This window comes from Vipera ursinii (genome assembly GCF_947247035.1).
Source record: "Vipera ursinii genome assembly, chromosome: 1".
In the NCBI taxonomy this organism is placed as follows: Eukaryota; Metazoa; Chordata; class Lepidosauria; order Squamata; family Viperidae; genus Vipera; species Vipera ursinii.
Genome location: NC_139512.1, coordinates 275,108,052 through 275,244,706, shown reverse-complemented (window position 1 = coordinate 275,244,706; position 136,655 = coordinate 275,108,052). Strand labels below are relative to the sequence as shown.

Here is a 136,655-nt window from a genome sequence, read left to right as displayed (position 1 = left end):
ATTCGAAACTTTAAACACCCATTCTTCTACAGTGGGCAAACTATCCTTCTTCCAATATTGTCCCACCAGTAATCGTGCTGCCATTATCATGTTCAACATCAAGTTAGTTTCTTTAACATCACAATCTACAACAATACCCAATAAAAACAATTGCGGAGAAAACTTTATCTTTCTCTTAAAAATCTTTTGAATGTTCCACCAAATTTTGATCCAAAAAGCTTTTATATTTCTACAAGTCCACCACATGTGAAAATAGGTAGCTTCTAAACTACCACACCTCCAACATTTAGACTGTAAATTAGGATACATATTGGACAGCTTCTTGGGATCCAGATGCCATCTATAAAACATTTTATAAAAATTTTCTCTTAAATTTTGAGCCTGGGTAAATTTAACATTTCTGACCCAAATTATCTCCCAGGTGTCCAACGAAATTGGTTCCTGAATATTTTGTGCCCACTTTATCATGTAGTCTTTAACCAGTTCCGTTTCCGAATCCAATTCAATTAAAGCATTATATATCCTCTTTATATGTGCACAATTTGAATCTCTAATTTGCTTTACTAAATTTTGATCTGTAGTTGTGATGCCAACCTTTTGATCTGACTTCCATCTATAAACTGTGGGCGGTTTATATTAATTTGGCTCTCTTTAAGGAATTTAAAAAAAACCACCTTGTATATTTTTCAGTGTTTTATCTAACCTTCTTCCTGAAAGTGTAAGCACAGTCTATTCTAGGAATTACTTAAATCAATTATCATCGTGCATCGAATTGTAAAATCAAAACTAGTATATTTTCATTTTATAACATATACGCTCTAGAATATGAATGTTCATTGAAAAATAAACCGGATGTCCAGGAATTGGGAATATGGTTTTAGTCATTTCAGTCCCATTAGCGTAAAGTGGTGTGGATTTCAGCAGGAGATTTAATATTTTGAGTGTAACTGGAGTTTGAGTTAGAACATTTGGAATGATAATTAACGGTACAGTGTGCACATAAAATAATCATATTAGCTGTAATCCTGGAGGAAAACACTGGAATATTTGCCTGGCCAGGTGACAGGCAAGCTAATATTCAGGGAATGAGAAAGAAGAACAGCAGCTGTATCCAGCAGAATACTTAAGAGCTGGTTTAATGCTAAATGGGAATCACAGCGGATGAGAAGACTGAACACAGAAGAGGCTATTTTATTTTATGAGCCAGCAGCATGCTAAACTGCCAAAAAAGCCAACACAGTGCTAGGCTGCATTAACAGAGAGATAGAATCAAGATCACATGAAATGTTAATACCACTTTACGTTGCCTTGGTAAGGCCACACTTGGAATACTGCATCCAGTTTTGGTCACCAAGATGTAAAAAAGATGTTGAGTCTCAGAGAAGAGCAACAGAGATGATTAGGGGACTAGAGACTAAAACATATAAGGAATGGTTGCTGGAATTGGTATGTCTAGTTTAATGAAGAGAAGGATGAGCAGTCTTCCAATATCTCAGGGGCTGCCACAAAGAAGAGGGAGTCAAGCTATTCTCCAAAGTGCCTGAAGGCAGGGCAAGAAGTAACAGATGGAAACTAATCAAGGAGAGAAGCAGCCTAGAACTAAGGAGAAACTTCCTGACAGTTAGAACAATTAACCAGCGGAACAACCTGCCTCCAAAAGCTGTGAATGCTCCAACACTGGAAGTTTTTAAGAAGAGACTGGACAGCCATTTGTCTGAAATGGTATAGGATTTCCTGCCTGAGCAGGGGATTGGACTAGATGACCTCCAAGGTCCCTTCCAACATTATGATGATGATGATGATGATGATGATGATGATGATGATGATGATGATGATGCCAGATTTGTCTCTGTTATAAATGGATCTCAGTTTCAGGTCAGATTAAATACCATTGTTTCTCTTAAACTTCTGCCAGAATTTTCTTTTTCTGAAGATAATGAGAGTTCTCCATTCAAAGTCTCTTCTTAAGGATAGATAATGGCAGTGTGCAAAGGATTCTGGGAACTGGAAATGACCTTTTAATCTAATTCTATGGGCAGATAAATCTTTGGCAGTCCTACCGTTATGGCATTTCTCTGGTCCCTCAAAGGAAGACTGTATATGATCCATGACTGTCTTGCTGACCCCACAACACAGGAAAGAAGAAAAAAACATTCACCATTTCTTTAAAGTTGCTTCAGGTCTGAAATCTAATATTCCCTTGCTTCCTCTCCATGAGGAGAAATAGAAAAAAAATGACAGGTATCTCCCATCCTGGCCTTACTGTATATGGTGCTCATCCATTTGATTGCATTTTTAAAAATCTGAGCAGCTCCTGTTTAGGGGATTTGCAAAACTATCAAGCCCTCTTTCCTCTGGCTGAAATCCCTGAGGCGGGAGGCAAGAGTTTCTGAATGACTAAAGCAGTGTTGTGCCTGTTTGGGGCATGCATGCATGTTTCAATGCAGGTGGAAAAGACATGGGGCTTGCACTGCGATACACCAGTGCTTCTGATTGATCATTCATTCATTCATTCATTCATTCATTCATTTATTTATTTTTATTTCCTACTATTATTTTTACAAATAACTTAAGACAGCAAAGATATCCAACACACCTTCCTCCTCCTATTTTCTCACAACAACCCTGTAAGGTGGTTGCACTGAGAGAGAAACTGGCCCAACATCATCCAGCTGGCTTTCATGGCTAAGGACAGTTTTGAACTCATTGTCTTCCACTTTGTAGCCAAGCGCCTTAACCACTAGATCAGGGGTAGGCAACCTTGGCTCTTTTATGACTTGTGGACTTCAACTCCCAGAATTCCTGAGCCAGCATGGCTCAGGAATTCTGGGAGTTGAAGTCCACGAGTCACAAAAGAGCCAAGGTTGCCTACCTCTGCACTAGACCAAACTGGCCCACTGATGTCAGTCTGAGCCCCGTTGTCCTGTTTCCATAGTCTGTAGTTTCTTCTGAGAATATTTGCTTCCTTTATTTAAATATTAAATTCCAACTGATCAATATGGGCACAACGTTCCTTTTGAACCCTTCAGGTAAGTTTTGGAGAATCAAACAGATAATTTTCTGAAAAGATACACAGCCAACAATGACAAGCCCTCTGTGTTAGCAGCAACAGCTGGTTTGTGAATTATCTCTATTAATGTAATTATTCCCAGCTACACTTTCTGCTATTTTCCCTTATTTGTTGTAATAATGCCATTTTATGACAAGATATTTGCATCTTGAAAAAAAAGACAAACATAATTACTGGTGAATTCACACAATGCATCCCACATATTTCCACTCAGAGTAACCAGATTGTAAAATGTCTTTTAACTGCCACAGTATATATTTGTCTGCATACACACTGACTTATGTTTATATATGCATATTTTCGCAGTTTCTTTTGAAGTTGCAGAGAAAAGAATTGTACCAGGTTTAATGGATTTGGAAGGTATTTCAATTTTGAAAAACTAGAGCTAACTGAAAAACCAGTGAAGCAAGGCATACATATTGGCACGCTCAATCCTGGCAGAAGCTGTCCAAAACCAGCATGTATTTCTAAAATGTTGGCTATTTACCTCATCTGAATTTTCCAGAAACAGACTTTACAAGTTGTTTCTCCCTTGAGTAAGAGAACAAATGTCCTCAACTTGTGATTAATGACTAAAGTTATGATGGACTTAAGAAAAGCCATGATCCATCCTCAAAGTTATGACTGCTGACCCCCCTCCCCACCATGTACTAATGTGATTGTATGTCAGACACTTGGCATCTGGTTTCATATAAATGACTGCAACTTCCTGTGGCCACAATTTGCAACCTTTTTGATGTTGTCCACCGTTGTAAAATTGAATTTGGTCATTGCAGTAATTTATGACCAAAAATGGTGGTTGTAAGTCAAGGAATACTTATTATTGAGCTCAATGGACACAGGCTTTCTAATTAGTTTGAAGCAGTTCTATGTTTTTTCTCTATTTCTGTGGAGTGTCTTTTTGAGAGGAACATTTGGAAGAATGACCTAATAAATTGGGAACAATCATGATGCAGAACATTCTTGAACGTTTCCATTTCTCCTCATACTTTCTGCTGGTAGATAAATGTACCCTTTTTTCTTTCAAAGATGGAAGAAGACAAAGCACTCAGTGTCTATGGAGCTGCTATTCCTACTATTACACTCAAGCAATGGTTCTTTGCTACAGATTATCCATGTCTTACTGCCACTTTCTACCTTTTGCTGACCAAAGTAATTGTCTCTTTCAGCCTAAAAGATTAGGACCAGTCCTGCTGAAACACTACCTCATTTATTCCTGTCCATACACTCATGATAAAAAATGAAGGAAAGAAGATTCATTCATAAGAAGATTCAAATCCAGCCTCTCCATCATGGTTTTTTATATAGCTTTAGGGAGTTTGTACATGGGAAAAATCTAGCTGAATATACAGTACAGTTCATACATACATATATGCATGTATGCATGTATGTATGAACTGTATATATTCACACACACACACACACACACACACACACACGATTCAATTAAAAATGGCTAGAGAGTTAAGCCAAGAAGCCATTTCTGACACCCCTGCCAGCAGAAAGTCCTATAGCCAGGCACATCTGACACAAAAATACTCTATTTCTGTGGAGTGGGATAATTTTTTTTAAAATCCCATTTATATCCCGCCCTTCTCCAAAGACTCAGGGCAGCTTACAATGTAAAGCACAAATCAGTGTGCTTAGCAATAGCCTTCATTCTATGTATATGCCTGCTTCTTAGGGCTTTTGTGCCCCCCCCAAGCGGCATTATTACAAAGCCAGTTTATTGCCCCCAGCAATCTGGGTCCTCATTTACCTACCTCGGAAGGATGGAAGGCTGAGTCAACCTTGAGCCTGGTGGGACTCGAACCTGCACTAATTGCAGGCATCTGGTGTTACTTAAGGAGGCATTAGCCCACTGCTCCACCAAGGCCCCAATTTTAAGGGCTACATAGGTAATCCTTGAGGTAATTGAGTCCATTGTAAGTTGTGATGGTTATAAGTGAGGCACCCATGTGACTGGATCTGATTTTATAACTTTTTTTTGCAGTGGTCATTAAACAAACGTTCTGATCTTAAGTGAATCCATTTATTTCTATGGATGTATTTTGCTAGAAGCCAGAAAAAAAGTGGATCATAGTCTTGTAAACATGGAATGCTGCAGCCAGTTGTAAAGATGAACCAAGTTGCCAAGTGCCTGAAATGACGACATGTTATTGTGCAGCCATTGGAACCTTAGATTCTGTCTAAAGTAGCTTTGTGGGGTAATGGTCCATTGTAACTTTGAACTCTTGCTAAGCAACTGGTCATTAAGCAAGACTCTATGTAATACAGTTTAGTTCCATATCCAGGACCATATAGTAAAATGAGCCTCTTAGGAACAACACCCTCTTTCATAAATATAGAATAGCAAATGCCTAATGGAGTCCTTGACTTACAATCATAACTGAGCTCAAAATTTCTGCTGCTAAGCGAGACAGTTATTAAGTGAATTTTGCCCCATTTTACGACATCTCTTGCTACAGTTGTTAAGTGAATCACTGAAGTTATTAAGTTAGTATCACGATTGTAAAGTGAAGCTGCCTTCCCCATTGTCTTTGGTTTCTGGAAGGTTGCAAAAGGTGATCACATGACCCTGGGCATTGCAACCGTCATAAATATGAATCAGTTGCCAAGTATCCAAATTTTAATCACGTGACCCTGGGGATGCTGCACTTGTCGTAAGTGTGAAAAATGGTCATAAGTCACTTGTAACTTCGAATGGTCACCAAATGAACTGTTGTAAATCGAGGATTACCTGTGTATTATTTTTAGTAGGTTTTTTCCCCTTTCTTTCTTTTTTTAGCATTTATCAATAATAATAATACATTTAGATTTTGGCACTAAACTCCATGATTTATACTCTTATTTCACAAGAAAAAAAATCAATGTACTTTGGTATAGTCAACCTTTGTAACTATTATACTGAACATTGATTGTACAACTTTAGTAACTTTCTTTCTTTATATCAATATGATAATATCTTCTGAAATTAAAGCATAAGAACACATTTGGATATTAATGAAACACGCAAACTAGATATTAGAAAATGTTTCATGAATATTTCATGAGTTTCATTTCAGTATCACTGATTTGAAGTCATAGAGAAATGATTAAATTTGCCGGCCTGATCTGATCTGATTTCCTGGGAATAAACTTCACAAAACTCAGTAATAGGCTGAATAGGCATATTTAGAATTGTGCCTAAATGAGCAACTGAAAGACACACTGACCTGGACACACTGAGGTAACTATGGATTGCTTAATTTGATATATTAAATCATCCGGAACTACCTGGGTTTCTACAACATGCTAAGGCAGGACAACAAACATATCATATGATAGCAGTGTGATTGCTATCCAGATTTTGCAATTGCAATTGCAATTGTGCAATTCAGATCTGGTATCCCAAAGCATTCTCTTGCTTTAGTACAACAATGCCTCTCTGTGGGTCTCTTTAAGTAATCAACATACTTCTTTCTCTTTCTATATCATCCTAACATTTTCAAATGATTCAAAAATCTCAGAACAGCATTTAATTTAAAGTAAAAAACAACAACAAAGTATTACTGCGTAATGGTTCCTACTTACACAGTGGCTAATGTATTTACTTGGCTTCATATTAAGGCTGCAGGCAAGAAGACAATGAAAGAGGAATCCACAATGGAAAACACCACAATTAAATCCCATCTGGCAAAAGTGCCTTTAGCTAAACTGCTAATGATACTCTCATTTGTTTAATGCTTAAACATGTTATCGTGTACACCAAAACTCATCTGGCAGGGAATAAGTCAGGCATGTTTATGATTACTGTTAACACATTTAGGCTGCCAAAATCCAGATGACACTAGAGGGCAGCAAAGAAGTTTTTAAAAAATTCTTAGCTTTTTGTTGCCATCTAGTGATTGGATTTTGGCAGTCCATACATAACGTAGTAGCTGCAGGAAAGTTGTTCTATATTAGGGGCGTTAATTAGCATTCTGCTATGGTTCAATGCCTCAGGCTACTTTTTTTATTAGTTAAGTTAAACATTGTTGCAAAGTATTTAGAATACATTATTGAAAAAAATTACACTAGGCATTAAATGCATGAATACATTTAGCATTTTCTAGCATTTTCAAGAGACACCATAAGATGAATTCAGTCAGAACAAGGAACATCATTCATACTAAAGTTGTCACTGCCACTAAACCCTAACCTGACCTTAATGGCTTTCAGAAGGACTTGAACATTTGGCTTTGCCATCAGGCCTGGGGACCACAGAGATATAGGTCCCATAAAATGTACAATTCATGAATTGTGTTTTTCCAATAAATGTATTGCATGGCTTTGTTTTAAATTGTTAAAATATTTTGTATTTTTTATGATTTATTTTATGTTGCATTTTTGGTAACATTTAAATTATAAGATGCCCAGAATCATGAATGTGAGGCAGGCAGCTATATAAATTGAATGAATAAATACATTTGCAGCAGTAGACATTTATCCACTTCTTTGCTGAGGTTTGCATTAAATTGTTTTTATACCTCAGATTATTAGCTCAAGGAAAAAAAGCTTTCCTAGGTGAGGGACAAGACTGTCAAATCTGGGCTGGCAAAAAAACAGATAGCTATTAGACCACAGTATCTCAGCGTTGGCTGCTTTAAGATGTATTGATTTCAACTCCCAGAATTTCTTAGCTAGCATTCTGGGAATTGAAGTCCACACATCTTAAAGCTGCCAAGGTTGAAAACCACTACACCACATGAATTTTTTTTTCTAGACACTAGAAAAGCACTACCATGTACAATAGCCCTTTCCTGCCATTAGTGACTATCTGGATTTTTCCCAACCAGGGTCTGGTAGCCTTAATCAATCCCATTCTCTTCATCTAGAATGAATACTGAGACTCTTTAATTTTGCCATGATGTCTCCATTAGCTATGTTCTAACATCTGAAGAATGTCACTTTTTGAAAAGAATCAAACATTGTAAAAAGTCAGGTTCCAATGTGATTATTTGACTCCCAACATCAACAAAAATGCATTCTCATAGTTGTTCTTGGCTTTTCCTTTATGAAGCTACAGTATATTTGCAAGCGAGAACAAGGCTTCTGACATCCAATGGTTTTTTGCAAGTTTCCATTTTTTGCCAAGTCTTAGATCATTTAATTATATTGTCAGACTTGAGTTAGTCTTTCTAAAATGAGAAAGGAAATACAATCATTTTCTTATTGAAGAACCAGGAAAATCTGGCTTTGTATGTAGTAGTACTGGAGGGTTTTTTTTTCTTGTTTTTTGTGTAGTTTTTTTTCTGAAAGGAAAAGCAGTCAGATTTCTGCTAAGGAAATTACTATCCTATTAGGGACCACTAAATCTATGTCAGAAATCAGACAGATTTTGAAAAGAGTCACATCAGATAATTTTCCATCTTTAATATGCTTTATCATTCTTTATTTTTTTTTAAAAAAAACGTTCTTTCCATGTCATTAGTTAAATTTAGGCCATTCACTAACAGCCTACATTGCTTTCTACAAAAATCCAGACAGCCACTGAAAGATTGTTGCAGTTGAGAAAACAGAGATTACCCTCTTCCAGATTGGCTGACCTGGTGTTGGATTCAGCAAAAGATGAAAAATGTTAAGAGCCAGGAAAAGGAATAAAAGAGTTAAAGAAATGAAGAAAGAGAGAACAAACATGTGATTAACAAATAATGGACATTCTTTTCATTTACATTTACACCACATATCACATTAGTCGCAATTCATAAACTTGCAAACAAACACAAATACAACTTTTTTTTTTAATGAAAAACACAAATCAATATTTTTGGCGTACCCAACTTTTCAAGTGATGAGGTGATTCAGGACTGCTTGCCAGGTTTCTTGTGACTAAAACAATAGTGAAGACTTGTCGAATTGCTCCATAACACTTTTTATTTTACGAGCCAGAAATGCATAAACAGCACAAAGGGTGCCAATAATTTGCTCCACATTTTTACAGCAACTAACCTTGTTTGCCCTTCCTAGGTTAATATATAGAAGGAACAGAGCAGATCACTGTGTTTTGCATTTGCCCATATGTTGTGATGCAGTTTGTAGTTCAGAAATGATATACAAAAAGCACATATTAAAGAGAGGGCACATCTATACTAGAAAGTTTGTTTTAGACAGTTGCCTAACAATGCAAATGGTTTTTTTAAAAGACTACCAAGGCGTTTTACAGAATTACTGTAACTGTAATATAGTTGAACTACACAAGAAATTTCAATCCTAAAGAAAATCAACCCTGACTGTTCTTTGGAAGGACAGATACTGAAGCTGAAGCTCAAATAGTTTGGCTGCCAAATAAGGACAGAGCGCTCATTGGAAAAGGCCCTGGTGCTGGGAAAGACTGAAGGCGAAAGCAGAAGCGGACACCATAGGACCATGGTGGTGAACCTATGGCACGCATGCCACAGGTGGCACGCAGAGCCCTCTCTGTGGGCACGCGTGCCGTCACCCCAGTCCTAGGCCTTCAGCTGGGTTTTATAAAACCTTTTTGCTTTAGGCCTCCACCACCGTGTGCAAAAAAAAAAAGGTTCAATCAATCAATCAATTTCAACTTCTCGCGGGGAAAAAAAAGATCTCGCAAAGTTGGAATTGATCAATTGAAATTTTTAGTTCCACCCAGTCTGTTATTAACACGGCAGCCACGCCCACCCAATGGTCCATGCCCACCCGGCACCCGACGATATGTAAGTGGGTTTTGGGTTGCCGTTTGGGCACTGGGTCACTAAAAGGTTCGTCATCACTGCCATAGGATGAGACGGTTAGATAGGGTCATCAAGACAGTAGGCATGAGTTTGGGCAGACTTGGGGAGACAGTGGAGGATAGGGAGGAACATGGGGTTGCAAAGTCTCAGACACGACTTAGAGACTGAACAATAACACCACATGAATTTTTTTTAATCCCATTTATATCCCGCCCTTCTCCGAAGACTCAGGGTGGCTTACAATTTAAAGCACAAACCAATCTGCTTAGCAATAGCCTTCATTCTATGTATATGCCTGCTTATTGTTAGGGCTTTGCCCCCCCAAGCGGCATTATTACAAAGTCAGCTTATTGACCCCAACAAACTGGGTCCTCATTTTACCTGCCTAGGAAGGATGGAAGGTGGAGTCAACCTTGAGCCTGGTGGGATGCGAACCTGCACTAATTGCAGGCAGCTGGTGTTACTTAAGGAGGCATTAGCCCACTGCTCCACCAAGGCTCTGGCAGACCACTTACAAACTAACCCAGGCACCATACAGCACTAACTTATTGCTATGGAGTCAGTTTGGTGTGGTGGTTTTTTAAAGCACCAAGCCAGAAACTGCGAGTTTCTTTCCTAAGATTACAAAGCTAGCTAGGTGACCTTGGGCCGGCTACTTTTTCTCAACCTTAGGAAAGAGGCAAGGAGAAACCACTTCCAAAAAATCTTGCCTAGAAAACTGCAGGGACTGGTCCAAGCAGTTGCCAGGAATCAAGACTGGGTTGAAGGTGGTACCCATCACCACCACCACTACAAAAAGGAGAAGGACTGAGAGCCTCCCACTCTGAATAAGTATAGTGAATTATGATCCCTAAGGGCCCCAGATTGTAAAAATCACTCCTTCCATCTGGTTTCAGCTTCTTGATCCTATCTGGAAATGAGGATAAGTTGCTTTCTTCCCATTGCTCTCCACACATTTGTATCAAGACAGATATGAAATCTTCTTAGTTTACTGTGGTGATCTGAGCTTGACTGCACCTGGTTCCAATCCGGTAGCCTGTGAATTGTGAGAAATTGCTAGTCACATTGGTATGCACACTGAATCAGATCTTTAATTTGGCATGTTCAGGCAGCCTAAGCAAAACAAATCCAACTATTTTGACATCTCTTAACTTCCTCTGGCTTTCACCTGGGATGCACCACCTACAGCCCTTGCCTCCCCTCAACAGAAGACTTGGGTATGGCTCTCAAGAGCCCCCACACCGTGCCACTGATGCATGGGGCGGTAAAGAGAAATTATTTAATGCAGAGAGTGTGGTCCTATTAATTCTCGATAAAATTATTACATTAATGAATACTGTTATGTATTGGGCTCAGGTGTAACACCACGTGGTTAGCTGGAGCAGCTAACGGCTCTCCAGCAACCCAGACTCCAGGTCTCCAGTGCTGCTATTGGCTGCCCCTAGGCGGCAGTAGGTTACTTTAAATCTATTGGCTGTCACCTAGGGGCCAGGCTATAAATTGCTGCAAGCTGCAGCCCAATTCTCAGTTCAGATCCTGCAAGCAATAAACCATGAGCTTTGTTAAACTCACTCGCCTCGTCTTCTTTCCTGCGCGAAGAACTCACTACACAACAAATACAATACTGTAAAATAATTGAAAACAATACAATCAGGTTTCTATTTTGGTCCCATCCCTCCTTTTTTTCCCTACACAAATCCAACTTTGTGTACCCCCCACCCCGCCCCCATGAATGAATTATGCAGCACTGGTTTACCTAGACATCTAAGTCTAAGGCTGTTATAATGCCTCAAGAGAATTCAAGGTTCAGCCCTAAATTGGCATCAGTGCAGAGATCAGAGTCTTGATCCATTTAGATACATTTTGAATCTGGGAAACCTATATGAAACTTTGACTTTTCTGCCCTGGTAGAGATCCTTCTACAGCCTGTGTATTCTTGGCATTAAATAATGGAGCACTGAGTTTTTGAAGGTGAAAGGAAAGTGCTCCATGAGTTGTCCAGTTTCTATAGATGGCCAGACCTCTTATGAAATAGTTCAGTACAGTTTGTAGTTTGGATTCAGGCCCAAGATTTTCTGTACTCCTGATGCGAGTTCCCTCCAACATGTGATGCAAAAATAACTGGGAACTTATTCCCTTCATTTCCTTCTGAAAGAGTTCAAATTCCCATTCCCTTGTACCCCAGGCACTACCATGGCGCTATCCTTTATTCCTCTCTTCCTTTTTTTATTTTCTACTTTTATTTTCTGCAGGCTGAACATTCACGTAGTCATTCATTTAGTCACTTATTCATTCTATGTTCATACTCCAAATCAGTAAAGTGGGATTCATCAGCCATCCCACAACTGTAGTCTTGGAGAACTTAGAGAATAATTTCAGATAGCTTTTTCCAACTGGGCAGATGTTGCGTATGATGCAGCTCCAGCACTCCCACAATGAAAAACTCTCACAATGGGGAAGATGCCCCATGATGTTAAATCTAGCTTTGCTTCTAACGCAATGAGTCAGTTCATCTTCTGTCACACCCCTACTCCTCTAGCACTGACTGGCCCAGGGAAGCTATGAATGAATTAAGATGATGCCACAATGGGGACCTTTTATTTCCTGAATAGGTTGAACTCACTGACTTCATTCTATATAATAGAGTGGGAAAGGCAATATAACTTGTTTCCACAAAGACCATATTATTCCAGGTTGAATCCAAAGGATCTCCTTTGCAAATCTGGTTTATAATTCAGAAAGTAAGGAGAAAGAGGGAATAATTAATTATTGTGGTTCTCCAGAAACTTTAGCAATTATACCCCAAACAGTTGATTGTTCCCTGCCTTTCTCAGACCGAATTTCGGGTCTATTCTGAATGCTGTGTTAAGTATCTAAGCTATCAAAATATATCAAAGATCCAAATAAATAACAGCCATGTGCTGGAAATAAACTTCATGGAGGAACAAAGCAAGATGGAGATGCATATGTTAAACTGGTAAAGATTTTTATTTGTTTCTGCAGAATAGAAAATTTGTTTCCTGAAAGAAGTGAAAAATAAATGTAACAAGTCCCGAGCTGAGGTTTACTATACATTTTGCATTAATCACTTTTTATAAGAGCTAGGTTTTCCAAGTTCTGTAGAGTGAATCACACCTGCCTTGTGGGAAACAGAGATAAACCGCTTTGGGTTTGCATCAGTGGTGGGATTCAGCCAGTTCGCACCACTTCAGCAGAACCGGTAGCTAATTTTTTGTTGCCCAGGCCCAGAATGGACTTCCGGAAGCGGCATCCACACAGAGAACCCAGTTGTTCATGTATTTGAATCCCACCACTGGTTTGCATAGAAAAGGTTCTAAGTTCATCCTGGCATTTATAAGCAGATTCCAGGAAACATGATTATTTGGAAATCTGGAGAGCAAGTCCCAGCACTCAGTATAGATCAGGGATGAAGAATTTGTGGTCTTTCAAAGTTGAGGAACTACATCATCTGACTATTGGCCTTCCAGCCTGGAACTAAGGGGAGCTGTGGTTCAATAACCACTAAATATAGTTTAAGGAATTTTCAACTAAGTGGAAATAATGTTCCATGTAATTCAGGATTGGCCGATGTCCTACAGAGGCATTTGCAGGATCTGATGCTTTTGTCAAAGTGCAAAAATAATTTCATGCCGTCAGCTCTATCTTTTTCATACATACAAAAGGAGCAGAGTTTGCATTGTGATCGCATGATCCTGTTTTCATCAGTTGTTTCCTCTGAGCTCCCCATGGATGCATCTGCTCCTCTCCACATTCTAAAGTATTTAATTTGTGTGGAAAAATTAGAACGGTCCTGCTTTGTAACTAAACTAACCCTTGCACATACTTACAGAGGGATAGTCATTCTTGCCACTATGATTATAAGGTTAGACTTGGACTGGGTTTCTTGGGCTGTGAACAGGCCAGATCACTTCTAAAGCAGTAAATGATGAAAGTTGAGGGCCAGACTGGCTTCTATAGTGCTCTTAATCTCTCTTTGGTTTACTCTAAGCAAATGCAAGTTCTGATGCAAGCTTCCTTCCACTTGGCAGGTTACAATGTTCTTCCTTCGGTTGGTTGTCCTTAGTGGTGAACCAATGAGGGAGGTTCCTCTTTAAAAGCCTCCATGTCTCTGTAGGTTGGGCTTTAAAACTATCTTGCTGGCTAGGGATTCTGGGAGTTGAGAACTGAAAAAGACAGCTAGAAGATTTCCCATGGCACAACAGTATCCTCTGGGAAATTCCCAATTCAATCCGAGGATACCTGTAGCCAAATAAATGATGTACTTTTGCATACAAATAAATCCAGGTAGTTCTCGAGTTACAACCATTTGTTTAGTGGGCCTTTGAAGTTACAACTGGAAGGCACTGAAAAAAGTGAATTATGTTTGTTTTTCACACTTCTGACCACTGCAGCTTCCCCATGGTCATGTAATCAAAATCTGGGTGCTTGGCAACTGGCATGTATTTATGACAGTTCCCCTGTCTTGGAGTCATGTGATCATGATTTGTAACCTTCCCAGGCGATTCTGACAAAGTCAGCGGGGGAAGCCAGATTTGCTTAAGGACCACATGATTCACTTAATAACTGCAGCGAATTTGCTTAACAACTGTGGCAAAAAATGTTGTAAAATGAGGCACAAATCACTTACCACCTGCCTTGCTTAGCAACAGAAATGTTGAGCTCAGTTGTAGGTCGTAAACCGAGGACTGTCTGCTGCACACCTTTACCGCTTCTCACACAGCATGGGATCAACAGAGATTTCTCTTGCCTGCCTGTTCTTTGCCATGAGCATCCTCCTTCCAATCTGCTTCAACAGATCAGAGTTCCAGTTTTGCCACATACCAAAGACAGGACTAAGGTGTACACAGAAAATGAGGATCCCTTATTTTCTGCTGCATCAGGAGATTTCTTTTTTTTAAAAAAAAGCTGCAATAATGGCTCACCTTTGCAGGTGTATTGGTACAGCTGTATTTTGCAACAATAGCCTGTCATGATACAAGCCTATACATGTCTGCTGAGAAGTTAGTCCCAGTGAGTTCAATGGAACTTATTTTCAGCTGGTGAGTACAAAACTACAGCCTACCAGGGGTCTTCAAACTCGGCCCTTTTATGACTCATGGACTTCAACTCCCAGAATTCCTCAGCCAGGCATACTGGCTGAGGAATTCTGGGAGTTGAAGTCCATGAGTCATAAAAGGGCCGAGTTTGAAGACCACTGGCCTAAAAATAAGAATAGGACCATTTGCTTTAACACGGCTAGTTTTCCCTTTTACAAGACATACCAGATCACCCAGAATTTGTACAAACCATTGTTCTGCATATATAAGTGTTATTTCTCATGCCCTTACTCCTCAGAACATTTGGGCCCAGTTTATAAAATGTTGCCATTGAAATACAAGCTCCTCCCAACCTCCAAAATGCTTTGAGCTTTAGGCCAGAAAGACATTAATAAACCATTCCTAGTATGTACGTTTGTGCATATGCATGTATGCACAGCAGATGATGGGAGTGGGGAAATGTTTTGCCACGTCTGCCAACACAGTCATGTTAGTAAGTCTACCAGTTGGCAGGAAAATATGTCAACAAAAGTGAGGCCTAAGGTATTTGAAGACGGTGCCAGGTTTCGGTTTTAGATTTGAAGAAAGTACTGATTGACAGACTTTTGTTGATTAAAGCAAGCTTGAGAGGATTTTCTTCTCTCACTGTTTTCAAGTGATGTTAAAAAAACCACCAGAATAAACACATTTTAAAACAAACATGGTGAAATATTTCAGGGGCCATGGAAACTTCATTTATTTCTGAAGTTATAACTTTATTTATACTTAGTACAATGGGGCTTAAATCTTAGTAAACGGATATGAACATCTGCTTTCTGAGAAAAAACTACAACAGTTTATGGTTATGACAATGATGATTATGTGTCATCAAGTCATTGTCAACTTTTAATAATCACAATAGTTTTTTTTCATGATGATCTGTCCCTATTTTGATCTTTCAGTTTTTTCAACAGTGCAGTCATAGTTACTGCTGCTGAGTCCATCCACGTTGCTGTTGGTTGTTCTAATATTCTTTTTTCTTCCACCTTTCCCAGCATCAGAGCCTTCTCCAGAGTGCTAGGTGTTTGCACAATGAGTCCAAAGTAGGATAATTTGAACCTGGTAAATTGCCCTTGAGTGTGAACTCTCATCTGATTTGTTTGACAGTCCATTAGTTTGTTTTCTTGGCTGTCCATGGTGTTCTCAGAAGCCTTCTCCAATACCAAGTTCAAAATATCAATACTCTTCTGTTTTGCTTTTTTAAAGTCCAATTTAGGCTTCCAGAGTGTTACAGGAATTGCACAACGGTGATCTTTTTGGTATAGCCACATCATTGCATTTGAACTGCCATATTTTAGTGGGTATTCTATCAGTTCCTGTAGCCTTCCAAACTGATAATGGCTAAAGTGGTGATCTAATTTTGTCTTCTAGTCCTAGGTTCTTGAAAGTAAGGAATATCTTCTAAGGCAGGGGTGTCAAACTCAATTTCATTGAGGGCCGCATCAGCATTGCGGTTGCCCTCAGGGGGACAGGTGGGTATGGCCAGGGTGGGCGTGGCCTACTGGGTGGGCATGGCTAGAGTACATACGGCCTATTGGGTGGGCGTGGCCAGCTCTACATTGTTCGCATCAAGCATGCCTATGGGGGCCTTGACAGGAGTGGGACAGATCTGAGGGTCTCTGGCAGGAGGAGGGTCTCTGGGCCAGGGCCAAGGCAGTGGGGGCCGTTCCCTCACTGTTTCCAGGATGGCTTCGCGGGCCACATGAAACCACTTCGCGGGCTGGATCCGGCCCCCGGGCCTTGTGTTTGACATGTCTGTTCTAAGGTATCTTGGATGTTTACACCTTTCTTGTACAAAATTTCAATATAGTCCTTTCATATTTGTTTGATCTTCCATCTTTTTGTTTGAGTTACCCTGTGGTAAGATGGATAGCTCTAAATTTTATAAACAAACAAATAAATGAATCTTATTTGAATCAGTTACTATCTGTCCATTGGCATCCTTTAGCACACCAATTCAAGACTGAATTTCAGAGAACTTTTCGAAGACTTTCCTTGTTTTTCCATGTCTATTTCCATTCTCAATGTCTTTACAGACGAAGTTGTAATACTGCTTCTTATCTCTTCTAACAGTTCTCTGTTAGAATTCTTCATTAACAATTCTTTGTTAACTTCTTTCTGGAATTTTGTCTTGGCTTTGGCTTTATTTTCTATCTATGTGATTTTCTTGGTAAAAATATAGAAATGGCTGTATTTGTACAATCACAAGTCAAGTTAAAAACTACAGTAGAATGTCATATGAAAAGGGAACCTAGAATATATAATTAAAGTAGAGCTTTGTTACTTGGTATCCAGGGTCCATAGCTTCAACTGGACTTTGAAGGCTGGTAGAGTTCTGCTAATCATAAATCACTGTTTATAATCTGTTGGGTGTATGTTTATATCCACGTTCATATCAATCTTGGCTCCTGGAAACTACATGTCCATACAGTTTTCTTGGCAACATTTTCGGAAGTGGTTATATTGTGCTAGGCCAAAATTGAATTATATTATTAATGCATAGTGTGATATGCAATGTTACTGCATTCAGCCACTGATAACTTTTTCAGGGTCAATCTATAGTAATGGTTTTCCACTGCTTTCCACACTGCTATTATATTCTGGAACAGCCTTGTTCCAGATTATACTGATTTATTGGAAACACAACTGTACCAGGGATATGCATATTTCCTATTGGTATTACTTGCAACATAAATAATGTCACCATGGAAAATCACAGCATTTTTTTTTAAAAATATGTTTTATTGATTTTTTTAACACAATCACCTTAATATTTGGTAATCAGCATGTGTTGTCTAGGTTTGTATTTAAAAACAATCAATAACAATTAATTTAATTCTATAATCCACATAATGGCTTTGCTTGATTTTTTTCTTCTTCCAATAATATTCTCTTTTGCCAACCTTATATTAATACAATTCTTATTTAGATGAATGACAATTATACATTTTCCTAACGTTTCTGTAAATAATAACCATATCAATATAAAGCTTCTTTTCTAACTGATCGTCTTATCATGTCATAAAAAAAGGTAAATGTTCCCCCGCACATGCGTGCTAGTCGTTTCCGACTCTAGGGCCAGTGCTCATCTCCGTTTCAAAGCCAAAGAGCCAGCGCTTGTCCAAGGACATCTCCGTGTTCATGTGGCCGGCATGACTAGACGCCAAAGGCGCACGGAACGCTGTTACCTTCCCACCGGAGTGGTCCCTATTTTTCTACTTGCATTTTTTACGTGCTTTCGAACTGCTAGGTTGGCAGAAGCTGGGACGAGTAACAGGCGCTCACTCTGTTACACGGCACTCGGGATTCGACCCGCCAAACTGCTGACCTTCTGATTGACAAGCTCAGCGTCCTAACCCACTGAGCCACCGTGTCCCTCCTGACTGCTCTTTAGAAGGCCAGATCCTGAAGCTAAAACTCAAATGCTTTGGCCACCTATTGAGAAGGAAGGACTCACTGGAGAAGAGCCTAATGCTGGGAAAGATTGAGAGCAATAGAAAAAAGGGACGACAGAGAATGAGGTGGCTGGATGGAGTCACTGAAGCAGTAGGCGTGAGCTTAAATGGACTCCAGAAGATGGTACAGGACAGGAAGGCCTGGAGGAATGTTGTCCATAGGGTCACAATGGGTCGGACACGACTTCGCAACTAACAACAACAACAAAACCACTGGGAGTGGTGGGAATCCCGTGGCATATACGTTTAATTAATATTTTATTAATAACAATTATTTTTATTTAATCATCATTTTTACTGCCTGCAGCAAACCAATACTTCATCCAAATGATGACACACCTGTGAGCATCACAACAAAATCCCCATTGCTACCTCCTTGTATTCCAATGTCTGACGCAAATGCCTAAGCAGCAATTTTTGAGGCACATTTCATCCCTTCCCCACCCCTGTCCATGCATATGACACAGAATGTGACCTTTATTACTTGATATGAAAAATATGTGGAAAATTAGATGCTGAGATCTTGCAAAAACCTCACCCAACATTTGTGGATCTATAGCAAAGTAAACCTGTTGATACATAATTAGGTGTCCACTGCAGTTTTTTTTAACTAATCACTTCAAGAGGTAAATAGGTACTAAATAAATGAATAAACAGGTAATAAAAACAGCTTCTAAAAAGATGATAATGCAATGTACAAACCAAGAAATAAAAAAGCAAGCAATCTGCTTGAATTTGAAAGCAGCAAACAGCAGCAATGTTCAGTGAAGTAGTTCCATACAGTATTAACCTTGTGAACTCTAAAACTTCCTCCTTCCATTATGTATTCAAGATGGGCAGTGATTAATATTTATATGTTACTTATATGTAAGGGTGTTAAGTCTATACATATGTTGTATATAGTATGTTTAAATACATATGTGAATACTTTTGAGAGCAAGCAACTAAATTTCATTTTTAATGTGTGCCATTATGCCCACACTAAATAAATGATAATAAAGGTTATCTATCTATCTATCTATCTATCTATCTATCTATCTATCTATCTATCTATCTATCTATCTATCTATCTAGTCTACTGTGAGGGCACAACTGTAGACTCTCCATCTCTGTAGATTCTTAAGAGGCTGGACACCCACTGCTTCATGATGCTTTAATTAGTTTTTCTGAACATGGCATAAGGTTAGACTAGATGATCCTCATCATTCCTTCTAACTCTGATCTACAAATATAAACACAAGAAGTACATTAGCTGGCTTGTTCATCAGATCAGATATCAAAATTGCTAGAAAGTATCCTAGAATTCCTTAAGAAGCCTGACCATTGCTGAAATATTTGACAATGGAGTATACCAGTTCAGGTGCCAAAATAGGCAAAATTGGCTTAGAGTAAATATATCATGCCAGTGTTATCTAGCCAATTCACTAGTATTAAATCCAAGCAAGAAAGCAAATAAAAGGGATCACCAACTTTCCCCAGCTTGGAATGGTGAGAATTATGATCCTCTACAAAACAAGGAGTCCTAGATAAATCCACTGTGAGCATCACAGGTAAATTGCAGCATGCAGGCCTCACTTTTGATATCTTTTGAGTTGCTGCCATGTACTGACCCTTGTACTATAATCTGTTGGCTAAGCAGGCAATTGTTTTTTAACGATGACTAAAAACTACGTCTGGGCAAGATAACCCACCCCAAATCCTAAGTTGGAAAAGTACATCTGGGGACAGGAATTGGACTGTTATTCTCTAAAGTAACCTTGCAAACTCCTGAATGGGAAACGAGGTAAAATACTGTAGGCGCTTCCACCTAAGATTTCCAAACTCTGTCCGAGGAACCAGAAATCCACGCGCGGTTTTTTTTTTTTTGTTTTTTTTTGTTCATGCTGTTTGCTCCAGCCCGCAGATGCGCACGCTTGGCAACCATTCCCAGCAGGCTTCGTTGCAAAACAAAATACACCCGCCGGAAAAAGAGGAGCGAGGAGCCTGCGTGGGCGCCGCCGTGCCGTGCCGTGTTGGGCTTTTTGCCTTTCAGGAGTTTCGCTCCAGCCCCCGCGCAGAGCTCGAGGTTGAAAGAGCTGCGAAAAACGGGCGGGTCCCCCACAACTGCAACCGATTCCACTCCTCCTTCCCCCCCCCACCCCGCTTTTGGTAACTTGAGCCCGAGTCCTTCCGTCCTGCAGGGGGCGCGGGAGAGACGAAGCCCCGGAGCGGCCAAGGGCGAGAGAGAGGCAGCCCCTCCGCGCGGCTCCCCTGGCAAGAGTACCAAGCACGTGGAGGAGGGGCTCGGCGCGCAGGAGAGGCTGGCCTGGGCCCGAAGGGCGGAGCGGAGAGGGCGGGTGGCTCGCGGGCTGCCCGCTCGGATGGGAGCCCGAAAGGGGGAAATCCGTGGTGGGGGACAGAGAGGAAGGAGCTAGTTGGAGCTGCGGCCGGCTGTCCCTTGCTGGAATCCGGATCCGCCGGGTGGTGAGGGAGAGCAACGGCTGGACCGAGAAAGAGGATGGAGCCCGTAACCAAGTGGAATCCTAAGCAAGTTGTGGAGTGGACCAAGGGTAAGAAAATAGGACTCCGGCTGCTTCTCCGCGCTTGGATCTTTCTCCCGCGCAGCTGTTTCCTTAGGACGCGTCCAGCCTTCTTTTGCTTCTCTCCAAACTTTCTCTGCTATAACCTCCCATCTTTTGTTCCTTCTTTTCCCCGGGTCGCCCGATCTCTCCTGCCGCCGCCGATTCCCGGTTCTGCCGAGGACGTGTTCAACTCGTCTGCTCCGGAGGGATCGTGCCTGCCAATTGTTTGCCGCTCTTAAACCTGAAAAGGGGCTTTGCAAAAGCCGACTTCCTTGGCTACCAGCGAAACACACGCGCGCGCGCACGCACACACGTTCGTTTTGCCCTATCTAGTAGACGAGCTCGCCCTCCCGCGCGGGTAAACAAATGAGCCAGCGGGCCCCGAGCAAGCCTTATAAGCAATTTGGGATGGAGCCGACCGCGAGAGTTCACGGCTTCCTAGCTTTTGACGTTCATGCAAAAAGCACACTCCGCCAAGCGTTGGCCAGAGTTAGTGAAGAACGGAGAACGCGTGTCCGTTGCACGTTGGGCGCTCTGGAAGGATAATGGGGCGTAGCGGTTCATTGAAGGCGAAGATCTAAATCAGGGGTCTTCAAACTTGGCCCTTTTATGACTTGTGGACTTCAACTCCCAGAATTCCTCAGCCAGCTGGCTGAGGAATTCTGGGAGTTGAAGTCCACAAGTCATAAAAGGGCCAAGTTTGAAGACCCCTGATTTAAATCTTCAGCGACCCCCTCTTACCCGCCTATAAGCTATCCAAGTTAGTGCTTGAAGTGAAGCAGGCTTAAAAAAACGGCCAGGACCACAGAAGATGTGCGTCACTGGGGGGGGCCTGAGAAATGTGCGAGATTCCAGAGCTTCCCTTTTGAACGGATGTCCTGTTATTAACTGAGTGTGTTGAAAGAAATAAATAAGTTTATCTTGCTTATTAACTGCAAAACGTTGAGATGGTAGGTTTTGCGGCTATCTCCTAGCTAAAATGCCAGTCTGAACGCAGGCCAATGTGCTTCTGCCCAAACATGCAGTGCTCCAGAACATTTTCAACTTTAGGCGCCGCTTGTTTCTAAGAGAAAAGTGAATGCTAAGGGTGCATTAGTTGGTTGGCAGCATTCCCGAACCTTTATAAACACTCATTCCTCCCACCCACCCCCAAATAACGCACCATCTGTCTGTTTAGATCAGGCTGGTGCTATCTAGATGTGCTGAACCACACCATTTTGATAATTTTGAGCCAGCTGTCAAGAGTGGCCCTGCTGGATTGGAGATAATGGGGAATGTATCAGTTTGGGGAAGACTGGCTTAGGCAGCACAGTATAAGTTAAGGAAGAGTGCAATCCTGATATTGCAAAAATGCTTTTTTTAGGACTTCTGCTTTTTTGATAAGTAGTTTTCTTTGATCTGGTTCAGCTCCTTGGATATTTGGTTCAGGATATTTATCAACTATTTGGTATTGTCCAGACCTTCATTGATAATAAACAATCTTGAGTTGTGCTGTAGAGCGTTCCCTCCACTATTTTCTAACTCTAATTCATTATCCGTGAATATTGCATATTCAGCACAGTGGGAAAATTATTTTGTTTCCAGAACCTAAAAAAATAATAGATTACCATTTCAATGAAAGATACATCTAGTGTAATGACTGCAAATAAGGACTTTCAAAGGTCACTGGGTTAAAAGGGTACTATAATTTTAATTATTCACTTGAAGTCATTATTTTGAAAATTTTGAAAGGAAAACATGTATGCCAGTCAGAAACCATTATCTGTGGCTCTTTTGGTATTTTTGTTACATGATTTTACTCTCTTGGCTCATGGACTTGGAAGCTACCACTAAAACATATTTTGATTTGCCTCACTTTTATATTTCATTCAGGTTGAATTGAATGTTAATCCTTTTCTTTTTCCCTTTGCACTTGTACACCACTTATGCCTGGCCTATTAAAAGAGTACATGTGATATTTTCATTTAAAATGTTCATTTAAAATGTCTTTCAGACGTGTGAAAAATATGTAAATCACTCTGAATAGATAATGATCTGAAAACTTTCAAAATTTATTTTTGTAAATGGAGTCTTGGGATATTTATCTAGATCCTGTGTCGTTGTAGGCTATGACAAGTGGTTAAAAATCGCCATAGCTTGCATAAAAATGGATGCTATGGCTCTGAAAAAGCTTGTGCTTCTTTTGTGGCTTTATCCTTTGTCTCATATGTGAGAGGTACCTTTTTAGAGTTTCCTGGTCCTGTGCATATCTTTCTTTTTCTGGAAAAAAAAACTTCAAAAGAGAAATTATGGAAGGTTTTTAAAGGAGAGGCAAAGGAAGAAAGGGGGAAATAAGAGACAATGGGATAGAGGAACTTTCTCTGTATATAAAAGGGAAATTTGCCTCTCTTGGCATGCTGCTTTAAAAAGGGAATTGAATATTTCACAGCTGATCTTGTACCAGGCTAGACAACAATGCAGGCAGCTAGCTGCATCCCAACAGAAATCTGATTTTCCAAGTTTCCATTAGTGTAACACCTCCTACCATAGGAAAGGTCACTTTGGATGGGTTACAGGTCAGTTAAGGAATAAGAGCTCAATATGTCCAAGGTTTGCTAGGTCTGTATTGTCACAAGTCCATCAGCTACTTTTGATTCTTCATAGAAGACTCATGTCAGAAGGACAGGTTAACATTTGCACTATATGACTATGACATAATTCATTTTAATTGTGTGGTATGGCCCATTTTGGCCTAGTACAGTTGTTTCTCAACTTGGCAACCCTGAAGATAATTCAGCTGCTAGAATTCCCCAGCTAGCATGATGGTTAGGGAATTCTGGGAGTTGCAATCTACACAACTTCAAATTGCCCAAGTTGAGAAACAGTGGTCCAGTGGATTGCATGAACCAGTCTCTTGTGGATTATAAATAATGGCTTTGTGTAATATGTGTATTGATGCAACAGTCTAAGCCCAAGTTGGCTGGTTTGTTTGCATCTTAGCATACTACATGAATCAATATTTATGTTTCAGAGTGTTACATATACTAGTTAACTATAGTTTATTTAGTGAATTGTAATCTATCTGGCCAAGCATCTTGTCTGAATTCAGCCATTTTATATGTACAGTTGTTAATTAATATTCCAAAGTGAGAAATCTGGTTTTTTTTTAAAACAGCATTAAACTTATTTATAGCAATGTTATTTCCTTACTTAAAAATTTGTACCTGGTGTTCTGTCTCATGTTAAGTCACAGTGGGTTTTAATCATAGTTTATTGAATGAACAATAGCAATGTTTCAGTTGTATTTTTAACAATGAGTTGCGGACAATGGCTGGGTTCACCCTATTGTAACAATAGTTCAGCCACAGAGATGGCATCAGCATTTTTCTGGGAAAGTTTCCGCCCACTTAGAAAACATACAGTAACCAAAGCATACTTAGAGCCTTTTCAGGGTGGGAGTTCATTTGTAATCCTGAAAATAGTCCATCTGGGACGCTTCAGTCTTCTCTCTGCATTGTTAGTTAAATAAACTGCACAAAAGTAGTTTGTTTAACTACAAGGTCACAGCAGCTATAGCTTCATTTATCCCTTGTACAAACCAAAATGAATAAAACCCATCAAATTATATTACTACCACAATGTGAACACAGACATCGAGAGGAAGAATTATTTTATAGCTACCTTTATATTTTAAGTATCTGACCAGCATTGTGTGCTAGTGGTCCCACACAGTGTCAGTTAAAAGAAAACATTCTCCAATTTGTTTCATGGAGAAACAATGCAGTATATGCAGAATGCATTTAGAACAGATTTGAAATTATACATACCCATAAGTTATTGTTGTTTAGTGATTAGAAGATAATTTTGATTTTTTTTCTAGTCCACATTCTGCAAACCAGAGAACCTAATACAATATGCATGTTATAAGCATGAATAATGCAAATGTTACTGGTCCAGTTAGATAGTGATCTGTTTATACAAGAGCTGCATTCGATGGTTTATTTAAGTGTCACCATAACGAGATAAGATATCTGTTCCGGTTACAAAATAATTCATCAGAAAGGACTCAAGCATTTCAGCTGGAGCATTCTCAGTTTAAGTTTCACTGTAGTCATGAGACTTTAGTAAGTGACCTCTGGCTACTTTCTTTTTTACAGTCTTGCTGTTTCTCTTTGCTGTCCTTTCTGCAAAATGGCAATATCTACCTTTCATATATTCCATTATGCCATGATCAAATGTCCACCAGCTACTCCAAAATAGGTCTCTTATTATTCTAAATTGGGAAGTATTATGGGAGATGTACAGTTTGAAGGGCTTTAGGTTCCTTTATTGCAGAGGTCTTCAAACTTGGCCCTTTTATGACTGGTGGACTTCAGTTCCCAGAATTCCTCAGCCAGCATGGCTGGCTGAGGAATTTGGGAGTTGAAGTCCACCAGTCATAAAAGGGCCAAGTTTGAGGACCCCTGCTTTATTGTGAGCAATTCTTAAAACAGATTTCTTAAGTCTCGTGCTGGGATATGAACCCACACCTCTCGTTGCCACCAGCCAGCCTGGAGAGCATTCATTATTGGCAGGATCATAATTTGTATACATAATTTAAAAGAAAAAAAGATTTGAAGGGAAGTGGAATTTGAGAGTTTGGAGGAAAATTTGAGAACTGCAGTTTGTATAGCAATAGCAATAGCACTTATATTAATACCACTTTACAATGCCTTGGTAAGGCCACACCTGGAATACTGCATCCAGTTTTGGTCACCACGATGTAAAAAAAGATGTTGAGACTCTAGAAAGGGTACAGAGAAGAGCAACAAAGATGATTGGGGGACTGGAGGCTAAAACATACAGGGAACGGTTGCTGGAATTGGGTATGTGTAGTTTAACAAAGAGGGACACGGTGGCTCAGTGGGTTAGGACGCTGAGCTTGTCAATCAGAAGGTCAGCAGTTTGGCGGGTCGAATCCCGAGTGCCGTGTAACAGAGTGAGCGCCTGTTACTCGTCCCAGCTTCTGCCAACCTAGCAGTTCGAAAGCACGTAAAAAATGCAAGTAGAAAAATAGGGACCACTACGGTGGGAAGGTAACAGCGTTCCGTGCGCCTTTGGCGTCTAGTCATGCCGGCCACATGACCACGGAGATGTCCTCGGACAAGCGCTGGCTCTTCGGCTTTGAAACGGAGATGAGCACCGGCCCCTAGAGTCGGAAACGACTAGAACGCATGAGCGGGGGAACCTAGTTTAACAAAGAGGTGAGGGGTGACATGATAGCATTGTTCCAATATCTCAGGGGCTGCCACAAAGAAGAGGGAGTCAAGCTATTCTTCAAAGCACCAGAGAGCAGGACAAGAAGCAATGGATGGAAACTAGTCAAGGAGAGAAGCAAGGAGAAACTTCCTGACAGTTAGAACAATTAACCAGTGGAACAACCTGCCTCCAGAAGTGGTGAATGCTCCAACACTGGACGTTTTTAAGAAGAAACTGGACAGCCATTTGCCTGAAATGGTATAGGGTTTCCTGCCTGAGCAAGGGGTTGGACTAGATGACCTCCAAGGTCCCTTCCAAATTATTATTATTATTATTATTATTATTATTATTATTATTATTATTATTATTATTATTATTATTTACCACTTCACAGTGCTTTACAGCCCTCTCTAAGCAGTTTGCAGTCAGCCTATTGCCCCCAACTATCTGGGTCCTCATTTTACTGACCTCGGAAGGATGGAAGGGTGAGTCAACCTTGTGCCGGTGAGAATTGAACTGCTGGTAGCCGGCAGTCAGCAAAAGTAGCCTGCAGTACTGCATTCTGACACTGCGCCACCAGGCACCCACTTCAGCTAAGAAGGGAAAGGAAACATAATCCTTAAGCCTCATACCTTGAGATCCAAATCTGTATCTGACTGAATGTATTGGACTTGCAATCCATAAAACAAAAGGAACTGCAATCAGAGTAAAACATGGAAACCTGCATGGATCTGAAAGTGCTGTAGCCTTAGAGATAAGCTTCACTTTCCTTATCTATAAGCAGACTTTCACTTGTACCACAATGTAAGCATGAATCCATTTGTAGATCTGTGCTATGGATGCAATGCAGGCTTTTTATCATAGGTACACTTCTCTGCTTGCCCCAGAGTTTGTTATTTCTCCTAATAGAGCCACTTCGGTGTATTGGTTAAGGTGCTGGCCTAGAAACTGAGAGACTGTGAGTTCTAGTCCCCCCTGAGGCATCAAAACTGGCTGGGTGACCTTGGGCCAGTCATTTTCTCTCAGCCCAACCTACCTCACAGAGTTATTGTGAGGAAAAAGAGGAGGAGCATTTTGTATGTTTGCTCTTCGCATTATTTAGACAAGTGAATCCCTCCTCTTGAGATGTGGTCCTCGGGTTCAGTTGGGCTTGTTGCTCACATACCTGGCGCCCAGCTGTGTGGCAACAGCCCTGCCTGAGCTGCTCGACACCCTCTCAGGGTTGGCGGTGGAGTTCCCCAGGCTTATAGTCCTGGGTGACTTCAACCTGCCATCACTGGGTGGGTCGTCGGAGTTAGCTCGGGAGTTCATGGCTTCCATGACAGCCATGGGCCTGACCCAGGTTATTGAGGGCCCTACTCACGAGGGGGATCATACTCTCGACCTGGTGTTCCTGTCTGGACAGTGGTTGGATGATCTGGGAGGGGGTTCTCCATCCATCACCCCTCTGTCATGGTCAGATCATTACCTCCTGAGGCTGGTTTTCCGTCATGCCATCCCCCGCCGCTGGGCGGCGGAACCGACCAGGTGGTTCCGCCCCAGGCGCCTAATGGACCCGGACCGGTTCCAGAGGGCGCTTGGGCCGATACCTATCACCCTTACCCACAGCCCAGTCGATGCTCTGGTGGAGGCCTGGGAAACGGCTGCCACCAGGGCACTCGACTGCGTTGTACCCATGCGACCTCTGACTCGGCGCAGATCCCGTTGGGCCCCATGGTTCTCTGTGGAGCTCCGGGAGATGAAGCGTCGGAGACGAGGTCTAGAGAGCGGTTGGAGATCCAGCCGATCCGAATCCGACCGATTGCAGTTAAGAACCTTTATAAGGTCTTATCTTGCGGCGATAAGGACGGCGAAGTCTAACTACTTTGCCGCCCTTGTCGCATCCGCAGATAATCGCCCGGCCGCCCTGTTTAGGGTGACTCGCTCCCTCCTTAACCAGGAGGTGAGAGAGGATCCCTTGCAGGGACGAGCCGAGGAGTTTAGTCATCATCTGGCGGACAAAATCGCTCGGATCCGGACCGGCCTGGACTCTGACTGGGCAGAGTCTGACGTGGAGGAATCAGGCGGTCTTGAGCATGTTACCTGGACTGAGTTCGACCCTGTTTCCCCTGATGATGTGGACAGGATCATGGGGAGACTGAGCTCCACCACCTGTTTGTTGGATCTGTGCCCCTCCTGGCTAGCTTATGCGGCTCGGGAGGGAACACGAGGCTGGTTCCATGCAGTAATAACTGCTTCTTTGAAGGAGGGTGTCTTCCCTGCCGCCCTGAAGGAGGCGGTGGTGAGACCCCTCCTCAAGAAGCCTGCTTTGGACCCGGCTGTTTTAAACAACTATCGTCCAGTCTCCAACCTTCGCTTTCTGGCGAAGGTTGTTGAGAGTGTGGTGGCGCATCAGCTCCCTCTGTTCCTGGAGGAAACTGATTATCTGGACCCGTACCAATCGGGCTTCAGGCCCGGACACAGCACGGAGACGGCATTGGTCGCACTGGTGAATGATCTCTGGAGGGCTAGGGACAGGGGTTGCTCCTCTGTCCTGGTCCTATTAGATCTCTCAGCGGCTTTTGATACCATCGACCATGGTATCCTGCTGCGGCGTCTCAGGGGGTTGGGAGTGGGAGGCACCGTTCTACGGTGGTTCTCCTACCTCCGGGGCCGCTCGCAGTCGGTGTTGACAGGAGGGCAGAGATCCGCCCCGAGGTCTCTCATTTGTGGAGTTCCTCAGGGGTCGGTTCTCTCACCTCTCCTGTTCAACATCTACATGAAGCCGCTGGGCGAGATCATTCATGGTTTTGGGGTGGGGTATCACCAGTATGCTGATGGTACCCAACTTTTTCTTTCCACCGCGAACCAACCCAGTGATGCCCTCTCCGTGATGTCCCGGTGCCTGGAGGCGGTTCAGGTCTGGATGGGGAGAAACAGGCTTCGTCTCAATCCCGCCAAGACCGAGTGGCTGTGCATATCGGCGTCTCGGGTTAACCATGTTATTCCACCTCTAATGATGGGGGGTGAGATGATACCCCCCGTTGATAGGGCTCGCAACTTGGGCGTCCTCCTGGATTCACGGCTCAATTTTGAAGATCACATAGGAGCCGTGACCAGGGGGGCTTTTGCACAGGTTCGCCTGGTGCGCCAGTTGCGTCCCTATCTGGACCGAGACGCCCTACGCACAGTCACTCATGCGCTTGTGACCTCCCGTTTGGACTACTGTAACGCTCTCTACATGGGGCTGCCCTTGAAGACCACTCGGAGGCTTCAACTGGTGCAGAATGCGGCCGCGCGAGTTGTAATGGGGGTTTCCCGATACTCCCATGTAACACCTCTACTCCGCGAGCTGCATTGGCTTCCGGTTGCCCTCCGGGTGAAATTCAAGGTGCTGGTTATCACCTATAAAGCCCTACATGGCCTGGGTCCGGGATATTTGAGGGAACACCTGCTGCCGGCATCAAACGCCCTTCGCCCAGTGCGCTCCCACAGGGAGGGTCTGCTCAGGGTTCCGCCGGTGAGAGATTGCCGGCGGGTGACACCCAGGGATAGGGCCTTCTCAGTGGGAGCGCCTGCCCTCTGGAACCAGCTGCCGGTGGAGCTGAGGACTGCCCCCGACCTCCGATCATTCCGCCGGGGCCTGAAGACCTGGCTCTTTCAGCTCTCGGGCCCAGACTGAGGAGGAATTTTTAATTTGGGGTTCTTTTTAACTGACTACAGGGTTAATTTAATATTTTTTTTAATTTGTTCTTAATTTTTGTATTTTGGATTTTTAATTCCCTGTAAACCGCCCTGAGTCCTCAGGGAATAGGGCGGTATATAAAAATAAAAAAATAAAAAAATAAAAAAAAAGTAATAAAGGTGGAAACAAAATCCAATAAATAAAATAAGATGGGTGATATATCCTTAGCATTGTTGCTGGACTGCAGTAATAATCTCTCTCTGATACTGGCCATGCTGGGTAAGGTTAATGAAAATTATAGTTCAGGCAGGCCAACAAAAACTTACAGTATCAATCAATTTTGGTCACCAGATTACAAAAAAGATGTTGAGACTTTGGAAAAAGTGCAAAGAAGAGCAATAAGATGATTAAGGGCCTGGAGACAAAAACATATGAAGAATTGGGTATGGCCAGTCTAGAGAAAAGAATGACTAGGGGTGACATGATAATAGTATTCCAGTATTTGAGGGGCTGCCACAAAGAAGAGGGGGTCAACTTATGTTCCAAAGCTCCAGAGGGCAGGACAAGAAACAATGGATAGAAATAAATCAAGGAGAGAAGCAACCTAGAATTTAGGAGACATTTCCTAACAGTGAGGACAATTAACCAGTGGAACAGATTGCCTTCAGAAGTTGTAGATGCTTCATCACTGGAAGTTTTTACAAAAAGCCTGAAATGGTAGAGTGTTCTGCTTGAGCAGGGGGTTGGATTGGAAGACCTCCAAGGTCCCTTCCAGCTCTATTCTGATTGAATCTCTGTCCTAGAGGGAAAAAAAGTCCTTCATATTTGTTGTAATATGTACTTTGACTTGCTTTCTTCTGCTGTTTATTGAAGCTGATCTTCCACCGATTAATCAAGGGTAGGACTAACTGCACTCAATGATTTTAATTCATTGCTTTTGGATTTCTTAGGGACTATTTAAAACCAAGTCAACAGCTGGCTAATTACGTTGGTGTTAAGTTACATTTTAAATGGTGTAAGTTAAGAACAGGCTGTTATCTCAGCTTTGATTTCCATGTGCAGTTCTTACATTTTCATTGTACTTGGTCAAAGTGAATGCTATACATGAATGTTACTTTTTTAATGAGAAGTAGCATTCTTGGTAATACAGAGTACAAAGCAATTAATATTTTGAAGTGGCATTTAAGAGTAAAGAAGAAAACACTTTGCAGGTTGGAAAGAAGCAGTTGGCTCACACATTAAGCTAAACCATTATATGGTTTGTTTGGTTTTGGATTTTGGTGATGTGCAAACTGACCCATTAGTACTTAAATCTAAAGGACAAAAAGATTGAGCCCCCTTCCTTTTTCAACAAATAAAAGTTTATTCATCCAATGTTAGAAATCCAGTTTTAAAAATCGCAGATTAATATTATGACATTTCACAGCCTTTTGTTAGTGCAAAAGAGCAGGACCACGTGAAGTTACAGTTAAAATGATTTATTATTACTCATGCCTATGCAGAGGAATCTACTCATCTAACAGTTAATCTACTGAACTAATGGTCAGCTCTATTTTGGCTCTTGGCACTAGATCAGGGCTTTTCAACTTTTTCACCCATTGTACCACTTTTAGGATATGGCAACGTCCAAATACCACCAGTTGCCTAGCAAAGTGTCAAAAACTTGACCAAAAAAAAAGGAAAACAGTGATGAAGTACAGGTAGTCCTCAACTTACAACATTTTGCTTAGTGACTGTTCTAAGTTACAATGGTACTGAAAAAAGTGCCCCCCAAGCCACAGCCGAGCAAGACACCTGCCTGCCTGCCCGGTGGCGCTCTTCCTCCTGTCCGAGGTTTTCATTGTTGTGAACATTTCTGTTGAGGATTGGCAGCAGGGGTGAGGTGAGCGGGTGTTTGGTTTTTATTCCCCCCCCCTCTGCTGGGTGGTTGCAGTAGGTTTTGGTTACTTCACATGACCCTGGGACACTGTGACCGTCATAAATATGAATCAGTTGCCAAGCATCTGAATGTAAATCACAAGACCCTGGAGATGCTGCAACATTCCAGCTGATCGGCGCTTCTTTTGGGCTCAGCAGAAGCTCCAGGATCAGCGCCGAGCTCCAGGTGGAGCCTGGCGCTTCCACTGAGCCCTGACAGCTCTGAAGAAGTGCTGATCCTGGTGCTTCTGCTGAGCCCTGATAGCCCTGCAGCTCCAGCCGTCTCTTGCTCAGGCTTGTGCGGTGCTGCCACTGGTTCAGCTCATTCCCCTCCCCTGCTACCACTTTTCTAGGATGGTCGCGTACCACCTGCCAGGTGCCAATGTACCACAGGTGGTACCCGTACCACTGGCTGAAAAGCCCTGCACTAGATAAGCATCAACAGCATTCCAGAGGTGTTGGACTTTGTGATTACGTAGCGATTCTAGGCTGATTCCTCTTTTCACGCCAGCCCCAGATTCTGCCACTCTTTCTCTTACACCTTTCTAGATAATTGAAGAGTGTCCTGTTGAAGGATGTATAACAGTTATTGCTGCTAAACTTCACTTGCTGGGTTAGTGCCCACCAGGTTATGTTGTGAGAGCTTTTCCTAAATTCTAAAGGTTTATTGCTCAGGTTCCTGGCATGGCACCTGGGAATGAAAAAAATGTCTATCACTATGTCTCTTTCTGCCTGCCAAGCACCTTCTACCCAAGTTTACCTTTTTAAGGTTTTTTTAGAGCTTTGCATGCATTGAAAATGATTCACAAGGTCTTTAATCCTCATCTGAGTAACAACAACTCTGCAACTTTTTTCCAGACACTTCCAGGAAAAAAAGGGGATTGCCTTAATGAATATATACTGTGCTTCTGTGAAGTCAGAAGCACTGTTTCCAGATTATTTTTGAAGCCCCACTTTTGTTCTGTATAAAATATGAATGGTGCTTCAGATCACAAATGAGTATACTTGTTATATGTGCCAGCAACTGGATTTTTTTTCCTGGGGCCATTTGGTAGCCACAGGGAGCCAGGAAAAACTGATTTGAGGGATAAGGCAGTGATATGTGTCTGCCATGTCTTTAACACAAATTTATATTTTCTGGGGACTACGAGCCCCAGAGCCACATCCACACCAGTTCTGAAGAATTTATCCTGCTCTGTATCTCAGAAGCTCACAGATCTAGAAAATAGTATACTTTAAAACAGAACACCAGGCTGAAGCAAAGCTTGTATTTCCAACAGTGCTTTTATATTCCCATAGACTGATAACTGTTAGCATTTGTAGAAAATAAAGTGACATGAGGCAACAAAGACTTTGTCTTCTGCTTTATAATTGGCCAGACATGTCCTGGCAATCATTTTGGGAGAGTGCTTATGACATGCTGTCAAAGCTGTCAAAATCCAAATGTGCCCCTGATTCATGCTTTTATCAGTCATTCCTGATTTAGTCCCTTCTAGAGAAATCTGGATTGTGTGTTCAACCTCAATATGGTTTCCCCTCCTGTTCTTGATGGTCATTATAATCTGTGTTGTTCTTTTTTTGGATGGGTGATTTACTAAATTGGTTATTTTTAAAATATAACTTATTAAATTTCTGCAAAATATGAAATATAAAACACAGAGGAATAAGAAAAAAAATAGAAAAAGGGTACCTTCCAACTTTCTTCAGTACAGTTACAGATATAAAATACATTAATCTTTTGATCCAAAGTGCAATATTACACAATCACACACAATTCTAATTGGCAAATCCCAAAATTAATATAACATTTCTTTTGGTTTTAGCAAAAAGTCAAAAGTGTTTCCACGTAGAAACAAAGCTAACAGAGTCTTTTCTTTAATCAAGGTATTTAATTCTGCCATCTTGGTTGGTTCCATTAACTTCTTTGTTCCATTGTGGGAATCTGAGTCTTTCCATCTCTGTGCACAAGACATCAAGAGCCTTGGTGGAGCAGTGGGCTAATGCCTCCTTAAGTAACACCAGCTGCCTGCAATTAGTGCAGGTTCGCATCCCACCAGGCTCAAGGTTGACTCAGCCTTCCATCCTTCCGAGGTAGGTAAAATGAGGACCCAGATTGTTGGGGGCAATTAAGCTGACTTTGTAATAATGCCGTTTGGGGGGGGGGGTGAAAGCCCTAATAAGCAGGCATATACATAGAATGAAGGCTACTGCTAAGCTTGTAAGCCGCCCTGAGTCTTCGGAGAAGGGCGGGATATAAATGGAATTAAAATAAAATAAAATAAAATAAATAAATCAGCTTGGGGAAGGTTTTCAAACAATTGTAGGATTCCAAAACTAATGTCCAATATAAAGTCCAGATAAAATTGGGATTAGAAAGTGAGAAAGTGAAAGGGCCTTTTGTGCTCATGACCTGTACCCTTAGAAACCATAACAGTGTATTGTTAAAAAATCCCTGCATTGTCTTTCAGAAGTGATAAAGAGACGCTTTATCCATAGCCCAAGACATTCAGACACATCTTGTGAGAGCATTATACAGCATAAGTATCCCCTCGAGAGAGGCTCAGTTCACACCCCAAGGATTCTCTTGAGAATTCTGGGATGGAGAGTGGGCTACCCAAGAGTTGTACAAGATGAAAACACTTTAGGAATGTATCAGCTAAAGAAAATGTTGAGAGTGACTACATTCATTTTTGTGTTGTGAAACAACTAAATGAGAGCTGCTAAAGCCCATCTGCTTTTTCCCCCTTTTTTTGTAAAGATGTGCCCATATAAACTTGCTATCCTTTGAAACCTGTTTGTTTCAAGAGCATTCAAACAAGCATTGCCTCTAGTTGAATCACTAATTTTTTAAAAAAATTCTATTGTTTGCTTTCTAAGCAAATGTATCAAGGCTTGGAAATTTTAATTTTTGAGAAAGTTTATATTGGCCTGTTTTTCTGAGAACTTTGCAAAAATGTCTACTTGTGTTCTCAGAAATAAGCCTTAATGGTCTTAGATCGTAAGTTGCTATAGCATTCCTTTCATGATACATATGGAAAGTGATATTTCATTACAACCTTCTTGCAAATGAGCACAACCAGATGAATTGGAACTCCAACTCCCAGAATTCCCAGCAGAACCTCTGAGTATTGGGATCTAGCACATCTGGAGGACAGCAGTTTGGGAAAGATTAATTAACAGTAATTATTTTGAATAAATTTTGCATTCACAGTTGCTAGTCTGCAGCATATGTTTTTAAAGAACAGCCAAGCTTGTCTGCCAACCCTTTTCTCTGATAGATACCATATGGGTGGGTTGAGATTTCTTCTGGATAAAGAGATTAATCTGTATGTTTTATCACATTAACATAATTCACAACCAAAGATGGTAAAACTTATGTATTAATGAGACTTGTAAAAGTAAAGGTAAAGGTTCCCCCGCACATGCGTGCTAGTCGTTTCCAACTCTAGGGGCTGGTGCTCATCTCCGTTTCAAAGCCGAAGAGCCAGCGCTTGTCCAAGGACATCTCTGTGGTCATGTGGCCGGCATGACTAAGGCACACGGAATGCTGTTACCTTCCCACTGTAGTGGTCCCTATTTTTCTACTTGCATTTTTACTTGCTTTTGAACTGCTAGGTTGGCAGAAGCTGGGACGAGTAACAGGCGCTCACTCTGCTACGCGGCACTCGGGATTTGACCCGCCAAACTGTCGACCTTCTGATCGACAAGCTCAGGGTCCTCCTAACCCACTGAGCCACCGAGTCCCAATGAGACTTCAGGGCTTGCTAAAGGAAATTTTGCATGTGAATCAAGATGGAAAGAATATGTGATACAGCTACAACACTTACATGTTGGTGTATCAACATGTTGATGTTTAGGTGTTAAGGCTGCTGGTAGCTTTAAATGTCCATTTAAATCTGGGGCATGGACAAGTTTTTTTTTTACTTAATAGCAATAGCACTTAAACTTATATACCCACTTCATTGTGTTTTACCACCCTCTTTAAGCAGTTTACAGAGTCAGCACATTGCCCCCAACAATCTGGGTCCTGATTTTACTGACCTTCGAAGGATGGTTTACAAACCATAGTTGTGAGTTAAAATCTTCACAAGTTATAATATGACCTGGGGCAGTATTTTTTAAAGTGTGGTCCTATGATTTCTGGGGATTCCCAAAGATTCTATCGGGGATCCACAAGATCAAAATTATTTGCTAGCTTGTGTTGAAAAATAATAATATTAAAATCCCATCAAATAATCAAGAAAATCATGTAACAGCAGGGAATGCATTAATTTTAATTTTAATATCTATCTATCTATTTATCTATCCAAAACAAAAGCTCTTGGGGTCCTCCGTAATTTTCAAAAGTGTGAAGTGGTCCTGAGAGAAAAATTATTTAAAATACACTGGTCTAGGGCAACGTCTAAATCCAACCAGTATCAAAATAAAGGTATCAGAAGTTAGAGCAAGGATTTAGCACCTAGCTGGCCTGACCCAATATTTAAAAACTAAGTAGGATAGTAGCTGATTAGCAATTGGGTAGTTAATCCCAGAGTTGTGAACTATTCTGAGATGGCAATCAATCAATCTGTCAGTCAATCAATCAAATTCCTTTCCCAGAAAATAGAAAGAGTGAATTATTTCAGTCCAGTTGCAAAGAAAACTACATTCAGCAGATGTACCTATGAGGTCACCAGGAAGCAACTTTATTCACAGGAAACTTTAGCTCAGATAAATGATGGAGAACCTGTGTAGCGCCAGTGGTTATGTGAAGTATTTGGAAGAAAGAGCTATCAAAAGCTGGGTAATGATGCAACAGGCAGAGATGGGAATTTCTTAAGTCAATTTCGCTGCCCTCCCCCCTTTTATTTTTCTATTGGATGTGAATATCACGAAGAATTGTGGAGTAAAATACTTGGAGCAAATTTTGGGCCAAATGAAATGGTGACTGGATTTAGCACATGGGCTGGCAGTTAATTATCCCTACTTTTGAATTTCCTATTTTATTGCCAGAAATGTTGACAGTATAATGGGCTCTAAGTAAGGTAAAGTAGCAGATCCTATATAAAATAGTATTAATACATAACAAAAATCTGTTAGATAATATGAAGTGAGAAGAACTAAAGATACAGTAAAAATGTTCTTTTCTTTAAAATACTTTTTTAATTAAATATGAATTTAATACATGCAAACAACTTAAAGACTACAGATTAATTATCTGTTTTTTCAGACACATTCAAGTAAAAGCTTTTTTTTTCCTTTTCTGCAAAAATGGCCAGATGGGCAATATTTGAACCAAACATTTTAGATATATAAAAAGATAGTAAGCACATATTTCTTAGTTGTTCCTCTTTGAATTGTCAATCAAAGGACACTATTTATAACACAGATACAAGATACTTTTTTTTTGGCTTTGCCTGCAGAAACCTGTGCTTCACATTTTTAGGTGTGTAAAAATTTCTTGGGATTGCTCAGATGGCATGTGACCCTTTTATTTCCTCTTCACAAACAATCAAGCAAGGAAGGTTAAATCAAGAGATAATAATAATCTGAGGTTATCCAGTGAGGTTCTGGATAAGAGAAGGACTTAGGAACACAAATCTCCTAATACTTTTTAGTTAAAGAGTCAGCGTGCGGCTTCAGCTCAACAGTTCAAAATTAGGATTGTGCAGTGCTTTGAATTCAAAGGGAAAAGGCTGTTTTGGAGCAGTGAAAGAGGGTGTTTGTAGTATCTGTTAGCACCTTCTTAAACTGAATGTGTTTTATGTTTTGATACAGTGTGCTCCAAAGCATCTCTTTCCCTTTGATTTTGAAGCACTGCAGAGGCCTAACTAAAGTTATTCCAAATAGAAACAGACTCAAAAACTCCCCAAAGTAAGCATATTTTACCGTAAAGCTACAAAGTTACACCAATGGCTAGTTAGCGTTTACTGCCTCCTTTCTTTGAGACAATCACATCATAGCTTTTTCTTCCCAAAGTTGCAAAATTTATATGGGACAAAGATTAAAAAACTTGATTTCCTCGCATTCTGCATCATGATTGTTTAACTTGTCTTCCCAATTTGTGAGGGCACTTTCGCACACTCTCAAACTTTGAGAGATTGTTTTCCATCCTTTGACACTGAAAGCTAGCTCTGTTTCAGTTCTGCTGTAGAGAATTTGCTTTGTTTTCTTGAGTTCTCTTTTTCCCCCTTAAAAACATGCTGAAGGATCTTTGCGTCATCAACCAGGAAAGTTGCTGATGGATAGCCTTCTTTCAGGCTATCAACTGCTGTTCTCCAAAGGCCTAACCAATGAAAGTCAGATTGATACATTTAACAATTGGCATGAAACCATGCAGGATAGAAGTTGGGTGTTCTGTTTCTACTTGATTTTGTTCAATCACTATCCATTTTCTGTTCTTGGAATAAAGTAAACTTTTTTTTTAATGCAGGGGAAGAATAATTGTATCGTAACCATTTGGGTTTTGTTTAAGACTTTTGTGTCGCAAAACAGTTTTCAGGATGGGAAAAATTATAGCTTGCTTTCTTTATTAAGGAGTTCTTTCAGATCCTTAGATTTCATCCCATAGAACAGTTGATGGTGAACCTTTTAGACACCGAGTTCCCAAAAACTGCCCCGCCCCCTGCCCATCCCTCTCCCTGCCCCCCCGCCCAGCCGCAGGACCACCTATCGCCTCCACGGCCTGCCACAGCAGATTGCCCAGGCAGCCCTGCATCACCATGGCAGCCACGGCTTCCACTGGCGCCCCGCAGAATCATCTGTGCATGATGGGGCATGAGGGCAGAGCCGTGTCCCTGCTGTCTGGCTGCCATGTCCTTGGCTGCGCTGCTCTGCGTGGGCCGCGCCTGGGAACAACTCCTCTGGGGGGGCTGCTGGTGAGGAGGGGGACATGCGGGGAGGTGGAGCTGGTGTGACGGCGTGCATGCCAACAGAGAGTGCTCTGAGTGCTGCCTCTGACACGCATACCATAGGTTTGCCACCAGTGCCATAGAAGCTTGTTACATTTCAGTAATTATTTCTGTTGCAGGAAGACAATTAAATGAATGGAAAAAACAGGTTAGCTTTCAGATGTGAGGGAAGGTATCTATTACATTTGAATATTGTGATATCCAAATGTATATAATTTATTTGCATAATTTATACCATTTATATTACTTGAAACATTTTATAATATCTGGCAGAAGCGTGCAAGTAGTGTCAAAATTGAATTATGTCATCCATAATTTCCCAGTTCAGATGAAATGCCAGTTAATTAGAAGCTGTCTAGTTTGTTGTATGGTTCAAAAAAGGAAATAAATGGATACATCCATTAACTTGTTCATTGTGGTGGATATACATTTTGTCTTTGTAGACTTCAAATCAACATCAATTTGCATATTGCTTTAGGTTCTTTAAAATGTGGTTGGTCTGGTTTTTTGGACCATCCAGTTCTTTTTGGTTATCAGGTAGAAGGCCCATAAGAAAAATGGTGGGAGCAACATCCTCCAGCATTAGAGAGCTTTTTTTCGTTACTTAAATATGTTGTTCCATTACTAATAAAGAGTAAGAGAAATAGTATAGGCTTGTAGTGGAACTTATCTGCATTAATAGTTTATGCCCGCTTTTAAGATGCAAATCTTTAGTTACAGTACATAAGACACAGTATAATGGCAATACTCATATAATACATTTGCTGAAATCCATTAAAAGTATTAGGTACAGCATGGTAAGCTTGGTTGGTTTTGAGGTTGGCTTTTTTTGTGATCACTCATATTTAAATCAGTGCATTTGGGAGACAAATTTCTTGTGTGTCTAATCTCATTTGGCCAAATAAAGGATTAAGATTATGGTTCGATATATTGTGAAAAATCCAAAAAATAGCAGTGTTAAGAATGTTGCATTAGTATGGGCAATGTATAGCCGCTTACTATAATTCAGCAGATTCCAGATATTTTAGGTCTGTAATTCTCAGAATTCTCAGCATTTGTAGCTTTTGCTAGCTGAGAAATCTGTGAGTTTATTCCCAACACATATGGAAGAAAGTATAAATATTTTTCAAACTATTTTTACTGTATTGATAAAGTACTGTGACTTAGTGTAGCTTCATGATCAATAGCCATTCTTTACAGGGATTAAGCAAAGTTCTTAGAACATGATCCCATTAGCTTGGGATATATTTGTACCCTGAGAGATGCTAAGTGGTTGTCTTACTATTATTATTATTATTATTATTATTATTATTATTATTATTATTATTATTATTATTATTATTATTATTATTATTGGATTTATATATCGCCTGGCTCCAGTTTTGCAAATATAGGGTTGTCATGCATAGTGTTGAAACTAACCGTATGTTGAAATTACAGATTGCTGCCAGCTTGTTATCTATATTTTCCTTGGGTCTTTATTGTAAGGTTTTAAATTTATTAGTGAAGGACTACTGTACATGTCTTTCAACCATTTTAATTCAGTTTGGTGGAAGAGAAATGGAATTTAGTTTTTTCCCTCCAAAAGATTTTCACAAGTGAAGTGAAAGGCTTTTGGTTTAGTTGTAAGGTGGGCATACTGTATGAATGTCCTTTTTTAAATAATCCTGTCATTTCCGTCTTTCCATAGTTCAACTAAATTGTAAGGAATGCATAATGAGGGAATTCCATATATATATAGGTCTTTCTTTTGTTCAGGAAGCATGCAGCCACCATAACATCAGAGGGATGGAAAGATTTGTGACAAACAACAGCAGAACCCATCCCTGATAATCTCTATCAGTTTACAGTAATCAGGGACAGTTAAACAAAATGTCTTTTACATCCCAAATCAACCTGAGGTGAATAAAAATAAAATCTCTTTTGGAGAAAACATTCAAGAATTTGTAAGACAGATTTGACATGCTATTAATGTTATTGATGCAAAGGAGAAAGGATGACCACTTTCATATAATCGAATAGTCAGTGCTCCCATTGTTGCATTGTTTTGTCCTAGGATATTCAGAACTTACTGATCACCGTGGGAAAATAGAGCACCCTCAGATATGATCTCTGATCTGCATTTCATTGAATCCTCGGTGAGCTGCATGTACATTTTGCAGACAGTCTTGTGCATCTGTCGTGAGTCTTCTCAGTCTCAATGGTTTGACGGATGTTGAAGTTAATTGAAAGGGTTCTGTCAACTAACCAATATTGTGGAACTTTTTAGTTAACCAACCACAAAAATATTCAACCTTGGCTGTCCATGGAATGATCATAGATGAGGGAGATTTTGGGAAGAGGGGAAGGTCAATAAAGTCCATCATGACTTTCTAGCCTATGTGAACAAGTATATGGGATCTGTAGTAATGACTGTACGGTAACTTAATCTCTTCCTAAGATATTGTTGCCTTGCCTTTGGTGTTATTAATAAGATTTAAGATTTATTTTTTTAAAAAAAATTATTTGCATCTGGCCTTCATTACTTTTACAAATAAGTCAAGACAGCAAACATATCCAGTGTACCTTCCTCCTCTATTTTTCCCACAACAAGAACCCTGTGAGGTGAGGTGAGGTGAGCTAAGAGAGAGTGACTGACCCAAGATCAACCAGCCGGCTTTCGTGACTAAGGTGGGACTTGAACTCACAATCTCATTAGTAAGCCTAATGTCTTAACCATTAATTGGCAGGCAGCTGTAGATCTTGAATGAGGATGACATCCTTAGAGAGAGCTTAACTCAGTGCTGTCATGAAAACTGTGTGTAATTGTCATTGTTTGTTACCTCCTTTGCCAGAAGAGTGTTGTGAGTAGAACTAGTTGAGGCATGCCTAAAGAATGTAAATTAGAAACAAATCTGTCACCAGTAGGAGACAGTTTGTAAGAGACAAAGATATTTAGGGGGGAAAAAGCAACGGGGTTAGATTAGCTTCATCAGAAATATTTCAAAAGGAAATGGAACATTTCCGTCAAGTTATATGGTCACTTGATTTAGTCTCTGAGTATCATATGATCTGTGAATGTACATAAACACAAGCTCCATTCCCCCTAAAAATTTGTGTGTGCCTGTTGACAAATAATACTTTTACATTTTTTTACATTGATGTGAAGCAGTTTTGTTGACACAGATTCAAGGATTTCTTAATAAGAGTGAATGCTTGAAGCTTACTAAATAAGAGAGAAAGGTGATTTTTTTGTTGAATACTTCAATGTGAATAGTTTGGAGATATAAAGTTGAAGTTTTGATGTTTGGTGAAAGAATATCTATGGCCTGCATTGAATAATTGCTGAGTGTCTGCTATGTGTAGGGTGGGATATGTACAGTACTACAGTAAAGTAACTTTTCCTGAGAAGTGCAGGCTGCATATGATGATCCGAATAGAGACAAGTCTGATTTTTCTACTAAAAGTAATGTGAAACTGGGATTGTCCCTCCATAGCATGAAGTCAGAAATTGGTTTTTCTAAAGTTGAAAAAGCAAAAGAGCAAATAAAAAAACTTCTTCTTATATCTGCAATTAGATTTCTATGAAATTCATGGGTATCTATAAAATTCCCAGCAACTCCAGTTAGTGTGGCCAGGAATAATAAATGCTGGGAGTTGTCGTACAGAAACATCTGTAAGCAGCAGTTCTTCTCTCTGCTATCCAGAATAAAAGAAATACTGATTGAAAGGCATAGGGTGAGAGTGGGATAATAAAATAGGAGGTTTATATGTCATGTGGGGCACTAAAGAACTAAAGTAGGTTTTCAAGTATGGGCAGTTTGGCCCTCCAGATGTTGATTTATTTTAACTTCCAGGAACCCTGGCTGGCATGATAATGTAAAGCAAATAGATAATGTAAAGCATGGAAGGAGAAAATAGACTTATTTTGCACAAATGCATTTGTTATTTCTAAATGACAAAGTCATTCTCTTGTGAGTTATTTATAGGTTTTTGGCAATCTGAGCAACTAACCATTCATGGAATGTACAGTGATTTCCAAGTTCTCAGATATATCTGCTTGGAAATTTAATTCATATATCTAATTTGACAAGCTTTTCTTTGAAAAAAATAAGACAGCTTTAAGGCAGGCATGGAGGTCTTTCCTGAACTGTAACTACCACCATTAGCTTTGTCTGTTAAAGTTACTGAGAAAATTAATCCCTTATGGTTCTCTCTCTTCCATGGCTAAGGGTGGATTTAGACCTGAGTCTATCCAGTCCTAATTTAGCACTTTAACCACTAGACTACACTACCTCTTGTTGCTTACATTTTGTTTCAAAGAGTATTTTCATAGAACAACATTCTCTTGAATTAAGCACAAATACTCAACAAATTGATGGCTGAAAACATTCAGGATGACATATAGCAAATATAATGAAAGAGCAGCCCCCCCCCTTAAGCCATGAGCATGCCAGAATACTTTTCTTTCTGAATATTGTAAATTTAATTCCAGAATTTTTTTTTACCATGCTCAATATAACAGTCCTTAAATGTTTTCAGAGTGTACATGATGATGTATTTTACGCATTATTAAAAATATATATTTTATGCTGTCCATCCCTACATAGAATTATAAGTAATCTTCCACTTAGGATCACAGTAGAGCCTTGTAATTTGATCATTAGTCAATGCTGTTGTTAAGTCAAATCATCATGTGATTTAACTCAATTTTATTACTATTTTAATGATGTTTGTTAGGATAGTCGTCATGATTGTTAAGTGAATCTTGTGATTGTCAAGCAAATCATGTCATATGTCTGAATACAGCTTATCCAATGGCCTTTTTTGCCAGAATATGGGAAAACATTGCAAAAGGCCGTCACATGACTAAAAGATGCTGCATCTGGTTGTAAATGTGAGCTGGTTGCCAAGCACCCAAAGTGTGAACACATGATCATGGGGATGGTACAGTAGTCATAACTTTGAGGATGGGTCATAAGTAACTTTTTTTTAGTCTATCATAACTTTGAACAGTTCTTAAATAACCCATCGTACATTGGGTTACCTATACTATACTATATAATAATATATGCTTTGTTTAATATATGCTATTATTCTGTGTCATAATTATTGGTTCTGTCCCTCAGTTTTTTAAAAATATTGGATAAATGTATGATAGAAGGCCTTAATATAGCTTTGTGATAAGCAAAGGGGCTATACAAGTTTCAAAGAGACCCTTTCCTTGACAAAGGTACGAATGAAGGCAGATGATATTGCCACAACATGGTGAACTGCATCATTTATTAGCATGAAGCACCATCTTGAATGAAAACCACCTTGATAGACTAAATTGCAGCATAGCAGTCCTAACCTTTGCATCTTTTTGACCCCTCCCCTCTTTTAAATGACATTGAGTCATTATTGACCTCCAGAACTGCCTGGACAAATCTGCTTTCTTGGCACAATTTTGGAACTGGTTTGCTATTGCCTTCTTCCTATGGCTCAAAGACAAGGTCACCCATCTGGCTTTTGCCCAAGGCAGGACTAGAGCTTACAATTTCCAGGTTTCTAGGTGCCTTTAACTTCTACATAACCTGACTCATTTTCACATACATAAATAATATGGCTAACATAAGATGTGGGTCTCTCCTTGATTTTTTTTCCTCCCTTCTTATCAGTTGCTTCCAAAGGTATACAAATCTTGCATTGCTAAGCTGCTTATTGACTTAGTAGGAGCATGGTAGGGTGCTGGCTGCAGGTTTTTAGCCAAGCAGAAATTGTGCCTGCATAAAATTAAAGTACAGTTGGAGAAGAATATCAACTCCCCATAATAATGTCCCATATCTGGCACAGCAGGTCTTTTATTTGCCTCTCATTCACTTCCCACAACTTTCTTGATGATAAAATGATTTATATTTGCATTAATGGAGCTTGCATAAATGCAAGCACTTATATTGCTTCAGTGAGCAATTTAACAGAGCATGTTCTTAAATACAGAGTATAGTTCATCCAGTAATTCTTTTTGCAGGAAATAAGAATGGGGTTGAAATTGAATGAAAATCTTGTGTCTAGATAAAGGTTAGGAAAACTAGATCCTGGGACATTGCAACTGTCATAAAAATCAATCAATGAGACTAGAGCTGGGAGGGACCTTAGAGGTTTTCTAGTCCAACTCCCTACTCAAGCAGGAGACCCTATACCAGGGGTAGGCAACCTCGGCTCTTTTATGACTCATGGAATTCTGGGAGTTGAAGTCCATGAGTCATAAAAGAGCCGAGGTTGCCTACCCCTGCCCTATACCATATCAGATAAGTGGCTGTCCAGCCTTTTCTTAAAAACCTCCAGTGATGAAGCACCTACAACATCTGTAGGCAAGCTGTTCTACTGGTTATATTATCTTCCTTTTTAGGAAGTTTCTTCTTAATTTCAGGTTACTTCTCTCCTTGATTAGTTTCCATCCATTGTTTCTTGTCTTGCCTTCTGGTGCTTTGGAAAATAAGTTGACCCCCTCTTCTTTGTGGCAGCCCTTCAAATACTGGAATACTGCTATCATATCACCCCTAGTCCTTCTTTTCTTAGACCGTTCTTCATATGTTTTTGTGTCCAGGTCCTTAATCATCTTATTGCTGCTGTTTGCAGTTTTTCCAAAGTCTCAACATCTCTTTCATAATGTGGTGACCAAAATTGGATGTAGTATTCCAGATGTGGTCTTACTAAGAATTTATAAAGTGGTACTAATACTTCACGTGATTTTGATTCTATGCCTCCGTTTATATAACCAAGGATTGTATTACCTTTTTTGGCTGCTGCCGCACACTGCTGACTCTAAGATCCCTCTCACAGTTTCTGGTTTTGAACCAGGTTTTGCCTAATCTGTACTTGAACCTTTGATTTTTTTTTCCTGCCTAGGTGTAAAATCTTGCTTTTCTCCACATTAAATTTCGTGTTTAGAGGATAGGGGGCATTGTTGAAGTCTGTTAAGATCTTTTTGGATCCTGAGCTTGTCTTCTGGGGTGTTGGCTATTCCTGCCAGCTTAATGTCATCTGCAAATTTGATGAGTTCCCCTTCAATTCCCTCATCTAAATCATTGATGAAGAAATTGAAGAGTACTGGGCCTAAGATGGAACCTTGTGGTAACCCACTACTTACCTCTTTCCATTTAGAGGTAGTACCATTACTCATTGAGTTTGTCAGCCAGTTACAAATCCATGTGGTGGGGTGGGGTTGTGTTTTGTTTGTTAAAAATAAAATGTATTGTAAAACTTTTTAAATAAAAAAAACCAAAAAAAAACACAAATCCATCTGGTGATGATGCTGTCTATCCCATATTTTTCTAGCTAATCAAGAAGCAGCTTGTTGTCTGCTTTGTCGAATGCCGTGCTGAAGTCTATATATACTATGTCCACAGCATTTCGCTGGTCTATTAATTTAGTCACTCAGTCAAAGAATGAAATAAGATTGGTTTGGCAGGATCTGTTTTTAACAAACCTGTAACAGAGTTTAGTTTAGTTATAAGAGTTATAATAAGAGTCACCAAGTGCCTTAGTTTTTGATCCTGTGACCATGGGGATGTTGCAATGGTCATAAAGTGTGAAAAACAGTCATAAGTCACTTTTTCCCAGTGCTGTTGTAACTTACAACGGTCACTAAATGAATGGCTGTAAGTCAAGGACTACCTGTGTATTCTGTGGGTTTCGTCTCCAAAAGAAGCTTCGATGGAGGTCTGTGGAGGGTTGTTTCACCTTCAAAGAACCCTGTTTGATCCTGGGAAAAGATGGAATTGCTTTAAGGTGCTACAGATAGGGGTTACATTCACAGACCTACTCTAGTGCATCTGTTTTGCATGTTTTTCTTCTCTTTTACCTCAAGAGCACTACATGCAAATGTGCACTTCCTATGGTGCTCTTCTGACTTGTTTATCGGTATTACCACAGTTTCTGTGGGCACTTAATCTCCAATCACATCAAATTGAGAAGGCAGACATTATGGCGATTTGAACAATTTTTCTGTCGCAATCTTCAAAGTTGTGTCACACAGCAGGAGGAGATATTCACACACCAACCCAGGTCTTTCCTCATGTCGAGTAACATTGCAACATAGCTTCCTGATTTCGTTATGGGAAAAAATGCCAACCTATTAATTATTAGAGTTCACCCAAAGGAGTCCTTGCGATTCATAAACAAGTCTTGTAACATCCATTCTCAACGGGAGGCCATATATGATCTTGGAAGACAGGGTGTGAATTGAGCACTAAGCAGGGTATGTTTTGTGATACCCAACTCTCATACGAGTGAAGTACAAAGAGCAGTTTGTAATATGATAAACAAATCTTTGCAGTTGTAGTTAAAAATTTAAAATAAACTTGGGCTTGACCGGCTAAAACATAGAACCTTTGTTGACTTAACAGATGTTTGCTTGGAATGCTATAAATAAAACTCTAGTTGGAAAGGCTGAACCTGGTCTTCTTGGATGGCACTAGTTTAAATGTTTCATGGGCAGTTTTGGAAATAAACAAAGCATTAGAAAGAGTGGCTGACTTTTGAGATTTTTATCTTTTTTCAAAATCTGGTAGTTCCTTAAAACAGTTTTCAACAAAATAAGATTAAATTACTTGGCATTATTTTCTAAATGTTGTATTCCGCATCAAAGAAACCTTGTTTCTAAAGTAATATATTTTTTTTCTTAATTTTGAAAGAAATTACTTTTTTTATCCTCTTGCAGCAAAAATGGCCTACTGGGTAGGCGTGGCCAGCTCTACATCGTTTGCATCAAGGGTGCCTCTGGGGCCTGGGCAGGAGTGGGACAGATCTGAGGGTCTCTGGCAGAAGGAGGGTCTCTGGGCCAGGGTCAAGGCAGTGGGGGCCGTTCCCTCACTGTTTCCAGGATGGCTTCGCGGGCTGCATGAAACCACTTCGCGGGCCGGATCCGCCCCCCGGGCCTTGTGTTTGACATGTCTGCCTTATGGAGTGTTAAAATCTAGCATTTTTTTTTTAAAAAAGATGACCTAAACCTTCATGGATTAATCTGTTTGTACTTCTGTATTTGGATTTAAACAAAAACATATGGATATAGAAGTGTACACTGAAAAGTGCAGTGTAGGCATTTAAGTATGTTTACTTTTCTGTTCCTGTATGCAGCATTTGCAGATTCTTGACCCACAGACTAATCTAAAGTATAATAGATCTAAATCTCCTAGATTCCTAGAATCTAAATACTGAATATTGGTTTCCACATTTCAGACTGGGTGGGACTAGTTTATTTTTTGGGACAAATGGTAATAAGGTAGGCAGCAGAGGTGGGGAATGCTCTGCTTTTAAAAAAAATACATAACTTCCTCTTTGGTCACCCCAGCTGAGTAATAACTCAAACCACATTACTGTTTATAAACAAAAGTGTACTGGAGGAGCTTTCATACACTGAGCTATCATTAGGAGTGTTGGTTTGATCTGAAGGAGGGAGGTTCCTGAAATCCTGCTAGTATACAAACATTGAATTGGTGCATTTTCTTTTTATAGATTCTAGAACATTTAAATTTGCTTGCCAATTAAAACGATTTGCTGAATAGAGTTTACGGATGAGAGACATTACAGGGGTAGTTCTGAAGATACTTCACTGGGGCTTGGCCCTGCAGCAGCTGAGTAAGCTCATTATTTTGAGATTCTAACTTTTTCTCCTTGCTCTTTTTTAATATGCAAATGAAGCTACTTGGTGGAAGTACAGGTAGTCCTCAACTTACAACAGTTCGTTTAGTGACCGTTCAAAGTTACAACAGCACTGAAAAAAAAGTGATTTATGACTATTTTTCACACTTAACAACTGTTGCAGCATCCCCATGATCACCTGATCAAAATTCAGGTGCTTGGCAACTGATTCATAGTTATGACGCTTGCAGTGGCAACTTCCCTCCGTCCAGTGCGCTCCCACAGAGTGGGCCTCCTCAGGGTGCCTCCGATCAAAGAATGTCGATTGGTGGCCCCCAGGGGGAGGTCCTTCTCTGTGGGCGCGCCAGACCTGTGGAACCGCTTGCCGGTTGAGCTCCGGACGGCCCCCGACCTTCGCTCCTTCCGGTGCGATCTCAAAACTTTTCTTTTTGAACAATCCGGCCTGGCCTGATGGGATGGGGTTGGGTTTTATAAATTGGTCTTAACTTTTAATGTGTATTAATTTATTTACGGGCATTGCTGTTTAATTACTTTTTAATTTTTGTATCCTGTTTTTATTATGTATTGCCCTGTTCACCGCCGTGAGTCCTTCGGGAGAAGGGCGTTATACAAATTAAATTAAATTAACATTAAATTCTGATAAGCAAATCGCTGTTTGGAATAGAAAGCCAGTATCAGTATAATGTGTGAGGCTTTATAAGTGCTGGATGGTTCTGGATGAAAGCATTGAAATTGTCAAAACACCTAAGCCATGGATTCTTAAATAAGCCATAGTTGGCTATGGGTTCTCATAATACATTAAGTCAGAAATCAAACAACATTATGGCATAGCCCCATGTGTAACCCTAGTCTTTAACCGGCTTAACAGGATCAGGACTGAGTCTAAAAGTTTAAAACAACTTAGAGCTGGGATATTTGAGAGACGGCCTCCCCACCTTTGTGTAGCAACTGCCTTGGACAATGATTGTTTGCAGTTACAACAGTGCTGAAAAAACTTTGTGACCAGTGACTACATTTAACACCTTTGCAAGTCTGTAAAACAGAGGGAAGCTGAAGTAAGTTTGTAAGCACTGTCACACTTTGCTTAGTGACTACCAGCCCCAGTTGTGGTCACTAAAGGAGGGCTCTGCCTGTATTGCTATTTGTCAAGGAGGCTCTTTTATCTCCCAGTTGTTAAGAGTACTACATTATGTGGCACTGACCTTTCTTTGGAGGTTGGTGCCAATATGACTGTTCACTCAAGCATTTAATTATAATGTACTGAAATTGTAATGTGGTTTTTTTTGCAACACCACAGTATATGAGCAGTAATGTTGCATGATGAGGTTTTCTGCAAGCTGGGTTTGATGTGTTGTGTTGTACTGTTGAGCCATTGTGGTTTGTACGTTATGACTTAGTTTTACCCTTTGGTTTACCTGCTAGTTCATACTTGCTTTGACTGATTTTTCTTGAGGCTTCAGATTCTAGTTGTACTTGAAATATTTCAGCAAATATCTTTCTTTCACTACAAAATGCAAGAGGTAAAATTAAACCACATTTTCTCCAGAATGATATAGAATGAGGAATTAGAAGTATTTCCTCCTCTCTCCTCCCCTCCCCCCTCAGTTTGGCTGTTCTCCTTTTTCAGGAAATCCTGAAAGAATGCAAACTACCAGTTTGGGATCTTATTCTGACCAGGCAACATTCAGCTTTAAATGGGTGTCATATTTCAGCAATACCCATCCAGATGGTTTTGTGGTGGCACACATACTGCCCAAACTTGCTTCTCTGGGCAGGTGTTTCTTTAGTTCAGTTGATATTGCATCTGATAGTTGCAAGCCACCAGCCTTTGTATATGATTTTGTTGAAACTTGAAATACCAGGTGTCTGCAAAAAATCGGTGAATGTGCTTTTGTTTCCATTTTGTTTGTTCAACTCCAGCTCGTGTGTCGTGCTGAAAGATTACATGTTGGTTGAATATGGTAGGTTGGTGAACTATTCCTAATCTTGCAGTATTGTACTTGAAAGCTCATTTTATTAAGTAAACCAGGAGTCAAAATCCCAAACATAACAGGCCTTATCCAGCTCCCATTTCTGTTACTTGTTACTCTGGGATCACATTGCAGGTATGGGGAACCTGTATCCTACTAATGATGCTGAATTACATTTCCCAGCAGCTGTAATATTGACATCAATGATTGTTGTATTATAAATGTCTTATTATAGTAAGGAGTAGTACGAGTTATGGCAATGTCTGGATGGCCTCATACTGTCCATCCTTACTGGAAAGGAGTTGAAAGCAAAATAATGGCTATAACTGAAGACTTTATAATGTGCAATTGTTGTATAGGTAGTCTGTTCGTTTAGTGACTGTTTGAAGTTACAATGACACTGAAAAAAGTGACTTATGACCACTTTTTACACTTACGACCATTGCAGCGTCCCCATAGTCATGTGATTTACATTTGGATGCTTGACAACTAGTTCATATTTATGACGGCTGCAGTGTCCTGGGGTCATGTGATCACTTTTTGCAACCTTCTGAGAAGCAAAGTCAATGGGAAAGTCAGATTCACTTAACAACTGTTACTAACTTAACAACTGCAGTGCTTCACTTAATGAATGTGGCAATGAAAGTCATAAAATGGGGCAAAATTCATTTAACAAATTTCTCACTTAGCAACATAAATTTTGGGCTTAATTGCAGTCGTAAGTTGAGCACTACCTGTAATTTCTCTTTTGTTTATTCAGTTGATCTATACTATCTATCTATGATCTTTTCGAAGAATATGCCTCAGTCCTGCTTTAAGGCGAGGGAAGGGTGTCATAATTTTAAATGACCTATAATATTAGTAACAACAACCTCTCTGTAAATTGTTGAAATAGCAAACACCTTTTTTTGTCTGCTTTGGAATGATCAAATGGGAAGTTTTTTCTCAGTCATTTGACAATATAATTTGCATGACCTAACTAACCTGGCATTGTTGAATGATAATTTCCCTTTAGTGAAGGGAGTTGCACATGGAGACTACTAGAATTTATGAAACATCAGCTTTTTCTCTTTTAAAAATTAGACTGCTGCTACCAGTCTCCTCCAGTTTTGTTGGTGAGAAAGCTCAGATGACGTTTTCAGCTGTTACTCATTGAGGTAACTAGCACACTGGATCAGCAGTAGTTTCATGTCCTGTTCCTTTAAATCTCTTATGTTAGTGTAATCTGGTTCAGTCATAGAAATTACTCAGAAGTTAAAATTCTATTTTGGTTACTCTGTGCTTTCAACTGTGTCCTTCAGACATAACAAGCTATGCTTTAAAAACGATAGTCTTTGGCTTAGCATGATTTATGGACTTTGCCAATGAAATAAATCATGATTGGCAAAGCTTCCTGACTTAGCACAGTGTTTAAACCCTGTTGTTTTGTCAGTCCTCTGTATGCACTGATCAAATAATGTTGGCCATCATAACAATGATATATAAGTGATGAGCAAAACCAGTGTGATTCAGTATATGTTGGCATGGTCTTGAATGCATGCACATTGATTCTGCAAGTAGGAGTAAGCTAAAGGATTCACTATAAATATTAACAATACAACCTTTTTAATTTACATACACACACACACATATAATCTAGACCACCCATCTCCCTCAAGCTGCAAAGTGACTCATACACAAGTGGTTATCTGAATATATTGCAATGTAGTTGGCCTGCTTTTGAAAATCACTCAGAAGCTTCAACTGGTCTAGAATGCAGTGGCGGTATTGATGTAGCATCTCTGCTTCATGAGCTACACTGGTTGCCAAGTTATTTCAAGGGACTGGTTATTATCTATAAAATCCTATGTGGCGTAGAGCTTGGTTACCACCTGTCTCCCATAACATCTGCCTGACCAATTAGATCCTGTAGCTTTGCTATATTCTCTATATTCCTTCCATTAAACAATGTAATCTATTGGAACCCTGGAAATGCACCTTCTCTGTAGTAACATCTACCTTCTGGAATGAGGGATCCAGATGGCCCCCACTCTACTTATTTTATCCAGGCCTTTGATGAAGGAGAGTGAGATCCTCTCCCTTCATTTCACACATCTATCTCATTTGCCATATTTTATCTTCTGTCTTCTAGCTTTTATGTTTTATTTATTGTATTTTTGTTGCTGTTGTGAGGCACCCATAGTCATTGAGATCGGTGGCATAATAAATTTAATAAATTATCATATAGCTAGCTTTGACTGATTTTGAAAAACTAAACGGGGTCAAAACAGGGTAAAGCAGGGGTCTTCAAACTTGGCCCTTTTATGACTTGTGGACTTCAACTCCCAAAATTCCTCAGTTAGGCATGTTGGCTGACGAATTTTGGGAGTTGGTCCACAAATCGTAAAAGGGCCAAGTTTGAAGACCCCTGGGGTAAAGCATAGATGGGACACCTCCCCCAAATGCCAAGTGTCTAACTTAACCCGGGATGTTGAAGAACATCCCAAAAGGCAACAGTCGAAAACTGTTGTCATCTTATTGCCAAGAACTCTACAATATATGAACATTTGTTCTCTTTTATAGTAAGGACTTCCAGGGGATGCAACTAATCTAGGAATGGAAGTAATCTAAAAACAGTCTTTGCTTAACAAACACATTCCTCATTGTTTGTAAAGAAAATTGCAAGGAGGTATCCATGAAATTATCAAGCATCAGACTCTACTTGAAGGGACTTCCAGTTTATGTGATTGCAGCAGTATTATAGTAGGCATGATTTTGATGTGCATATGGATTCTGAACATCTCAATTTAGATCTCTTTACAGAGATCCATTCAGTTTCCTCAAAAGAGTACCCTGATATTAGAAGCAAAACAGTTCTGTATTAACTTCCTCCTCAAAACACACGTTTGAATTAGTGTTAAATGTAAATTATTCCCATAACAATGTTTACTTTAAAAATGAGTGACCAAACATCACCCCTTCTCCTTTTTTAGTGTTTGTTTATATGGAACATGATGATTTTAATCTAGCTTAGTGACTTTTTTTGTGTGTGGAAGCAATTGTATACTCTAATGTTGTTAATTCTGCTACAGTGCAAAGGTGGAATCTTGTGTAGGGCTGGGAAAGTGTTTTTGGGGGCTGGGTGTAGAAGTGAGGAATGTAGTTTTCCTTAGAACATCCAAGAAGTGATTATTTACATATCCAAAACATTAGCATTTTGTTGTACTGTATCTTTGGTCAAGCGCTGAGAGAGAAAGGTGGTTTTTGCAGTTCTTTTGTAGAGTAACGTTTTACAACCATTGCATTTTAATAAAAATAGCTAGGATGGTACTTCCCCTCTATTTAGTACTTGGATGAGATGTCATTTCTTCCATACTCACCTGTTTGAGGATGATGTGCCTGAGTTTATATTCAGTGCTTATACTGTACTGAAAAATGGTGTTCTGGATTTTTGTGCCGCCCACATATATTGTATAACTTGCCTAAGAATTAAAGTTAGATACTTGGTTTTTGCTGAACTAAGTTGTTGAGAGATTCTTTGTTAGGTGCCCTAGTTTGATTTTATGATTGTTGCCCTGGAAAAGAATTTATTCAGACAAAGAAGCTTTTAGCACATTGAACTAATGGATTAATAACAGTTGCATTGTTTTCTTTGGCATGCCAGAGTTTCATTTTATCCCATTTCTTTGTTATCTGTAGAGTGCTAAATGAAATAAGGCACAAACTCCTGCACTTTTAAAGGCTGATAACTTAACTCAAAGTTTTATGTAACTATTCAGGGTTTACACAATTTGACTTTGTGCTTTCCAGACCAGAAAGTACTGTAATAAATTGGGTGGCAATGGCTGCCAAAACTGTGTTCAACTTGAGTTCAGTATAGAGAATTGTGTCCCAAGGTGCTTCTTCAGGAGCCCTTTCTTGTTTTTCTTTGAAGACGTTTCTCTTCTCATCCAAGAAGCTTCTTCAGCTCTGACAAAGCTTCTTGGATGAGAAGAGAAACGTCTTCAAAGAAAAAACAAGAAAGGGCTCCTGAAAAAGCACCTTGAGACACAATTCTCTATACTGAACACAAGTTGAACACAATTTTGGCAGCCATTGCCACCCAATTTATTACAGTACTTTTGGTCTGGAGAGCACAAGGTCAAATTGTGTGAATCCTGAATGCTGGCTGAGGAATTCTGGGAGTTGAAGTCCACAAGTCATAAAAGGGCCAAGTTTGAAGACCCCTGACTTAGAGGCATTGAGAATTTTCCAACAAGGTTATCCCAAGTAAGCATTTTTTTTAAAAAAAAACACAGACACATTTGTATTTTTAATGTTTCTCTGCTTTCAATATTTTTTTTGCCTCTTCTGCTTTTATTTTTAATTTTTTTAATTAGGTGTAATTGGTACATGGAATGTTTTATTTACCAGGGTTAAAAGTTGTAGGGATATTTATGTGCATGGTTTTAAATTAAAATTAAATAAAGAAATATGATTACATTGGCTCTGGGTTTTTTTATGTAGGTCTGGATGATTGTCTTCAGCAGTATGTCCCAAAGTTTGAACGAGAGAAGATAAATGGTGCTCAGCTATTGCAGATTTCCCACCAAGATCTTGAAGAACTCGGGGTCACCCGGATTGGACACCAAGAGCTTGTTTTAGAGGCTGTGGATCTCCTCTGTGCACTGGTGAGTTGATCAAATCAATGTTGAGATGTGTTGTAGACCTGTTGGCCACTGGGCTGCAGGAATGGCTGGTGAGTGTGTGCATATGTGTGTGAACCTTGTCCACTCATGCTAGCGGTCCCATTTGCGTGCATGCGTGGGGGTCCTAGCGTCACCGCCAGTGTCACGCGGGCGCTAATAGCCCAGTTGTGCATGCGTGCAGGTGTTAGCGCCCTATATGTGCATGAGCACCGGCACTAGCACCGCCCCGGATGCTCGTGGCCCGCTTGCGCATGTGCGGGAGCACTAGCACTGCTGTCATGTATGCGCCCATTTGCGAATGCTCGCATGTGCACACATTTCCCTGCTCCTCCCTTTCCCTCCAGGCCGCCAACCCGGAAAGGTTGGGGAGTTTGTTCTATGGGGTGTGCATAGCAGGGATGGCTAACACATGGGTCTCCAAGTATTATCTTTCCAGCATTTTTCAGCTGGCCTAATGATGAGAGATGATTGGAAATGTGATTTGGTCATATCTTGTTGTATATCTTGCTCATCGATTATAAAGGGTCTAGTTCAGGGGTAGGCAACCTCGGCTCTTTTATGACTCATGGACTTCAACTCCTAGATTTCCTGAGTCAACTATGCTGACTCAGGAATTCTGGGAGTTGAAGTCCATGAGTCATAAAAGAGCCGAGGTTGCCTACCCCTGGTCTAGTTGAAGACATGTGGGAGGATGCATTCCATGTTCTAAGTTCTGCAAAAGTGAGAGGGGACCAAGGGTTTTTCAAGGAGGCATTCATATGGGGAAATCTGTATTTTGAGGATTGGGAAGGATGGTTTTCTGGTCAGGTTTTGGAGCTTTTCAACTCATATGACAGAGCAAGTTCATTGGAAAGGAAATCTTTCATGGATGACTTTCTCCTCCCCTCTCCCTCATGCAAAAATAGACATGGTTGTCTCTAAATATTTAAAGTAAGATACTTTCCTTCACTCTCACCCTTTTCATTAATGGCTGTTGCTTTTGTGTAGTTTATTTCACGGTAGGAATACATTTGGATGAAGTGCTTGTTCAATCCTATGAGCGGGTGCCAAAAGCATATAGTGTTTCATCAGTGAGAATGGTGGGAAAGAATTTTTCGTCACACTTTTGCCCTTAACCGGCTTCATTCCATTCATTATGTAACACTTCTTGCATTTAAGTGTATTCTTCTTAAAATGGGCAGAGCTTTGGGTTCCCTGTGCAAATTGCCTTCAGAGGGCTAGGACAGTAATCATTTGCACTTGATAGACTGGAAAGAAAAAAAGAGATAGCTGTAACAGATGCATTAGGCTTGCAAAACTATTGACTTAAATCAGACCCATTCCTTGCAGTTATACAGTTGCAGACAATTTTTTTAAAGGATGCTAAGAAACATATTTAACCTGGCAATTCTCAATAAATACTACTCTCTATGTTGAAGTAAGGGAGTTTAGTGTCACACAATAAACATATGCCTATCATAGATACTACTGAAATTATTGAATACAATCTTACTTTGAATAATACCTAAGGACGTTCTTCTGTTCTACTTTTTAAACAGGGATATAAAGTGAAAAGAAATTAACATTTGTCGAAGTAGTGTTCCTTCTTCAGTTTGGACCTTGCCAATTAATTTCTTGCTTAATACATTAGGTAGAATTAGTCAAAATGCCATTCCACGTCCTGTTGGAAGCAGAATTCTTGAAGTATATGCATTTGGCTTCATATTATAATATACAAAATGGTCCCATTTTACACACACACACACACACACACACACACACACACACACACACTTATTTATAAATATAAATATGAACAATAATTTATTTATACAAATAAAATGGGGCCATTTTATATGCTATAATATGAAGCCAGATGCTATACCTCATGAATTCTGATACACACACACACACACACCCCTGATCTACATTCTCAACCATAGCATCTTCAAGATGTGTGAGCTTCAACTCCTAGAATTCCCCCAGCCAGTTTGAAATCCACACATCTTAAAGTTGCAGAAATTGAGAAACACGGTGCTAAACCTACGATTACTGTTCGGTCAGACCCACTCTGTGATTCATATTCCTTGGGTCAGCAAGAAAGACCAGCTCCTAAAATGTTGAAATGTTCTTATCTTCTGCTCAGAAGACACCAGGGTTGCTGCCACGCAATTCATTGGAGAAGTGTTTTGTGAGTGGTAGATCAGTTCTTGAAGAAGTATTGTCAAATGTTCTTCATGAACAAGGTATCCTGTTCATTTGTTTTGAAGGTGGTTGAATAATTGATGTTGTTTAGGTTAAATCTGCCTAATACGCATAGAGAAATTTTGCATTTTTTCCTATCAATGCTCATTCTAGCTGGAGAAATAGAATTTCAGAAAAATAAGCAGTGTTCTTGGATTTAGTTAGTTATGAGATGGTCAAGAGTTCATCTCGATGTCCTGCCATTTGTTGTACAGTCACTTCTCCAGCAGAACGTGGCTTTCTTGCCTCCCTGGCTTGGAAGATGTAGTTCTTCCCATTGGATTTTTCCGTGGTGGGATTACTATCCTCATTAAAGAGGCGTCTTCTCCCCTTGGAGAAATTCAAATAAATCATCTATTTAGTTTCTTTGCCCAAAAGTTGTGTAGGCCGCTCATTCCCAGCTTCAACTCATGTTAATGCTATTCCATTTGCTGGACAATAAAAAAGTGGGTATATATTAACATAGATAGGTTGGTGTAGTCCTTAAAGCACTAGTCTATAAACCAGGAGATTGTATTTTCTGCTCTTGCCTTAGACACAAAGCCAGCTGGGTGACCTTAGCCCAATCATTTTTTCTTAGCCCAAGAAAGAAGGCAGTGACAAAACACTTTTAAAATCTTGCCAAGAAGACTTCAGGGACTGTCTAGGCCAGGGCTATCAAACTGGCGGCCCACAGGCTGGATGTGTCATGTGCAGCCCATGCCCACCTCAGCTCCACAAGGGCAAAAAACATTGTGATACATCACAATACCTCACGTGACACAATCGAGTTTGTCGCTCATCGTCTAGGCCAGGGATAGACACCTTGGCTCTTTTATGACTCATGGACTTCAACTCCCAGAATTCCTGAGCTAGCCATGCTGACGGGAAAGGGAGAGGTTTCCATGCTGAGCCATGCTGGCTCAGGAATTCTGGGAGTTGAAGTCCATGAGTCATAAAAGAGCCAAGGTTGCCTACCCCTTGTCTAGGCAGTTGATAAAAAAATCAGCTTGAAGGTAATTGATGTCTGGGTGGATAGGTAGGTAGTTAGATAGACAGAAGTCAGGGCCACATAATTCTCCCTACCTTCTAGGAACCTCTGTGAGAAATATAAGAGGATTGGAGTGTTAGCTGGTTAATCCCGACTTACCCACAAATGGCCTTAAAATTAGTTTCATTCTCCTGGGAGGAGAGAGTGGAAATAATAGCAGTACACTGATGGCTGGTTGACTGTTGTAACGCTGACTACAATACAAACCGCTCAGTTCTGCCTGCAGCTTTGAAATGCTGTGTAAGTGCTAAATAATAATAATAATTCTGCGTTGTGTGCAGGTTGTTTTTCATGCTATCCTTTAAAACACTGAATACTAGAAGGCAATGTTCACTTTTCACTGTCCTGTCTGGTAAGCTGCATTACAGTCCTCTGCATTATTCCTGGGTAATTTCTAATAAGCTTTACGGAAACCCTGTCAAAGGCAACTTGATCCACACTTACTTGGATTAATGATTAACAAGACAGGAATGTTTGACCTTCATGTGTTCCCAGTGATGTGTGTGTTTTTCTCTGTGTGATGAAAAGGTGTATTGAGCTTGTGAGATATGCTATGCAACTGCCTACATAAATAAGGGGGGAAATATTTCTAGAAATTGCGTATTTTGCACACAGTGGATTGAGGACATGCATATAAACTCCATCTTGAAACTCTGCCGACTTTTCACCATGAAAAGCATGAAGATCAACATGAGCATGAAGTCCTCCACAGAGCCTAGAGATATTTCAAGTGCTTGTTTCGCACATTATTCCTGTGTGAATGCTGCACAACTTTTTTTCTCTCTCCTCTCAACCACCATTTATATATTCATATTAATATAATACATAGACCTAATTCAAAACAGCTCAAGATAGTACTGTATACAAAACCAAACTAAAAGAATAAAACCATAAAGGAACAAGATCCAAAAGAATTACCAATGTAGCCCAGTTCCATAGTTCATACCAAGAGTCCAATCTTAACTGTGTTATGAAATATAAGTAAAGCTGGTTTAGGGAGTAAGGTGTAGAGCAGGGGTGTCAAACTGCCGGCCTGCAGTCCAGTTGCATCATGCAAAGGTCAAGCCTACCCCAGCTCCGGCAATGGGAAAAAAGTTGCGATACGTCACAACACGTCACGTGACATGGCGAGTTTGACACCCATCGTATAGAGGATTCCATGCTTTTTAACTCACATGGGTTGGAGACATGGAGTGCCCTTCTCAGGACACATACATAGGGTAAGCTGATTCTTGAGCAGAGATTCTTGTCAAGATGACTCTGCTAAAACATGGGTGCCAATCCCTGTTAATGCTTTAAAAGTTAAAATCAGTCCCTTGAATTGACTCAGAAGCCTGTTCGTAATCAATGACTTCAGTATGGGTGAATCTGCTAATCAAGCCACTGTGTTTTGAATCAATTGTAGCTTCTGGGCCATCTTCAAAAGTAGCCACATGTAGAGACTGTTGCAATAATCTAACCTTGAGGTGATAAGAACATGAATCACTTCCTAGGGGGTCCTCCTCCAGAAAAAGGCCACACAGTTGCTCAAGCAGTAACTGCAGGTACAGGAGGGTCCCCAAAGCAAGGATCTTCAAGGTTAGGGCAGCCTCATCTAGAACTGATCTATCTCCATATAATTCCAGGTTTGTCTAATTGAACACCTGTATACTGATGATACTCCATTCTGAAGTATCACTCCTGAAATTTCATATAGATAACATAAGGGAGATAACTGAGTCCTGGCTCAGTGGCCCAGTGGTGGCGCAGTGGTTAGGATGCAGTATTGCAGGCTGAATGTGCCTGGAGTTTGATCCTGACAGGCTCAAGGTTGACTTAGCCTTCCATCTTTCCGAGGTCAGTAAAATGAGGACCCAGATTGTTGGGGACAATATGCTGACTCTGTAAACTGCTTAAAAAGGGCTGTAAAGCACTGTGAAACAGAATATAAGTCTAAGTGCTATTGCTATTCTGTAGACCCAGGAAAAATGAAGAAATAAATTTGTTTCATCGCTCTTATTCACATGATTCCATGGTGCAACCATTCATTCATTGTTTGTTTGTTTTCTGCAAATGTCACTCTAAGTCAGGGGTAGGCAACCTTGGCTCTTTTATGACTCGTGGACTTCAACTCCCAGAATTCCTGAGTCAGCATAGCTGGCTCAGGAATTCTGGGAGTTGAAGTCCATGAGTCATAAAAGAGCCAAGGTTGTGTACCCCTGTTCTAGGTGAACTGTTTCACTTGCTGATGCTCCTGAGATAGCTAGGGAGTTTTCTCTAAGAAAAGTAATGTAGGAGATGCTATTTTATTTTTTTTATTTTAATTCCATTTATATCCCGCCCTTCTCCAATGACTCAGGGCGGCTTACAAGCTTAGCAGTAGGGACAATGATGCCTAGTAGGGACAATGATGCCTAGTAGGGACAAGCAGTAGGGACAATGATGCCTAGTCATCTTTTAATTCTAAAGAACCAGGTGCACAATGAGACAGCAGATCTGATCATTGAAAAAAGCTTCAAGTGTCTTCTGGCAATAATTTAGACCATTTTGTGCCTAAGTTACTCCATCTTAATTAATCATCATTGGTGTGCAGGTCAAGCAAGCAAGGCAATGATTGACATGTGAACCAGAAAGTGATCCAACAGAGTGCTGATGAACTACCATCAGAGAATTTGGTTAGGTAGAGGATTGGAGGATGTGGTCAATCCAGTTTGGGGTGTTTTCATTTCTTAATCCATAACAGCCTGAACACACTTGGATAATACAGAAAAAGCTAAGCAGTATAATTTGCTTATTATTTGGATGTGAGACCACCCACAAGACCCAAATCTGCAGGCTGTCCTGGGAAGTTGTAAACAACTTTCTAGAAGATGGTAATAGCACACTACTTCCAAATTGATACCAAGCAAACTACATGGACATATTATTTGTAAGGTAACAAGGAACTGACTTGACTCAAGGGAATCTTTATCTTTTATTGCTTTTTAATTGTACCCTGAAGAAAGCCTAGTCTCAGAAAGCATGGCTAGTAATAAAGTGAAATGAAAATGATGGAAAATTATATACACAAGCAAATGTGAACTTCAGATCTAAACCTCTCTACGTGAGTAGCTGTGTTTCTTTTTCACTTATTACTTAGACTTTAGCAAATGCATTTGCCAGTACATGTGCGCATAATGAACAAACCGGGATCAAATTAAGATCAAACTCAGTAGTAAAGATATCCCGCCAAAGGGGAAAGAGGCAACTTCTGTTTGGCCATATATAGCCATGGTGACACAGAGGTTAGAACACAGTATTGCAGGCTAACTGTAACAAGGTTGACTCAGCCTTCCATCCTTCCAAGGTCAGTAAAATGAGGATCCAGATTGTTGGGGGCAATAGACTGACTCTGTAAACTGCTTAGAGAGGGCTGTAAAGCAATGTGAAGCAGTATATAAATTTCTAAGTGCTATTGCTATATAGTTAACCCCTAGTGCCTAACTGTTCCTTGGTGCAATTATTACCGGTTGGAGTGGGTTCCTGTAGATTAACCTACTGCTTCAGCCCACATGCCCCAGACGTTTTTAAAACTGGTTTAAGGTGGTTTTTTCTAATGTTTATGCTTTGCACTTGAGTATGCAGACATGCATAATTTGGTAGGAAAAAAATGGTAAGTATTACTTTCTCTGTTTAACATATTCCTTGGTGGACCAGTGGGCTAATGCCTCCTTAAGTAACACCAGCTGCCTGCAATTAGTGCAGGTTCGCATCCCACCAGGCTCAAGGTTGACTCAGCCTTCCATCCTTCCGAGGTAGGTAAAATGAGGACCCAGATTGTTGGGGGCAATTAAGCTGACTTTGTAATAATGCCACTTGGGGGGGGGGTGAAAGCCCTAACAAGCAGGCATATACATAGAATGAAGGCTACTGCTAAGCTTGTAAGCCGTCCTGAGTCTTCGGAGAAGGGCGGGATATAAATGTAATAAAAAAATATAAATAAAATAAAATAAATATTCCTGTACTTTCTTTCATTTTTCATGGAGGCTCCTCTTGTAGTTTGAAACAAAATAATTTGGGTGACAGAACTGATCCTGATTTTAAACTAATAACCATTATTTTAATCCTCTTAAGAGGATTAAATTCAACCTCCAGGGATGAGTTTAAACATATGTGAGTGTCTGAAGCAGCGTGTATTGATCAATCAATTAAATATCATACATGAAATGCAATTTAATTATGGTCACATGGAGGATCAAAAATTGATTGAAAGAATTTTGTGAAATTATTTAAATCAGTTTCTCTAATTTAAAATATAATGCTGACACAGCATTTTTTTGGGGGGGAGCGGGAGGGAATGTGTGATTAATCTATGTCTATAAATCTGAGAGCATTCTATCCAAAATATTGTTATCAGTTAATTGGCATTCCTACTTCTGAAAAGTTTTAGCACTAAATTAACTTTGGTTGCTTGTGTTTAGCTAACTTTCTTTGTGAGCATCTTTTCATGTGAGCATAGAAATATTCAGACTGTAATAATATGCATGGAGACATGCAGTAATAGAAACACAAATTTTAATTGCAACAAATTTAATTTGTAAAAAAACTTAATGCAGCAAGTGTTTGGAATAGCATATATTAACAATCAAAAGTATGGTTTTAATTGAGTTATTAAAACTAATATTTCCCCCCACCCTCTTGGTAATTTTCAGCTGACTTGGTAGGATAATCCTATTCATAATTGCTTAGAAGTGAATCCTATTAAATTCAGTGGAGTTTCCTTCTAAGGAAGTAGATATTAGATTAACAGCTTTAAAATATCAAATCAGTTCATGTAGAAGGCCTGAAAATGCATGATTTAAGTTTCATTACCAGCTCATGTGATGGTTTTGAGTGTAAGCTGTGCAGTTCTTTGGTTTCAAAGGCTAAATGGTATTTCACAGTGTCTAAGGCATGGATCTTCCAACTTGGCCGCTTTAAGACTTATGGATTTCAACTCCCAGAATTCCCAAGCCAGCATCCCTGGTCTAAGGGGTGGCCACATGGTATCTTAACAGATCTGCATCTTTCCTGTAAATCATACATCTGTGCTTCCCTTCCCCACAGCTATAGTCATGTTGTTGGAAAAGATGTGTACCGCTTAAAGAGTTGCACTCAGATAATACAGGTAGTCCTCGACTTACGTCCATAATTGAGTTGCTAAGTGAAAAAAAATTTAAGTGAGTTTTGTCCCCATTCTACAACTTCTCTTGCCACAATTGTTAAATGAATCACTGCAGTTGTTAAACTGGTAACACGGTTGTTAAGTGAATCTGGCTTCCCCATTGACTTTGCCTGTGAGAAGGTTGCAAAAGGGGATCCCATGACCCTGGGGCACTGCCACCGTCGTAAATATGAGTCAGTTGTCATGCATCCGAATGTAAATCATGTGACCATGGGGGTGCTGCAACAGTCATAAATGTAAGTTAGGATGGGAAAGCCTGGGTACAAAACTGGAAAAATTGGGAAAAAAACGTGTTTTTTTTCCTCCATTTGTTTCCAAAAAGCTTTTGGGAAAAAAGGGAAAAAACCTCCCCCCCCCAAATTCTCCAGTTTTTCCCCCCAGGCCTTCCCATGTCTAATAAGTCATTTTTTTCAATACCGTTGCAACTTTGAACAGTCACTAAATGAACTATTGTAAGTTGAGGACTACCTGTACTTATATGTCCATTAGCACTCCAAAGAAATGTTTCCCCTTTGAATCTGGGGAAGGCAGCACAGCTTTAATTTTTATCAGTTTTAGGATGGTTTGTGTGCCGTCTCAGAATTCTTAGTCTTCTGGCTGAGAACAGAAGGGATTCTCTTGCATTCGAAGTTTCATTAAAGACAACTGAGCTCAGTTCCTCTAGGGCAGGGGTCCCCAACCCCCGGGCTGTGGAGCAGTACCGGGCCGTGGCATGCCAGCAACTGGTCTGCACAAACAAGCAAAGCCCCATCCGCGGGATGCAGGCAGCACACAAAACCACGTACCTTCCGGTCCGCGGAAAACCCTCTCTCCACGGAACCGGTCCCTGGTGCCCAAAAGGTTGGGGGCCACTGCTCTAGAGGAGGAAAGAATTACTAAAGTGCTCACTGGGTAACCATGGACCTTTCCTTTAAATCCTCCCTGACCAAATAAAAATACAGGTGGTCCTCAACTTAACAACCGCAACTGAGCCCAACATTTCTGTTGCTAAGCGAGACAGTTGTTAAGTGAATTTTGCCCCATTTTATAGCCTTTCTTGCCACAGTTGTTAAGTGAATCATTGCAGTTGTTAATCATTGCGGTTAATGATGGCAGTTGTTAATCATTGCGGTTGTTAAGTGAATGTGGCTTCTCCGTTGCCTTTGCTTGTCAGAAGGTCACACCTGATCACGTGACTCTGGGACACTGCAACAGTCAAATGTCATGTCAGTTGCCAAGTGTCCTGAATTTTGATCATGTGACCATGGGGATGCCGCAGTGGTTGTTAAGTGTGAAAAACAAGTCACTTTTTCAGTGCTGTTGTAACTTTGAATGTTCACTAAATAAACTGTTGTAAATTGGGGACTACCTGTATGCAGGTTTATGGAGCGTTATATGTGCCTCCTGATAATCTACCTTTGCTTCCACCTTGGGCGCTCAGTGAACATTATGAGAGACCAAGGACACTCATTTTAAAAATTATTCTCTTCTCTGTAGAATTATGGCCTTGAAACGGACAACATGAAGAACTTGATTCTTAAGTTACGAGCTGCATCCAACAATCTGCAAAACTACATTGGCACCCGGAGGAAGAGTTCAAACTATGATGGAAATAGCTCACGTAAACCTCCTAATGAATTCCTTACCTCCGTGGTAGAACTCATTGGTGCTGCTAAGGCTCTGCTGACATGGTTGGACAGGTAAGAGTCAGTATGCTGTTAAACTCAGCAAACAAGGAGGTAATTCATGTGTCTAGGGGTTGATATATTCTTGGCTTAGTAGTAAGATTTTTTTTTCCTTTTGCCCATCTTTTTGCCAAGGCAGATATTTAAGTGAGCCAACAGAAATATATTTTTTGTTTTTTTTTTAATCTCCCTTGGATTCCCTTTTTTAAAACACAGGTCACCTATAAGCGACCAAATTCCTTATTATGGTAACCAGGCTGGTTTACATTTTGCAATTTATTCTTAAACAGAAATATTCAGAAGGCAGCGTGATTGCGTGCAGTGGTGATTGTTCCCAGATGAGAAGATGCAGAATTGCAGCCTGGATTGCCTGTTTCCTCAGCGGGGCATGAAAGGAACCAAGTCAGAGGCCTAAAGAGAAATATGTTGGGAGAAATGTCTTTCTTTACTTTCTAGCTAATATTGTGGATTACAGTGTAGTGACAACTGCAGTGGAAGATGACAGTGAGAAGATCCTGCCACTCTGCCTTTAGATAGCACAGAACCTCTTGTGCTATCTTCCAGCTTGTGAGACTGGAAATGTAGAGGAGAGACATTCTGAGAGAGATTCCAGGATGTCCTTCAGTTAAACTTTCTTCCCAGACTTGGGTCATCTTTGTTGTTCCTTCCTTTCTACCTGTCTGTCTTCTTACGTACCTACCTACGTATCTAGAAGGCTGAAATGTTCTTATGCAAGCAGAGAAGTATGCTTGCATTTTTGTGATTGCAAGCAATATTCAAAGATTAGACTACAGTAAGACATAACCACTGTATGACATAACCAAGGACAGAAAAATTAACATTCAATAAACTTATTGGTGTGCAATATTTGGAGGCGAAGCAGACAATGCTAGTTCAGATCTGGCATCAAGTTACCTTGCTGTACCTTCTGGTAATCCCTTAGGAACTGCTTCTTTTCCTCAGCTTAAGCAGCAGCTTTGCAAGCTTAGGAAAATAGTTCAGTTTAAGAATATCCTTAACTCAAACTTTTCTGAAGCCCAAACTTTTATCAGCCCAGGAAAAGTTATATCTCCTTCAAGGAGCTGCAAAAACAGTACAGCATGGGCCCGGTGCTAATCCTTAGCACTTTGATTGCTTCAAATCCAAACTGCACACATCATTTTGTCCTTTCAAGAGCCTTCTGAAGCAATTTGTGCTGAGAGCAAAACGTCCTGCATCAGATCATTTGTTGAATTTCATAGATGAATGAAAAGTTGATCCTGGTCTCCCAAGTTGTAATCCATCACTTTAACTAGTGCAGAAGCAGGGGGCCTATTCAGTTTGTCACTTCACATAAAACTGCTGTTTGAGTACAAAAGGGCTTCAGGGAAATACCTTTAGCTTTGCATTTTGAAGTATGTTCTTTTTTCTGTGTATACACACACACACACCCCCACACCAGTGGGAAGTGGGAGGAAGTGTATACATTGTATATATACATGGAGCAAACCTCACACTCACTAGTACCGATGATGTTACATAGTTGGATAACTACTTATTTATTAAATGTATATGCTGCCCATCTCACCAATACAGTAACTCTGGGCAGCTTCCAAAATAGTAAAAATATAAATATGAAAGGAGATAAGATTAATAAGACTTAAATACAAACTAAAGCCAAGGGGACAGGCGGCATTCCTCCCTACAAGCAAACAACCAAACTCAGAGAGCACTAAGGCAAAGGTCCCCAACCTACGATCCGTGACCCACTGTCCGGCCATGGGCTACTGGCCATCGGGTGGCGGGACAGGCTGGCCAGGGCGCACACGTGTGAGTGCGCACACTCACCCCCACTGGCGCTAGAGATCGCAGAGCTGTTTGCGCTAGCAGTGGTGGTGGCTAGCGCCTGCACGCATGCACAAACAGGACTGCTAGCCCTGTGCAGGTGCGTGCGGCCCTGTTCACGTGCAGCCCTGTTCACATGTGCGCACAAATTTCCCACCTGCTCCCTTTCCTTCTGGGTCGCCAGCATGAAAAGGTTGGTGACCTCTGCACTAAGGACTCCATGTTTTTCTTTCTCTGGATTTCAGAGCAGCCATTTCTAGCAGGATGGCTGCTACATGAGAGCAGACTCCCCACCTTTAGTTTAGAGCAGGGGTGTCAAACTCAATTTCATTGAGGGCTGCATCAGCATTGCGGTTGCCCTCAGGTGGCCGGGTGGGTATGGCCAGGGTGGGTGTGGCCTACTGGGTGGGCGTGGCTAGAGTGCATATGGCCTACTGGGTGGGCGTGGCCAGCTCTACATCGTTCGCATCAAGGGTGCCTATGGGGGCCTGGGCAGGAGTGGGACAGATCTGAGGGTCTCTGGCAGGAGGAGGGTCTCTGGGCCAGGGCCAAGGCAGAGGGGGCCGTTCCCTCACTGTTTCCAGGATGGCTTCGCGGGCCGCATGAATCCACTTCACGGGCCGCATCCAGCCCCCGGGCCTTGTGTTTGACATGTCTGGTTTAGAGCGTTGGAAGCTTCCCGGTACAGTTGTTTTCCCTGGATTTATAAGGAGATAGATGCTTCCACAGGATGAAAGACAGCTCATATGCCATCTCTACCTCCCAGGCTGATTTTGTCTCTGCCTTGACCTCTCCTGCAGATACTGAGAGAATCAGGTGACTGGCTCTCTAAAAAAAGGGCTTTTGTTTTCCAACCCAATTCTATTTTAGAGTGAGATTAAATACAAATACTGTCCTTAAAAAATAACTTTGTATTTTAATGTAGGACCTTGCAGTTCAGTGGGCTGCTCATAAATTGCATAAATTGCTATCAGAATTGACTTTTCAAACCAAACGCACGCACAGTGGATGTTGGCGTTCATTAATTTGTATCCCTTGGTTTTGCTGCCAAGAGATAAGTGATGTTTTCGTCTCTTGCCTAGCCGAGTGTTCGTCTTTGTTTACTTTGTCCCACAGATCAGTCAGAATCATTTGTTCTTATGTGAAAATGTTGAGTGAGAGGCAATTGGTGGTGCTGTGGCAGTGAGAGCATTTTTAGCTGCTTTTAATGCATAATTTGGGAGCGAATAAAGTCTGGGGACAGGGTTAGAAAACCCTTCTCTTTGAGGGCTCCTTGCTGCTCTCTGAGCTTGGTTGTTTTCTTGCAGACGTTTCTTTACCCAAACGTAACATAATCAGTGCTGCACATCAGTGATGTTACCTAGTTTGGGCAATGAAATCTCTGCAAGAAAACAACCAAGGTCAGAGAGCACCAAGGACCCTTCATTTCAACCCTAGATGCAAATATTCTCCTTTATTGATAATTCCCTTTCTTTTGGCTTACAGCAGGGGTCTTCAAACTTGGCCCTTTGATGACTTGTGGACTTCGGCTCCCAGAATTCCTCAGCCAGCGTGACCGGCTGAGGAATTCTGGGAGTTGAAAGTCCACAAGTCATCAAAGGGCCAAGTTTGAAGACCCCAGCCTTAGAGCAATGTTTCTTACCCTTGTCAATTTGAAGATGTGTGGACTTCAACTGGGGAATTCTGGGAGTTGAAGTCCACACAGCTCATAATCGACAAGGTTGAGAAACACTGGCTTGGGTAAAGGAATGAAATACGCTGGATATATTGCTGGCAGGGAAGCACTTGTTAGAACATTAAGGATTCCTGCAAGATGGGGAGATTACTCACCTTGTAGATTCTCAATTATATTAGGCTCAAGGACTGTTGTTAGTGGAGGAAGGTTCATTGCACCATTAAGCCACCCAGCTGAGCTGATATTATATACCATTTCATGATACCCATGAAGTGACATAAAAAGAGCTTATAACCAAGTAAACAGACATGTACTACAAATAGCTACTGTTTTCTGCTGGATTCCCCTTTTCCCCAATGTTTCTGTCTGTTTCTTTTTTTTTCTTCCCTTGATCTATATTGGCTGCCTATTGCAAACATAGCCTCTCCTTTTTTCACTGAGTTGCAATGCCACAAGCTTTAATGCAGCCTCTTCAGAATCTTCGTTCTATCAAAGGTTGTTGTTGTTCAGTATGTGTCTTTTGCTGACTGGCAACACTTCTTTAGTTTCCCAGTTTAAACAAATGCTCCCACCTTTGAACCTGGAATCTATGAAAGTAAAATGTACTATACAAAGTTCCCCTTCATTAACAAGATGTTCAACATCAGGAAATTTTGTATGTAAATATGGACCAGAGAACAGAGAGGAATTTGGCTTGTGAAATGTGTCATTCCTTCCAAATATTATCCTGTCACTTGGGTTCACGTCATGATAATAGCTGTGTTTATGGTGGGCTACTTCCAATGAAAATCTTTTTTTATTCTTGTATTTCAGACTTAAGAATGTTGGTCTTTGATTTAATGGTGGTCAGATGTATTGATTTCCTAACGGGCTTTGGAGTAGCCTATATAAACTTAACTGTAGGCACATATAGAGAGGTCTGAAGTAAGATTTAAATAGGAAGAGGCTGTAATTCATTGGAAGATTGCAGTGGGAGATTACCTCAGATCAGAAAGCCATAATCAGTCAGAATGGACAGTACTGACTCAAGATGGATGCTGTGAGTAGACTTCTTCAACTTAGGCTGACCTAAGTTGACCTCATGGGCATTTCCATATAGATAGTAACATGGACATAGTTTGTCACTCTCTTCTGGATGTTTTTTTTTTATGGGGGAGATGGAGGTTGTATTTCAGTTCCTTTCCAATGTAAACTTTAAGCCTGGGATGTCTTTGTAGTCTCTTATCCAGCTGTTATCCAGAATTTTAATTTTAATTTTAACTGGGGTTTTATTTGTTCAGGGACGGATATAATTTTTTAATCGTTTTTAACTTTTGTATTTTTTGTTTTAATTACCCTGCAAACCGCCCTGAGTCCTTCGGGAAAGGGCGGTATATAAATATAATAAAATAAATAAATAAAATAAACAAACTCCATTATTGCTTAGCTTCCCACCTCAGACAGATACCATCCATGTGAATCTTATGTTTGTAAAAAAGCTATTCCTTATTCAGCTCCTTGGGTCAAGGATGATGGAGAGATCTTTTCTCGGTCAGAGGTTTCTTCTTAAAACACCCTGTTACAGACTGTGGTTATAACCTGTTCTAACCAGGGTGAGAAAATACCTTTCTTTTCCCCTGGGTGGCATTGATACTTTCTTGGTATTAGGTGTTAAGTTGGTTACTTTTAAAAATAACTGTTAATCTGAACTGAAGTTTAGTTTAACAAGCTTAGCTTTTAGATAATAATTAACATTCCTAGAACAATTGCTTTTACTTTTGTTTTTCTCTATTCATCTATGTAAACTCCCTGTTATGCCTCATAAATTTTGATCAGTGTTTCACAGATCTGTATATTGTATTACTAGGAGTAGCTGCCTTCCTTTTCACCACACATAATACAGGTAGTAACCATTCGCTTAGTGACCATTTGAAGTTACAATAGCATTGAAAAAAGTTGACTAATGATCGTTTTTCACACTTACAACCATTGCAGCATCCTTATAGTCATGTGATCAAAATTCAGATGCAACTGGTTCATATTTATGATGGTTGCAGTGTTCAGGGGTCATGTGATCACATTTTGCGACCTTCTGACCAGCAAACCAGATTCATTTAACAACCCGGTTACTAACTTAACAACTGATTATGAACTATTGTAAATAGCCGTGAAAAGTGATATGATCACCCTGCATAAATCAATTCATGATAATCAACACGTAGTAGCACTGTCATACAAACTAAGCTTCTAGTAATGACTGTTGTTGTGTGGCCTCTTCTTTCTTTAAAGGTACATTATTTTTTTTACCACAGGACTCCATTTACTGGGATAGCTGACTTTTCTGTGACAAAGAATAAAGTCATTCAGCTGTGCTTAGATCTTACCACCACTGTTCAGAAGGTCAGTTAAGAGAGTGTGCATGTCCTCTTTCTCTGCTGTTACTCTTTCTAAATTTCCCAAAGGAAGGCAAAACAGTAGAGGTATAGAAATAATTGCAATATAAATTTATAAGCAGCTTAGTGATACATGTGAGTTTTGGATTTGTATGATCAGATCAAGCAGCTTTGGTTCAAACTGTTCCCTGGTTTTGTTGTTGTGTTCTCCCAAAGCTAATACTATTATTTTAACAATGATTTTTTTTAGTAACTAGTTACTTAGGAATTTATAAGTTCATTATTAGATTTTTAATTCTAACAGACTATGTTGTTTCTCTATGTTCTATATATGTGGGTATATGCAAAAAAAATTCTTCTTTTGTCATATTTATGTAGTCTATATTGAAGGTGGTGACCCTTTGAGAGCTGTATGCAATGAAATTTCATTTTAATGTATGCCGATTAGTATACATTTAAAGTGATAATAGTTATTCTATTCTATTCTATTCTATTCTATTCTATTCTATTCTATTCTATTCTATTCTATTCTATTCTATTCTATTCTATTCTATTCTATTCTATTCTATTCTATTCTCAGCAGCCATTATTTGTTAGTAGCCCTCCACTTCTAGAGCTTATAAAAACATAAGGGCTTAACACATATTATAATTTTCTCCAGATTTTTACTTCTTAATTTTTTTAAAAAAGGCCAGAATGGTAGGAGGCATGTCGTAAAACAAGGCAGTTTCAGTCCTGAGTAATTAACACATAGCAGTTTATGCTCATTTTTCCTAGTAGCAACTTGTAGTTGTGGGGTCTATAAAACCAGAAGAGATATAAAACAACAATACCTAGAAGGCAGCAAGAAGTGGAATACAACCTTTCCTTGACTTACAACCATTGACTTACAACCATTCCCTCAGTGACCATTTAAAGTTAGAACAGCACTGAAAAAAGTGACATGATGTTTTTCACACTTATAACCATTGCAGCATCCTCATGGTCGTGTGATCAAAATTTGGATGTTTTGCAACTGACATTGAATTTATGACAGCTGCAGTGTTCCAGAGTCATGTGATCCCCTTTTGCAAGCAAAGTCAGTGGGGAAGGCAGATTTATTTAACAACTGTGTTACTAACTTAACAACTGCACGATTCACTTAAAATTGTAGCAGGAGAGGCCATAAAATGGAGTAAACTCATTTAACAATGTTATTGTTTAGCAACAGAAAGTGTTGTCGAGGACTACCTGTATATTGATCCAAAAAGAAAGGCAGAACGAAATAAGAGATGCACTCAAATGTAGAAACAATTTAGAGTCAGACTTAACATGACAGCCAAAAATAAATATTTTAACTCATGGCTGGGTTTAAAACCTGTCTCTGGATGTATAAGGCTTATGGGCAGCAGTAGCTTTGCTCTATTTAGTGGCTGGTAACGTTTATTTTTTCCCCAGCCATCGCTGTCTATATTTTCACTTTCTACAGCAGACACACAGGATTAAAAAAAACTATGCTCTAAATATAGGTAAGAGTATAGCTATTCTCAGCTGAAGCCATCTTTCCAGAACTGCATACTTTAGGGCAGGGGTGTCAAACTCAATTTCATTGAGGGCCGCATCAGCATTGCGGTTGCCCTCAGGGGGCCGGGTGGGTGTGGCCTGGGTGGGCGTGGCCTACTGGGTGGGCGTGGCCAAAGTCCGTATGGCCTACTGGGTGGGCGTGGCCAGCTCTACATCGTTCGCATCAAGGGTGCCTATGGGGGCCTGGGTAGGAGTGGGACAGATCTGAGGGTCTCTGGCAGGAGGAGGGTCTCTGGGCCAGGGCCAAGGCAGTGGGGGCCGTTCCCTCACTGTTTCCAGGATGGCTTCGCGGGCCGCATGAAACCACTTCGCGGGCCGGATCTGGCCCCCGGGCCTTGTGTTTGACATGTCTGCTTTAGGGTCTTTTCCCAGTAATGACATCGTCATTTCTTCTTCTTGCTTGGATCAAGATAAATTAGTTTGACTTCTAATCAATTGAGGTGACTGCTGACAGAGTGCCATCCAGGTGAGATTTTTGCCAGTGGAATAAGAAATAAAGACTATTTTTATCTCTTTACCCCCCCTCCCCCCAATCTGCTGTCAGAATATTATGTGTGCAGTAGGGGAAAGGAAAATAGCCCCCCACCCCACGCCCAAATCCACTTTCCTCTTCCAGTGACAGAAATCTCTGATGATTCAACAAGTCTTACCTCTTGGGGCGCAACACTTAGTTGGATGCTACCTTAAAGTCTTGTGCTTGCTACCACATACATCTACTTTGCCATTCTGGTTCAGACCATTCCTTAAAAGGAGAAGAAAGTGTAAACTTCTCCTTCTAACTCTTCATTGCTCCTGTGGAATAAATGATGCTTTGCTTACTTTCACACTGCTGGATGTTGTCCTTTCAGCCTTTCAGTGTCTTTGCAGGTAATATTTGCAAAGCCGAACACTTTTCTATGAGCATACATTGTGAATCACATTTTTGTAGCTACAGATGAAGACAATTGAAGCACTGCTGGATGGATGGGATGCAGAAAACTTTAGTTGGAAATCTACATAACTAATAGATGACCTTCCTACCCCTTGCTTGCTTCCCATTACTTCCCCGTGTCCTTCAACTAGCAAATCTTGCCTGATCAGCCATCAGATCTTCTCAATCTAGTGGGATTTGGCAATGAATCACTGAAGCTGCTTCCCATCATTTTTAAGCAGGAGGATGATTTGCACACACAAGAGGCTTTTATTTGGATGCCAATCATTGTTTTTTACATTAAGGTTTTTTTTACATTGTGTGTTCAGAAGATGGACAGGCTTTATTGTAGTTGTAGGGCACATACCTTGCGTGTCATATTGAGTGCCTTGTTCAGTTGTCATGATCGTTCCTTAGCGTCTCTGGATAGAATTGAGAAATACTTGCTTTTGAAACCCTGGAATGTTACCTAGTTTGGGTAATGGAACGTCTGCAAGAAAACAACCAAGTTCAAAGACCACCAAGGACCCTCATTTCAGCCCTGAGCTGCAGGTATTCTCCTTTATTGATGCTTCCCTTTGACTTACAGCAGTGTTTCTCACCCGTGTCAATTTGAAGATGTGTGGACTTCAACTTCCAGCATGCTGTCTGTCTGAGGAATTCTGGGAGTTGAAGTCCACACATCTTAAAATCAACAAGGTTGATTTTAAGCTGTCAGTCTATTGAGGAACTAATAGTTTAACTTTATGTTTCTTTAACCAACTATTTTATGTGAGAAAAAGCTTTGTTAAAAGGCTTATAAAAACACTTCGAAACCAATAATTAAGATACTTGCTGAGGCTTCTGCAGAGAATTAGATTTTCGGATCATTGTAAAAAAAAAAAAAAGCTTTTGCATTGCCCTCTATGCTCCAGAAATATTTTACTGACTGTACAAGTCAATCAAATCAAAATTACAGTTTGATGCTATATAAGGATCTTCCAGTAATAGAATACGTTCTTTTCTTTTTAAAGGACTGCCTTGTAGCTGAAATGGAAGATAAAGTTCTCAATGTTGTAAGTATAAATGTTTATGTTTAACTCATTTTTTGAATTCCTTTCTGTTAAGGACTTTTTTTTTATGATTGAAAGCAGCTTTACTTATTATGAAGCCCAATAGGAACAGCAGGCATCTATGGCTCCTTATTGCATAGTTTCCAGGCTTATCTAATCGCCTAAAATGAGAAAGTCCAAACTATTTTTGGATGATCCAAAAGCCCTGTTTTGATACGTAGCTTGCCTAGTTGAAGGCTAAAAATGGGACAAAGCAGAGGGTACATTCAAGCATTCCCCTACATGCTTTTTTTTGCTGATGATTCAGTTTGGTTTTCATCTGTTCCGAAATGCAAATACAAGTCTGGATTCCAGCTCAGCTGATGGCATCTTTTTTTGTTTCCCAAAGAAATGCATATAGATTCCTATCCTGTCATTTGAAAGACTCATGACTAACTGCACCAAGGTTGAATATGAAGGATATTGGCCCATCGGATAGGGAGTTTGCGTTTATATTCCTTTTCTGTGCGAGTAGAGAAATTTCAGGTCAGGAAATGGAAAACAATGGAGGCTGCTTGTAATCTGACCCACAGAGCAAGCAAATGAAAGATGCTTGTCGGCTTGCATTGTTTCTGCTCTTCCTTCAATCTGCTCGACCCTGCTGAGTTTCAGCAGAGCTGTCAAACCTGGCTTTTTAATAAAACCATGGATGTGCTGTAAGTTGGGAACCACCAGCCTGGGTTGTGTTTGGATGCTTATTGTTCTTTCGGTAGCCATAGTTGTCTTTGTAATTGTTTCTCTTGCTGTGGCTCTTTGGTCAAATGGCTTTATTGTTTTAAACTTCTTACTGAAATAAGGGAATATTAGCCATTCAGAGTCTCTCTGGACTGCAGTGGCATATAAATCTCAATGAATAGTATCATTAATATAGGTGGAGTAGAATTCTGGTTTGTTTTTTTAATCACTGCCTTGCATACAATTGCTAGTGCAAAGGGTTACTTTGATATGGTGTGGACACTCTGTTTTGGGGTCTCCAATAGAAGTATGAGGTGAACAGTTTTGCTTCAGAGCAGAGCTCACAGTTCTGGAGATAGTTTTTTTTAACGGGAATACACGACAGTACATTACAACAGTAGAAAAATGCTCTTTTGAATCAGAATTGATTTGAAAGGAGAATTTTCCAAATACGTTTGAGACAGTCTTGTGACTGGAATAGGGATGCAGTGACCTGCATTCAATATTTTGTAATGGTTAAATCATTGCTTCCTCCTTTTGACATGAATCAGGCTGTGTACTTTGATAAGACCTTCCGCCTGCCAGATAGATGGTGAGGAATTCACAGTATCTAAAAATACACCTCCATTCAAAACAGAACAATTGTTGATTACCCTCCGTAAAAAAATCCATACGCCCTTCTATTTATGCATTATGGTTCTTTCAATACTCTTACTTTTTATAGTAATATTGTTTGGTGTGTGTGCGTGTGTGTAAATGTAATTGCTTTCAACAACTGTGTTCTAACAACATGAGAAGCTTATAGCTTACAAAGCATGTCCATCCAACTCACTGGCTCCTTTTCACTGCCCCATATCCCTTTCTGGTCTAGTAGCCATGATTGTTTAATTAGTGTCAGAGTGTATGTTGGGTTGGAGCTTTAGATGTATTTCTAACACTCTTCCTGTATCAGTGGTAACATTCCCCACCAGGGAGATGCTGTGATGGGTTATGGCAGGGGTAGGCAACCTTGGCTCTTTTATGACTCGTGGACTTCAACTCCCAGTATTCCTGAGCCAGCATGGCTGGCTCAGGAATACTGAGAGTTGAAGTCCACGAGTCATAAAAGAGCCAAGGTTGCCTACCTCTGGGTTATGGCATTGGGACAATTCTCCCAAATAGTAGGTAAGTCAAGCTTATTAGTCAGATTCAAACAACATTTGTGTATACTGTTCCTGGCTTTTGCAATATGAGATGCCAGAAGTGAATATTACTTGAGGCTGTAATTGTTTGTACTAGATATAAGACACAGATAAATGCCGTTCCTCTAATAAATTATGGAGGTGGAACTTGCAGCAATACAGTGTTAGATTTGAAATTACATGTACATATTGGTGAATAAGAATTAAAAACTGGGTACTGATAGTAAGGAGAAGTTGGAAATACAAGGCTGGATAAGTATTAGATAAGTCTTGGAGAATTTCAGTTGATTGATGATTGGGAATAATAGATTATGCTGACTGACAGTGGAGACCTGCATGTAAGGTGATTGCTATAGTGGGCTGTAAATAAAAGGAGTATCTTTTCTTTAACTTTTGGGATGTTTGTATTTCTAAATTGACATCAACAGAACTCGGAACTTATTCCTCTTCTTGGTTATTCCTTGATTTTCTGAAATAATGTTTTACTAGGATCTTTAAAGTTTGTTTTTTTTACTTTGTGGTTACAATATTCCTTTTATGACTGGCAATATTTAATTTTTCAATTTTCAAATGATTTGTCCATAAACTTTCCTTTTATTTACAGCCAGTCAGAATCGAACTGCAGGCAGTAGGCAGAGTTAGCCTGCAATACTGCATTCTAACCACTGTGCCACCACCATGACTGTTTTTCCTTGTTTCTTGATAGGAAGAAAATTCTCCTTAGAACCTTCAACCGAGCATTCTATGACTGTTAATATTCTCTCTCATCTTAGTTTGGGAGAACTTTTTAGTTCAGAAGGAAAGACTTGTGTCTAGAGGAAAGAATAATATATTAATAGCTTAGCCATTCAATATATGTACAGAGTGGGGAAGGGAAGGGATTTTCTTTGTGATCTTGATCTGTGATTGTACATTTTTTTTAAAAAAATATTGTAAACTATGTGTTTGATGGAAGAAGTTTGACTTTTTCCCCCCATTTCATGCTGTACATATCCATCTGAAGTGAAGTAAATAGCAATTGAGAAGCAGAGATCACAATAGCAACATTCTACAATGGGAAGACTTTGTTCTCTAGTGTCTTTCTAAATCAGCTTCTCTCTAACCAGGTTCAGTTTGCTCTAATTTTGATTCCCACCCCCACCACCATATTGTTAAGTTTGCATCTCTGAGCCAAAAGTTTGGGATTCCAAACAAGGCAATAAAATGTTCTTTTCATTTGAAATATGCATCCATATTTGGGAATCCAAGACAACTTATCATCTCATTATTTTTGAAATAAGTAAATACAATAAATGTTAAAACCTAAATATTAACATTGCCAACTCAAACAAAAATACTTTTAATTTTTTTAAAATTCTATTTAAATGCGTATTAAATGCTTAATATTGGATTTTCTTCACTTATTTTAGGAAATAGATCCTACAATCGAATAATCACTAAGATAATTAGACTGATATTTTTTCTCTAGATTTGATGCCTAGGTGATAAAATCAGAGCATATTTTTTTGGTTAATGTTGGTGACCAAATTTTTGGAAAATGTTCTCCTCTAACTTGATTTTCTCCCTATCTGATGAGATTGCAAATCCAGTAATTCCTAGCTGTTGTTCCTGCTGATTGGAAATTCCTAGTACATCTGGTGGGCATCGGGAAGGGAAAGCTGACTTAAATACAGGAGAGGAGAATCTCCTGATTAATTCAGGGTTTTCAGGTTAATTGGGCTCAGCCTACTGTATATATTATCATTTGACCCAGAGGATTTTCTTCTCCTCTTGTAAGGGGGGAAGCCTTTAATATTTTTTATTGTATTCCAGGCTTGTGCATTTTGGATTGTTTCTGTCCAAAATTACAAAAGGCTTGAATTATGTCTATAGAATTTTTAGTTTGAAATAAAGTTCTTGCAGGTGGCGCAGTGGTTAGAATGCAGTACTGCAGGCTACTTCTGCTGACTGCTGGCTGCTAGCAGTTCAGCAGTTTGATTCTGACCAGGTCAAGGTTGCTGATTCTGTAAACTGCTTAGAGAAGGCTGTAAAGCACTGTAAAGCGGTATATAAATCTAAGTGCTATTACTATTGCTTTCTTACCCAGTGAAAGTTAACTCAGAGCAGCTACTGTATCTTATGATTGTGGAATTGGCACGAAAGCAGCAATTCTTAATTTAGGTGTTTTTTTCTTTGTCGGAGGGGCTGTGCATGAGACCCCCACCCCACCTCCCGAAATAATGTGTAAAACATGTTCTTATTCTTTTCTAGTCGAAGGTTTTGAATGGAATCTGTGATAAGACAATCAGGACAACAACTGATCCAGTGATGAGTCAGGGTGCCTGTCTCGAAGAAGTTCACTTAAACAATATCAAACCTGGGGAAGGCTTGGTAAGAATTTTTCCTTTTCCGTACATTTCTAAATTGCTCCCAGCTACTACTTCAAAGTTTATTTAAAGTAACAAAGTCTAATTTATTTTCCCCAAGCAGAAAGAGAAAAAGAAAGTCAAGATGGAGGCTATAATTGAATTCCTGCCCATTTTTATATGCATTTTGTCCACAACATGTATGCACATATGAAAAGGTGTGGACCACCATCTTGACATTTCTCTCTCTCTCTCTCTCTCTCTGTCTCTCTCTCTTTCTCTCTCTCTCTCTCTCTCTCTCTCTCTCTCACACACACACACACACACACACACACACACACACAGAGAGAGAGAGAGAGAGAGAGAGAGAGAGAGAGAGAGAGAGAGAGAGAGAGAGAGAGAGAGAGAGACCCATGGACGTTCCTGTTTATTATGGTATTTAGACTGAGCTGAGAGAGAGAGCAAGCATCCTCTTAATTAGTTTTAACAATTAGTTTATATTGCAATCTGAAATATAAAAGCTTTAATTCTTTATCTCCAGAACTAAAAAATTTTCCAGTAGGGAATTCCCACATGAAATATTCTACTAGGTATATACAAAGGAACAGAGAAACATTTTAAAAAAGAGTTCTCTGTATTGGCCCTGAAATGTCATTATGGAGTCCCATCAAGATTTGCCATTGTTAAAAATTGAATATAAAGAGAGGATTGTTACTAATATTAAAGACTAATTATGTTAAAATTGATTCTTTGTAGAGGAACATTTGAAATATTACAAACCTTTGGGTGGGTCTGTATTCTAGCTTAGAAAAACATCTTCAAAAGCTGAATTTGACAACCAGCATTTATTATCCATGTGTTTTGAAGAGTTTTCTAGGCTGTATTCAGACAAAAGCTTTTCAGCCATTCCCACAAGACACATGCTTATTTTGTGACCCTCATTTAAATAATGAGATTCTCCTTAAGTGTACTTATTTTATTTATTCATCACATACGCTTATATGCTGCTTCAGCTATATGATTCAAAGTGACTTTGAGCATAACAAACAATGCATATAGTGTGTTATGATAAATCAAAATGTATCAACTTTTATATGCAGATAAATAATTTTATGCTTATTTATTCATTCAATTACCTAAGGCCACCCGATTCCAATTAGTAATAACAAAAGTAGAAGTAAGTACTGCCAGCACAGATTCAATAAAAAATACCATCCTAACATAACATGAGGGACTCTGAGGAAGATGGGTGATTCAGAAATGTGAAAAATAGATAGATAAAACATCAAGCAACCTTAACTAAACAAAGGTTCTGCTTTATTCTCCTAAGAAATGAATTGACTTGAGATTACTTTTCCTTCTTGATTGATTTGGAAGGTCTTGGTGTTAAGTGGTTTTTGTTTAGATTCTCACCTCCATAGGTGAGGATTTTTTCTTCTTTTTTTCTCTCCTCCAAAAGGAGACTATACTCCATTTACACAATTTAACAAGGCTGGTTTGGTCAGGCTCTAGCATGGTATTATATCAGCCATGCTGTTCCTCATAAATAATTGTCTTAAAACATTTGAGGTATAACTGTGGATGAGCTGTAATTGTTGTTGTTAGCTGCGAAGTCGTGTCCGACCCATCGCGACCCCATGGACGACATTCCTCCAGGCCTTCCTGTCCTCTACCATCTTCTGGAGTCCATTTAAGCTCACGCCTACTGCTTCAGTGACTCCATCCAGCCACCTCATTCTCTGTCATCCCCTTCTTCTCTTGCCTTCAGTCTTTCCCAGCATTAGGCTCTTCTCCAGTGAGTCCTTCCTTCTCATTAGGTGGCCAAAGTATTTGAGTTTCAACTTCAGGATCTGGCCTTCTAAAGAGCAGTCAGGGTTGATCTCCTGTAGAACTGACCAGTTTGATCACCTTGCAGTCCAAGGGACTCGCAGGTGTCTTCTCCAGCACCATAGTTCAAAGGCCTCAATTCTTTGGCGCTCAGCCTTTCTTATGGTCCAACTTTCACAGCCATACATTGCAACTGGGAAGACCATAGCCTTGACTATACACACTTTTGTTGACTTCACTTTCTGCCATTAGAGTGGTATCATCTGCATATCTTAGGTTGTTGATATTTCTCTTGGCAATCTTAATTCCAACTTTTGATTCATCCAGCCCTGCCTTTCTCATGATGTGCTCTGCATATAAGTTAGATAGGCAGGGTGACAGTATACAGCCTTGCCGGACTCCTTTCCCAATTTTGAACCAATCAGTGGTTCCGTGTCCAGTTCTCACTGTTGCTTCTTGACCCGCAAATAGGTTTCTCAAGAGATAAATAAGATGGTCAGGTACTCCCATCTCTTTAAGAACTTGCCACAGTTTGTTGTGATCCACACAATCAAAGGCTTTAGCATAGTCAGTGAAGCAGAAATAGATGTTTTTCTGGAACTCCCTAGCTTTCATGATCCAGCGTATGTTGGCAATTTGATCTCTAGTTCCTCTGCCTCTTCGAAATCCTGCCTGTACTTCTGGTAGTTCTCGATCCACATACTGCTAGAGTCTAGCTTGTAGGATTTTAAGCATATCTTTACTAGCATGTGAAATGAGTGCAATGGTGCGATAGTTTGAACATTCTTTGGCACTGCCTTTCTTTGGAATTGGAATGTAAACTGATCTTGTCCAATCCTGTGGCCCCTGTTGAGTTTTCCAAATTTGCTGGCAAATTGTAATTTGCTGTAATTATTCTTATGCTTATTTTATCTTTCTTTTCCTTAATTTAGGGAATGTACATAAAATCTACTTATGACGGTTTACATGTTGTTACTGGGACAACAGAAAATGTAAGTATTCTTAATCTGTTCATCAAAGGGAAATTATTACTAGCTATTTGTGATAAAGTTGAACCCAAGCCAGACCTGTTTTTTTAAATATGGTAGTTTTATTAAACATTATAATTAAAAAGATAAGAACTAACAGAAGCTAGAAAAGGAAAAATTGAAAGTGCAGAAAAGAAAATAAAGAATAGAAAAGAAACAAAAATTAGGAATATATAAAATACTTTCTTCTTCATAACTCATATAGACTATGTTAGTAACTTATTTAATAACTTATTTATTTAGTACGTTATCACCTTCTCTTTTCCCCATATTCCATTTCTTTATACACAAATCTTTAAAGCCTTGGCATGCAGCCCTGGTCAGTAAAAGTCCATTAAGGATTACCAGAGACAACGGCATGTCTATTTTAATCTTGATCAAATAAACCAACTTTATATTTCTTCCTTTTACTTTTAACAGTCTTGATATTTTTATATTCCTTCCCTTTATTTTTAACAATTTTGATCCTTAATTCCCTCAAAAATGTCCTAGAACTTGATTTGTTTTCATTTTTTTCCTTGTCATATCTTAAGAAATTTTTTTTCAAAACTGTAACATGTCTCTTTTGTAAATCCAGTATACTGTAAGAAAGTTATCCAGGTCATTCTTTTAGTTTGTTAAGACATCAGCCAGTTTCATTTGTATATCCAGTGTAGTATTTTGTTACATCATTTCCATAGCCCGTAATCTTTTTAAAACCCACTTTCAAGTCAATCTCAATCTTATCCTTTAAAATATGTTTCTCTTCCATATCATCTTCCAAATGCAGTTCTTAAATTTGTTTTTGTGGGAAACTCAATTGATATAGTAAATCTTGCCACTCTGAAGGTTGCTAAAATCTGAAAAGCAATGTCCAGAAATGATTAAGAAAGGAAATATGTGAGCCTTATGTCTGTAAAGGTGCCAAATCACAATTTGGACAAAAATTGGGATCCCTCATCTCCTAGAGATCTTGTGGTCTCTTTTCAAGAGAGTAACGGTCTGGACAATTCTAGGTTATCTCCTAGTCTGGAGAAGAATCCTGAAGAACTGGTCCATTTTCCAGATCTTCATTCCATTGTGGTCATCAGCTCTGCTGTTTTCAGTTTGCCATTTCTCCCCCCACACACACACACCAAATGGCAAAAATGTGACAGAAAGCAAATTTTTAACTTGTTATATTTTCATTTATTTTGCTCTCGTAATCGTATCATTGCCTTATTGCTGACAGTGATAATTTATGCTAAATTATCATGTGCCTGTCTGACTCTCTCTGTTCTATATCCACCTTTTGGTTCAGTTCAGTTTGTATGCAAATCAGTAAAAGTGTTTCTAAACGCTACTTGGGGTTGTACTAACTGGAATTCCCAGAACTGTTGTTGAGCAAAAGGCTTAGACTGTAAATGCAGGCTCAGCAAAGACGTGTTTATGTAGTGCACTGTCTTCCTTCTGAAAACACCAGCAGGATATTTAGACTGGGTATAGAAGATTCCATATACTTCCTGGGAATCAAAGAGAGAGTTCTTAAATGCATAGTGCCTCCAGAATTGAAAAGGAGAAGCCATGGAGATATATGTAATGACTGGGAAAACTAATTATGAGCTCCACTTTCATTTTTGCCTACAGTAGAACAGGAAGATAAGTGACTCTCTTCTATACACTGTCCTGTCCCATTGACCTGCAGATATAGAATTGGATTACAATTCCCATTCTCCCCGGCCAGTGTGGCCATTGGTCATTTGAGAATATTGTTTTGCCTTCTATCCCAAACATTGAAGCAATGCAAATGTTCAGATCTTTTCCTTACCGTGCCAAACTGGCGCTTCAGATTTACTGTTGTTATGTTTTCTGTTTGAAGGTCCCCAGTGCTAGGAACCTTAGCTGGCATTCACAAGCATGTGACCTTCTTTTCTTGGGGTTTCCAGATCTCTGCTGAGGAATCATGTTGCTAAGATAAGCGTCCTTTCCCTTCTTTGTAGCAGTATAATGACAGTGTCTTGCCTCTGGTGGCTTCCTGTCATTTGGTATCTGTCCAGCTGCATCTCTGACAGAGCAGCTCTTGATGCCATGGAGAGATGTGTCCGATTCCTGTCAGGTGACAGGATTTCCAACTTGTTTTTAATGACTTTTGATTTCCTGCTTTTGGTGGGAATGTTTTGACCCAAACAAAACTTTCCAGTCACTTTCCAAATGCTGGTGATGGAAGCTGAGTCTGGGCTTTCCTCCCCTCTTTTGTTTATTAACAAATAAATTCTCAGTTCAGAAAGAGTTGTGTTTTGGATACGCAATGTCTACAGTTGTCTGTTCAGAGAGAGAGATTGGCTAGGTCCCTCAAAGGAATGTTGTTACTAAGAAGAGGAAGTTATCTTGGAGTCTGTATGTTTCCCAACGTCTCTCCTCTCTTTCGCCAGAGCTTCCATTTATGAAAATGCAACAAGTATAGCTTTCCCTCTTGATGCTGATGTGTAACATAGGAATGCCTTAGATCAGTCAGATGACAGTGAGGATTTCTTTCCTAGTAAGATTTTCCATCTCAGGTAGCCCCCAAGGGGATTGTCTTGTCCTGCATTGCACCTGATAAGGGAACAAGGGAAATGAGCCATTTGTTTCAGCTGATTTGAGTCACACAGGTCAACTCAGGACCATTTTTCTTTCTCTGTGATGTGAACTGTCAGAGAATCCACTGGAACAGATTTAAAGCTGCAGAGCCATTTTGAACAAAGGCTGCAACACTGCTTTCCTTGTACTGTAGAACTGAGCAAAATTCTCCGAATTGTCCTACTATATGTTTGCCATCCCAGCAGAACTTTCTCCTCTTCACCCCACATCCTGATGGGAGTCTCTCTGCAGCAGACTTTAAAGGCACCTAAAGGAGTTCTGGAATGATTTTCCTCCTGTTTCTTCGGCAAAAATATTTTCCATCAACAGGAGATGTTGAATGATTCGAAAGCTGCCTGCTAATAGATAATCAAACAATTCATCTCTCTTCCTAGGAGATCTGAGCTATACAAGTTTTTAACAGTTCTCTCTTTCAAGTTGTCGGGAATTGAGACAAGTGACTTCATTCACTCTGTTAGAGCGGCCTAATTAAATTTCAGGTGTCTTATTAGAGAAGTAGAAAAGAAATCTGCAGACTGAAATGACCTTTCACCTCTTTTTCCCTGCTCAATTGCTAGCCTTTGACTCAGTGTAAGAAAAGTCCTTTTTTTGCTTTTTAACAATTGACTAGTTATATTTAATGACTAGTTGTAGGGACCTGCCTTTGGAGGAGGCAGCTGTGGCTCATGCAGAAACACTGCATTTATACAGCTTTTCTGCCAAGGGTGTACCATTTGAAAAATTTTAAATTGGAAATTATTATTTGTTTTGTTTTGTATTTATACTATATAGTCTCCTGCTGATCGGTCTCAGAAAATCCATGCTGGTGACGAAGTGATTCAGGTGAACCGGCAGACAGTGGTAAGTCAACAAACACTGCAAAAGAGGTTCAGAAGACACCACTTAGAATCAAAATTTAGCCTGATTTACTAATAATTATTTCTGTTGCATTCCTTTCTTTTTATTCTGAACCGTTCCTTATACCTTAATGCATTTAATAGCAAAATCATCTGTTAAAGGAATGTCACAAATTACTGTGGTTAAAGAAAAACACAGATAATTGATACTTATAAAAAAATTACAAACATTTAGAGGAATAATATTCATCTTGAATGTGGGCTGCTGAAAACATTCATGGATTATTATTTTGTGAATCTATCCCAGTGAAATCTGTAGGATCATTATGCATGGAATATTGTAAATGTTCATAAATTCAGCTTCTGACATCTTTACAATTACAAATCATTACAATTATGATGAATAGTTGGTCGTAAACTTTATAAATAAACATATTACTATTTAAGAGAATTAGCATTTTATTATGGGAAATATTTCCACTTCAAAGAAAGGATTCTTAGTCATCCATTTACAAATTTTCTCTGCCTTATGTGATTTTGTGCTTCTGCCCTGATTGTAAGCAAGAGATGTTGCTTGCTAGCCTACAACGTTTTGAGCAATATAGTCAAGCAGCACAAAACTAAACATTATATTCTTGGCCATTTAAGCAAACGGTGCTTTGCGCCTTTCCATTGTAATCAAGGACGCACAGAGGACTTTGGAGGAACAGGAATTTGGGTGGCATATTTCCATTTTGAAATTGTATTCAGGTTTAATTGCCTTCATTATCCCCATCGTTATTCCTCCTTTGCCCCAGGATAGGAGGAATTGTTCCCTGTTTATTATTTGCATTCCCTAGCCTAACAGTAATCATAGTCTCTGCCAAAAAAAGAAAAAATGGAGATGATATGGTTGGGGGTTAAAAAAGACAAAATTAAAATCTACTTTTTCTTGTAAAGGGTAGTTTTTTTGCTTCTTGAAATGTCCGAATGGCTTGAAAGTTTATAGAACTATTGGAAGTGGCCTGTTAAGAGCAAAAGACTTATTATGTTGAGAAAAACTGGAGAATGCTCATTGGTGTAACGCTTCATCTTCTACAGGAATTAATCGTGTCTACCTACTTGGGGTAATATATTATATAGACTGAATATTATTTATTCCATAATGGTTCTTCCTCTAAAGCCATTCAACATGTGACATCCAAGAGGTTTACAGAGATAATATAGCTAAGACTAGTGATATCCTATTTGTCCATAATCTCAAAGGAGAAGACTGTATCCATTGAAAGTTTGCACTTACACTGTTGAAAGCATGCCAAGAAAAACCATAGCTATGGGAAACATTTTGATTTTCTTCTGATACCCTTATTTTAAATTCATTTCTTAAATTAGATTTAATTAAAAGATTTATATGTTATGTGTTTTAAAAGGTGGGATGGCAGTTGAAGAATCTTGTCAGGAAGCTTCGTGAGAATCCTTTGGGAGTTACTCTACTAGTAAAGAAACGCCATACAGGATCTTTTAATTTTACCCCTGCACCGCTTAAAAATCTGAGGTGGAAACCACCACTTGTACAGGTAATATGAAGTTACACAAAGTTTTTGTTTCCCCTTTACAGAAACCCTTTCTCATTTATTTATTTAGTGAATACATATATTTTGTCTCCATAATTGGTTACAGAACCTTTTAATTATAATTTGCTATTATGCAAAATACCTTGGGTTTTACAAAGCTAGGGTGGGATAGAAATGTTGTCATAAATACAGTTTTCATGTTGAAAAAATATATACTCTTTTCATGTTACCTTATTCCAGACTACAAAAAAGTGATCCATTTAAACATGCAAGAAAAGCACTTGATTCAGTCCTTATTGAATTGTCCTTTTTCATATCGCTACTGATTGAATTTGTTTGATATCTGGTGATTTTCACTTCAAAAAAACTAAAATAATACAGAACAAAAAGATATCTTCTCAGAACATGAAAAGTTAGTATGTCAGAAAATAAGATTTTTAAATTAGCTGTGATTCTTATATTCCAGTTTCCTGTATGTAGTTTTGGGTTTTTGATCTTTTAATCACTGGCATTTGTCCCAGTGATCTTTCATCTATATATATTCCTGTAGGAAGGATTGTCCAGCATAAGACATTTTTGAATCGCTTATATCTTTCTTCCCTTATTTCCTTTGGAACTACTTCTTAAAATGCTCCAACTTTGATCTCAGAAAATAAAAGGAAAAAAAGGAGTCAATTCTAATGATAGCATACCTAAAAATGTATACTTACTTGGTTGTTATGGATTATAATGGGATGAGGAAATGAAGCAGTCTTTGAGGTTGAAACATTTTAGAGCATCGTTAGTTCATAACAGAATTTTTCAGTTAAGCTAAGAAGATGATTTATGACACGTTTTTTAAAAAATCACAGTATAAAAACACAATATAGAAGGGTGAGGGGTGACATGATAGCAGTGTTCCAATATCTCAGGGGCTGCCACAAAGAAGGGGGAGCCAGGCTGTTCTCCAGAGCACCTGAGAGCAGGACAAGAAGCAATGGATGGAAACTAGTCAAGGAGAGAAGCAACCTAGAACTAAGGAGAAATTTCCTGACAGTTAGAACAATTAATCAGTGGAACAACCTGCCTCCAGAAGTGGTGAATGCTCCAACACTGGAAGTTTTTAAGAAGAGACTGGACAGCCATTTGTCTGAAATGGTATAGGGTTTCCTGCCTTAGCAGGGGGTTGGACTAGATGACCTCCAAGGTCCCTTCCAACTTCTCCTCCTCCTCCTCCTCCTCCTCCTCCTCCTCCTCCTCCTCCTCCTCCTCCTCCTCCTCCTCCTCCTCCTTCTTCTTCTTATTATTATTCTTATTCTTATTCTTCTTCTTCTTATTATTATTATTATTATTAATATTCAACCCAGTCAAATTAGCTCAAAACCCAGTAAATGGATATTAATTCTAAGATAGCTAAGACAAAACAGTACATTAAAACAATTCCCTGGGATAGGATGAAGTATTTATTTATTTAATGTGATTCCCCATTTCAAACAAATCTGTGTGGCTAATAATTTAAAATACAGCAAGAAAACCAACAAAACATACAAAATAAATAGTCGGCAGATGAGATAAAATAATAACAAAACCCACCAACCAATACACATTTAACATACATATTTAAATAAAAATACTTCATGGGATCCAACAGATACTCTGATCTAACACCTGGAAGCATAGCCATGCCCTCAGGCCAATAGGGTTAGGCCAATCTGATATACATCCCTAGTAATTTGAAACAGATGTTAACCTAGAACTGTCAACTAAGTAAGATTCAGTTAGAAGAGCCAAATCTCAACCTAACTGCTTTTTTTTTTAAAGCAGAGAGGTTTAAATACCTTAAAAACATTGCATTTCTACAGAAATAGAGAAAGGAGAGATAATGATTTACAGATTTGCAGGTAGGTCATTAAAGAGCTAGAACTTGAAAACCTTGACCTTGGAAGGAAGAACTGAAAGAAGAGGAATATAAAGAACAAACTGCATTTTGGGAAGAAATAAGGCCAGACAAATCTAGAGAGTTTATGATCAAAGGGCTCCAAAAACAAAACTTTGGTCATTTAAACTAGGCTTTGTCTCCAATAGAGAGCCAGTGGAAAGGCCTGCAATGTACTGAGATATATTAGGAAGTCTGCAAATGTGTGTTTATAAATAAATAATATTAAAAACTAATAATTGGTATATGATAAAAACTGATTTTATCAAAATAGTTTTACAGCCAAAAGTTTTTTAAAAAAAAAATGAAATTAATTTGTGAAAGCTCCTTTTATAGTAATTGCACAAAACAAATAAAAGAATAAGGAAGAATATTTTTTTTTACCCTCAACTCCCAGAACCTTCTTAACTGGGGTAGATATCTAAGAGACTATTTGAGCTGAATTGTTTATACTCCTTTGGAAAAGTTGAATTCAGGAAATAACCATAGGTAGTTGCACAGTAGAAAAATTGTGACCAAATATTGCATTTGTCAAAGATTAATCTTTATAGCCTATCTGAATTTTGCTGTTGTGCTGAATTATGCTGTTTCCCCTTGAAGTGCCAATTGCTGGTATTAGCAAAATTGGAGGCATTGTGAAACCTGGGAGGGAAAAAGGGTGTGGAAGATACAGGGATTAAAATCTTTTCAAAGAGAATTTCTTTGGGGTCTAAGCAGATAATGGCAAGGGAAGGGAATTCAATATCTCTAACGAAGAATCCACCGAGGGAAATAGCGCGTCTTATATGAATTAAAATATAGTATCTTGTTTTCTTGTACAATATTAATTCATGCTATAAGTAGAATGAAATCTATACTTTTCTTCAAGTTATTTAGGATTTGAACCATATGTTGAAGCAACATTTAGAATCTAGCCCAGTGGTGGCGAACCTATGGCACGCGTCCCTGAGGCGGCACGCAGAGCCCTCTCTGTTGGCATGTGTGCCATCGCCCCAGCCCTGTCTCCCCCTGCGCCCCCCTCCTCACCAGCAGCCCCCCTGGAGGAGAGATGCCCCTAGGCATGACCTGCATGGTAGCCGGGCAGCAGGAATAAGACTGCAGGGATAAGACTCTGCCCTCACGCTCTGTCACGCACAGATGTTGCTGCAGGGCACAGGCTGAGGGTGTGGCCGCCATGGCGCTGCAGGGCCACCATGGCAATCTGCAGCGGGCTGTGGAGGTGGTAGGTGACCCTGCAGGCAGGTGTGGGGGGGGATGGAGTGGGGGCAGGCAGGGCGGTTTCTGGGCACTTGGTATCTAAAAGGTTTGCCATCACTGATCTAACTGAATTACCCTATGAGACTAATCACTTAAATGCTTGATGAGGTTTGGAGAGAGATCATATTGGGAAAATGGCTTCCATCTTGATGAACAATCTTACACCACCCTCAGACAGCATCAGTCTCTAGCAGGGTATAAATATTAGAACTTCTGCTTAATTCTTAATTTGTGCCAATTTTTTTTAGCAATTCTCTATAAAACAATAGTTCCTAAAGGTGCTTCTGAGTTTGTGTTTGGCTTAAAGGCTTTGGCCAAACCTAAGTCCAATATGATAGAATACAAAAAATGTAAGGCACCTCTGTGTAGTGTTTGTTTTTAAAATATCATACAGGTCCTTATTGTCAACAATCCTAGGTAATTAGCATGTGATAAAAGTCCAGAGATATGGTTTTATCTTAAAATAAGGTATTTAAAGAAATAATTGTTTCCAGTTTCCAATGGATCAGATAAAATTAGGGAATGAGGAATAATGTGAGTGTATTGTAGAGGAACTGGCCTGACCGCATTTTGTAGTTTTAAAGTTACTTAAGAACTATTGTACCTTCTCACTGTAGACCAGCCTACACCCAGCTACAGCTCAGTCATCGGAAAGCACCAAGGAGACATCACTGAAGAAAGAGAAACCAGCCATTCTGGATCTTTACATACCTCCACCGCCAGCTGTTCCCTATGCACCCCGGTATGCCAGCAGCCACATATTACTTGAAAAGAGCCGCTCATGATTATCTGGCTATTTGCATTCATTCCCCAGATGAATTACTTTGTCGCAATCAGGATTTACTCGGTGCTTCACACATATTTGAGCTCTTGAATGTACGGCGGTGTTATTTTCTGAAAAAGTCTTTGTCACTAGAATTATATAGCACAGTTTTGCCCTAAAAGGGAAATTCTTTAAAAAAAACTTAAATAGGAGTGTATCATTTAGTTAGGGGTAGTGCTTGCTTACACTCTTAAATTTTGTCCATTATGTATCTCTGCTTCCTAAAAAGTTCATATCTAGCCCATAGGCATTTTTATTTCTCTTTTCTAAATGGTTGTGCCTCTAAAGCTTCTGAATCCAAGTTGGTGTGCTAAAATAACTTTAAGCAGCTGAAATGACTTAAGTTGCCTCATCAAGGCTTAAAGGACGGGAGCATTTGCAGTGTCCTGATTGCAGTAGATTTAGTGGAGGCCACATTTATTTATACTCAAATAATAAAAGCATGTGCAAAAATCTCTTCACTTGTAAATGTTTTAAATAGTTTACATTTAATTTAGAGCTAGCTTTGGTTTTGCTTTTCAAATGAGCAACAAAGCAGGAAGGGCATTCTTGGGGCATGTCAGACAGCCAAGAGGTGAACATGACTGCAAGAAGAGATAGTGTAGTGGAATGTGTAAATGACCTTGAGGAACAAGGGGGGAGAAGTCTTGCCTAGGAAATAATCAAACGAGAGGGAGGAGCCCCAGTGGCTTAATGGTTAAAGAAAGAAACTTAGGAAGGATCCAGTCTAATGGATCAAACAGTTAAAAGTGGTACTAGACAGTTTGTACTCTCCAACTTGCTGGATTCTGTTATTGTAACCTTACGATAAAGTAGAATTAGATGATCAGGTTTACTGGGAAGACTGTCAGAAGATCCCAGTTCTACTCTGGGCTGGAGCTTTGATCACACCGGTGTGCCTGCCATCTTGACTTATTGATCACCCGCCTCCCAGACGCCTCTGAAATACAGAATGCTGTATGCTAAGATTCAATTAGGAGCCAAAATAGCCATGCCAAAGTCACTAAAAGTGCAAAGGGATAATTGTCTTCTGATGTTAGTGTGGATACTTGCACTAAACACCATATTCGTGCACAACACTTGCAAAATGGTAAATCTTTTGCTTTGGAGAAAAAGCCTACACGTCAAATATTCCATTCAGATTCTGTTTTTCAAAGATTTGTCAAATACATTTCTGTCATATGAGTGGGAGAGGTTTAGTTCAATCATTTATGTCCCCAGAAGCAAATTACTCAAGTATTGTTTTACTCTGCATATGGTTATTCTCACCTGGATTTTCAGCAATAACTTAATAAATAAATGTAAGATGTCAGAATCAATCTTACGGAGTAGTTCAGTGACATCTCTAAATGATTTTTTGAAACTGCTTCATTCTTTCCAGCTTTTGTTAACAAATCATTCTGTCTTTCCTTTTCAACTTTTTATTTATTACTTGAATTTGCTGGCTTGGGATGTCATTTTAATTGGTTATGAATACTGTTTTTTTACATATTGTAAAAAAAAAATGTAAGCCACCTTGGAGACACTGATGGAAAAGTACACAGCATTTCTTCATATAAAAAGAATAATGGTTTTTATTATTATTATTATTTTTAAAATCCTTGTAATACTTGACAGGAGTACTTACCAGTAATTCCCTTGTTTGTTTGGTTTTTTAAAAAAATCATATAACATTAATAGAACACCAAAGAAAGGTAAAAATTGAGTTCTTGTGCTCTACAAATTAGGAAATGATACATAGATTCCCATTGTGGTAATTTATTGAAAAATTATGAGTCAGGTCTCTTGCGTGATTTATTGAGTTGCCGCCAATATTAAAGAAGAACAATTGAATTGCAGAATACTTAGGGCATTCTTCTGATCACAGAGATTTATTCAGCCGCCTGTCTGAGTACTATGTGATAATATCTTGAGTTATCTTTAAACATGCTGTTGCTTGCACCATAAAAGCTAGGGACTTTATAAAGAAAAGAAGAAAATGTAATTCTGGGGCTGTCCCACATTTTCTACTTTTTCCTGGAACTTGCAAAATTCGAGCATGCATATGGACTACTTTGGTTTCCCTTCCCTGTTTACTCTTCCCTTACTTTGTTTACTCTTTTCAGTATCTCTCAGGTGGCAACTGAATAGCGTTAGAATTGTTCAGGGTTCAGGGTTTCAAGCCCTTTGTTCATGTCGCTTATTGAATCTAATATCTTTTCAGGGACGAGAAAGGGAACTTCGTTTATGGAGGAGGCAATAAACCCAAACAGCCTCTCTCTGGTTCTAAAGGTGCAGAATCTCCCAATTCTTTCCTGGATCAGGAATGTAGAAGACGAAGGTTTACTCTGATAGATTCTGATCCATTGCCTGCCTATCCCAGAGAAGTAAATATTCCACTGGCAAAGATGAGGGAGAAAACTCCATCTTACGGTGAGAAAACTCTGAACCTGTATTTGGTTTTGGTTTTTTTAATCCCATTTATATCCCGCCCTTCTCCGAAGACTCAGGGCGGCTTACAATTTAAGCACAAACCAATGTGCTTAGTAATAGGCTTCATTCTATGTATATGCCTGCTTATTAGGGCTTTCACACACACCCCAAGCGGCATTATTACAAAGTCAGCTTAATTGCCCCCAACAATCTGGGTCCTCATTTTACCTACCTCGGAAGGATGGAAGGCTGAGTCAACCTTGAGCCTGGTGGGACTCAAACCTGCACTAATTGCAGACAGCTGGTGTTACTTAAGGAGGCATTAGCCCACTGCTCCACCAAGGCTCCTTTTCTTCTTCCGAGAGTTAACCCCCACCTTTTTTTTAAGTCTTTAAAACTCCTTCCTTTTTAGAGAGAATCTATAACTTGTGGAAATATTCTTATGTAAACTACTTAAAAGATTTTTAAACTATAAATTCTGGCGTGTATCTGTGGTTTATAACTTTTCATTTACAATCTTCTATTCCCATTGGGGACGCGGTGGCTCAGTGGGTTAGGACGCTGAGCTTGTCGATCAGAAGGTTGGCAGTTTGGCGGGTCGAATCCCGAGTGCCGCGTAACAGAGTGAGCGCCTGTTACTCGTCCCAGCTTCTGCCAACCTAGCAGTTGGAAAGCACGTAAAAATGCAAGTAGAAAAATAGGGACCACTACGGTAGGGAGGTAACAGCGTTCCGTGCGCCTTTGGCGTCTAGTCATGCCGGCCACATGACCACGGAGACGTCCTTGGACAAGCGCTGGCTCTTCGGCTTTGAAACGGAGTTGAGCACCGGCCCCTACAGTTGGAAACGACTAGCACGCATGTGCGGGGGAACCTTTACCTTTACTATTCCCATTGAACCTATTAAATTGTTTCTAAGTAGATAGACCTGCAGAATCCTGTGTTGCTGAAATGTAACTCAGAGATTTAGTTCCATTCTCACCCTCTGCCAAAGAGACAAAAGTAGAGGATCACTTAAGGTGGTTCATCCCAGGTGTCTGGATCCTTTAATATTTGGGGGTTGGCAGTCAGTAATGCCACACAAGTCCAGGAACATGGAAATAGAGTGGATGAGTGCCTTACCAAGCAATTGTAAGACACAGAACAACCACAGGGAGACGTACACTCATAATGGCAGAAGATGAAGAATGAAAACAAGTGCATGACCATGCTTAGGTCTAGTCTGTGATGATAAGAGTGGTGAAACAATCACACTTCTTCACATTTACTGCATGCATAGAAACTCGTCCAATAGCTCTGCTTAAGATCTTGTTTAAAATTGTCTTCTCAACAAGAATTGCCATTACACAGATTGCACTGAGGAGAGTATATATAGCTCAGGGTTCAAGGCATCAATGCAAAAATTCCCCCTCTCACACTGATGATGTTACTTAACCTGGTAATTAAATGTCTGCAAGAAAACAACCAAGCTGAAAAAGCACCGAGAACCTATAGGTCACATAACTTAATAATGTCTATGGTTTTTAGGAAAGCCTCGCCCACTGTCTATGCCTGCTGATGGAAACTGGTTGGGAGCTGTAGAATCTTTCTCTAAGCCGCGAGCAGTGGGGAGAAAAGGTGAGGAACTTGTTGCTCAGTTGCTTTTCCTAATAAGAACGTCTATCCATGGTCCACACTGCAGCTTGATGTTAGATTTCCATCTGTGCCTTTGCCAAGCAAATGCGTCATTTTTTAAAAAATCAGATAGCCTCCCTGGGGTCAGCAAACTAGTCGTCGTTTTGGTGAATGTCAAAGCAACATTTCACTCCTAGTTTATATTACGTTAATCTAATAGAGAAGTGATACTTTATACTCCAGATATTAATGTAATAACCTGTTATTATACTGAGGGTAAAAGTGCACAACCCTGGCTGCCTGTGGCTCCTGAAAGGCCTGGGTGTATGCATCAGACACCTCTAGAAACACTTACCAAATTGTAATTTTTAATGTGATAGCTTGAGGAAATTATGAAATGCTTCATTGGAGAGTAATCACATCAAAACCCATATTTAACTTTAATGAAGCGTAAATGAAATCACAATATAGTTTGATATCACCCATATTGGGGCCTTTAGTCTAACAGAAATTGTGCACGTCTGCACAAATGCTAGTTTTAATGTCTCATTTGAGAAGAATACTGAGTTGGGACACACCATTGTTGCTAAAATACTGTTTAAAATGCTCGCAGCTAGCAAATCTTAAGTACTGATCCAAAATAGTACAATATCTGTTTCCTAGAGCTTGTCAGAGCACTGATGTTTGCAGGGGATGTGTGCATATATTTGTTTGTGTGTCTGGTCCAAAACGCGCACCATGATGCAGAAAGTGTGACTTGCATGCTTTCAGCAAACATTGGCATCATGACATCATTGTATCTGTGTCAAATTTTGAAGCAATCTCAGTTTGCTGTGGACATCTGTGTTTCAGAAGCTTGTTTAGAAGGAAAAGACTGCATTCTAACCACTGCGGCACCATTATATTTATGTATAGTTTATTAATTCCTAAAGCAGAAGCTTTATCCATGAACTTAAATTTGGGCTGGTGCAGGTGCATGATGATTAAGATTCAGGTTGTAGTGGATTACAAAAAAAGAACGTTGATATATAAAAAAAAATGTGGAGGCCAGTTCAGATTATATTCCTCCTGCACAACAGACAGAGAAAATTGTTTTTAACCACGTCTGCTGGAGAGCAGCATAATGTTAAAAGCTGCTTAACCTTTGCAGGCTTTTTGAGCGTGAACTTTTATAAGACTTTTCTGCTTGTTTTTCCAGCTGAAAATGCCCTCTGCCGATACTTCAGCAACGAAAGAATCCCACCCATTATTGAAGAAAGCTCCCCTTTGCAGCCTCCGTTTCCCAGGCCAGTGGCCGAAAAACAGTTAGTGAAAGGTGCTGATTACATCAGGGGAAGCAGGTGTTTTGTTAATGTGGATCTCCATAACAGCGCAACCATCCCTTTCCAGGAGGATGGTGCTAAAAGGCCACCTGTGACTACATCCACAAAGTCTTCCTCCACAGAACCCTCTTTGCTGGTTAGCTGGATCACAAGGTTGAGATTATTGACTCATTGAGTGGATTGGATGGAAAGTGGCTGAATGTCTCACCCAGTGCCTTCTTTTATTCTCCGGTCAGAGGGATCTCTTATTTCCTAAAGAGTTATTTAGTGACTATGTCTTTTTCCCCCCGCCCCCTTCAGAGAATCTTTCTTTTTCCCTCTGATGTTGCTATCTCAGATTCACTGGAGCTGTTGGAGAAGGGGGGGGGGGACAGGGAGTTAACGGAGGAGATCTCAAAATGTTTTTTTTTTTAAAAAAACCTGTCTATGAAGAGAAAGCAGTCCAGCTTCAGGACTTCAGGAGTCACTTGCTAATGTGAAATCAGTGGATTCCAGACAGAAACAGTCTATTTGGCCTTCCATTTGCTCATATGCTATGCAGCTACTCGGATGTGGAGGATTTGTAGCACTGAGAGGAAAAAAAACAAGCTACAGTTCTGACCAAGGAAGAAGAAAGGAGAAGGTGTCATTTTGCTTCAAAATTATGCAACTTGCAAGTGCCTGCGGAAAACACAGCTCTAAGGAAAGAGAAGGCTTTTCTTCAGTTGTGGTCCACCACAAATATCACTGTTTTGGGTACAATCCCAATTATTAAAACTTCAGTGCCGTTGAGTTATCCTTGCCTTAACTGCTGCAATCTTGATCCCCTTGTCATAGATTGGCACCACATGCCACGGTTATGCCTTTTTAGTGACAATGGTAAAAACGAAAGGAGTATATTTTTTCTTGTGGGGGGAAAAAAAACTGAATAGCTGTTAACCAAAGTGGTGTTTGTTTGTTTGTTTTAAAAAAAAACCACCCTTCGGACTTCTGGAGCAACATGGTGGGTCAAGGTTGAACCGGTTTGATCTTCTTTGTGTTGTAAAGATTGAGTTCTGATAAATGACAATGTTGTTAAAACAGTTTGCTATGTTAAAACACTGGTAGAAAAAACGTGTCTGTCCCAGTTATTTCCATAGCATTGGCTTGGAATGGAAACCATTTATGGAAGGAAGTATTTGCAAAACCACTAAGAATGTGTTGTGGTTTTTAATGTAGAAAAGGACATTGGTATAGTTTCACAAAGACCATTAATTTTTAAAATAAGTTAAACGTGAAAGTGTGATGTATTTTTCTCTTAAAAGTTTATTTATTGGGATTTAGAGGTCAATCTGTTTTTGGTCCCTTATGATTACCAATGAGTAAGAACCTATTGTTAACCTTATCTCACTTATCTAACTCATTTAGATGATTTCAGGACAGCTGTGAAGATGTCATTGTTATTAGATTTGTCAGGGTCTTTTACTAAAAAAAGAGAGAGAGAGAGAGAGACAACTTTTGGGGTATACTGCCGGTATTGGCAATGAAAAAGAAAAAGGTTGAAAAATCTACATTGAAAGCAATATACATTGCTTTCAAACATTGGATTGGCTTCCCCAGGTTGTAATGAGTAGTTCATAACAAATCTTATCAACTAAAATTGTTAGTTTTCAAACTAATAAGGCTTTTTTTTAACATTTAGAAAATAGGCCATGCATTATCTATGAAGTCAAAACAATTTAGATTCTGTTCAAACTGCTAAATGGAACTGGTGGACAAGAGCCAAAACTGAGACAGCAATATTTCTTTCATGTCCAACCTGATAGTGGTATCAGTTCAGTAAACACCAGTAATGCTGGTGTCATCTAGCCTTATTTTGTTTGTTTTCAAAAGTATATCAAAAGTATTTACAGGTAGTCAGTCCTCAACAACAGTTCATTTAGTGATCATCCAAAGTCATGAAATGGCCCTGGAAAAAATGGTTTATGAACCTGCTTCACACTTAATGACCATTGTAGTATTCCCATGGTCATGTGATCAAAATTCAGACACTATCGTGGTCACAGCATCCTGGGATCATATGATTACCTTTTGTAAGCTTCTGGCAAGCAAAGTCAATGGGGAAGCCAGATTCACTGAACAGCTGTGTTACTAACTTAACAACTACAGTGAGTCATTTAACAGCTGTGGCAAGAAAAGTCATAAAATGGCGCAAGATGCACTTAACAAATGTTTCATTTAACAACAGAAATTTTGGGCTCAATTTGAGGACTACCTGTATTCTACTTTTATAAAGGGAAAGACACTTCCTCCAGACACCTTTCCCCCAAAACTCAAATGGAACTGATTTTCAGAACTGTCTATAAAGGTTTGTAAAAGTCTACCACAGAGAATCCTCGTAAAATTTAAACAGTTCAGATATATTTCTTGGGAGTTTCAACAAGTTGGACAAGGGACATAACATGCTTTTGATATATCTGTTTAATCAAGCTGATAATTTCTTGGCAAGTTCAGGCAGAAACCACTGCTTTGGCAAAAGAAGGAATCCTGTTTCTTAAAATCTTTCCCAGCTTAGCTAGCAAGTAATGGAAGGTACATACTAAAAATAATAAGAGAAAAAGTGGACTATGCTACTGATTGTGAGTCAAACAGTTCTGAGTTCAGATGTTACCTGACTTTTAAACTAATGTGTAATCCTGATTGAATTCCCACTTAGCCTTTGCCTTCCATCTGCAAGAGTAGGATAATGCTGGACATGCTTACATTGAATGAAGATTAGTCTTTTTTATTTGTAAATAGACCGATGAGGCATGGCAGAGTCTAATCCTGATTTTATTATTTTTAGATGAAAAGCTCTGAAAAAAGCATTCAAAAGTTATTCTGAGGGAGGCGTGGAGAGTTATTATGGAGATGTTTGAGATGTATCCCTCAAGCAGTGCTTTTCCTTCAATGGAATATAGAATGTTGTTGTTGTTAGTTACGAAGTCGTGTCCGACCCATCGCGACCCCATGGACAACATTCCTCCAGGCCTTCCTGTCCTCTACCATCTTCTGGAGTCCATTTAAGCTCATGCCTACTGCTTCAGTGACTCCAGCCACCTCATTCTCTGCCGTCCTTCTTCTCTTGCCCTCAATCTTTCCCAGCATTAGGCTCTTCTCCAGTGAGTCTTTCCTTCTCATTAGGTGGCCAAAGTATTTGACTTTCAACTTCAGGATCTGGCCTTCTAAAGATCAGTCAGGGTTGATCTCCTCTAGGACTGACTGGTTTGATCGCCTTGCAGTCCAAGGGACTCCCATTGCTTGGAGTCTTCTCCAGCACCATAGTTCAAAGACCTCAATTCTTTGGCGCTCAGCCTTTCTTATGGTCCATCTTTCACAGCCATACATTGCAACTGGGAAGACCATAGCCTTAACTATACACACTTTTGTTGGCAGGGTGATGTGTCTGCTTTTTGTGTGCTGTCTAGTTTTGCCATGGCTTTCCTCCCCAGGAGCAAGTGTCTTAATTTCTTGGCTGCAGTCCTCATCTGCGGTGATCTTGGAGCCCAGGAAAATAAAATTGGAGTATAGAATACCAGTTTAAAACAGTGCAAAACACAAGTCTGTTTCTCACCATTCTCTGTTTGGGACCATTGATTAATGTACAGATAGTCCTTGACTTATTTAATGACCATTTAAAGTTACAGTGGCACTGAAAAAAGTGACATGACTTTTCACACAACTGTTGCGGCACTCTCGTGGTCACGTGATCAGAACTTGCCCACTTAGCGACTGCCCTGTTTTTATGAAGGTTGTATTGTCCTGTAGTCATGTGATCACCTTTTACGACCTTCCGACAAGTAAGAGACGGTGGGAAAGCCAGATTCACTTAACAACCATGTTACTAGCATCACAGCAATGATTCACTTAACAACTGTGGGAAGAAAGGCTGTAAAATGGAGCAAAACCCATCTGCCTTGCTTAGCAGTGGAAATTTTGGGCACAATTGTGGTCGTAAGTCAAGGACTACCTGCATTTATAGTAATGGGTTGTAATTGATAGATAGTGGTTAAAGGAATTCGGTATGTTGCTCCAGAGAAAAGACTAAAACGAGAATATAACACCCTCTGAATATCTGAAATGCTGTCATACAGAGGAGGGAGTAGACTATTGGGTTGCCCTAAAGGGCAAGGCTAAAACCAATGGGAAGAAATAGAATCAGGATAGATAATGGGAAATTTCTTGTTGGTAAATGCTGTCAACTAGTGTGATAGCTTGCCTCGTGAAATGGTATGTTATTGAAAATTTAACTGGAGGTCTTCAAGCAGAGTCTGGAGAGCCCTCTATTGGAATTGCTCTAGAAAAACTGGCATTAAATTGGACTCGATTAGGAGTTCAAACTTTCAGGCCCTGAAACCTCCCAGGTTTTTTTTTAAAAAAAATTTCTTGGAAGTCCTGATAATGGGCCAAAGTTCATTAATCATTCATGAAATATCATCTTCCCGCAGAAGCACAGTTGAAGAACTCTGGAACTAGATTATCTCTGAGATAATCTTGGAACTATGTTGGTATGAATTCGGTGCCTGTAGTAGTTCTTTCCTGGAGGGTATATTTCAAGGATCTCTTAACAGAATCTTTAGAATTAATTAGGTACCACCGCTATAGAAGGCAGGAGGCATGCAATTGTCTATTTGTATTTCTTACACTTTCGAAAATACAGAAAGCAAAACAACTGTCCCATCCAGGCCAGCTGCATTTGAATTCTTTGCATCAATGAAAAGAAGAAAAAGTACCCGCTCACAATTACCCATTGCAAAGAATATTCGCACCTGGAAAGTGATGAGATACAGTAGGAGTTCTTGCAGATCTAGGGTATAATACAGTTTTTTACATTTCATCCATACAGCAAATATACCAGCAAAATTTATCACGTTGCTGACTGTGGAGAACAGGGGTGTTAAACTGCCGACCCGTGTCCCGATGCATCATGGCGAAACTGCGCCCACCCATTGACAGCAATGGGGGGAAAAAGTCGTAATATGTCGTGACACGTCAAGTGATATTGTGAGTTTGACACCCCTGGTGTAGAAGTATAATCATGCACGCCTATAAAGATTCTCAGTCATCCAGATCATGCTTGTCCTAAAGCTGCTTTTTGAAAAGGCAAATTTGTTTTTCCTTGAAGACTGAAGAAGCTTCTTGGATGAGAAGTGAAACGTCTGTAGTAAGTAAGGTTCAACTGTTTTTGGCCCTAAGCGTTTATGTACTTCCTTGTACATATTAATAAGGGAGCAGTTCCTCAATGCTAGAATTGCACAATGGGAAGTAGGGCAAATCATATGAGTGAATGTGGGCTTATGAGGCTTTCCCAGAACCTGCCTACCCATTGGGGTGCCAGATATGGTGGGAATCAGCCATAAAATTAGCCTTTCTGTATGTGATTGCTGTAATTTGCAAGGTATGTGCAGTTCTATGGCTCTGATTCTGTGCTTACAGAGAAGGCCATAGCTTTACTGCAGAACAAGTTAACTTGATGAGAAATGGAAGCCAATTAATTTTTGTAGCTCTAATACAAGAATATAAAAGAAAAAAGTTTGCCAGCCTCCTTTATAATTAACTGTACACTGCTGCCCAGGGTATGATAGCTGATCCCAATTTCATAGTCCTTCTAGGTTCGTTTAGAATTCAAAATCAGCCTGTACTTTTGTGTGTGTGAAAAAGCAATATTGCTTATAATTTTGCTGAAGTCAGTCATAAATGTACCCTGCTATGAAGTCTGCATCTGAAGAAACTGACTACTTTGGGGATCAGCAAAAAAGTGTTCAAACAGATACCAACGGTTTTAAGTGGGTGTTTGCATTTTCGTGGAGTATTGAAATCACTCTTGTTTTCCTAAACTTAGTCTAAGTTTTCACACTTAAATTTAAATCAGTTCATCACAGTATAAGCAGGTTTTACTCTGCAATTCCCAGGCAACCCCAAAATTTCCTCCCAGAAAAGATTGCCCTAGGAGAGGAAATTCTCACGCTTTCCAGAACCTTATGAAATAGGACTGAAAACCATGTAATTGTCATTACTTAAGAGAACTCTTGTTTGAATTCAACCCATTGTAAAGGTATATATTTTCACAACTGTAAGAATTGAAACAGGTACAAAAATAGGGTATTTAGCGCGGTATTTAATTTTCTGGCGATCTCCACTTTTAAACATAGGAAGGGTGCTTCTAGCTCTCGTACCTGACCAATAAAAAGTAGGTGGAAGTTCTTGAATTCTGAAAAATCCTAAATAACATTTCCACTCAAGGCATGGAGCTCTAATGACCTTGCCGCTTCCTTTTCCTGAAGTACCTTATACCAAAGAAGCAACATATCTTCTACATATTATAAGTAAAACATAAAAAGGTAAAGGTTCCCCCGCACATGCGTGCTAGTCGTTTCCGACTCTAGGGGCTGGTGCTCATCTCCGTTTCAAAGCCGCAGAGCCAGCGCTTGTCCGAGGACGTCTCCGTGGTCATGTGGCCAGCATGACTAGACGCCAAAGGTGCACGGAACGCTGTTACCTTCCCACCGTAGTGGTCCCTATTTTTCTACTTGCATTTTTACGTGCTCACAAAGATGTAATTCTTGATTGATGTAACTTGAATGAGAGAGTGGTGAGTTTGCTTTTCCTTGGCATCTTAACCGGCAATTTGGCTACACAAACTGCAGCTTTTCCATTAAACTTGACTAAGTATTTAGTCAGAGCCTTCATGAACTGGTTTTCTTGGTAAATTCTTTCCAAAGGGAAGACATTAAATGATAATTTAATTGCATAATCTCATCATTCCCTCCTGAGGAGATTACTTTCATGCCAACCTTTTGAGGAGTAAGCAATCAAAAGTAATCACTCCTTTAAATTTGGTTTGCTCCCTTTTTCTCTGCCAAGCAAAATGTAGTACAAGTAGAATATCATTTCTCCATCTTTAAAAAATGCCTTGCTTTGAGATTCAAGTCTGAATTTGTCTCATTAATTAAGTGTTTGGATACAGCTCCTATAAACATATAAAAATGTATATTTATTTTAACTTAGGTTATCCTACTTCAAACTAAACTGGGAATAACTGAGCCATTGCTATAAGTAAGTTAATTTTAAATATTAAGAAGTTTAAAAATAAAGTTTAAAAAATAAACTTTTCCAAGGGTGCACATAACAGCCTTTGAATGAACTGCTAAGGAACATGTAAATATGAATTAGAAAGTCCGTTGTTAAAATGTTGCCAGTTAAGGTAAATATGGTGGGAACTGACCTAATGGGAAGAAAGGAATTATTAAACTATGCATAAGAAAAGTGGAAGATGCCTTGACTTTTAATGGCTATAGAAAAGCTCATCACAGAAACACAATGTAAAAGTTAGTAATTTTATAAGCATCCTCAATCGTAGAAATAAATTAACATTTTGTTTTCTCTTAGAGGTTTTTAATCAACATTTGTAAAATATCTGCGGGGGGGGGGGGGGGAGAAACAGTCTGGATTTTCTGCCAAATGAGGAATTGGATGGTAAAAACGGAGCTTTCCTATTGTAAAGATTTTATTCCATTGGGTTTAAAAAAAAGAAATTCTAAACATTTACAGTAAAGATGTCCAGAAGACACAGAACATGCCCTGCTAATTGGTTTCAAAAGCCAGCTTTAGGCTATGCTTGTTTGAACCTTTCATGAAAACACTAAGTTTCATAAAATCAGAGGGTTGGAAGGGATTCCTGGAGGCCTTCCAATCCAGCATCCTGTCCAGTATAAAAATGCACATGGCCTAGACAAGTAGCTCTCCATTTTTTTCTTGAAAACCTCCGGCGATGGAACATCCACAACTTCAGAAGACAAGCTGCTCCACTATTTAATAGCTCTAACAGTTAACAATTTCTCCTATTTCAAGTTTGGACCTTACCTATAAAGCAGGGGTGTCAAACTCAATTTCATTGAGGGCCGCATCAGCATTGTGGTTGCCCTCAGGGGGGCTGGTGGGTATGGTCAGGGTGGGCGTGGCCTACTGGGTGGGCGTGGCTAGGGTGCATATGGCCTACTGGGTGGGCATGGCCAGCTCTACATCATTTGTATCAAGGGTGCCTATGGGTGCCTGGGCAGGAGTGGGACAGATTTCAGGGTCTCTGGCAGAAGGAGGGTCTCTGGGCCAGGGCCAAGGCAGTGGGGGCCGTTCCCTCACTGTTTCCAGGATGGCTTCGCGGGCCACATGAAACCACTTCGCGGGCCGGATCCGGCCCCCAGGCCTTGTGTTTGACATGTCTGCTATAAAGCATCCATCAGCTGATTCAAGCATTACTCTTGAGTTCTATGTGCAATACAGCCATGCCTTCTGCTCTGTGACACCTCTTCATATATTGGAACATTGCTATCATGGCTTCCTTTAGCCTACTCTTCTTTAGCCTAAACCAGGGGTCTTCAAACGTGGCCCTTTTATGACTTGCGGACTTCAACTCCCACAATTCCTCAGCCAGTGTGCCTGGCTGAAGAATTCTAGGAGTTGAAGTCCACAAGTCATAAAAGGGCCACGTTTGAAGACCCCAGGCCTAAACATATAAAGTTCCTTTAACCACTCTTCACAGGATTTAGCTTCCAAGCCCCTCGCTATCTTTGTCAATTTTCTCTGCATTCTTTCCAGTTCCCCAACATCTTTATTGTATTGTGGCAACAGAAAAGAATACAATATTCCAGATGTGATCTGACAATGGAGCATTAGAGCAGTGCTATCCTTTCTGTTGTTCTTTTTATACTATTCCTCACTGCAGTCCAAAATTACATTGGCTCTTTTTACAGTTGTAACAAACTGCCTGCTTCCACTTAAACTACAGTTTTTTTTACAAGGGCACCCTGATTCGTTTAGCAAGTATTACGCTTGAGTCATGTACCACATGCCTTGTACTTGGGCATCTGGTTTTTCCTGCCAAATTGCACAATCAAGATTCCTTGCCACTGAACTTTGTTGGATAAGACAACCAAGTCTCTTGAGATCATGCTGAATGTTGAGCTTTCTAAACTGTTAGCAATGCACCCACCTTGGCTTTGTGTCTTCTGCAATGTTATGAGCACCCTTTCTTTTCCCTCATCTAAGTTAGTTATGAAGATGCTTTAGAGTTCTGGGCCTAGAACAGAATCCCAAGGGATTCACTCCACTGTATATTTCCCACTACGTGGTCATAGACCTATTAAGAACCATGCATTGCCTACAATTGTTTTTTTTTTGTTGTTGTTAGTTGCGAAGTCATGTCGGACCCATCACAACCCCATGGACAAAGTTCCTCCAGGCCTTCTGGTCTTCTACCATCTTCTGGAGTCCATTTAGGCTCACACCTACTGCTTCAGTGACTTAATTCAGCCACCTCATTCTCTGTCGTCCCCTTCTTCTCTTGCCCTCAAACTTTCCCAGCATTACACTCTTCTCCAATGAGTCCTTCCTTCTCATTAGGTGGCCAAAGTATTTGAGTTTCAACTTCAGGATCTGGCCTTCTAAAGAGCAGTCAGGGTTGATCTCCTCTAGGACTGACCGGTTTGATCGCCTTGCAGTCCAAGGGACTCGCAGGTGTCTTCTCCAGCACCATAGTTCAAAGGCCTCAATTCTTTGGCGCTCAGCCTTTCTTATGGTCCAACTTTCACAGCCATACATTGCAACTGGGAAGACCATAGCCTTGACTATATGCACTTTTGTTGACAGGGTGATGTCTCTGCTTTTTAGTGCGCTGTCTAGATTTGCCATGGCTTTCCTCCCCAGGAGCAAGTGTCTTTCAATTTCTTGGCTGCAGTCCCCATCTGCATTGATCTTGGAGCCCAGGAAAATTAAATCCGTCACTACCTCCGTTTCTTCCCCATCTATTTGCCAGGAATTGAGAGGGCTGGATGCCATGATCTTGGTTTTCTTAATGTTAAGTTTCAAGCCAACTTTTGCACTCTCCTTCTTCACCCGCAACAAGAGGCTCTTTAGTTCCTCTTCACTTTCTGCCATTAGAGTGGTATCATCTGCATATCTTAGGTTGTTGATATTTCTCCCGGCAATCTTAATTCCAACTTTTTGATTCATCTAGTCCTGCCTTTCTCATGATGTGCTCTGCATATAAGTTAAACAGGCAGGGTGACAGTATACAGCCTTGCCAGACTCTTTTCCCAATTTTAAACCAATCAGTGGTTCCGTGTCCAGTTCTCACTGTTGCTTCTTGACCCGCATATAGGTTTCTCAAGAGACAAATAAGATGGTCTGGTACTCCCATCTCTTTAAGAACTTGCCAGTTTGTTGTGATCCACACAATCAAATGCTTTAGCATTGTCAATGATACAATTGTTTAGCCAACCACAAATCCATCTGGTAGTAGAGCCAACCATTCCATATCGATCGAGTTTATTAAGATGGAGTCTAAAGTCTCTTTTAACAGATGCTCTACTGAAGTACAGTACAGTTACAACATTCCCTTGGTCCGCTAATCTAGTCACATTATGAAAGAGACCAATACATAATCCAAGTAATGGCTTTATTCATTTCTAAATGTTTGCAAGCCCATTGCTTGATTATCTTTTCTAGAATTATCCAAGATATTAATATCATGCTAACTGATCTATAGTTTCCTTTTTTCCCATTTGGAACAATATTTCTCTTTTCCAGTGTTCTGGCAATTACCCTGTGCTCTTGATTTTTTCATTTCTCTCAGTGGCTTGAAGACAAAAGGCAGCAGTTCTTTTACCACCATGGGCTCCATCCAGTACAGGAGATTTGAATTCCTCCAAAGCAGCTCGGTGTTCTCTTGCCAATTCCCTACCTGTTTTGATCTGCATTTCTCTCCCGTCCCCAGTAGTGTAGCTTCTGACAGGATGGACTGCTTTTCCTTTTGTGAAAAGACACAAATTAAGCAAGTCAGCCTTTGCCACGTTCCCCATCACCATCTTGAAGTCTTCTCCAGTTGGTGGGAATCTGTTTCCTTAATTTTCCTATTCTGCACAAACTCAAAGAACCCTTTCTTTTCTTTTTTTTTTGGCATTCATTACAAACTTAAGCTCATGATGACCGTAGCCTTCCTAACAACAACACTTGTTGGAGATATGGGCTAGTTCCTGATCTTTAGCTTTTGTTATATACCCTTATTTACATGTTTACATCCTGCCTTTATTATTTTTTTTATAAATAACAGGGTGGTGAACATAACTAATATTCCTCTCTCCTGTTATTTTCCCCACAGCAACCCTGTAAGGTGGATTGAGCTGAGAGACAGTGACTGGTCCAAAGTCAGCTGGTCTTCATATCTAAAGTGGGACTAGAACTCACAGTCTCCTAGTTTCTGGCCTAGGTGCCTTAACCACTATCCCAAACTGGCTCTCGTTTCTTAATTTCTTCATTTCATTTCATTTCATCATTTCATTTCATGAACTTGTTCTTTTTGTTTTCATGCAACCATTAATCTCATTAGTGCGTCTCCCTCTTTATTATTAAGTTCTAAAATTATTTTTCAGAATTCCTCAGTTCTTTCTCCCTCCCCCCCCAGTATTCTTTGTTCATGGAAACTTTCCTGTTTTCCTCCTTAGTTTGTTGAAGGCCTCTTGAAATCTAGAACACCTAAGTAGCTATTTGCAGTTTTCCATGCGTTAATTCCAATATAGTGGATTTTTTGGATCACATGGTCAACTTCACCCAAGGTTCCTACTGCTTCCATTTCTCTGACCACTTCTTTTCTCTTGGTAATATTAAACCCAATTTAGCTGACCATCTTGTTCCCTCCTCCACCTTCTGGACAATGAGATTGTCCACAAAGCACACCAATTTCCAAAATATTTCAAAATAAATTCCTGTAAATAAACTCCTTCCTAATGTGGGAGACTGGAATTATGTTCTGAAATCCTTTGCAACATCACAGAGTTGATATATAGAGTAACACTTGGGAGTAGTGGACAGCTACCTCCTGGCGTAATTGGGACACCATCACTTAGAGAGGAAAGGATTGCTCAAAGCTTTTTACCTGACATTATTCGAATGGATCCATTCAGTTCCACCTTTGCACCTTTCTCAAAAAGCAAAATGGAATTCAAAGACTTCTCCAAAGATGAAAACAAACTTTATAAGCCACAGACCTGTGATATTAAGCAATCAAGCTGAGATTAGGTTTTGCTTAGGCACTGTTCTTCTTTGAATTGTTTTCCAAAATTTCTTGCAGTTATACATCCACATGAAGCAAGGCCTTGAAAGCAAAGTTAGGAAAAGTCCCCTTCCAGATGACACAATCCAGTCCCCATCTGAATGTGTGCACATTGCCCAGCTCCACTCTAAAGTTAAACATACCTGACATAATACATTGCACTGGATATACTGCAGCATAGGAAGAGGGGTCAAAAGTCAGAAAAGTATCACTTGGATTGCTGAAAGTCTTATCCAGCTCTGAACAACCACAGTGACCTGACGGGCACTGGTATGAAATCAAATTATGTCAAGTTGTTCCTAATTCAGTGTCTTTCTTCCTTCCTTCCTTCCTTCCTTCCTTCCTTCCTTCCTTCCTTCCTTCCTTCCTTCCTTCCTCCCTCCCTCCCTCCCTCCCTCCCTTCCTTCCTTCCTTCCTTTTCCCCCTCCAAATTCACACTGCAAACTATGCCAGACATAATATATTTTGGAAAAAAAGAAACAAGTGCTAGAAAATCTACCTTGTCTAAATATAAATGAACTATTTTATTCTTCCTTAGTGTAGCCTTTAACATATAGCATAGCATGGTGCTCTGCTTCCTTATTCAGCAATGGTTAAAATAGTTCTGTGGAAACATTACAGAGGTATTTGATTGGAGCATTTAACAAACATAGCCAAACAATCTGTCAATCAATAAATTAGTCACCAGTTTTCCAAGGAGCTCCATTTTTGTGTGCTTGTATAGTTTGGTTTTTTCAGTCATACAATAGCCATAATACAAACAGGTGAAGCTAAGTCCTGATAACTAATGTAATGCAATTTGGGAGGCACTTAGGTTGCTGTGTCGGCTTTAAAAATAAAACAGAGACTGAGAATTCAGCCCTTGACTTTGAAAGGAAAGTAACAAATGCCCTTTCTTTCATGTTTAGATAGGAAAAGGGAGGAACAAGCATCTGGCAGCTCTGCATAGTGCTTACTTTAGAAGGAAATGGGGTTACTAGGGACTTTTCAGTGAATTTAGTGCCACAAATTATCTTTGTGTAATGATTTGCTTTTGCATGGCTATTTTTTTTTTAAAAAAACCAAGATAGATTTCTTTAGGCCTTGCTCAAGTTGTCTCTTCACTCGCCATCACCTTATATTCTTCATCTGCTTTTCTCTGAAGGTTGAGCAGGGAAAAGCTTTCTCACCCTAAGTAGAATTACGATTATTATACACTTTTCTTCAGTTTATTTAACCTCATTGTAAGATTTACTCTTTCATTTCTTGTTGCCTCTTGGGCTTATTTTCACCTTAAACCCACCCACCCACCCCCTTTTTTTGAAAGATTGGGCTGGATTCCAGCTCTGTACCCTGTCTCTGGCATATGGATAATAACAAGGAAATGGAGTCCAAGTAAGTTGCTATAACTGTAGGAAATGCAAGATAGATAGAGCCATGTGGTAAGTTACCCCTATTTCCTCCCTCCCAGAGCAGCTACCGATATTCAACTCTGAGATAATTTACTTAATATGGAAGGGATAAGAATTCCATATCTTGATACGGAAGGAGTAAGAATTCCATATCTTGATACGGAAGGAGTAAGAATTCCATATCTTGATACGGAAGGAGTAAGAATTCCATATCTTGATACGGAAGGAGTAAGAATTCGATAGCTAACAGCAGCAAGTGACATGCTTCTACTTCTACTTTCAACAAGAGAAATGAGAGAGAAATGTGTGTTTGTATCTTTGTGTGGTACCCAAAATTATTATTGATGCAAGAAAAAGAAAAAAAGACCACCACCCCGCCTCAGTGTGATAAATGTTCAGCATAACAATAGTCACTGTATAAAATGTCATGGTCTGTTCAGATCTTGGCCTAGGCAAACAACATTTTCCAAAGTGTTTAGCAGAATATTTTGATACAAGGCCATGTTCATAGGAAATAACACAACATGTGGCTATTACAGTGTGTTGCGGATTACCTGACAGTTCAAAAAGATTTGTGGAGTGAAGTAACAAGGTCACTGATCATCCACGTCAGAGGACCCTTCAAGGTTGAGGGCTATGCTACACATGCCAGTGTTATGCGCTCCTGGCCACTTCCCTTCATGACCAGAGACAAGCTCGCCTGACCAATAACCAACCAAGACACAGTGAAGGACTTTTGTTTCGTTTATTGCAACAAGTGGGGAGAGAAGCTATCAAAACTTGGTTCTCTCCAAAGTTTCAACCCAAAATATTCCCATTTTTATAGATCCCTGGCCCCAGCTGCACATCCCTCCTCTTTCCCCATTGGCTGAGGTACTGTGAGGTTACACTCTTTCTGACCGCCTCCTACATATTTCCTGCTACATACTAAATCATACATCCCATGTACATTAAAATTAAGAGATAATTTATGCAAGGTGTGTCAGTTAATATTAATCAACTAATTGCACGTGCTCAGTTGTCTGAGTTCTAGCCCCTTTTTTATGACCTTTAGAAAAAATAGGTTCTTTCCTGTTTTGCTAGTTATCTTCTCTTACAGACCTTTTTATAGCTTGTCTTCTTCTTCCTTTCCCACTCTTATGACCCAGCTAATTTTTGCCTACGTGTTTCACTTAACATCCTTTCTTTTTGCTCTCCTTTCCTGGTTCTCATCTTCTCCATTCACCTAGTAAATTTCCACTGGAGCATATTCAGTTTTAAATTTCTCTTTCAATTTTAAAATTTTTGAATACCTTTCATTTAGATATTTAGATTTTATTAGATTTATATACCGCCCTTTTCCCGTAGGACTCAGGGCGGTTTACAAGGTGTTTAAAACATCAATACAAAAATTAAAAAACAATTAAAAATGATTCAATTCAGTGCCTGAAGTAGAAATATAAAAACCCCAATTAAAACTCTCAGCCTGGGCCGGAAAGCTCAAAGAGCCAGGTCTTCAGGTCCCGGGGAAATGAGCGAAGGTCGGGGGCAGTCCTAAGCTCCATGGGCAGCTGGTTCTATCAGCAGGATTTGTTTAACTTGGCAAGAGATTATAATGATTTATTAAAGGCTGTTTTTCTTTTCATCAGTGTTGTATTGAACTGCTGGAGTTTTGAGGAGTGATAAAATATTTCTGGCTGCAAAAGTTTAGCTGACTTGCAGCAAAATTAGTTCTCCTGGTAGAACGGCAGCTCAAGGAGAATTTAAACCTCAGTGAACTATACACATACATAAATTGTAGCTCCTATTTTTGGACAATATCATTGTAAATTCATAACTCACTATTAAGAAAAGAAAAATATAATGAAATGATTTTCCCATTCATCAGAAATAGAAACAATTTTAGTAACTTATCACTTTCTTCTAAAATATAACAAATGACCTCTTCTTCCCATATTTCATGTTTTATCCATAAACGAATCCTTAATATGCACATCAATTCAGTCCTGCTCAGCAAAATTTCATTAAAGGTTACCAGAAATAACAATGTATCTGTTTAACCTTGATTAAATAACCAACTTTATATTCCTTCCCTTTTTTTTACAATCTTAAACTTTAGTTCCTTCAAATAATGTCTTAGAAGTCACCCACACGTATTTGTCTTTTGTAAGTCAGACATTGTTTGCATCTGAGTCTTAGCTCTGACACTATTTTCCTAACTGTGGGATCAGGTGCATAGTCTTAACTTGACCTAAGGGAATACATGGCGAACAACATTTTGTTAACCATTTACAAAAAAATATTATTGCTCCCTGCTAAATAAAACAGTTGAAACGTATGCAAGTTATGTACATATGAGAAACAAAATAAGAACAATGGATATAGGGGGAAAGACATCCATATCTAAAAAAATGAAAACAAAACAAAATAGCCTTAGAATGATGGTACTGTAGATTTAATGTTGGATGATGTGATGTTCTCCTTTGTCATTATTTCTTTCACTTTTATTGGTTGCTTGTTGACTGTTGTAAGCTGCTTAGAGTTAGCCGTATTCAGATAGCATAAGAAGTATATTAATACATCCACCCACACAGCAGATATAGATTATTCTTAGGTGTTGTCTATATAATATCCAAGCATGGGAATTATTTACATTAACATATATTCTGATTTCAGTGGAGATTTACTTTCAGGCAAGTGGGTATGTGATAGCAGCTTTAAAGGCATAAGTATGACAATAGCATAAACTCAAACCACAAATGTAAAGTTGTAACCCCAAATACTATGTCTCTTAAGCTCCAGTGATGACAGTAAGACCTTGGCAATGGTGTAGTTTATTAGCAGCAATCAAGAAGACTGTCTATGCTGCCCTGGGAGGGAATTGAACAAGATTAATAGATTTTTGATCTGATAAATCTGCAGATCTCATGCTTTACTAGAATAAGCTACTGGCTGCTGATTCAACAGGCTCCTTCTCTGTTTCCTAAATAGCCATGGTGCTGATGTTTACTTGGACCAGTAACTGTGGACCACATTCAGGGCAGCACAAAGCCTTATTTGTGTGTGTGTGTTTTTCTGTAAAGTTCAAGTGAGGGGAAAAAACAGATACATACTGTAGTTTGAATAAAACAGGACTCCTTTTTTTGGCTCCTTTTTACTTTTCCTGCATATGGCTTTTAGTATTTTGGGCTTTTCCTTTGTGGAAAAGGGATAAACTAGATGAAAGAGGAATGCAAATTAAAGGTGCAAAGAACACCTGTGAGCAGCTCTCTGTGTACCCTTACACAGAAGCCCAATTGAACAATGAATAAATTTGCTTATGAGTAGAAATACACAGAGTTGTTCTGTGCAGTCTTTCTTCTAGGTGCACTTGAACTCTCTAAGACATGTTCTGATATAAATGCCTTGCACGGGACTGGGTGGATATGTTAATTTAATGCAGGGCTTTTCAACCTTTTCACCCATTGTACCGCTTTTAGGATATGGCAACATCCGAGTACCACCAGTCACCTAGCAAGGTGTCAAAAACTTGACAACCAAAAAAAAAAAAAAAGGAAAAAAGTGATGAAGTACAGGTAGTCCTTGACTTACAACAGTTCACTTAGTGACTGTTCGAAGTTACAATGGCATTGAAAAAAGTGCCCCACAAGCCACAGCCAAGCAAGACACCTGCCTGCCTGGTGGCGCTCTTCCTCCTGTCCGAGGTTTTCATTGTTGTGAGCATTTCTGTTGAGGATTGGCAGTGGGGGTGGGGTGGGGTGTGTTTGGTTTTTATTCCCCCCATCTTCTGGGTGGTTGCAGCAGGTTTTGGTCACTTCACATGACCCTGGGACACTGTGACCATCATAAATATAAATCAGTTGCCAAGCATCTGAATGTAAATCATAAGACCCTGGACATGCTGCAACATTCTAGCTGATCGGCGCTTCTTCTGGGCTCAGCAGAAGTGCCAGGATCAGTGCCGAGTTCCAGCTGGAGCCTGGCGCTGATCCTGGCGCTTCCACTGAGGCCTGACAGCCCTGCAGCTCCAGCTGTCTCTCGCTCAGGCTTCTGTGGTGCTGTCACTGTTTCAGCTCATTCCTCTCCCCCGCTACCACTTTTCTAGGATGGTCGCGTACCACCTGCCAGGTGCCAATCTACCACAGGTGGTACCCATACCACTGGTTGAAAAGCCTTGATTTAATGTATTCTTACCATGAGTCATCACAAGTATTCTTAACCCGAGGCATCATCACATGATCAGAAAGGAGCACAATGGCTCATGAGGTTAGAATGCTGGGATGAGATGATGGTCGACAGGTTCATGTTTGAGATCTGTTGCTGCTGTGGAGCAGGGGGAACTTCCGTTGCAGGATCTAGCTCCTGCCAACCCAGCAGTTCGATAGCAGGCAACCACATATAGATAAATGGGTACCACTTAGGTGGGCAACTTAATGGGGACATGAAAGAAGCCCCCAACTGGGCGTTCCCTGGGCAACAGTAATGCCACTGGAAAATCTTTTCATCACGGAAGTAATAGTACATGATCAAAGGGACTTCTTTATGCATGAAAAGCACATTGCAGGTTGAGTGACTTCTGGGTCTCTTTAGATGTTCTATACTAGGAAAAAAATGATGCAACAGGAGCAGGAAGCTGCTATACAGGTAGCTCTCGGCTTACAACAGTTCATTTAGTGACTGTTCAAAGTTACAACGGCACTGGAAAAAGTGACCTATGACCATTTCTCACACTCATGACTGTTGCAGCATCCCCAGGGTCATGTGATCAAAATTTAAACACTTTGCAGCTCTGGCATGTATTTATGATGGTTGAAGTGTCCTGGGATCATGTGATGCCCTTTTGAGACCTTCTTACAAGCAAAGTGGCTGGGTCCCCAAATGTGTCAAGGATCCTGTTTCTCCTCCATTGTGTTAATGCTGTGTGCATTTTAAATTTTGTACAGGTAGTTCTCAATCTACAATTGTTTATTTAGTGACCATACAAAGTTGCAACGGCACTGGAAAAAGTGACTTGTGACGGTTTCTCACTCTTACAACCATTGCAGCATTCTGACGGACTCGTGAACAAAATTCAGATGCTTGGCAACTGACTCATATTTATGACGGTCTCAGTGTCCCAGGGTCACGTGACCACTTTGTGCGACCTTCTGACAAGTAAAGTCAATGGGGAAGCCAGATTCATTCAACAACCGGGTTACTAACTTAATAACTGCATTAATTCACTTAACGACTGTGGCAAAAAAAGTCATAACACGGAGCAAAATTCACTTAATATTTTTTTTATTTTTATTTTTTATTTTAATCCCATTTATAGCTCGCCCTTCTCCGAAGACTCAGGGCGGCTTACAATTTAAGCACAAACCACTTAATAACTGTCTCACTTAGCAACATAAATTTTGGGCTCAGTTGTGGTCATCATCTGTATTATGATGAAAATTGTTTTTAATTTATTTTATGATTGTTCGCCACCCGTAGTCCCTTTTTGAGATGGACGGCTATACAGTACAAACTGAATGAATAAATAATACCTAGGAGAAACTGTTCCAGCAGTTTCTAAGTTCAGCTTTTCTCATCTAGGTATGCTAAATTGTAACCCTCGTTAGACCTTGCTGCCATTGCTATGAAGATGAGGAGAAGTATTGTAGCCTAACACAGGGGTGTCAAACTGCCGGCCTGCGGGTCGGACGCATCACGAAGAAGCCACGCCCACCCCATTGCCGCCAATGGCAAAACTGTCTTGATATGTTGCGGACGTCACGTTTGACATGTCTGGCCTAACACCTTTTTTTTTAGGGAAATAAACCAAAACAACTGAATCTGCTTTATTGTGAGAAATCTGGCTTATTTAAAACAATAACCCATTCCAACAGTAACCCAAGCAAGGGTGGCCCAACAAGCTGTTAAGAACATTCTCTCCCTTGGCAGAGGCCAATGGGTATTGGGACAAGATGAAGGAGCTGCATGAGAGTTACATTCTGGCTTGTCTTCTGGCCTTTGTAACTAATTGCCATGTAAAAGGTCACTAGACTGAAAGGAGACATCACCAGATAAGCTGGAAAGATGACCAGTGGTGGGATTCAGCTGATTTGTACCAGTTCAGTAGAACCGGTAGCTAAATTTTGCTGAGTTCAGAGAACTGGCTGAATGCACACTGCTTCTGAAGTCCATTCTAGGCCTTGAGGCTTGGAGGAGGCCTCTCCAGCCTAAAATGGCTCACCAGAAGTGGGTGGATGCCACTTCTGGAAGTCCGTTCTAGGCCTTGGAGGTCCAGTCCTGCATCCAATAAAAATCTGATTCTTCTCTCCAGACTAACATCTTTTCAGGGAATCGGGGTGGGTTAGGCCTGTGAAAAATATGTGAAGAATCATCTGTGTTCCTAGGGATGCTTCATTATTTTGTTTGATTTAATCAGAAGGCCATGCCATAAGAAGTTCGCGTATCAAGAGGATACATACCTGACTATGAAGATTGTAGCTACAACTAGGGGGGAAAAAAGGGAGACTTGACTGTAAAGCAAGAGGCTGGACATGATGAATATACAGAAGGGGCTCTTGAGGCAAGCAATGAGAACAGGAAATCTAATCTTCCATTTTTTCCTATATATAGTAAATGGCTTAAAGATAAGCACATAATGGCTTGTATAAATATATCTAAAATGTGTTTGGTAGGCACATATTTTCAATATGTTGTCATGATAAGAACCACATGTAGAACTTGAAGAGTGAAGCAAAGCTACTTTGAGTGTTTGCCCCTAAGTAAAAATTATGTGCAGTTTATGTGTGTGTAAATATTTAACTGGAAGAATGGCCACATGAGAACTACTTCAGAACAATCATGGAGACAGGAAGCCACAAATTAAAGCTCTGAAATTTAGCATGCTTGTATGTCTACATAAATAAAACCAACTGGAAAGTCTGAAAGAAAGAAAAAAAGAAAGAAAGAAAAATACCAATGGGGGAAGGGCAGATCAGAGAGAAAACGATGTAAAAATCTCCTTGGCTCAGATAAGAGTTGATTAAAACCTGGAATCACAGCCTGGGAATAAACAACCTTCCCAGCTTTAGTCTACATTCTGGAAAGTGTTAGACCTGCTCTCAAAAATATTTATTTTCCATGTGAGCAGCCTCTGTCATTCTTGGCAATATGGACAAATGTAATCTCTTGATTGTGTAAACCTGGATACAGGCCATAGCTCCTTCCAAGCTTTTAGGTGGTGGCCTGTAGGAGCTCTTCTGGGAGACCGTCATCAATTATATTTGTGCAGAAGGCTTTGAAGAGTAGTCCAGTTTATTGGGTTATGTAAAAATGGCATCTACCAGTGGTTAAATAAAGAATTCTTCCTCTTTTGATATACCCCATGTGGGATTTTAAGTGCTGAGTTCTGGCAGTGGGAATAGGGGAAGCAGACTTATCCTCAACTCTATCCAACAAGACAATACAAGGATCTAGGACAACTCAACATGGCCAATTCACCACGACCAACTTGCTGTGGCCAACTCACCACAAGACAATTCAATGTTGTATTAATCATTTCATTCAGGTACTTCTGGTGAGCACATTTTCATTGAAATTAATGTAACTCTTGCATTTCTGGATTGACTTTTTATTTTATTATTATTGGCCACAGTACCTTCAAAATTACTTTAACTTTTGTACTTGTTGAATTGTCCTGCGGCGAGTTCTTCCACAGTGAGTTGGCCATGGCAAATTGTCTCACAAACCCACATTGATTGTCTGCAGCTTATAGAACCTTCCAAAACTGTACCATCAAATTTAGCTGCAATGAGTCCAACCATTCTGCCATGTTTCCATCCATCAGTAAAAATGAATCAGGGTTTATAACCAGTTAGGTCTTACTGAGTTGCACTTAATTCCTGCTGCTCTTATGGGTTAATCCTTACAATCTGACCTCTTCCAAGAACATTTCAGCAATCTCTTTGACACTGTCCATTCCCTTGATCTGTTGCTTTCTCTTTCTTCTGTGCATCTCAGTCTTGCCAGATTTTTACATTAATCCCCAAATACTCTGAAAATTGATGGAAGATGTATAGCAAAATCACCTTGACCCATATATGAAAAAATGGGTTTCAAACCACACCTAATTCTTTTGGTGAAGTCATTAACTCACAGACCCACAGTCGTCGTCATCATCATCATCATCATCATCATCATCATCTAACTATAGGATCTTCCACATCCAAGAAAACTCCCTAGTTTTTGTTTCTTCCTGACTTTAATCATTGAATCATAGGCAGAATGTAATAACTGCTCCAAAAGCAACTTGTTGTTCTGCTACCAAGTAACAGAGCAAAATAATAGAATAACAAAGTTACAAAAGACCTCAGAGGTCTTCTAGTCCAGCCCCCTGTTAAAGCAACCCTACACCATTTCAGACAAATGGTTGTCCAATCTCTTCTTAAAAACCTCCAATGTTGGAACATCCACAACTTCTGGAAGCAAGTTGTTCCACTGATTAATTGTTCTAAGTGCCAGGAAATTTCTCCATAGTTCTAGGTTGGTTTCCATCCATTGCTTCTTGTTCTGCCTTCAGGTACTTTGGAGAATAGGTTGACACCCCCCCACACACACACCCCTGTTCTTTGTGACAGTCCTTAGATATTGGAACACTGCTATCATGTCATCCCTAGACCTTCTTTTTATTAAACTTGGCATACCCAATTCCTGCAGCCGTTCTTCGTATAATTTAGCCTCCAGTACCCTAATCATTTCTGTTGCTTTTCTGTACTTTTTCTAGAATCTTAATTTTTATCTAGAAGAGATAAACTTTATTTAGAAGTGGAGGCATCCCTTAGCAGTGGCCAGATCTTGACAATGGAGAAGTTTCCTATTGCTAAAAGGGCAGAATAATGCTTCTGAATGAACATGGGTGGTCTCACGTGCAGGCACCTCTGTGGCTAGGAGGGCTTTGGAGAAAGCAGGGGGACACAGCCTGTATGCGTGAGAATGAATTTGGAAATGGGCAGGACAAGAGATAGAATGGAGGGCTCCTCAATGGAAGTAGTGTAAACTTGTCGGGGAGGGCGGGTGCAGTCTTGGCAGTGAGCCTCACTTGTTATCTAGCGATCATCTGCCTGCGTTACAGAAGGAATGCCTGTTTGCCTCTACTTATGCTCTGCTCGAGAGGCTGTAAATAAAGTCAGTTTCCAGATTTCCAGTGCATAAAGGAAACTAAATCTCTGTAGTGGTGATTATGGAACGCCTGATGACTGGAGAAATGGGGGTGTATGACTTGCTGAATGTGCAGCTCTGGGGATTGAAAGGGAAGTAGCTAATTCCGAAGAGCTTGTGCTCTGACTAGGGGGAGAGGGGGGGGGACACAGAAGGACATCTTGGATTTTTTCAGCTGAGTCTTGGCACTGCCACAAGGCAGAAGGAAGCATCTACCTCAGACAGCTAGGGTCGGGTTGGTGGTGAGGTGCAAGGAGATAGAACTGGGTCAGCCACATTAGCTGTCCTGCATGCATTATCTGTGTTGTGATTTCTTTTATTTAAGAATAAACAGGATGCCATGCCATCAAGAACCAGCATATTAGCCATCAAATATTGGCTTTGGAATCTTGGAAGGGAAGGGGATCAGGTGCCTTGGTCACAATAAGTAAACAATGTGTGTGTGTGTGTGTGTGTGTGCGTGTTTCTGTGTGGCTGGCTGAGGAATTCTGGGAGTTGAAGTCCACAAGTCTTAAAGTTGCCAAGTTTGAAGACCCCTGCTGTAGGCAATACTTAGGTAACACTTACAGGCAATCCTTCAGAAACTGTAGGGACAAAATATAAAGTGCTTTAAAGAGTTTCGCCCCCATGTTGAACTGCTTCCAAAATTCAGGAGCCAAAGCAGCTCTTTCTCCAAGGACTTTTTAGCAACCTTGGCTGCAGGTTTAGACAATCCCACAGAGACCACATTGAAATAGTCCAAAATGATGGAAAATAAGACCCAGGTTGCAACGGCCAGGTCTGTGGTTCTCAGAAATTACATGTAATAATTTGAAAGCTGAGGAAAAATGCAGATAGTCTCTGCTTCAAATGTAAGGTTAGAATGACTTTTTTTGTGCTGGATGGGGCTGAAAGATGGCTTGTCCATTATATAAAAGTACCCCAACTTGCAAACCTGTAATTTTAAAGGGAATGCAGTCCTATTACAATACAAGTTGAATCCCCAGAAGAAAAGGAAATACATTAATTTTCATAATAATGTGAGTGCATAACTTACTCAGTAAGCAATTGATCAGGAATAGCTCTCTCGTGTCTGGATTCATTTTTAGTCTGTCCATTTTGAGTCCTTTATCCATGTCCAGATCCCTGGTTGAAATTCTTGCCCAGAATTCACTGGAAAGGAGCAAGAAAGTCAAAGGTCTTCATTTGACAAAGTTGAAAGACGACCAAATGCCGTCCCTAATAAAGAAACAACACCAATTCTATGCTTTTCTTGTCAGTTACAGAAAAAGTCCTGCAAGGAACGCTACACTTTCCTTAGGCTAAATGTGAATAGTAAACCTAGAGCTGGAATAATTCTCTTTACTTCTGTATTGGTGCCTAAATCTTCACCTGACATTGCTGGCAGTAATCATCATTCTAAGTAAACACACATACAGCCTTTCAGTTATTGTGCCCACACTGCAAGTGATTTTTTTTTTGAGACAGAGATTTCACAAATATTGCCTTATGACTTTTGTAAGCCACGTTAAGAAATACAAAATTGAGTTATACATTTAATAACAAGGCAATTATTTTTTTTTCTTACATCAGCATGTTTGTTCACAAAATCCTTTTGGCTTTACCATTAGAATCTATTTTGGGAAGCATTATCATAAGTCATTAAGCAAGAGATGTCCTGAGGACTAATTAGTTATTTTCTGAGTGTTGTGTCTTGTAGCAGGGCTTTTAAATGGAACACTTAACCAGCCAGCTCTTGAATAAATAGACCATGCGGTGCTTTCTGAAGATGTTGATAACATGGTTACTTCACCTAGCTAATAATGGCTGTTAACACAAGCTGGTTCATAACCCTCAGAATTCAGCCCAGGGTGTCAACTATTTTTACAAGCTCAGCTTCAAAGGCTTGCTATCTCTGAAAGCCAGGAAAATTCAACTGCTATGTATTGGGTAGATATTCAAGGAAAAGGAAATGGAAGAACAAGCTAAAAAAACTGGCCTATTAAATGACCTATCAAGTCCCCTCTAATTCACACTTTCTATGATTTAGTAAGACTGGTAACAAATGCGATCAAAGGTATGATCAAATTATAGCACAAACTGAATGAAAAAAGAAAAAAAAACCTTTGCCTGTTCACTAAAACAGTATTTTGGTTTGCTGGAATATATTACTGACTCCTGGAATTTCCAAATAATTTTAAATGCTAACACTTTACCAAAATTTGTCCCTATCCTTACAAATCATATCCTACCATTCTTTTGTGCAGCTCAAAGCAGTTTATATACAGTACAACATTCTTTGTTGTTGTTGTTAGTTGCAAACTTGTGTCCAATCCATCGCGACTCCATGGACAGCGTTCCTCCAGGCCTTCCTGTCCTCTACCATCTTCTGGAGTCCATTTAAACTCATGCCTACTGCTTCAGTGACTCCATCCAGCCACCTCATTCTCTGTCATCCCCTTCTTCTCTTGCCCTCAAATTTTCCCAGCATTAGGCTCTTCTCCAGTGAGTCTTTCCTTCTCATTAGGTGGCCAAAGTTTTTGAGTTTTAGCTTCAGGATCTGGCCTTCTAAAGAGCAGTCAGGATTGATCTCCTCTAGGACTGACCGGTTTGATCACCTTGCAGTCCAAGGAACTCACAGGAGTCTTCTCCAGCACCATAGTTCAAAGGCCTCAATTCTTTGGTGCTCAGCCTTTGTTATGGTCCAACTTTCACTGCCATACATTGCAGCTGGGAAGACCATAGCCTTGACTATATGCACTTTTGTTGGCAGGGTGATGTGTCTGCTTTTTAGTGTGCTGTCTAGATTTGCCATGGCTTTCCTCCCCAGGAGAAAGTGTCTTTTAATTTCTTGGCTGCAGTCCCCATCTGCGGTGATCTTGGAGCCCAGGAAAATAAAATCTGTCACTACCTCCATTTCTTCCCCATCTATTTGCCAGGAATTGAGAAGGCTGGATGCCATGATCTTGGTTTTCTTAATGTTAAGTTTCTCTTCACTTTCTGCCATTAGAGTGGTATCATCTGCATATCTTAGGTTGTTGATATTTCTCCTGGCAATCTTAATTCCAACTTTTGACTCATCTAGCCCTGCCTTTCTCATGATGTGCTCTGCATATAAGTTAAATAGGCAGGGTGACAGTATACAGCCTTTCTCAATTTTGAACCAGTCAGTGGTTCTGTGTCCAGTTCTCACTGTTGCTTCTTGACCCGCATATAGGTTTCTCAAGAGACAAATAACATGGTCTGGTACTCCTATCTCTTTAAGAACTTGCCACAGTTTGTTGTGATCAACACAATCAAAGGCTTTAGCATAGTCAATGAAGCAGAAGTAGATGTTTTTCTGGAACTCTCTAGCTTTCTCCATGATCCAGCGTATGTTGGCAATTTGATCTCTGGTTCCTCTGCCTCTTTGAAATCCTGCCCATACTTCTGGTAGTTCTCGATCCACATACTGCTGGAGTCTAGCTTGTAGGATTTTAAGCATAACTTTACTAGCAAGTGAAATGAGTGCAATGGTGCGTTAGTCTGAACATTCTTTGGCACTGTCTTTGTTTGGAATTGGAATGTAAACTGATCTTTTCCAATCCTGTGGCCACTGTTGAGTTTTCCAAATTTGCTGGCAAATTGAGTGTAGCACTTTTACTGCATCGTCTTTTAAGATTTTGAATATCTCAGTTGGAATACTGTCATCTCCACTAGCTTTATTGTTGCTCAGCTTTCCTAAGGCCCCCTTTACTTCACATTCTAGGATGTCTGGCTCGAGGTCAGTGACCACCTCATTGTGCTTATCAGGGATGTTAAGCTCATTCTTGTATAGTTCTTCTGTGTAATTTTGCCACATCTTCTTAATCTCTTCTGCCTCTGTTAGGTCCCTGCCATTTTGGTCCTTTATCATGCCCATTTTTGCATGAAACATTCCCTTCATCTCTCCAAATTTTTTGAAGAGATCTCTGGTCCTCCCTATTCTATTATTTTCTTCTATTTCTTTGCACTGTTGATTTAAGAAGGCATTCTTATCTCTTCTAGCTATTCTCTGGAATTCTGCATTCAGTTGGGCGTATCTTTCTTTTTCTCCCTTGCCTTTTGCTTCTCTCCTTTCCTCAGCTATTTGCAAAGCTTCCTCAGACAGCCATTTTGCTTTCTTGCATTTCTTTTTCTTTGGGATGGTTTTAGTTGCTACCTCTTGTACAATGTTGCAAACCTCTGTCCATAGTTCTTCAGGCACTCTGTCTATCAGATCTAATTCCTTAAATCTATTTGTCACCTCTACTGTATATTCATCAGGGATATGATTTAATTCATACCTGAGTGGCCTAGTGCTTTTCCCTACTTTCTTCAGTTTAAGCCTAAACTTTGCAATGAGAAGCTCATGGCCTGAGCCACAGTCAGCTCCTGGTCTTGTTTTTACTGACTGTATAGAGCTTCTCCATCTTTGGCTGCAGAGCACATAGTCAGTCTGATTTCTGTGTTGACCATCTGGTGATGTCCATGTGTAGAGCCGTCTCTTGGATTGTTGGAAAAGAGTGTTTGCTATGACCATTGTATTCTCTTGACAAAATTCTATCAGCCTGCGCCCTGCTTCATTTTGTACTCCAAGGCCAAACTTGCCTGTTATTCCGGTTATCTTTTCGCTTCCTACTTTAGCATTCCAATCCCCCATGATGATAAGGAGATCATTCTTGGTGTTAATTCTATAAGGTGCTGTAGGGCTTCATAGAACCGGTCAATTTTGTCCTCTTCAGCACTGGTGGTTGGGGCATAGACTTCGACTACTGTGATACTAAAAGGTTTGCCTTTGATTCGAGCTAAGATCATTCTGTCATTTTGGGGATTGTATCCCAGTATTGCTTTTCCTACTCTTTTGTGAAGGCTACTTCATTTCTTCTGAGGGATTCTTGCCCGCAGTAGTATACCTGATGGTTATCTGAATTAAATTAACCCATTCCTGTCCATTTTAGTTCGCTGATACCTAAGATGTCGATGTTCAGTCTTGTCATCTCTTGTTTGACCACGTCCAGCTTTCCTTGATTCATGGATTTTACATTCCTATGGTGAAAAAATCTTTACAGCATCGGACTTTCCTTTCACCACCAGACACATCCACAGCTGAGCGTCCTTTCGGCTTTGGCCCAGTTGCTTCATTCTTTCTGGTGCACTAGTACTAGCCCTCTGCTCTTCCCCAGTAGCATATTGGATGCCTTCCAACCTGAGGGGCTCATCTTCCAGTGTCATATCATTTTGCCTTTTGGAACTGTCCATAGGGTTTTCATGGCAAAGGTACTGGAGTGGGTTGCCATTTCCTTCTCCAGTGGATCACGTTTTGTCAGAACTCTCAGCTATGACTTGTCCATCTTGGGTGGCCCTGCACGGCATAGCTCATAGCTTCATTGAATTATGCAAGCCCCTTCGCCACGACAAGGCAGTAATCCATGAAGGGGATACAATATTCTACCCTGCTCCTATTTTTCCCCAGCCTTGTGAGGTAGGTTAGGCTGAAAGAGAGTAACAGAATAACTGAGTTGGAAGGAACCTTGGAGGTCTTCTATTCCAACCCTCTGTTCAAGCAGGAGTTCCTATACCATTTCAGACAAACGGTTGTCCAATCTCTTCTTAAAACCCTCCACTGATGAAGCACTCACAACTTCTGAATGCCAGCTGTTGCACTGGTTAATTGTTTTCTCACTATTAGGACATTTCTCCTTAGAGGTTGGTTCTCTCCTTGATCAGTTTCCATCCATTGCTTCTTGTCCTGCCTTCAGGTGTTTGGGAGAATAGGTTGACCCCCTCTTTTTTGTGGCAACCCCTGAGATTTTGGAACACTGCTATCATGTCAACTCTAGTCCTTCTTTCCATTAAACTAGCCCCCTGATCAACCTTGTTGATCTTCCTTGCAGTCTTTCTAGAGTCTCAGCTTTCTAGGCCCAAAGTCACCCAGTCAACTTTCATACCTAATCCTCATGCCAAAAAATAGGTTGCACTTTTTTGATTCAGTGCTTCACTGCATCATTCATAGTTGAACATATCATGATTAATTAGTTGGGAAAGATTTCATTGTTGCTGTCTTTTCATCCTTTGGCCCTGGGAATAGGCTGGATCACACCACCCAGAACTCTTAGTCCTGTTGGATAGATTAGGGAGATTTAAGTTCAGTGAGGGGGTCTAATGACATATGTGTCAAAGGTGATACACCATAACATTTTGGAGAGCACACCAGTGTTCACCAATATTCGACAGGTTTCTTGAAAGCACGCCAATTCTTGTGTGAGTTTTGGAGGCTGTGGAGGCCTCTGGAGAACGGGGTGTATTCTTTCACACTCTCCAAAGGTTGCACAAGAGGGCTGTGCTCTTGTGCAGCCTCCGGAGCCACTGAAAATCATGGGGTATAGTTTTGCACGGTATTTGGAAGTTGCACAGGCTGCAAAAGATCATTCTCAGTAACCGCTTCAAGAATGAAGGCCTTGTACAACCTGGAGCAGCCTCAAGTAGGTCACAAAAAGAGAACAGCACCTGAAAGTAAGCGGTGGACAGCAGATCCTGGAGACTGCTGGGTCATGAGAGCAATTTTGCTGTTCCCCAAGGGTCCCCTGCTTTGGGAGTGGCACAAGATGGCCTTTTTAAGTGCTAAGACTGAAATTGTGACCTGGACTTGTACCTCAGGCCCAACTTTGGTGTTGCTGAATATCCTTGTTTAGAGTGCCTTAGATGAGCTGGTGTGTGTGTGTGTAATAAAGAATTGTTTCTCTTTCGTTCAGGTCTCTCTCTCTCTCTCTCTCTCTCTCTCTCTCTGTGTGTGTGTGTGTGTGTGTGTGTGTGTGTGTATAGCATGCCAGCAGAGTCAAGTTAGATTTTTTCCAAATTTTTAACACACTGAGTCCAAAAGGTTCACCATCTCTGCATTAGGTTAAGGGAGACAGTTTGAAACTTATGTACACTGTGAGTATGTCTTATGTTTTCATATCTGTTTTATATTTTAACAAAACAAAAAACATTTTAATCCACTCCCTCTGAGAAAAATAGACCAACAGGGGTAATGAAGTTTGTGGGAAGTGGAAGGGAAGATTATTTAGCTGCCTCTGAGAAGAAATGTAGTTATTTTTAGTTAGGAAGCAGTGATCACGGTGCACGTGGCTAGATTTTGCGCAGCAGCATTGGGGATTCGCCAGAAACATAAATAAATGTTTTAGATCTTTTAAATAATCTTTTATAATTAATTCTATTACATGTTTTTATCCAGCATTAGACTATATTCAATGTATTTTTTATTGTCAGGTCAGTATGATTCAGTTTTTCTGAAGGTAGCTAATTTTTGTTTTGTTGTTACATCATTAATTGTAATATATTGCTATGTCTTCTTGTGTTGGTTATGTTTAGTTTTGCTTTATTTGAATGTTTAATTTATGTGTTGGCCTTTGATTGATTGTTTGAGTTTGGAAGCAGGTGTTAATAGGAATTAACTGCAATGATATAAAGACAGAATTCTAAATAAATCCTTGAATAATCTGATAGAGGTGGCTTCTGTATAGTTTTCTCTTCTAGGGCACTGGATCTAGGGAGATATCATTTGAATTAAGTTGGCCAGAGTTTGTAAGTAAACCAGTGACATAATTGATTCCTTCAGAACAGAAAAGCCATCAACTAGATAAAAGCTGAAGTTTCCTTCAAACTGCCCTCAGTTCTTGATGATTTTATAGATGATTGATTGATAATGTGCCATTAAATCCATGTTGACTCTTAGTGACTACATAGATTTTTTCCATAATGAATTGCCCGTAATTTAGTCCTTCAGTTCTGCCAAAGATGTATCCATCACCACAGTAATTGAATCCATCCACTTTTCTCCTGGTCATTCTCTTCTTCTTCTTCTTCCTTACAACTTCATAAATAGATCCATATAATTCAAATCAAATCAAATGAATAACCTTTTCCTCAGTTCAGTGTGGAAATGCTTTTCTACTGCCTTTTGAGATGTTTTTCTGCTTCTCAGATTAATCTATAGCTCTGATAATTCCTGGTGATCTTCCATTCAAATACCAAGCAAGCTGGATCTGCTTAGCTTCTGAATCCAGAGAAGGACAGCCAGATGCTGGATCAAAATTATAGATACTTGGGTTCGTTTAGCATAAGTGCTTTACTTTCCCCTCTTTCTCTACTTGCGTACATCTTCGCCTTTCAAATTACTAACTTTGGTTGGATTGAGGCCACTATTTTCCCAATGTAGACTGTTTCCAGTGCTTCAGTATTTGGTAACTAGCCTGATGGTACTATTCTAGCCATGTGGCTCTTGTTTTCTATACATCACTTTGCTGCTTCTATTCAGAGAAATGTTATAAGCTATTTTAGCTAACCATGGAAGCTACTGGATTGCACAAAGTAGACACTGCCGCCTTGTGGAAAATATAGGAATAACCTAAAGCAGTATTTAAATTTCTGTATTATTTTAATAACAGCTCATGAGTGTAATTAGCAGACAGGTATTAAAAAATAATTGGGGTCCTTTGTTGATATTTCCAGGTCTATAAAATATAGATACAGTGCTTAAAATCTAATTCATGCCTTTTTAAAAAAACAGCTGAATAACTATAAATATTAATATGAGATTTGACAGATGAAAATAAAATAAAAAGGAAACGGTTTATATTTATTCTAAAAAATATAATATAGTAAAGGTGATATAAATTCAAAAAGCACAGTGCCCAGTTCACAACTGGATAAGAAAATCTTTAACTATGTGCTTATATGTTCTTTAGTGTATGTGCAGAATTTCAAACATATATAAGTTCTGTCATGGTGTAACTTAACATTTAAATTTATGTTGTTGTTGTTAGCTGCAAAGTCGTGTCCAACCCATCGCGACCCTATGGACAACGTTCCTCCAGGCCTTCCTGTCCTCTACCATCTTCTGGAGTCCATTTAAGCTCATGCCTACTGCTTCAGTGACTCCATCCAACCACCTCATTCTCTGTCGTCCCCTTCTTCTATTGCCCTCAATCTTTCCCAGCATTAGGCTCTTCTCCAGTGAGTCCTTCCTTCTCATTAGGTGGCCAAAGTATTTGAGTTTTAGCTTCAGGATCTGGCCTTCTAAAGAGCAGTCAGGATTGATCTCCTCTAGGACTGACCGGTTTGATCGCCTTGCAGTCCAAGGGACTCGCAGGAGTCTTCTCTAGCACCACAGTTCAAAGGCCTCAATTCTTTGGCAGCCTTTTTTATGGTCCAACTTTCACTGCCATACATTGCAACTGGGAAGACCATAGCTTTGACTATATGCACTCAAGAGACAAATAAGATGGTTTGGTACACCCATCTCTTTAAGAACTTGCCACAGTTTGTTATGATCCACACAATCAAAGGCTTTAGCATAGTCAATGAAGCAGAAGTAGATGTTTTTATACAGCATACTAAACCATTGCCTCTTACAGAAATGGAAATGTATTTACTTTAGTGAAAAAGACAAGGTTTCAAAGTTAAATTTGGAAAAGTTCAAAGACTATAAAGTCCCATCTTGAAATATATCTGAATATTATATTTAGAAGTTGCATTGCTTTTTTTAAAAAATGAAAGGAAACACAATTTTGTAAATGTACTTTTTTGTGCTCAAATATCCAAGAAACAGCACTGTACACTTTAAATGTCTGAAAAACTTCCATTGATTAGAGAATGAAAAAAATAGACACCATGAACTTGAAATCTGCTTATCCACAAGGGTTGATAACTGTGGTTTTGCTCCCTAAGGCTGTCCGTACCCAGTTCAAGTGCTGCCTTCACACAAGGCACTGATTCACCAACTAGTCAGGTACATTTTATGTAATGTGTGAAGCATCTAGCATCACAATACATTCAAGCAATTGGATTAATTCCCTATAGCATGTTTATTTATGCATGGATAACTCATTAGGAAAATTGCCCAGGTGAGAGGATGAAAAACATTTCCTCTTTATCTTCATCACTAATGAAACTAATCACCGGCTCCCTCCTCACTTATTTACAGAATAGTCAGGGGCTTCCTGTGTGAAGGCTTTCAGGAGGCGGGAGGGAAAAAGTTAGATCTGTCCCATGATCTGTTTCAGCCATTAATAATCTTCTGGTGGAAAAAGTGAGTTTGAAACAGAACAATCTGTTTATGTTTGAAACTGCCCACGTTTGAATGGTGTGAATTGCCCGAGGAGGCAACATTTTAAAGTTGGTGGGTGACTTTAGTTTCTATTTGTATCCCAGCGGTAGATGGGGGTGACTGACTGACTTGGAGAAGAAGTCAAAGAGAGGGCAACATGCTGCCTGAATCATTCCACCTGGGGAGGTTTCTCTGCGATCAAATGGGCTGGCCGAGTCATTCATTAAGGCACATTGTGTGGGTTTAAGAACAGCAGAGGAGAGGACTTCCCCCACCTTGAAAATCTTACCACAAGACAAACATGGCTTGGCAATGGGCCATACCTTTCTTCTGTCCTGCTCCCCTCCATGACGTTGCCTTCATCTTGTTCTCTAGCCTATCGGTGAAAGAGGCTTTATGTCAAGCTTAGCTAAATTGGTGCTAAACAAATATTTTTCTCCTTAATGTGACACTGTCAGAGGGCAGCCTCAAGTTATGTGTAATCTATTGCTAGAGGGGAAAGTGAACTGACTGCCATGGCTTCAAACAGGGTCCATGGAATAACAACAACAACAACAACAACAACAACAACAACAACAATAATAACAATAACAATAATAATAATAATAATAACAATAATAACAATAATAATAATAATAGTAATAATAATAAGTTTGGATAGTCAATAAGAAAGACAAAAAAGTTTGGATAGTGGACGTGGCACTGCCTGGAGACAGCAGAATAGAAGAAAGAACTGGAGAAGATAAAATACAAAGGCCTACAAACAGAAATAGAACAACCGTGGCAAAGGCAATCAAGGGTAGTACCAATAGTAATAAGCGTCTTGGGTGCAATCCCAGAGCACCACTTGGACACCATTGGCATTGACAAATTCACCATCAATCAATTGCAAAAAGCAGCTTTACTTGGAACAGCTTCCATCCTGTGATGATATCTGTAACACCATCAAACATCCAGATCTGCCTATCCCAGGTCCTTGGTAAGGACTTGATAGGTAGACAAAAATGCCAAATCCAGTCTGAACATCTGGCTGATTGTGCCATAATGAATACTACTACTACTACGACGACGACGACGACTTGGAAGGGACTTTGGAGGTCTTCTAGTCCAACCTCCTGCTCAGGCAGGAAACCCTATACCATTTTGGACAGGCTCTTAAAATCTTCCAACAGCTGAAGCTGATCTTTATGCTTTCAGCTACCAATGATATGCTTTTCAGTTTTGGTCAGCAGAAGGAGGGCTGGGGAGTGTGTCAGCTCAGGAGTGGGAAAACATCTATTCCAGTTCTGTAGGGCTTTAAACCCTTGCAAGTGACAAACTGTTAGAGAAACAAGGTAAACTGGGTCAGTTAATATGGATACAATAAAGCCCTATTTGTTGGATCGTCTCATCCCATTGGGACTGGCCTGCTCCACCCATTCTGGCAGAAGAGGCAGGCTGAAGGCCCCATCAGCCAGGGTATTCCAGCAGGTGGGGTCCAGGGAAAAAAGCCTTCTCTGCCATTGCTTCTATTCTTTGGAACCTTTTACCCCCCTGAGAGAGGTTGGCTCCAATCCTCTTAACCTTCTGCAGTTGCTTAAAGACCTGGCTCTGCCAGCTGGCTTGGAGCTCCAATGGGGTGGGGGGAATCTTTACATTGGTTGCAGTTGACAAACTAATAGCAGATTCCACCTACCACAGAGATGTAAATGTGGGTATCATCCATCTTTATTAGTACTCAGCCAACCCCGCCTAATCTAAGCAAGATATACTTAATGAAGAAATAATCAGAAAACATAAGGGATCTAGCCTAGGCTGGGAATTGGAAGAGAATTTTGGAAGGAAGCCATGACACATCAGTTCCATATTTTTTGACAAGGACACTACGAGAAAGATTGCATGAAGCCACCAGGATGGAGCTTGATCTGAGAGTAATTACTTTTTGGAAAAAAAGAAGGAACAAATGTGTTGGAAAGCTGACTCATAAAGACCTTAATGTGCAATACATCAGACAAAACACCTTTACCAATTTCTAAAGGTGGGTGTTTATTGGTCATACCGTGTATCATATTAAAAGACAAAGTGTGATAAGCTAGCACAATATTTGCCGTGATATGCTAGCATGTGATCCACTACATGTCACTCTACTGGCTAAAGTGAATGGAAACTGGTCTGTGTCTGGACTGCTACATGTTGCCCATTCTTGGTTTAATAGAATGTACAGAAATAGGAGAAGCCTGAATCAAAGAAAAGCTTAAAAAATTCTCCAGGGGAAAAAAAATGTAGTATGAATCTTTCTCCAGGAAAGAATGTCTTGTATACTGTGCAGTATTTGGATCCCAAAATGGGGAAAATGCTCTGAACCTGGCATGGTTGTATACCTGTAAGTAGCTTGTTAAAGAAGACCCATCTTTTTCTAGGTTCCATTGAAATGAAGGTTTCCTTATTGGTTCAGGTCAGATTAATGAAAAGCATCTTTCCACTGCTCAACTAGCTGTGATTGACAAATTGATTGGCTGATTTCTAGCATTCCAAGTTCCAAATGTTTCTCTGCTTGCTTTCCTCTAGTTTAGACCAGGGCTTTTCAACTTTTTCAACCTTTGTACCACTTTTAGGATATGGCAACATCCAAGTACCACCAGTCGCCTAGCAAGGTCTCAAAAACTTGATGACAAAAAAAAAAGGAAAAAAGTGACGAAGTACAGGTAGTCCTCGACTTACAACAGTTCGCTTACTGACTGTTCGAAGTTACAATGGCACTGGAAAAAGTGCACCCCAAGCCACAGCTGAGCAAGACACCTGCCTGCCCGCCCGGCGGCACTCTTCCTCCGGTCCGAGGTTTCCATTGTTGTGAGCATTTCTGTTGAGGATTGGCAGCGGGGGTGGGGTGGGGCGTGTTTGGTTTTTATTCCTGGGTGGTTACAGCAGGTTTTGGTCACTTCACATGACCCTGGAACACTGTGACCGTCATAAATATGAATCAGTTGCCAAGCATCTGAATGTAAATCACAAGACCCCAGAGATGCTGCAACATTCCAGCTGATCGGCGCTTCTTCTGGGCTCAGAAGCGCCAGGATCAGCGCCCAGCTCCATCTGGAGCCTGACACTGATCCTGGTGCTTCTACTGAGCCCTGACAGCCCCGAAAAAGCTCTGATCCTGTCACTTCTGCTGAGCCCTGACAGCCCTGCAGCTCCGGCTATCTCTCGCTCAGGCTTGTGTGGTGCTGCCACGGGTTCAGCTCATTCCCCTCCCCTGCTACCACTTTTATAGGATGGTCACGTACCAGCTGCCAGGTGCCAATGTACCACAGGTGGTACCCATACCAGTGGTTGAAAAACCCTGCTTTAGACTTATGAGTTTGCAGATAAACAAACCTGAAATTTTTGTCTTGTTAATTGCAGTATGCCAGATTTTCTGAAACTAGAAACTGTGGATAAAACTTAGAATTAAATTTTTGAAAAGCTATCAAATATCTTACTAAAACCATGTTGTGGTTTGTTTGCAACTTAGCATATTTCAATGAATTTCGAAGTTAACTTATTTAAGCTAACTCTCCTTAAGTTAAACAGCTGTTTTGCTTTTGGATGAAATATGAAACTGAGATAACTTAAAACAAGAAGAACGTACTAACTCCTCCTGGATGTACAAGAAAAGGGTTTGCACGTTCAGCTATGTCTGATCGTCCATGATTTGTTAAATCAAAGTTTCCAAGGTAAGAGGAGACCAAAATTTCTGTTGCTCCTAAGCATGGGCCAACTCTTACGCTAAAGAACTGTTAGCTTGATTACTTTAGTCCAATATCTAGATAAATAAATGTGCGAGCCTGCAATTTGTTTATATGGTTCTGGGAATAATTGTTTACTAAGACTATACCCTTCATGCAGTGAATTAGTTAAGCCACTACATTTGTAGCAAAAAAGAATTAGACAATTCACAGTAGCAATTTCTCACAAGTGATAAATAACAGGTAACACTTCTTCACTGAATTCCTTGTAAAACCAATGTCATCAAAAATAAAAATAAAAAACTATAAAATATGCCTTGCTGTAGCATACAATCACATTTCTCAATTGTTAAGAAGACCCGCTAAACACAGTATAAATTTTGTAGTGCACAAAATGTAGTGCACAAAATGTAGTTAAGACATTTAAAACAGAAGTGATCTTAAAGTATTTGCAACTCTTTTTTCTGGTTCACATTGAATCCTGAAAAGCATCACTTGTCATTTATTGAATAATGCTTGAAGTACTGCACTTGTTCAAATCTGAAGTGCTTCTTCTGCAATTCTGGGAATAATATTAACATGTCCATCTCTGTTAGTGAAGTAATGTAAGCAGCAACCTGCTTTATCACATAATGAGGAACAAGTGGTAAGCTGTTGGGCTGGATTGTGATCTTAACCAACCAGCCTTCATTAGCTAACACAAAAGTACTTTAGAAAACAGTGCATAAGCAAGAAACGGGAATACATTTTGAATGCACAGCACGAACCTAGTGCCATTAGGAAGATTTCTGCTTGTCCTTTGTAAGACATTTAACAAGATAGCAAGTGATGCTTTAGGTTAGTTCTGCCAAGCCACAAAGCTTTGTGATCCTGGAAACTCCAACTTCACAACATCTGGAGAGCTTTTGATCCCATCTCTGTCATGGAGGACATGCTTTTATCTTTCCTTTGTTGAAAATATTTTGATGGCACTCCAAATATTAACAAACCTCTCTGGGTAATAAATAAATTATTGAGAGTGGAAGAGGGCTGTTCTAATCTTAGACAAATAACTGATAAATATAACTGGCTGCCAGTCTTCTAGAGAAAGGGTTTTGGTGTGTTTTTTTCACCTTAGTTTCTTACCACGTATGTATCACTGAAATAAATGATAAATGAATTACTTAAGCTATTCTTGCATTCATCTCATCAACTGCACAAAACCAACTTTGAAGGAGAAAAACTCCATGCTATGTCTCCATTTGGAGCAATAAGCCTGTTGGTCAAATGCCTCCTTAAGTAACACCAGCTGCCTGCAATTAGTGCAGGTTCGAGTCCCACCAGGCTCAAGGTTGACTCAGCCTTCCATCCTTCCGAGGTAGGTAAAATGAGGACCCAGATTGTTGGGGGCAATTAAGCTGACTTTGTAATAATGCCGCTTGGGGTGTGTGTGAAAGCCCTAACAAGCAGGCATATACATAGAATGAAGGCTACTGCTAAGCTTGTAAGCCGCCCTGAGTCTTCGGAGAAGGGTGGGATATAAATGGAATTTAAAAAAAAAATGGTTTTCTACGGTTGTTATACCAACGAAGCTATTGCCTTTGGTTTGCCTCCTCAAGACTTTTCCTCCAGCTTCCTCTTGTGTAATCTTTCATTGCAGAACATTTCTTACTCAAAGAAATGAGCAAATCTTCCTGTCTCCTTTGAGAAAGTAGAGAACGTGGGACCACCGGCAGATTCTTTAGAACCCCTAGCTCTCCGGTATGTGCAATTTGCTCCTTTTAAAACTCAAATGCCATTCTGGTGCTTACTGTAAAATAATTGTTTGGAATTAATGATAGAGAACAGGCTTTAGCTTAGTTTTGTGGCCGTTTTCCTTTTTTTCAAAGATCAGTGTGACTTCCTCTTTTCCTTTAGTTCTGCAGTGCAGATAAGCAGCAAGGAGATAGGGCACGGCCCAGAGAAAATTAAACATTTTACATTCCCACTGATTTCAAGGAGAGAGACTTAAATAAGTCAACTTGTTTAAAAAGGGGCTTATTTCTGAATTACTGCCTTCAGTGCATGTATTGTAATCCGAGAACAGAAACCTTTTCCTCTGGGTTTTAGCCTGCTCGTTGGACTCAGATTGTGTTTAACTTTCATAGTGAAATAAATGTAGGGGACATGCTAACAGAACAGTTCAGGTTCAGAATAAAGATTTTATTACTGCAATCAAAACAAGTACAGATGAGCATATCCTTCGTTGTCAGAACTTGCACAATTGATAATTTGCTTTTAAAGCGAAGCCTGTGCATACTCTCATGTTTTTGGATGGTTGTCTAACACAGTTGTATTTATCTGCACTTGTTGCTTATGTTTTGCGACATCCGTTTGGCTGATTGGGAAAAGGTCCAACAACCTGAATTTTATACCCATGCCCTAGAAACTTTGATTGGCTTTATAATATTTTATACATTATTATACAATGCATAGTGTAAATATAGAAATACAGCAGGATCAGCAAACCAGGTCTCACCTGTAAGATTGCACACAAAAAAGGGCACATCTCAATGTTTCTTGGATTCTGCTTCAAGTTGTGGATTGCTTTTCTACACTGTTTAACTTTAGCCTTGACCAGAAGTGTTTTATAACCCTCATTGCAATGTCCTTCAATTTAAGCTAGGAGAGAAATTATTCAGAACTCAGAAGAGGTGTAGACAGCCTGTTATGCTTCTTCATAGATACTAAGACATCCTATAACAACTGTCACAAAAATTTATATAAAACTTTCCTTAGAAGTTTGGAAAAAAACGTGGGAATAATGTTTGCCTCCATTTCCGGTTCTCCTATTCCTTGATTATCCCAGTTACTAAGTTAAATATGACTGGTTCAAGGGAGAAGGAGCGGAGGCAGGCAGAGAGAGCTTGGCTCCTGATCGTTGCAAGGAGGGAATTTAAGGTTCCTTGGTGGGGAGTTCAGGCATGGCTATGAAGGTCTGACCATTAGCTACTTGAAATGGAGTGAAACCTGTATTGGAATGCACAGCCTTATAATAAGCAACTTCAGCAAATGGTAACAGGTCAGACCAGGCAGTACATTTTTGTACTGAATTTGCTTTTAACCATATGAATTCATACCCTTCATTTCTTAGATAATCATCTTTCTTCTGAGTGTTTAATGGAGAAATCCTCTCACTGTATTCTACCTATCAATTCATCAGAATTAACCACTATGATCTGATTGGTACACCCCAAACCGGAGTCTCTTCATTTAGGCAAAGTGTCACTTCAACATGTGCGCAACAATCTTTTTCAATCTTTTTTTGCAATTAACAGGAAACACGTTATACAAGTTACTTCCTTTCCAGTGTTATTATTTCTGATTGTTCCACAATGATTCTTACTCTCTCCTTCTCCCCTATTTTTTTCAAGGTTTTTACCACCGAAGCAAGCATTTTAGATGCAATAACAAAAGCATATCTTGTTTTGCTGCAGGTAAGCAATCCATTAATTTGATGTATTTTTCACTATTGACTCTGATTCTTATGCAGGGCTAGTTAGAAGTCTTTGAGTAGCTCCCTCTCAATTCAAGGAAGCTTTTTTGTAATGTTGAAATTTTGTACTTTTTCTACACCCAAACAGCAACTCTGACTTTCTATCCAAGTTAGCAATGGCATCGGGCATCAATCACACTCTCTGGGTATATGTACATTTTGGCACTTATTAAATAAATCTTACAATATTACAAATAATTGATTCTTCCTTATCACATAATAGCACTGCATTTCTGCCATCAGTATAAATACTTTCCCAATCTTCTTATCAGCTTTGCTGTACATAAAAATCAACATGGATTTCTTTGAAGTAGAAGTAACTAGAAGTAACATCATCTGCCAAATGGAATTCTTTTCAGGATAGATAAATGACAATAGAAATATCTATTATTCCTCACTCCAACTCAGAATCCGTACAAATGTTATGGTTGGAAATATGTATCAAAGAAATATAGATAGCAATAACAATGGCATTAAGACTTACCTACTGGTTCATAGTGCTTTACAGCACTCCCTGGATGAGTTACAAAGTCCTCATTTTACTAACCTCAGAAGGATGGAAGGCTGAGTCAAGTTTGAGCTGGTCAGGACTGAACTCATGGCAGTGGGCAGAGTTAGCCTGCAATACTGCATTCTAACTGCTCTGCCACCACACCGAGAAAAGTAAATATTTTAAAATATATTTATTGAATTATGGAAGGGGGGATTATTAGGAAAAGCTATGCAAAATAGGAACTGTGGATTTCTTAGCAAAAAAAAATCCCAATAAAAATTGATGAGGCAGGAGGATGATACCTAAGATCATCTTAGAAAGGATTCAAAGAAAATGTTAAGAATTGTGTTTGAGGTTACCCGCTGTGTTACAAATGTATACTTTGATGGGAAGTAGGAGTCAATTAAGATATACCTAATCTTTGGATAAATAG

The 136,655-nt window shown here is 39.9% G+C and overlaps 1 protein-coding gene across 2 annotated transcripts; it reads left to right on the top strand.

The window, feature by feature from the left end:
* The first annotated feature begins 20,651 nt into the window (after nt 1–20,651).
* On the top strand, nt 20,652–96,948 carry CNKSR3 (CNKSR family member 3). 2 transcript variants are annotated; one of them, XM_083348122.1, is made up of 13 exons: nt 20,652–20,883; nt 54,663–54,826; nt 64,756–64,958; nt 70,734–70,821; nt 74,301–74,342; nt 78,485–78,604; nt 81,339–81,398; nt 84,804–84,872; nt 86,278–86,424; nt 90,211–90,335; nt 92,620–92,828; nt 94,354–94,443; nt 95,639–96,948. In XM_083348122.1, the coding sequence occupies exons 1-13, from the start codon at nt 20,832–20,834 to the stop codon at nt 95,935–95,937; spliced, it is 1,668 nt and encodes a 555-aa protein (XP_083204248.1). In that variant the 5' UTR covers nt 20,652–20,831; the 3' UTR covers nt 95,938–96,948. The 2 variants fall into 2 exon arrangements, with proteins under 2 accessions (XP_083204248.1, XP_083204249.1); XM_083348123.1 differs by lacking the exons at nt 20,652–20,883; nt 54,663–54,826; nt 64,756–64,958 and adding an exon at nt 69,044–69,481.
* Nucleotides 96,949–136,655: the final 39,707 nt, after the last annotated feature.

Excerpts from the sequence above, each read along its gene's own strand:
- CNKSR3 (XM_083348122.1), top strand. The coding sequence starts at position 20,832 with ATGGAGCCCGTAACCAAGTGGAATCCTAAGCAAGTTGTGGAGTGGACC. Across the intron at positions 70,822-74,300 it reads TTACCACCACTGTTCAGAAG|GACTGCCTTGTAGCTGAAAT; the intron begins GTCAGTTAAGAG and ends TTCTTTTTAAAG. Across the intron at positions 94,444-95,638 it reads GCGAGCAGTGGGGAGAAAAG|CTGAAAATGCCCTCTGCCGA; the intron begins GTGAGGAACTTG and ends TTGTTTTTCCAG.